The sequence below is a fragment of the Myzus persicae genome, unplaced genomic scaffold (genome assembly GCF_001856785.1).
Source record: "Myzus persicae strain clone G006 unplaced genomic scaffold, MPER_G0061.0, whole genome shotgun sequence".
Lineage (NCBI taxonomy): Eukaryota > Metazoa > Arthropoda > Insecta > Hemiptera > Aphididae > Myzus > Myzus persicae.
Window position 1 is genome coordinate 532 of NW_019103067.1, and position 103,860 is coordinate 104,391.

Below are 103,860 nucleotides of genomic sequence, written 5' to 3' on the forward strand. Positions count from 1 at the left end.
AATACTAGAAAGCATATTGAATCTCAAATTTCTTTGGGGGATTTTCCTAAAGACTCAAATACAAAAGAAAAAATTAGTGTCAAATATGGACAGTCACAATTCGAAGGAGAACTTAGACAATCAGCTGAATCACAAAATATTGAAAGTCGTGTTGTAAAACAATCATCTAATTCTACGTTCCAAAAAAGCTCAAAATCTGAAGAACATGTGGAGAGAAAAAAATGGGAGACTTCTCAAAAAAGAGATTATTTAAAAGGATCTGTAACAGATTTAAGCAGTACTAAAAACGCATCATTATCGAAGCAACAACTAAACCAGACCAACGATCAAAGATATTCAGATAATACAACTCGTCAACATTCATCCAATCATTATAACCATATGTCTTCACAAAATGTCAGCAGTTCAAATCAGTGGCATGGACAAACAAGTGAACAACACACTTACTCTTCACGACAGTCTCAAGAATCTAGAGGACAGTTGAATCACGATAGACTACAAAATGAAAACCATGTCGACAGAGTACAAAACACACAACATAGACACGGGCATCTGAATAGTAACGATAATCAAAATTATTCTGCACAGCAAAGAAATCTTCAAAACATTGGTCAGACTAGTCAAAAATATACCAATGAAACTAGTGGTCAAAACTATAGACAGAGCACTATTACTAGTAATTCAAAAAATAGTGAACAAATTCGACGGCCTGAAAGTTTTGTTATAAGTCTGTCTGACGAAAAATCAACAAATAATCGAAATGCGTCATCTATAGAGCAGCGTTCTGAACATTATTCAAATAACCAAACAAGTAAAGTTCTCAAAACCGAAGTAGGAAGACAATCATTTGCTAGCGGAAATACCAACGAGAGAAACTCGACTAGCCGTGATTATTCTTCGGATTTGCGTTCAAGCAAGTCAGCTATATCGAATGAACAGTTGAACAAAAGCCACCGGTATGAGACCAGTAGCCAAAATCGGAATGAATACAATCGGGACCACTCTAAATCACTTTCGTCACAACAAAAATCTGAGCAGTCTACAAATCGTTCGCATGGAAATGAAGTTAAAAGTTATTCCACTGCAACTTATAGGAAGTCTTTGCACAGCACTAGTTCCAACGTGTTGAACATCGACACGTCGACGATCGACAGGAAAACATACAGTGACCAATCTCATCACCGTAAGTCTGTAATAAGTTCGAACACCGATCTGAGCAATTCGGTGTTGCACCGCAAAGGAGATGTGACGCATATCGAAGCGCCCCATACCACTTCTTCAGCAGCAGCGGCCCAAAGGAGGAGCATCAATACGTTGGACTCGACATTCGTGGTATCACCTCCAGACAACCGGAACAGTATTAGCGCTATGCACCGTCAAGATAGGGTGTCGAGGTCATCCACGAACAGGTCACATATCAGTCTCGGCGATTCGTCAATAAGTGAGTCGAGCACTAGTCATTACAGAAACGAATATAAACCGAGGGTGAGCGGCCCATGCCCTGTACCGTTGATCGAAAGAAATCAAGCGCCCTTTAGACACACTCGGGATACGAAAACACACAAATTCTATAAGTCAACTACATCGGACGGAGATCGTAGATAAATCGTCTAGGTAAGCACCAAAATAATGTTTATGCACTTTAATAATAGTAAGTTACTTACCAACTTAGATACTCGATAATAAAACTTATCTTTTCGTATTTTGTTCTTCCTTCCATGCATAAAATATATTTACCCGTGTGGGAAAATTCATAGTTTTTCTATTTCTTAAAATTAACAAGTAATTGAAATATTTTTGTTGAAGAAAATATTCATGTAGGAAAAATGTGTTTATATAATTTTTAAGACAACCATAAAAAAAAAAAATGCTATCTTTATAGTAGCTAAAAATAATTTGTGTACTATCAATGTATTTTAATTTTATAATCATATTGCATGGGTATCGCATAATATGCTTGATTGTCCAAATATATTTTTTATTGATCTTTAATCATAATCTCGTACAACCAATATTTTGAATATTTTCATATAACGAGGATAATGATTGTTAAACATAAATCAATTATTTTATAAAAGTATCATATTAATGTGCAATTTGATTGTTAATAATAAATAAATTAAAAATAATCAATAATAAAACTACTATATATTTTGTTTTAGAAAAGAAATGAAACGGACTCAGGACTAAATACTCGGCGTTTATAATTAAGAATAGCTTGAACTATGGTTTACTAATATATATATTTAATTTTAAAATCAACCCACATAAAAAAATAAAAAAAACATTTTATTTTTATTATATTAAAGGATTGTATATCTTTAAATATTATAAATTATAAACTAATGATGAAATATTTTGTAAAAATCACTAGGTCATTTTTTGTCTAGAGTCATTAGATAAAATTGTGAGGAAAAAATAAATTATAACGGATACTATATTTTAGTAACAGGAGAAACATTAAATATTGTAGTATTTAACAATTATGAATGTACCTATCTAGTGAAAAGATAAACTTATCGTAGTTTACAACTAGAATGAAATGAAAAAAATTATAGATAAAAGTTGTGGATAAATTTACATTTTATAACTTTTTAAGTGTTAATAAAAGTATACACACTTTATCCTGATAAATGTTGAATTAATAAATGTAATACAATTCACATTAGGTATCGTTTGATGTTTCTTCAACATAATAATAATATCACATAAATGTGTCTGTCGATTTCCATTTTCTCACTATTTCTTCGAGACAAAAAATGTGTCCAGTGTTTTTAGCAATTACTTATTAATTTTTATAATTTATAACAACCATTATTATTAAATCTAACATGAAGTTATCTACAAAATACTTGTTGAATTAATTAAGTGCTTTAAATAACCATGTTTATTCAAGACTAATACTTAAATTTAATATATATTTGTATTCTGTGATTTTGTTAATTTATTTTATGTATTGAAAATTGTATTAAATGAACTGTGATATCTACTTATGAATTTTAAAAACTCAACAGATTTCAAAAATGTATTGTATTATTTTTATTACATACCTAACTAAAGTATGTATTAAGGTACTATTTTATTATTCTTTATATTATTTTATGTTATCTTTGTTGTATTAATAAAATTATTTTCAGTTAAAAAATAAATAAACCATACAAAATCTGAAACTAATAAATAAAACTTTTCTTCTATTGTTTTGATGAGGTATAAATAAATGATAATTATTTTTTAATTGTATTTATTATTCAAGTGTTTTGTAACGAAGATGTACAATAAAACATTTACAAATATATTTTTTTACATGCATATAAAAAAACAATTCGAAAAAAATGACGAAATACAAAGTCAAAAACATTATTCGGACAAAAAACGCGTTCTATTTATAATAATTAATAAATAAAAACAAAATCACCGACGCTTTACAATGGTACCACAAATTAATACAGTTTATATTAAATTTTAGACTTGTCTAAAATACAATACACACTCAATATTATTTATATAATGTAGTAAATACGTGTATGTATGTATTTATGTTATAATATAAAACATATATGGATGTGTGTGTTTATGTGTGTGTGTTATAAATATTTAAATAATCTTAATTAACATTCAACAGATTACATACTAATATCAGATGTACAGAGTGATGTAATCATTCGTAATTAGTACAATAAAGGGCTTTCGGCGTCATTCGACATTCAACACGGTAAAAAAATACTTATATTTTTAGCTATAAAAACAAGTTCAAATTTCAACTTGAAAAAACAGTTAAATCGTTGGTTGTAATCCAACTAACGACTAAGGGTTAATAAAATAAAAAAAAAATACATCAAAAGATTGTCTGTTACCGAAATATGCTTAGGTAAAGCACACTACGTCACTAAATCGAACTATTGTTTTCGTCATGAGTAAATATAACATTAATGTCCATAATTTATCTGAATCAGATTTTAAATCATTGACTTAAAACAAAAATATTTTTACCTGCTGACAAGCTTTTGTCTAAAAATTAAAATTTAAGTAAGTGATAAAAAAAAAAATATATTTATAACTCTTAAATACTAGAAATGCGATCTAAAATAATAACATTTAACAACAAATTTTTACAGAAATGAATGTAAACAAACAAAATAAAACATTACTATATAACTTTGTACAATATATTTAAAAAAACTATAATATAACCTAGCTTTAGTTAAAATGCGTTTTTAATGAATATAAAAAAATAAAACTATGTTTTCAACAATTTAACGAGTGTATGTTTTACTAATGCGTTGATATTTGATGTATATAGTAATTTTGAGAGAGGACTCAATTAAGACAAAGTGAATCTATTATCCGTTTCAATCGGCAGTTGTGAAAACTCATTGTCACCCGTAACAAGAATAACCATCATACAGTTTTTATTAGTAAATTGAACATTATTGATCATACATAAAAAATAAAATGTTAGACGAATTTCTTTCTTCGGTTTTAGGAGATTATTTTTTATCTGTTAGCAGTAGTAATGGAGAATTTAAAACATAAATGATAAATCGAATACTTAACATTTTTCAAAGAGAATTTCTAATCATAACAATATTAAATAGGTAGGTAATTATTAAAATTTATAATTATATAGATAGCTAAATCATATAGAATTTGTTTAATGTCTTTGTTCAAGTCTGATGGCGATCATACCTTTTTTTATACTTGTTCTATCGGGACTTGGGAAATTTGTAAAATATTGAACAGAATCAGTTAAAGTAGCTACCTATATGCACTTACAAATGATCAGATGATTAAAGAAAACTATAATCAATTATGAAAAATTTAACTTATGAGTAAACTAATTTTTTTGAAAACTTTATTAAAAATCGCTAGACTAAACAAGATTATATTTTTAAAATGTTTTAAAATAAATATTCATTTACCTACAAACTGTACAAGAAAGGGAAAAACGTTAAATTCACGTATAAGGATTATTTTAAGTAAACATTTGCATTATTTCAAGTTTCATCAATTTATTAACGGATTCACGTTTGTTCACAAAAACAAAAAATATGTATACCCATTCGTATGCTGAACTATGTTATTATTTTGATAAATTTTATCATTTTGTATAACATATTTTCGATTCAGTTAAAAACATTATTAATTTGGTTTTAATATTATAAAATCAAACAAAATTATAAATAAAAAGCCTCTAATAACTTGTATTATAGTAAATAATTATTTATTTATTTATTTCACGAAACAATTGATTACAAAAAAGAAAATATTATTGATCTTAAAAAAAGACGAATAATTGTCGATTGCATTAAATTATGCTTATTTATTTTTTTAAAAAAAATGAACGTATTTAAATCAAAGTTTTATACTTCAAGAAATAAATATGGCTCAGTATGTAATTCGTTCAACAGTTTTATGTACACGGTTAATTGGACATCAGTTCAAAGCAAACGATATTTTTTCCTTATCTACTGTTATGCGTAGTGTCTATTAATATGAACGTTATTATTATAGTAATACGATAACGACGAACGTGGTAGAAGTTCAAATTGTTCATTCTTAACAACAAATTGTATTTTGATAAATTTACATAAAAATAACACGGTATACAAATTATTTAAAATTGATCAAACGATGTTAAAAATTTGGCACAGTCTAATGTATGTATTTACAAAATCACTTTTAAAGATCGTTAAAAAACGTTAAAGCCAAAAAAGATATACGAATTTTTAAAATTTGGCATTTAAATAGAACGCCATAATTATTTGAAATTGTATTAAAATAATCAATTCATAATAAAATATTGATCAACAACTAAATTTTTTTCAGAGATCGTTATATCTAATAAGTTAAAACACACGGGAAGTTATAGGGCAATGGAACACAATTTGGGGAAGACACATAGCTTAATATTCTACTTTGAATTTTTTTGACATGGAAAACATTTTTTTTTTTTTTAATGAGTGGAAGACACAGTCTTGACATCTCAGAAAAAAATATTAATAATTTGCATAATTTTCACATTGTTTAAAATAGTCAAAATATTATTTGAACCGTTATTGAATGGTTTTTAATATTTGGAGATAGATGTCCAATGAAAATAAAACCGTATAGTATGTGTGGTAATATAATTATTATTTATTAATAACCGCTAATTATTGAGAACACATCTATATTGCGATTAATTTATAATGACTTAAAGCCGAATGATATCAAAATTCAGGTTAAAATTGTACAGTCAATAGGATTTTTATGTACAAGTAGGTAATATCAAAACAAATCAAATTATAAGTACTCAATATGAGCAGTCAGGTTGAGTTCACCGTAAAAGATATTCTAATGAACACCGTGTTATTACTCATATTATATTAATATATTATATTTCGTAGTTAAAATATTGATTTCATGTAGATCTTTCTTAACTGTGTCCTAGTAAATTATATTGCCTGATTGTCTATAAGCTTAAGATTGTGTTTAAGTTAATTACATTTTTTATAGTGACATCATTTTATTATGATTTAAAAAAATCAAAACATTTATTGAAAATTCTTTATATAATAATATAATATAAATATATGTGTATATATTGCTCTTTGCTCGAAACATTTATGACAATATAATATTATACTGTCAGTTAAATCATAATGCGTCGTTTTATGTAGTATTCACTAAACTTTAGAATTGTATAGTTATCGTCCACTGGCCTGCGTAATAGAATCGTTCTGTTCCATAAGAATGCAGGTGGATGCTCCTCATACCACGGGACATTTTGATAGAATACATTATTATAACACGTGTGAACTCGGAGGAAGTGTACTCGAATGATTATTAGACGTTTGGTAAATCGCCGTTGATAAAACATATTAATACAAATAATAATACAAATAACACGGTACATCGATGCGAATCGAAAGTTAACAGAAACGTGTCGGGCGCGATTACGTTAAATCAATCGCGCGTCACGAATATAATATTATGATAGCCATTCTCCACTGATGTGGCGGCGGCGAATAAAACATTATAGACAAATACAATGTAAATATATTATGTTATGCTACTTTTATTTGTTGAGCGAAACTTATCCGGTAACTTTAGTAATCCAAATACCGGAAGTAATTTTCCAGTAGTATTGGTTGTATGCGGGGATTTGGAAGCCATGTAAATAGTTTGTGGGTTTCGTGCTGGCTGCAAGTGTAGCTGCACGGGCTCAGAAGAGCAGGAACGACACGCGGGTGCGGCGGCCATCCCCTTTGCTCCTCCGCCCCATCCCAAACTGTCACATGGATCCATCCGAGCCTGATCCTCCACTCAGTTTGCCACCTTCACCTCCGGAACCAGCACCGCTACCGTCTTCGCCACGGTCGCCGAAGCCACCGCTTCTGGTCGACAATCCTTGGAAGTCCAAGTTGTACTAAACAAATTGGTTCAACATTAAAATATGAGCATGTGTGATGGGTATAAATATGAAGGATCTGGGTACAAGAGAACAACTGTATGTCGAACGGAATTATATGCGAGACATTTAATTACTGACTTGTTGATGATGGAAATAATCAATAAATGTAAAATAAAGTACAGTATTTGTAATAAAATCGATTTTTTATCGGTTCTCAGACAGTTTTTAATAATTTCCTTTCATATTTTTATCGTATACAATATTAGGAGAACAACACTTACTTTAGTAGCACATACAAAACAGGTTGTGACTACTTTTGATATAACGTTCATTAGCGTTTTAGTTTCGTTAATCACACTGTCGACTTTTGAAAATGTAGCAGATTTACCAACCGTTGGCATTTTTACAGTAAATTGCAACTGTTGTACGTATGTTGGAACTTGGTCTAACTGTTCCAAAAGTTCTTTTTTGTTTGCGCCCATAGGAACCTAATAACAAATGATTGAGTTTAAAATTATAAAATACGTTAGATAAATACGTACTTAAAATGTTATAATAAAAAGAATAAAATGTTAATTGGCGTAGATAAGTTAAAAAAAATATGTTTTAAAAACATTATACATTCACACATTAAACGTGTAGGTACATATAATTCAGAACAATTATAAGAAGATCAATAGTTAGAATATCCAATTAATTAGAAATAAGCATTTAAAATAATTAATATAATGTATCAGTTTGAATTTTAAATTCGTCAAAGTACAACATTTAGTTTAGACTACTTAATCAATTATTTGCCACAGAGGTACCTACCCATATAATGCTTACAAATGCAGAATTAGGTTAGACGATTAAAAGGACGTAACACGGGCATTAGTTGTCTCCGTCTTACAAGTGCATAACAGCTAATTCACTCTCAGAAAATCACGTTTAGCGTCATTAGGTTGAAAATGAGATTAAATCTACTTATTATGAATGTTGATGGTCAGAACATTATCTGTATATGTATTGTCTTTATGATAGTTCATTTTTTTTAGCAAGTTCTACGTACATATAATATAAGGTAATTTAAACATGCTATATCTCATTTAAAAACTGAATTATCGTGATAAAAACCCACATACATACACAGAATATGTTCTTGCTACCAAGTCTTATAAGTTATAATAGGTCGATATAGTCGATTTTTTTAAGCTAAATGTGGTCTGGTGAGCGTAAATTTGCGTTATTACTTATAAGATAGGGACAAAAAATGGCGGTGTTAAGTAATATGTACTTTTAAGTACTAGAAGGTATTTAGCAAAAACCCAACGGACGACTTTTAATTCATTGGGGCGCATACTGCGTTTAAAAATAATGGACATTAAGGTATGAACAATATTTATGAAAATATTTTTAAATATTGTATGGCCTTATGGCTGTCATATAGTTATTTTTGCACCATTGAAAGTCATTCCATACATTTTCACTTCTATAGATTCTGCTAAATAATTATGAATTACAAATCTTGGATTTTGACGGCACCAGAATAACATGTCCCGAACATTTTTAATTCCTATGGTACATTATATTTAATTGAGTACTCACATTTTTTAAAAAAAATATACGACAAATATAATTACATAATATGGTTACCAAAAAGTATTTGAAAAACGTTTACATTTTCATTGTTCGCTACTAAATGACAACTATTTTTAAAGGCGTAGTTTTGCTGTGAAGAGATACACATCATACGGTCCGTTCATCAACCGCAACATAACAGTGTTTATACCTGGTACGAAAACTGTCTGACCAATTTGTACAGCCTGTTAGCTTCCTCGGCCAGGTACTCCGCCTGCGTGAACAGATCTTGAGTGGTCCTCAGCGACGACCCACCGTCTCCCTTGGTGAACTCGTACATGCTTAACGCCATGCCGGACATGTTTTTCGCCCTGCGCACAATGTCGTTGTCTTCGTGTGCTTTGGTCGCGTTGCCCCGCTCGTCCACGCTGGCGCCTTCCTCGTTGGCCGCGTCGTCTTCTTCTCCAGCGCCCCACCTGTCCGCTTCCGCGTCTACTTCACTCGACGCCAATTTCATTTCCAGACCAGCCTTGGCGATTTGATCTTGTTCCTATACAGGAGGCAAGAGTGAGATAAAAACAAATATAGTAATATAAAAATAATATCTCCGCGACGACAACGACGGATTTAATTCGATGTCTTACCGATAGATCTAGTCTCACTGACTTCAGCGGTTTTGTTGTCGTACCGTGTTTCTGTAAAGAATTGAATTTTGTCATGAAAAACCAACATTCTTTGAAATAAACATTATAAACACGAAAACTTGTAAGTTTAATGTCAACTTACGCCTGGCCTGGGGAGTGACATGTATGTTTGTTTTTCCGGTATTTGCTTTTCCATAATTTCTTTACACACCGTAGACACGTCTTGAGTCAATGCTTGCCACATGTCCGCAAATACTAAAAACAAATTACATACAGGTATGTTAATATATTGTATGATTAAAAGCTTCAGAAAAAAAAGTATAAAATATTTTTATCACCCACCTTCTAAATTTTCTTTTATGATTTTTGAACAAGGATAGTGAGCTAGTGCTTGAGCAGCAGTAACGATTTGTGGTGCGTACACTCGTAAATTGACTTCGGCGTGTTTGGCAGAAACCTGAAGTGATTCTGCAGTTGCAATGTGCCTCAGTACTTTACAAATCTGTGATCAAGGCACGATATTTGTTGAGATTTCTAATTAGTTATTATGTTTTTCTATTTTTTTTACTTACCTCTCCGATTTGGTCTACGACTTCAACGAATTGATCGCCGTACTTGTTAAGACTGTCGACGTCTCCATCGGAAGACGTGGTCTGTATGCACGTTACGAGGTCATAACCAGTCCTAATTATTAAAGGTAAGTCATGGGATTGTTCTTTACACGTCGCTATCAGCTGCAGTCTGAGTTCTTTGGTGGCGTCGAGGCACTGGTTTACGGCGACTTCCAGCGATTTCGTGGGTGAGTATTCGTCACACTGTTCCTAAAAAATATTCCAAACAAACAGCGTTGTTTAAGATGGTAATATCTATACCCTAGGATCGCAGAATCGTGGTTATAATGTATCCAATATAATGACAGTTTTAAAATTAAATTAGAATTAGGACATCATAGATTTGAAATTTATACGGTTTCGATCCAATTATTTATATTATTCATGGTACAAACGTTCATCCAATTACTCATAAAAAACAAAGTCAACGAATTATTACAAGGGTTTCGTTGGAAAACGAAACTATAGTGTGTATGGAACATAATTCGTTTAAATGTTTTCGGAATTACACAAGACATTGAACATAGTATTATATTATAAGTATACAACTCGGAAGCGCAGAACCCAGATGATATGTATGTACCTACCAAGGTTTGAGATTATAAAACGTAATAATAAAGTTTCATTTTATTATAGCGGCCATATTTGTAAGTACACTCGAGGTATTTTAAAAATTAAGTGGGTCTCTAAATTAGTTTATAGTTGTAATACAGTTTATTTACTTTTTTTTATCCATAACTTGTTATCAAAACTAAGGTTAGTATTGGTAAACGTACAGTTATGATATGACATGACAGATATTTGATCAAACTTTACGAAAATAGTTTCAATAATTTGAAATATAGTCTAGGTAAACCTAAAAGTAATAATAATACAAAATATATTTTAGAGTGAGAACTATTACTCTGTTCCATTGTATTATATTATTATAAAACATAAAATGCGATTTAAAACCGACTTTGTGAAAACATTATTTATTACTAAAATTATCATGTACCGTTTATAATATAATCAATATCATACCTATGCATCATAACCAGTATGATGTTTTGTTCAATAAAAACAAAACTTCACACCATCATCTATCATATTTTTGACAGTATATTTAATGCAGAATTATACAATTTTGAAAACGTGTTTTTCTTTCATGTATAACAAACCAAAAAACAAGAAAGTTTTTCATACACTGAACTTTACTCTTCACCTTGACAACATGACGTTTTACCATTCCTGTACCTACAGTATGCATTATAACTTTAGCAGTTTATTTCAAACCTAACTATAGTTTAAAAACTTTTACTAATACAATAATTATAATTAACAGTTATTAAATTTGTAAAAAAAAAATATCCAAGTGTTTTCTATTGTCTAAGTTAAACTATGCGCCTATAAAATAAAGTTCATACTGCCATGCCTGTATAAAATAACCATGTTATTAGGTACTAAAATAGAATTAGCAACTTCATATTTATTATTAAGCTTAGATCGTTTTATGTTAATTTAAGTTTAAAAGAGATTTGCCACAAGAAATGACGTTCACACATTTATATTTCAGATAGGGTTTTTTTTTTTTTAAACAAAGACTCCTTTAATCAATAAACCTTGAGTTATTCTGGATTTCAACTGAAAAAAATAGATTGTGTGATTTCACTGGGATCACTAGGATTTTGTTACACATTTACATGTTTTATTAAATTTTCAACCAAGGTAGTCACCAACCGCATATAATCAAATTTAAAAAATGATTTTCAGCTGAACTCTGTGCCTTTGTCGAAACTGAAATTTCTTAATTCCTTCAACACTAAACATTTTCTAGTCGCATCATTGTGATCGACTTAAATAACAACAAGCACGAAAACTAACACTGCTACTGACTTCTTTCAATTTACTGACAATAACGAGTTATGTACCTATATGTGATTGGAAAGTCAGACATTGAAACAAAATGAATTTGAGAGGAGAACAAAATCATTCAATCAGTATAATAATACTACATTTACGTATATGACAGTGGTACCTAAAATGTATTTTAAGCCTTTACACCAATATCGACTCTGTGGGTGCGTGTGTGTATGTGTAAGTATTTTCAACTGAGACAAAATACAATATTATAAAAAAAGAGATGTAATATATTTTTTATGAACATACGTGCATTGTGTGGGTATGTGTGAATACAGCTATTATATTTATGTATAGTAGAGCATGCATATTATATTTACAGACAGTGTCTTATCCGGTTCAATCGTTACGGTGTTTTTTTTCATTATTATTTGACCGAGTTTTGCGCACTGACATACAGGCGCTACATAATAAATATAATAATATATCGATTTATTACTATCCCTAACATCGGACACAATATTGGTTGAGGAATTTATTTTTATTTTATTGTTGTTTTGTTTTGATTAATGAATCGAAATACTGTTTTAATCATTTAAAACGTTTAACGGCCAAAAATGATTTATTACTATTGTTATATTATTATTATCATCGTTGTGCATTTTCTCGTCATTGTTATTATCGTTTTACATTCTCTTGACTCAAACAAATGTCGATATCACGGCGGTGCGCCAATTGACGCACGCACACCTACTTTTATAATACATAATACATATATATTATATACGAATATATATTATATACATCATTATATTATACACTTGTTGCCCGTACCGCATTGAATAAACATTTTAGCTCGGCGCACTCAAACAACACTCGACCTTTCATTTTTTTTCCGCAGCCCCTCGTCGGCGTCTTAACCGCGGTAACCATATTCGCCGCTAGATCACAGAATAGGTTAAGCAACACACAGATAATTAAAAAAAGATACCGATTTAGCGAAATGTCTAATAACCATCACGAATAATGTTTAAGATAGATAATTTTGGATAAGTACAAAGTAATTCTAAGAAACAATAACTACAATACCAAAATATTTCAATATTTTTTAAACACTTTTTGTGTCTTTATAAGATATTATTATACAGTGTTGCACTGTGCATTTTTATAGCAGCTGGTCAAATAGTCCATAGTTGTTATTGATTTATGAGGTGGCCACAAATTAAACCCGACAAGATCATAGGACTAAAACGTAAACTGTCAAAACCAAACGGGACACGAACACTTTTTTATAGTTATTTTTTTGTGAGTAGTGGGTTTTTGAATTTTAATTGCTGTATTTAAGACGTGACTGAGTTCTTAGCAGCGTTTTAAATTTAATTATATCCCCATAGAAATACTTAAAATGTTATTCTTTATAAACGTCTATTTTTTTTTTTTTTTTTGCTACGAAACTATTACAATATTATAAATTTTTTTATTATCTTAAGCAAAACTAATGCTTTTTTTACCATTATTATTTCTTTAATTTTTATAGTCATAAACAATATATAATCTAACCAACTGTTTTATACTTTTAATGCGTGTTTAAGATTCATATTATTTTTTTAAATTTTGCTTACCGGTATTATTTGTGAGCATTTTTTTACTGTTAATTATACAAACTATGAAAATAGGGTTTTTTTATTCCATAACATTTTTAGAAAAAAACGTATAATTTTTTTTAAACACTTGAACGTTGGAAATACTAAAATAAACTATTTAGAATATCATTGTTTAGTATTCGTATAATATATTATAGAAATGTGTAGGTAGGTATCAAAATTAAAAATAATATTATAATAGTTATCAAATACATGTCTATCCATCTAAGAAAAAAAAAATTGTCCAAGTAAAATCCACGCTTGAAACATAAAAATTAAATTAATGAATACACTAGCCAAACACTTTCGATTTCTTATGAATAGATCGATGGATTTATCATAAAATAATACCAAAATAATACTCTACTCGGTAGTCGCCTATATTATTATGTTGTATACAGGTGATTATTTCATCGAAGTGGTGTACAAATAGTATTTCAATTATCAAGAAATTCAATATTCGGTAGAATATCGAATTACAATTAACGATGATCAATTAAAACGGTTTTAATTTAAATCCATACAGTGTTTAAGAGTTGGCAATGATAGAGTAGTTAAATTAGAATGCGTATAATGTGTATAGTTGTGTTCATTCATTATTGATGTGTGCCTAAGTGGATGGATGGTTGTTTGTGTATAGTAAGAGGGATGTCTAACCTACATGGGGATGATATACCGTACATTTAATTGACCGGTGTCAGAAGAACCTAACCAATCTTAAGACCCTCGTCTTATTATTCTTGGTATTCTGCTGTAATTAATTATTATATAAAACATCTTCGTTTATCAAAATAGAAAAATTCAAAATTAACGTAAATACCTGAGTAAATGCCTGGTTAAATATCACTTATAGGTAGGTATTTAATTAGGCACCTACAGTTTATAATAAATGCAAATTCCTGCTGAACTTTCAAAAGTTAAAAAAAAAACTTAATTCAAGTTTTAAACAAGACTTTTATGACTTATTTTAAAGGTTTTATATTATGATGTAATGAAGTAATAAAGTATTTTGCTGTTGTATGATGTATTTGGTTCACAACGTATATATTATCTGATCCAAAACTTTATGAACAACCAATGTATCCTTTTAAAAAGTCAGTAAACTTTATCCTTAAAATAACTTTTAAAAAGCTTTAGATTACATGAATAAATAACAGATATTATTTTATTATAAAAGAAGGAGTTGGTTTTAAGAGTCACTTTCCATTAGAGATTGTTTATTATGCTTAAAAGGATTTAAACGGCATTGTACAATCCTGAATTCAAACATAAGTTTAATTATAGTTAAATTAGCAAAAAATTAACCGATATCGTACCTAAATATATAAATTAATACTATTAAATCAAAATATCCTATGTTTCAACATTACGTATACCTACCTACTAGTTACTAGATATAAGGTAAAAACTATAAGTGTGTATCTACTAGTAACTTCTAGATTCAACACAATTTGACAGTTAAATGTCGATGGCTTGAACTTTCAGTTTTGAAGATTTTTTCATAAAAAAGGAAAATGTTTCATTTGTTTGTCAATGTTTCACTCGTTGGTTTTCAGTATTTAATATTTATATATTGGTAAGTTGACCTAATCATTGATGGTATATACTTCAAATTTAGAATAAATGTATACATTAAGCACTAGTATGTAGATATGTACGAAGTAGGTATATGTTTATACATGTGTAAATAACATTTGGAAGCAAACAATGTATGTTGTTCTTGTATAAATGTATAATACATTTTTCAAAAGTTTAAAATCAAAATCAATCCTATAACAATTTAAGTTTTAAGCTTTAATTGTTAAACTATAAACTGTAAGTTCCAAACATTTTATTTTAAACATTTTTTCATTCAAATAAAATTATTGATGTTAATTGTTAATAGAATATTATATTATATTGTTGAGTGTCATGTTCTATTGTTAAAATTTGTAATTTGTAAGTATCAAGAAGTACTTAAATTCATGAGTTAATTTATTTTGTATTGGTACTACTACAGAGCTTCTTCATCGTCGTTATAGTTTAAATAGTCTTTTTCTATATGTATTTAAGTTCAAATCACGTGAAAAGTTTTTTACATTTACATGAAGTGTACATATTTCGTGCTGACGTGACGCTCAAAGTGATTTGAAAAGTGTTCGTTAGCGTGTTTTACATTGTCTATCTGAGATACAATATTATGTTTAATTTTATATATTTTATGCACTGTGTACTACCTTAGTATTTTTTTAAAATAAAAATCAAACCTATTTAAATAAAACTTTTTAGTTACACTTAGACATGTAAAAAGCAACTCAACCCTGAAAATTATGTTCTGTACATTTTGTTATAATAGTAATAATAGTGTGAAACTAATAAAATAATTGTATTAAATGTCAATGGCGCGGCGAGTATAAAATTGCGCCTACCTACTTGCCATTAACTCATGAATGTATTATAATAAATGACATGAGCTATTTTAATATGGTAGAAACCGCGCACGGTTTAATAAAGTAATAATAATATTTCTAAAAATCGCGTGGACCGTTTACCTACGTTGTGTAATCATTGATATGAAAATATATTGATTGTACCGACTATTGGGTAACAGAAACTAAATAATAGGAATTATAATAAAATGGGTACCGAAATTTGAATTATTATTTTCAAACACAACTCACCAGCCTAGCTCCGGCTCTGATTAATTGATCGAGGTGAGTTTTCACGCGATCGCACAGCGTCAAAATATTTTCCCGGTGCTCGTGTCTGGTGTACGCGCTGTCGGTGAAGTCTTGCGTCCGTTCCATGATCACGTCCATGGTGCGCAATAGCGTTTCTTTCTCGCTCAGCACGAGTGTCAACCTATGGGGACACACATAGATACGTACGTTACGTCATTAGTAATACAAGTGTATATGCGCATAAAATATATGAATATAATATGATGTAAAAGCACGCAATTGTTAACAACCCACGGTGATGGTAATCGCGGAGGGTGAGGCGGCGATGATGGGTAGATCGTCCGGACAAATCGTTTTTTAATGAGCCCCGCAGCTATACAAAATAATAATATATACACGACACCTTGAAACGACGATATAGTGTTTGACAGTTTCCATTCTAGGCGGATTTACGCAAACAAAAAAAAAACAAAATGTTCAAATGCGTAGCTCAAGTAAATGGATCGCGAAAGACAAATGAGTCGGACATCGAATCGGAGTGTGAAAAGAAGCTATATAGTCGTAAATCCTGCAAACCGTCACTGTCAGTATGCAAAGTTCATGAAATAAAAATATGCGTCTCATGCATTTGAACTGACAAGAGTGAATATTATCAAGATGGCATTATTATGACAAGATGCATTTACCAACTCCACGTGGCAATTAAAATATAATATTTCATAAGAATATAGTAATGCTTATTGCTGTGGAGCGTTATACCAGTGAAATATTATACGAGATAACTACAGCAGGTATCCATAATAACTACCAACTATCGTCTATCTGTCTCATACATGAATTTGTTTTCCGCAAACGTGTAGTGTGTACCCTGTAAATGGTGTTCTACCAATTGATGTAAGCCTACCTACGTACGCGAGCTGCTATAATATATAAATATAAATAATGAATTCCTGGAATAGTTCTAAATACTTTCGAGGAGAGTAGCTGCTGTGTTTGGGGTAGTGTGGACTTAACTCTCGTGAGTAGAACGGCTTCCGTATCAAATTATCCTTGATGTCAAACGAAACTAGAGGAGATTATAGTAGCAACCTTGAAATTAGGATCAGGAACTCCAGTAGTAGTTTCAGTACAGTTACGTCAGCTATAAGGATTACTTCGTTTAACAAACGTCGCTGAATGATATGTCCTATGTACTGTATAATACATAATTAAGGGTCTGCTGTGAAAAAGCCGAAGAAAATCTTGCTGTCTCATCTAACTGATCTTTTAATTCAAATGATATATTATATGTCAACATGACGCTAAATTAAATATGTAGCATAGTAGACTATTTGTGTACGCAATGCAATCAAATATTGATAATACAAAGTGGGACCAAATTCTCAAAGGCAATAAAATGTTAATACTCGATGAGCTAAACTGAATAATATAGTATGTTGTATGCACTATATGATTTGAGAATCACAAGACAATTTTTCAAACTAGATATCATGAAAGCATTTTAGTTTTGAGTATATTTTATAACCAAAATATACTTTGTTTATCATGTAAATAATAAGTACACAGAAATTGAGAAATATAATGTAAAATTGTAAGTGTACCTATGTAATATACTAGTATGTATTCATATACAATACAAATAAATATTCTGAACTTTTACGGAAAGTATATATTTTTTTTAAGACTCGAATGTAAATTTTTAGTAAATTATTTACTTTATTATTTTTCGCAAAACTCATGCATCTATTTACAACTCAATTTACTTAAAATTGATTTGAATATCACCTAAAAATATGAATTGTAAAATTTTAAATACAAATGGAGATAAGTAAAAATAAAATAAATAAATAACATTTATATAAGACTATACCCTGTTTCAAAAGAGAACATACCAAGCGGCCACGGGCAAAACTGGTTTTCTTATGTAAATCTGGTATATTCTCTTTTGAAACAGTGTATACAATTAAATGATTTATGAAAAGGTAATAATTTATATAATTTTATAATTTTTTTGGATTTGAATTATAATTTTTTATTATTTATATCTTATGTGAAAATCAAAAAACAATTTTTTTTCACGGAAGTTGTTATCACTTATCAGTTTACCTAATAATGCTCTGTGAAATAATGTTTAGATATACATATTGTCATATTGACTTCCATAGTAGTCACATTGATGTCTAACTATACACAATTAAAAAAAAAGCCATTAGTCCAAAAAGAGGAGTTTTTTAATCACTCTAATTGAAAAATTCTTAAAAAATAACATACCTAATATGAAATACAATTAACAGACTATATATACAAAATAATAAACAATATGCATACACTATACATATAAATATATAATTTTGGTCGTCACTCAGTGGTTAAAAATATTCTTTGTTATAAGTATTTATAACTATATTATTTTCTTAATTCAACGTCTATGGTTTTTAAATAAAGTAAACCCCAAGAAATGTTGAATTCTTGGCATAACATTGACAATTTTAGTGTTTGATCACATTATAGATGTATAAATTTACGACACCTATTAAGGTGTATATAATACATTATGATATCTACAGCATAACAAATAAAATGTGTAGTGTCAAGAATCATTGACCCCCGTGAATATCGAGTATCTATAACTTGACAAATAATATTTGTATTTTTATTAACGTTTATTTAAGTATGTAGGTAACCTGTGTTCAACCAGATATGGTTATAATAATATACCAATTAAAATTCTCAATTGAACCTCAACTGTTTCACTGTCGTCCAAACCATACGCGAAATTTACTGCGGGGTTATTCAAAATTAATCATCCAATGCTTTGCACCTGGCTTCCTAGCTAGACACCTGATTTTACACCGCGAGAGTATGTGACTAGGTACTAATTAATTTGAGAATATGCTAAAGAAGCAGCAACGCGTACCATTAACATCAACCACAGAGGAGTTAACAAATTAGCAGGGTCAATTACAACGGATATGCATGGAATTAATTTGAGTTCCGGCTAAATGTTGATCATGTGACCAAGGGAATCTACATAAATATACATCATTAAATCAATTAGAAATATTATTCTTTTAATTAATGTATCATATTATTATATAACTCTAAACTTAAAGTATAAAATAAGTGTTTGAAATTGGATGAAATTTTTTTTAATAATCTTATATTTTTATTTCATTTATTCTTGACCATTTTTTAAAAAATTGTTATTACTTTTGTGTAAACCTAAACGTTGGTTGGACAGAATTATGAAAATGAAACGTCAACATTGTATAATTATTACTGAAAATTCATATATTCCGGACACCTTTAATAAATATGATTCAGTTTGTTTGAACTATAAAAGCTAGCGATAGAACAGATATGTTTACGGACTGTCTTCGTCGTACAATTATGACGTTTGTGTGCTCGAATTAATTTATAATATATAGATACAAAGTTATATGGATAGTGTATAGACACGGGTGCGCGTTAACACAGTTATAACTTAAAAGGGGATAATTTTTTTTTGTGCTGCAAAATCATAAATTTTTCTCTTAGTGCTATCAATATATTTAATTTTAGCCAAAATGTAAAAATTCAAACATAATAATAAGACCCGTACAATAATGTCGACCGAACAAGTTCTAGAGAGCAGCGGTATGCTTGAGCCTAATAATATTGTATGACTATACATAGAGACTACTGAATACCACGACCGTGGAGTGAGTGCACAACAAAAAATTTCAGGACGCGTCTGCATTGTGTTTACAGAAATATAGCGACTCGGAGACCCTCCGCCCACCAGCGTTACGATGACGCCCACTGTATTATTATTATTATTATTTTTATAATTAAATCACACTAAATATATACCTCGTCATGTCGACAAACGAGTCCAGGACGTTGAGCGCGTGGCCAAGTGTGTCGCCACCGTCTTGTTCCGATATGTACGGTGTCAGGGCCATGGACTCGCCACCACCCTCCTTCACACCGTCTTTGACCACGTAATGGATCAGGTCCATGGCCCTGCGCATCTGGCAAAACACCGTGTCCCGGTTTTGGCTGGCCTCCGAACTGTCCGGGTGCCTCAGACAAGCCTGTAACGCACACACACACACACACTCGTGTAATATATATTATATTATAAAATATCGTAATCGCTCGACATCCAAATTTTCCATAGGTATATACTTATATAGGATAATTTTAGGATTCATCCTTCGTATTGTACATAAATATAATAAGCTCTAATAATAGTATGTTAAATATTTATATACGATATAATGTATAATGATCCGGTGGGTCCTTCGAGATAAAGTAATGGGTTGATCAGTGGCTAAGTGAATCGTGGTGGAAAGGAACAGGGAAAAATGAATGGTAGTTTAAACGCTATAATCGTTTATGGACACATTACATTTTCATTATGTTTTTACTTACATCTCGAACGTTTGGCTTTTATCATAAAAACTGTAGACTGATGGAAACATTTAGAATGCTTAAAAAGTCAGTTATACCTCATTAAAAATGCAATCGATGTAAAAGTGCAAAAACAAAATACTCCAATAGAAAGTGACGGTTACCGCCTCACGTAGCCTCCGCCACAGTACGTAAAACATTTAGTATACAATTAGGGTTTTGTTCAACAACTGGGAAAGAAAATTATTCGACATACAACACAAGTCACATCTGATGTACCTAAATGACATAAAAACAATGCATAGTTCAAACTGTCATGTACATAACGCGATAAAGTATCAAATTGATAGTGTATATATCTATATACCTAATATCTATAGTCCTATAGATAATTACATACATGTACCTATATTATAGACGCAACTCTATATCGGTTATTCCATTTAAATACACTTACATAGGTATAGGTTCTTGATAGTCTTGAAAATTATAGTTCTATGTATTGGTGCCAAAATCCATGACTTCGTTTAGAGAAAATACAAGGGGGCCCGCCATGTTTCATTAAATTTAGTTTCTATTAACATCAATATTAACCATTAAGTATAAATAATAATGAATGTTTTTCAGAAAAGGCTTAGAGATCAAATTGACGATTGTAAAATAGGTATCAGCTTCTAATGAGTGTCCCGAAAACACAACTGTTCGGAGGCGGTCACTCGCATAGCCACAGGTCGAAAAGGGCTTTGTATTTATGGCGAAGAAATTGAGAATTTATGCTTCTTGTGTATATGAAACTGTTTACTTTATAAGATAAACTTTGATATTAAATCAAGGGCTCTGTTTTATTATTATTTTACTGCACCTACAATAAATAAATTTTTTACTACACCTAAAATTATTCGAAAATTATCTAATAGCAATCCTTCTAATGATTATCGGTTGATATCAGATCTAAAATAAATTATAAACGCAAAATGATCAAATATTTATATACTTATCAACCGACGAACATTAAAACAATTTCCAAATTAATTTCTCATTTTGTTATCATCCCCGCTGGTGTTAATATTCTCAGACCCGACCCTACTATACATATAATAGGTTTGTATGTTAAGGTGTATGTTATCATTATCTGCACACGCCTACACGATACCATTTCAGCACTTCAATTAATCGTTGTCGTATACGATTTGGCTCACTCACCTTGGACGAAGTCAACAGTAGCATGGTGGACCGCTCGAGTACTTGTCGGGCCGCGGCAATCTGAGACCGCCGCCGTTCGTCTTTCAGGTCGTTTTGCCGTTCGCCCGTCAAGTGAGCCAGCTCCACCATCTCGGTGCCAAAGTGACTGAACGCCTTGACGAACTCCGTGAAGTTGTTGACACCTTCCAACCGACCCAGACTCCGTGACACCTACGTAAACAGTAAAAAAAAAAATAAACATCCCGGTTGTAATATATTATCATTTTATTATATATAGGTACCCAGCAATCTACATAATGCATATTGATTTCTATTAGATTTTTGTCGTAATTGTTAAACAATTGCAGTGATTTGTTTGATTTTTAAAACAGTTATCGGTATACTTAACATATATAGCTATTATCTATATACTAATATACTATACAGCAGGGGTGACAAACCAGCTATATGGCACGATTGCCAAATGTTGAGCGTTGGCCAAAATTTCCAAGGCAAAAATATTTGTATTTAATTATTTAATTACAAAATTATCTATTATTTCTAAAAAATAAAGTCATCAATTATACGAGTTTAGAGCTCACTACTTCCCGACATAATATTTTGTAGCAATTTTAAAAAAAAGTGTCTTATTTCAAATAAACTCATTACCTATGTGAGTTTTTTTTCACAATGAATTATTTCAATTCAAAACATAGTAAAAATATATTATTGAAAGTAGCTATCTAATGCTGCTTACTTCATTAAACACGAAGACAAAAAAAATACACAATAGATATTAAAATAACTTTGGTGAACTTTTTTAAGGCCTCCATCACTCTCAGATAAAAATTGTTTATATAGGCAAATACAACATATTATTATTATGTATGAACACATAATACTGATGTACAATTTGTTCAAAACTTTGAATACTGAACTTTAGCACTTGGCCCGAAAAAAGTTTGTCACCCCTGCTATATAGGTTCATATTATGGTATGTCATAAATTCTCTACTTAAATAATATCTCTACAAACATATTCCGTAATCAACCTTTGTGCTATGGCATGATTAACTGATATTTCGATTAAACAATAAACAATTTGAGTGAACGTTAATATATTAGGTACTATTACATACTATATACAGATATGTATACATATATAGTATATATACTATATACAATTATCAAATAATTGTATACGTATTGTTAGAACAAAAAACATTTTGTTTTTAAAAAAATGTTTTCATATGAATTATTCTATAAAAATGAAATGCCCCTTGTCTACTATATTACTAAAGTAAATAATGAAAAAAAAAACACCAACAGTAATTTAATTATACATAGGATTTAAAAGACGGTGATTGTAGTATATATTTCACATTAAATCACAATTTATACAGTATTTTTTAAATTTATTATCACTGTTATTTGGTTTAAGTACGTTTCGTTATTTCATTTTTGTTTTTATTTGAATACATAATAATATACAATAATATACTTATATTTTTTTAAAAAAAATAATTGCTTCAACTAAATTTAACACAAAATATTTCTGACTGTATTTGCGTAAGCTCAAACAATAATTTCTGTAAAAATATTATGATAGTTATTAAATTAATGATATTAAATTCATGTTCATAAATTATGCAGTTTTTAAATTATAAATATTGCTGCCCGTTTATGTCTTTATGAGTACAGTGGAATTGAGTGGAAAGCACATTATAAAAATAATATAAAATTAATGTTTTAAAAGAATTTCTAAAGAATTGAAATTTTTATAAAACATCATTGACTCTGTAAAATTGATGTATTAACATTGGATATACTTATGGCTATTTTTAATTTACGTAGGGGACTAATTGTTCAAATAACATACTCGAGATAGTGGATATTATTTTAATTCAATATTAAAACATCAGAATCGGTAAAATTTATACGTCGAATTCAATAGCACGTACCTATAAATATTAACAGAATCGTAGGTATTGCTGAATCGCATAATATGCATATACATAATTATGAACCTACCTACTAAGTAATGAGTAATGACAAGTGATATTATACTTTTTTCCTTGTTTAACCTACAGCAGAGGAGGCTTTTTTTAAGAATACTACTCCACTGCTGCCATCGTTTAAGATATATTATGCTTAAGGTGTATTATCACATAGTTTCATACGAAATAGTCTATAGCTAAAATATATATTTTAAAATAAAAATGTATACCTCCTGTAGTATTACCCCGCCGATTATTATATTATACTGTCACATTAAACCATAATATGACTCCCTCTATTGACTATTATCCGGATTAACACGGGTTGAAGTTAAGTCCTTGCAAAGGGGAATGGATGTAATATTTGTACCTTTATTATGAATAGATACAAATAATAGTAGTTTTGATTATAATACAGTTAAAAGTTTGTACAGTTTATGGTTTCAAAAATTAAAGGTCGTAATGACAAAGTCAAATAAAATCGACTTAATATAGTTAATCAATTTATAACTGAAATACTTATCCAAATTTGATTAAACTAATAAAAAATAAACATGTTACAACATTTTAATACAAAATTAGCCAATTGATTTGAGTGAGAAATTCATAAAAAAAAATGCCTATATCTAAGATTTTAAGTAATACAAGATTCTTCATAATTTTGTCAATCTTTAACAAACAAATAAACATCAATCGGAAAGTCAAATTATTTTTTTGTGAGCGTTTTAAGTTCAAATTTTTATAAAATTGGACATTAGCAAAAATTTTCAAAAACGAATAACCGTAGATATTGTCAAATTTTTATAGTTAAGATTAAAAATTTAAAACAAGATTTCTTATAAGTAATTCATAGTTTGCTATAGTTAAAAAATATTATTTTTGGTTACTTTTAAAGTTTATTATTGTTTATTAATATCATTTAATTCATTCAAACATTATGTTTTATAGACACAATGTTATTTTTCTGATAGTCTTACGGAAATAATCAATTCAACAATGTATTACTATTTACTAATAGTACAATTAATAAATTTAATAGCAACATACTAAGTATAATAAGTATTCTAGATTAGTAGGTTGGCAGACCATCTTAGCTCAGAATCGTTTATCGTACACTATTATTCTATATTATTTAATTCAAATTAAAGACATCCATTTAAGGTGACCCACTCGATAACTAATGTACAGCACAGCGGCATCTACTTGCTGAGGTACACTTGACACCACTGTGTACAGTAGAGCAACTTCCTCAGTTTTTTTAATTTTTAATCTTCAAAACCTACTACCTAAAGATGGTTTCAACGATTGTTAGTGCAATAGTATTAATGTATTATTGTGACTTGACAATATAAAAAGGGTGTAAATATAGTACAATTTACAACTATCAAAAATCGTCTTTGTTTGTTCATTGTTGTCGTTTAATCAAAATGGGTTACACTTTTCTATTAATAATTTATTATTATTGTTGTATAATATATAGATTATAGAACAACAAATAATGCTTTGTTGACTAAAAATTATGAAAACTTTTTAATTAATCAATCAAGTTCCTTTACAATTCACTGCAATTTTAAAATAATATGTTATAATATTAAAAAATTAAAAAATGTAGACATTTTCATAAATTATCATGAGCACATGATTTTATTGGGGTGATGACTGCTAGGTGTAGCCTTTTGCATAGTTGCGTCTTTCCTAAGTAAGTTCTTTAATTAGTAATAGTATTATGTTTAATGACGTTAATAAGTGTTCAATGAACACATAGTAATATCATTTACCACATTATTAAAATTCATTGAATGCGAACTATTTTACTGTTAACATTTGAAGCATTTAAACTGGATAGGAGTGAAAAATTATTGAGTTAAAAGACAATATTGAGTCATATCCAACATTGAACAATTTTACATCTAATTAGTCGTCTAAGTGTGTCATCGTGAATTATGATCAAAAGAAGTAGGTTTCTTTATAATTTATTGAAAAGTATAACTCAACCATGGATTCTGCTAAAACACCAATCGTAATCGGTATATCAGTACATATAATCAGCTATTATTTCGTAAGTTTAAATAATATATATTTTGTCATGCGTACCTTGTCTTTGACTGAAATTAATTGCTTTACGACGACTACATCGGCTAATAATAACACTCTAGTGACTGAACTCAACAAGCACCGGGCAGCTCTTATCACAGATGCTCGATCATTGATTGAATCTTCAAACACGGCTTCGCATAGTTTTTCGATGGAAGCACCTGTGAAAAATACATCCAAGTTAATATGGTTTTTTTCAATCAGTTGATGTACATAGGTACAGTGACCTTTGGGTTAATACTGCCACGTGTAAACCGAGATAGAGGTATATAGTAGGGATTATAGTACATATCAAGTCACATATCCGATCCCACATTTATATGTATATTACGTAGGTATAGGTAGTATATTTAATATTTCTCCCTTTACTTTTATAATTTATTTGTTCTGTTCTATGTTCGAAACAATATGCATACATATACATATTGCTGATAGTAAGTTCAAACCAATAATATAATATTATAATTACTCTCGTTTTTATCAAATAAGTTTTTCAAAATGTAATTGACTGGAGATTGATGACTTGAAATTTGATGAGAAAAAATTGTCTTATATTAGTTATAGTAGGTACTATAATCCTATGTAGTATAAGTAGGTACATATTAAAATATAAGTATTTAATAATAATTAATACGGCCATCATACTATAAGAATCATAATAATATACTTAGGAAACTATTCGACGGGATTTTTACTGTAAAAATTATACTGCGTTCCTTTTTTTTAATACCTTAAGTAAACCAAAGATTAAAAAATTGAATTATAATGAGCTTATAAAACAGAATTAAAAATTAAAATAAAACTTAAGACCTTAGGGAGGATTAATAAATATTCTTTGCGCCCGAAAATTCATAAATGCACATACAAATGTATTTAGCCTATTCTGAAGATAATTGTATTACCTTTTACCCCGATATTTTTCAACCTCGCGAATTTATGATGATATTTTACATATTATTTTGTTAACTTAAAATTTAAAATGAATTTATTACTCAATATTAGGTAATTATACTAAATAGGTACTTGATGGGTAATAAACATACTAAATTTAACGGCAGTAGTAAGAAATACAATGGTGACTAAAATTGTATTGATAAAAGTTTTTATTTTAAAATAAAAATAGGGATGTTTGTTGTTAACTATAAGTAGTAAGCAAACAAGTTTCAAAAAGTAAATAACTTATAATTTATATTACATTTAGTTTGAACAATATGTGAAAAGTTATTTTCTACATGACCTTAAAATTTTCAAATAATCATCATAAGTAGTCAAACATAATAAAATGTATGTCAGCGAAATACAATAACGGCGTTAGACCTTTAGTCGCGACCTATACCTGTTTTTTTAAACACAAATTACTTTTAGTTCCGGACATCAATGATTTATGACTCGAGAATTACAATATGTATAGTTATATAGTTGTGTATCCATTCAATTTATACGTTATCATTATGTTAATAATTTAACATATCTACTTATTGTTACATATCTAACTTATTTCAATTTTCAAAAAGTTGTAAGATTGTTAAACATTAAAAATCTTCTATTTCTTTAATAATTTACAAAGTATTTGCTATAAAAATGTTACCTTCACGCCTAAATGTAATAAAACATTTTTAGTTTATATCACACATTTTATTTCAGTACCAACACTATATAAGAACCAAAATTACTTAGTGATTCATATCAATCATATCCAATATCCATATATTTCGTATTGAAATGGGACATTTTTACATATGGCATTAGCCTCCTTTACAACTAAGATAAGAAATAATCTCCTTTGAGTAAGCGGTCACCAAATTACTTATAGGATGAATCTTGCACATAGTGATTTTTACGTTATTACCATGACAAATAAGTGATAAGAAATTTTCCCGATAATTTAGAGGTGAAATTGTGATAGATTCTGTTTAAAAGTGGATAAAAGAAGGTGGGAATAATATTCTACGCTGGAAATAAAAGCTGATGAAAAGCTTATAAAAATGTATTCATTTTAACTATGATTATGTGGAAAAATAACTTTATACTTGTGATACAATCTTTATATAGGTATTTCATAAAAAAAAATCGTAACTTATCACTTTCTACCTCGTAATTTATATAGACTATAGGCATTTACACCTTTACCTAATATAATAAATTAGTTACCTATTAAAGTAATTATAATTTATAATTTGGTTAAATATCAACAGCAACATTTTTTTAATGTTTTATGGTTGATAGTGTTTTTCCTAATGTTACACAAACGTATTGATCTTACTTTAGGCAAGAAGCCAGAATGTTTTTTTTTTTTTACATCAATGCAATATTTCACGGACATATTTTATTACGCTATTGCAACTGTAAAATATTTCCTGACTTTTGTATTCGATGTCGTGTGTGAAATCAGAAACTCTAGAAAATAAATCTTTTACTCAATACTCAAATGTATATGAATACAGAATATTTCATTCAGCTATATCATAATATGTCAATACAAGTTTGCCCGCATACGTACGTTTAATAAAGAAACCCCATGTGGCAGTGGTGGAATACTAACCCTTAACATCCTGGCCTTGATTATAATATAGTTTTCGTTTATATATATTATATAGGTAGGTACGCTGTCGTTTACACGCAGAACATTCAAAGGAAAATAATAAATGTACATAATTATATTCGTATTTAAATGTGGACTTAATCGAAGTACTAAATTATATACACAAAATAATGAATCACAAAAACTTTGGCAGACTCATAATATAGGTACATTATTGTTTTATCATACAACATAATACTGTATACGAAATGAATGAACTAGTATCACGTATATTGTATAATATATCAAATAAATGCAAAACTTACAATGATATACCATATATATTTTATAAACCTAAGCATTGAAATAAAAACACATAAGTAAGTAAATACATACAAAATAGTAAATACAAAACTAAAATAAATATATTTTCAATTGATTCAATAACAATTTTTACAACAATGAATTATACAAAAACGAGGGATTATTCGTGATTTAAAAGTCAAAATCTTGAATACACTTCAAAATTTATTTTTGCTATATAATACATTTATGATAATAATTATATCTGTTAAGAGTATGCTAAAATGTTAAAACTCAAATTTTGAAAATGTTAACTTTGATTTTGAAACGTCATTTACAATCGACTAAGTTTCCTTTTGGAGTTATGAGTAAGTACCTGCCAGTAGTCAGTACTGACATTAAACTATCGAAAGCGGAAAGAAGTGTGTCAAGCACGAAAAAAAAACTTCTGCAAAACATTCGAGATGTATTTTTTTTAAACCAATAAAAATCGAAGTTTGCATAAAATCTTGAATAAAAGAGTAGCGCATTTTGAATAAGTTGCTCTCTTCAACAATTTGTCATTATGTACTACTATATTATAAATTATTACATCATTCTATAGTATAAAAGTATTTGCAATGCACTCGAAAAACGTTAATTCAAAATAATAATCGCTAAGGATAGGTACATTGAATAAGTATTTAAATAATTGTATTGTAAACCACAATCAAGATCTGAATACAACTTATTGCATATTATAATAGGTATGTAATATATATATATGTGTATGCAATTTGAACAGTCTGTACTTCTGTAGTTATCAACAATGTAATACCTATTTAAGACTTTAATAATGATTTTTTTTTCCGTGAGTTAATGTCACTGCACAATATGCAACTTAATTGTTTAAATCTATAAATCGTATAATAGAATAATGGTGAGAAAAATGTGCGTAATTGACTATAGTAAATCATAAGATAAAATAACTATAAAAATAATACTAAGTATAACCAATATCAATAAACTGAAATGATACAAAATAGCAGAAATAACATAACAAAATTACAGACATTGAAATAAGACACTTGAACTAAAATTAAATTACAAAAAATTAAATTACAGTGGACTAGATAGTAGAAGGTCAAAATCCTATTAAGTTTAGGTACAACGTGAAGAACCTATACAACAATGACAATATAATGTGGATATAATATGCACTGGACATTTTAGTATTATCAACTGCAGGCATAATTCGAAAAAATACTGAAAAGGTCCTATTGAATATCACGAGGACACGCAAGAACAATATTTTAGAGTTACGTTTTACTACCATTGAAATATTCCGGATAATGCCAAAATAAATGGGCTATTACTCTCGTAAACATTGTTTACGCGTGTTACTCAACACGTTCACGGAAAGCACAATGATAGTAGTTACACTTCCATTCTCCAATGTCGAACGAACACGTTCCGAGCGTCCTTATTGCTACATAGCTTTGAATGTAATTTGTTTTATTTCATCGGCACATCAATACCAAACAATATAATATATTATTTCGGTGACACGTAAATAATTTATACTTTTGCCCGGGAAACATTTTACCACGATGATAAAAGAATATTGTTTCAAATCGCTGTGGTACAGTGTTCCATCGTTTATTAATATTAAATTATTAAATTTATGAGTTTTTAAATGAAAAAGGAATCAAATATGGTGAAATACCAATAGGGACTGCAATATTGTAGTGTGTACCTAGTTACGAGTTGTATGATAGGCAATAAATAATAATAAATTATACCAAAAGTTAAACCGTCTTTTCCTATCACTTGTGCTGTTGCGAATTGCGTGCTTTTAAAAACTTAGGGTGTTTTTTTAAGGGAATTTTGTCATTGAAAAGGTATTTTGGTTATTTAAAGATCATTTTTTGATAGTTTATACAGGATTTAAATCCGGGCACTAATAATAATTTATCACGTGTTATTTGAGATAAAAATGGTATATAGTTGAAATTTGTGTATAATTTGGCTGTATTATTTTACATGACTTAACAAGAGATGACTCTTGTCTCCTGGTTAAATAGCAACCGAACACCAGAATAGGTGGAGACATATATTTTAATGAGGAATGAAAGTTGGTTTAATTGCACTGTTTTTTTTTCAACAGTGAAGATGCTTAAACATTGCATTACATTAAATTATGAATGCATTTTTTTTTTGTATTGAAATTAATCATTTTGTAATAATTATTTATATTTATCAGATCTGCCTACGGGATTTTATTAATTGTCATATAATATTTTTGTACAAATGAACTTCAATAAATATAAATATATTTTTTTTTATTTTAAAACCGTATTTTGATTTATCTAAGAACACGTAGGTTATTAAAACGTAATTATTATACATATTATTAGTGTTCACGGATAAGCACCTATACTACAACACAAAATACTAATTTCATATTAAGTGATTGCAATTATATCGAATTTGAAGGAAGAATATAGTTAGTTTTTTATTTTATCTTATTCTAATAACAAAATCATTATATTCGTATATTATGTTGCCATATAAAATATTATATTTCAATCTCCAATGTATATTTAACCTAGTGAGAGTGTTTATAATACGACTAAAAAAGCAGAAAATAATTTGAAACAAAATGTTTGTTTTCATGATTTAAACTTTTAATGTTTTTATTGAGAACTAAAAAGTAAATATTTCTTGTTGTTTTTCGAAACTAATTTATCAAGTAATACAGAGTGTTTTTTTAATGAACCATTATTTCAAAATATTTATTTGTTTTAAAACATTTTGGTTTTTTTTAAGGTTTTTGATACTTAGAATTGTATATTTTTGCTTGTACAGTTGTACTTTGAAACATTGTTGCTGTTTTTCATGCACTGTAAATTTATAAGAACTTTGGATTTTTAAGTTTGAACCACTTACAAAATAACAATATATAATTCTTCACAGTGCAGTTTGATGGATCAAACTCCTTACAAAATTAATAGTTTGATACCTAACTATCACGTTTGAAATTTTAAGGAGTGTAGTTTTACAGTAAAAATAAATATAAATAAGATAAAATGTTTGAAGTTTAGGTGGTTCTTACACCAAAAATAGCAGATAAAAATTTAAAATATGTTTCTATACGATGAGGAAATTTAAATAGAAAGGTATTATATAGGAGAATAATACAATTTGCAGTTGATTTCTATTCTGCAATAAAATAGTTTCGAAAATCTAGAAAATAAAAAGCATCTCTAATCAAAACCGAAGCTTTGGGTTCTGTATCCGTAGTTCCGGGTTCGCGTCGTAACGAAAACCATTAAAATTTATAAACAAGGTTGTAATACACTAAAACTTAATCTTTGTAGTTATTAAAAATAATGTGGTTTGCTTAAATACAAGTTTATTACCTATTACTTTGAAGTATTTGAATAACATTCTTACATTTGCTTAGTATAATTATCTAGCTTATTACAGAATTTCTTTTTGTTTCAAATAATTAAAAACCTAAAACCGGAATGTCATTGCGCATAATGTCGTGTACGGCGTAATAATTAGAACTCGACATTAATAAACACGCAAGTGATCTTTGTTTATTTCATACATTATTCAATATTGTGAAAAAAGTAAAAAAATTTTGCAAAAAAGGGTAATTAGAAACATATTTTGTAAACATCAACAATGATTCTGATACGTGAACATTTCGGAAAAATGATGTGCTAAATAACTTAGGCAGTAGAAAAAAAGTGGACCTCATTTGAAAAATTAAAGAGGTACAATACTCCACAGCAGCGTTCCTTAAACTTTTTTATCCTTGGAACCCTTTTTATGTGCACTTTTATTGTGGAACCGCAACTTTTTTTTGTTTAGCTTTCAACAATAAGTTATTACAGCTGGACAATTAAAACCACTACTTTTCTTTCAATATTTTTAATGCGTCATTTTATGTAAGAATTATTGCCAATAAAAGTTATAAAATTGTGTTAAGATTTTAAATTTCAACTTCAAATGCTCATAAAAATTTAATTTGGATTTACGCTCAACTTTTTTTTTAATCTCAACTAACAAGGAACCTTGTATTACATTTACAAGTTTTTTGATGGAGTGAACATGTTATGTCGACTTTAGTTTAAAACAAATGAATAATAATCAAAAATTTCATATGCCTATAAATAGTTCAACACAAATCAAAATATTTTAAAAAATGTATGGTGTATAGTAAAAATTCCCGTTTTTCCTTAATTTTTTGTTTGTTTTTCCTGTTGCTTTTGAAAACTATTGAGAATTTTAAATTTTGACACTTGAATACCCTAGATTCGCTTACCTGCCGGAAAAGTTGCTGTTGAAGAAATCTAAGCACTTTTACTGCAAGAAATCGTGACGACAGACCCAAAAAATAAAAAATAAATAAATATAATACACACCATTTTTAAAATCAATACATTCATCGCTCCGCTCAGAATCTAAAAGCACAAGTTTTGTGGAACTCCGAGGTTCTACGGAACACAGTTTAAGAAATTCTGTTCTACAGGGTACTTCTATAGTCTTACGAAAAATCTCAACGGTTTGAAATGTAGTCTCTAAAGTAAGTTTAAGAATTCTAAAAATTAGATTTTAACAACTGCGTAATTGAAGAAAAAATAGGATGAGAATGTTTGGTGAATCAAACTGTACCTATATGTCAGTATTATTGTGATTCTTTCAAGTCGCAAATCACAATTGAGTAACCAACACAAAATCAGTCTATGATCTAGTATCCTGTCTATATATTAATTGTATTTACATCCTTACGTTGGATAAACTTTTTCACTATGTAATCTTTGGGTGTGGAATAAACTATAATATATATGTATATATAGTATATAATATATTTAATACAAATAATAATTATTAATGATAAATTGTTGATAATTTTGATATTCAGGGGAAATAATTTCGGAATTAAATTACTGAAAATTTCATCATTTTTCCTAATATTTTCATATTTTTTTTTTTTACATTTTTGGGTACCTATACATGGTTATATAGTTACAACAATATAATATAACAATATGCACACGGAAACATTGTCCGAGCTGACGATCCGTGGGTTTATACCACTCTGTAGGCCTCTTCCGGATTAACTACAGCGTAGACCGCGCGTCGTCGGGTTTGGGAGATTTTCGCATCCGGAACAAGTAAAAAAAAAAATAATAACAACCACTGCCATAATAATACTAACGATAAATTAAACATTTAAATACGACAAGGCATTTTTAAGAGAATACAGTGAGTAGAGGCGAGGAGGGTAGGGAACCTACTATCGAGACTTGTCTCCGCATGGGTGGGTAGACAGAGCGGGGCTAGTGCTAAAGGACGTGGTGGGGCGAGGGTTATGGTTGTCGAACCAATGGTTCCGGAAATCGGACCCAAAAGCATTTTGCCACCGACATTGCAAATACAATATTATGTAGGTACGATAGTGTACGACGGAGAGTGGAGACCCGTCGACAACGTCGACAACGTCCTCTACTCCCCCACATACCCTCGAGCACACACACATTTCACATGTATAATATTATATATATTATGATATGACAAGTCGAGATAAAAAATTGTTCAACTGAATGTATATATAGGTGCGAGGAGGAGGTGCTCGTGGGTGTACTCCGGCGACCGGGTGGCGCGGGTCGGCCGGTCGGACGGGTCGTACGGGGTCCGCTTCAAAGGGTAGGTGGTCGATGTAGGACAGTGTCTGCGTGGGTGGCGCACGGGGGTGACGTGGAGCGTTCTGCTCTATATCTCGGCGTGACGCGCCTAAACGCACCCCCATTCGCACTAACCCTTCGCGCACCCCACCGTAGCGTGTTCGGGCCACTGTATTTATGCGTATGTACTCGTACTATACGCGTGTACTCACCTGCCGCCCTGGCCTCCTTGCACTCCAGGTACATGTCGGCCTTTATCTCGGGATTGTCGTCCGCAATGGTCTCGCCGACAGTCACGAACCGCTCGATGGCCAAGTTCACCCCCTGGCCGACCCTGGCTATCGCCCTGGCCGTCCTCTCGGTGCAGAACGGTCGTTCCCGGTGCGCCACCAACGTCGATATCTGTAACACAACGTACAACAAAATATTATATTAATAATACAGTTTCTTATCTTATTATACATAAATATATTTTTTATACATAAAATATATATACATTTTTTCGATATATATGTATAGGAGAGAGGGGGATGTCGGGGTAATATAGTTGAAGATAACAGAAAAAAAAATGAACATGGGTAAACTGACCATAAAACGTCCCCCGAGTACGGCCGTGGGACATCTTCGACGTGTGTAAGTAGTGTAATATACAGTTGATTATTACTGTTTAATATTATTATTATATATATACACACACACACACACATATATATACATACGTATACACACATATATATACATATATAGATATAGATATGCTAGCTAGTACCCATAGCTAGTGCTGTGTAGAATATTAAATAGCACTATGATAAATTATGTTACGGCGTTATTATTATTGTTATGTGGGTAGTAATATGGGTAATAATAATATCGTTATATAATAATATTATATTAAAGTTTCGTGTTGGGCCACGTGTGAAATCCGCAGGACGACTATTGACTGTACAATAACTACTACTTAGGGTATATGAGCAAAACAACCTAACGATGATGACGACATTTTGTATTCTTTTTTTCGATCCAAAAGCTCGGAGATATTCATTGTGCAAAAAAAAATATCACAACGTTTCTGGTTCCAATTATACGTCAACGTGGTATGTATATAGGGAGGTACTCGTCAATGTTATTGTTTTCTTTTTTTATTATTTCAATGGGATGAAAGCGTGTTTCGTTTATTCAACACTGTTCAGCCCTCCACGATCACTAGTCACTACTCGTATATATATTGTATATACGAATACATCATATACAATTCTTCCCATACTTACAACGAATATACAATTTTTTACTTTATCAATTATTATACAACTGTACCTCAGTCCCTGTATAAGACTATAATACGTATAAAATATAATGTGTCTTACTGTGCTGTACTCCTGTATAAACGGTTATAAGCGATTCTCCAATTTAGGGAATTTTGGTTGATTTTTAAATCGTATTAGAAACATAAATGCCTGGAGAGTATGTATCCATCGATAACACTTTTGCAATTATCGTCATTCTACTACGCAATGAAGTAGTATTGAACTATATGTTTACATTAAATATAGTAAACGAAATAATAACTTATAAGCACGTAATGAAATTTGAAAGTTTAATATGTACGATATAGTTACTAAAAAGTTGATTTTAACTTTGTTCCTCCGTAATGTATAGGTACTATTTCATGACGAGTTCTTTAATACTAAAATATAAACAACGCTTGAGTATACTAGTGACTAATTGGTAATTATTACTATTATTATTATCCTAGAAGTAATTAAGCCCTGAAATTTCATCAAAGTTATGCGTGTTACTATTGTACACTTACTCAATAACTTCTAAGAAAATAGTCGACAGTTCACACATTAATCCTATCATTGTATAATTTAAAAAATATCAGAATTAAATAAGCAATAATCGCAGCAAGTCATGGATTTATTAAATGTACAACTATTTTAAAATCTGATTAATTTTTCAATTAATCTGTTGAATCTTCAAAATGATTGATAAAATGGTTTAGTAAGTGTGAATATTTTTATTCAACGTTGTCGGAATATACATAAATGTATTAAATCTGATTTATCTACATTAAACAGATTCATGAATACAAAATGCGAAATTAGCATGCCATAAGAATTAATATTTATGAATTCCCGGAAAACAAAACACGCGATGAAATTATAATAACTATGAAAAAATAACGCGAAACCTAATTAACCTGAACAAATATACCAAACGTAGTTAATAAACAATTTCAAAAGTTTTTACAACTTATTTTAATTTAAGTAACATGACCACAGTTAATCCAAATCAATAACTTTAAGGAGGTAATACTAATAATAGTATTGTAACTATAGTATAGTTATTTGCAAATGAATAAAGGAAATGTATGTAAATAATACATTTCGATTATTAGAACTGACTTTTTCCTATTTTTAGTTTGTTTAGTCTCTCTAAATAAATGGTAAAATTATCATATGTAGATAAAATAAACGAATTTCATTACTTAAATTAATAATGTATATAATATTATATAGTACCTACTGCCTACCTATATATCCATAGTTACATTTCAAAGTAGTCTATAAAAATAAATTGGAGGAAAGTGTATTATATTATACCCGTTTAGGCGTGCATATACATATTATACTTAAACTCTAAAATACGTACAATCCTCTATTTCATGAAACAATAAAATACGAACAAAAAAAATATTATATTATTCGATGCTTTTAAAGCTCAGATACTTGTATGGGAGAATGTCGACCTTAATCGTTTTTTTATTATATTATGGTTTTTAAGTAATGTAAAAATAAAACCGGTGAAAATATACTCGTGGTTGGTTGTTATATGTGAAAAAAAGTAATCGACAGTAAAATTATTTGTGTATCTTTTGCTCGATGTACAATATTGTACAGCCATAATCATAAAGCTACAGTAGATGGTCATATCATTCTGTGTAATAAAATAACATTTAATGAATGTTCATTACAAAAAATATTAGACGTATTATTTTTCATTGATGTTTTATAACTCTCGTCACACAAACTAATGAACACTTAAAAACCTTTCCGCATTTAGGTGCTGACAAAATAACTGCACATTTTATTTTTATGCGAATAAAAGGTATTCCTAACCCTACAGTAAGTACAGACTACGTATATTCGGTGACGGAAACTTATTAATCAAATAACAATTTATTATTATTTTTCTGTAATAAAATATTCATATAACGTTTTAAAATTAACGACAGTTTAAATATAATAATAATGTGTGTTTGGAAAAGACAATTTTCTATTGCAAAAAAAAACCCCCGATTTATTGATTTGATATAAAACCCTCAATGAATATAATATTTACTGTCCATCAACTTTCATACTATGGGGTATTTCTTAGTGTTTCATAAAGTGGTATGAGAAAACGTGGTAGGTGTTGGCCAAATGGATTAACTGCACATAGTATGCAATTAAATGTAACCAAAAATTAGCGTTTAATTTCAGATCCAAGACAGTTTCGTCGACCGCAAACAATTTAATGGGTTTTTATGAACGTGTCTAATGGGATTACTATTCAAGTAATGAAGGAACGTATGAACTTGAAATTAAGACAAGGAAAAGGTAAATGTATAAGTATTATTATAGGAGGATCTATATGGGAACTCGCCAAATCTAAAGATGTGAACTGATCGTGCATCATGTTTTGTTGAATAACAGTTGGTGCGTGGCCTTTTTTCGTTTTGTTCAATTAATCAGAATACAACAAAGGGCTCCAAATATTAGCATGAATATACATGTACGCATAAGCATTTATTCAATGAAGCAACAACATTTTTAGAGTGATAAAAATAATAATATTGTATTAAAATATTTGTACAACATAAATGTTTGAGACACGCCGGCTTAGACAATTTTTTTCTTATGGGTATGCACCAATAATTCTAAACTGCGTCCTACTTACTAATAAATGCATAATTTTAATATTAAATGTTGGAATTTGAACCAACAGGTGTCCCACACTATTTTCAAATAAAAATCAATGTATTTTATAAATTATGCGATTCATCTATTATCCATTTTTCTGGGTGTTTTATTTTCATCTATATTTTATATAAAATATTCAAAATAAGTATAACTCCTAATATTTCATCATGGTACTCGTTAACCATTACGATTTCATAAAACAGTCCTCTAAAAACTGTATTATATTTTAAAATATATAGTTTATCTATATTATTTTTTAATTGTAACGGTTACCGAGTTCCAAATAAACTGAACGAATACCAATATGTTACTTATATTACTTGTAAAATAATGAATATTTATTTGATTAAAATTAAAATTTTGTGTAATAAAATGCTCATAGAAATTACAAATGTATTTTTTGTTTGTTTTTTTCGATTTGTTTTTATTAACACATTAAAAAATTATTCATTGGTAGAACTTAGTTCAAAAATATGAAATGTGTTATGAATAATAAAATTGAAGAAACAATCTTAAAAACGTACCTATTTATAAATTATGTTCACAGACAAATATACAATAGAAAAATTAAATAAAGTATTACAAACAATAATAACATATACTAGGTGCAGATAAAACATAAAAACTAGTTAAAAATGTAAGATTTTATACAGTTAATTATTTAAATAATAATACATATATTTATTTGTGTAAAAGTATACACTAATTTCTTTATTAAAAAGAAGGTTGTTTTTTATAGGCTAATTCTAAACATTGTATAGAGTATACATCCATATTCAAAAGTGATAATCGCATAAGCATTAACTCTCGAATTAAAATATTAAAATTTAATGTTTTAGGAAGTCGGTTATGGCAATTCAATTGTTAGCTAAAGCCGAAAGCCATACGAATAATAATAAACTATCTTACTACTATTGATTTTATAAGCTGTACGGGGTATTGGACACAGGTACGGCATTATTTAAATACTTGCTAATTTTGATAGTGCTGAATAATGACTACCTACTTCCTATCCCGATTAGAAATATAAATTATATACGATTTACGCTCAACCACTATGTTTAAAGTAAACAAAATTAAAGAACTATATCTACGCCTGCGTTTTTATTTCTCAAACACACGACTCATGTATCATTTATATTAAATAATATATATGATTACCTACATAATAATAATATGTCATCACGCGATCCAGCATTTGAAATTTGAAGCTAAATGCAATGAATTATTATTATTCTCTAATGCATATTATTATACCATTCAACTATCATGAAATTATTTTTAATTTATAAACGGCACATTATAGTAAGAATATGTATAATTATATTGTTTAATATAACACTAGGTAAATGGATTATAGGTTGGTACTAATAAAAACTGAATTCATTTATTTGTTAGTTGTTAATGACTAATATTATAAAAGAATAATAATGTTTTATTAAAATAAACTGATTTTCAGTATCTACTTAACATTTGCCATAAAAAAATATTGAGAAAAATCAATTGATCGAAAACTGAAATTCATTGCGAACATGTCAATTCGTTAAAAATCAAATAAATTATTCCTAAAAAAACCAAACAATCATATTCTATTCTTTTAATATCCATACATTTGTTTAGTTTAAAGTTGAAGCCAAACATACTTAACATAGTATGCAATATTACTCATTCAACTATATTTATACATAGCATATCGAAGTATGAAAACTGTTTTTTTTTTAAGTATAGGTACTATTGTAAGTTCTTTTTAACGATTTCATACATACGAATTAAAAAGTTTAAATCCATGAACTATTTAAAGTTCGATAAAATATGCACTTGCATTTTTTTTACTCATCACGTTACATAATATGAAACTAGGTGTTTAAGTGGGCGTGTGGAATTTCTCAAGTATCTTTACAGGAAAAATAATATCCCTTCGCATCACTAAATCCTGCTCGGTGTACATCCCATACTATAGTCAAACGAAAACGTCAATAAGGTAATTATATTTTTTAGGGTGCATCGCAATAACGAACTGAATAATAATATTATCTCTTATTTCATTATAAATGTATGTATTTTATCAGTACCTACCAAAAAGTACGTACATATACTGATATACTTACTTTTTTTTTTAGGTGAACATGATATTATAATCTGAAGCTGAACCACATTATCCCCCTTAAGGAATTTTCGTTAACGCACTGTGCAAATTATATTATAATATTATCAAAATCTCACGTATAAATGAAAATATTTTTGAACACCATATTATTATATTATGCACCATGCGATGTCATCCCCAAAAGTCTTAAGCAATATAATAACAATGCGTAGGTACACATTATATCGTATTAGGTAGGTATAGAGAATGTAAATTACTACACGTCTACAATAGGCCTCTTTTTCGAATAGGTACCCACTTCTTTGAACTATAACAATGCCGCCGGTGACCGAAAATAATAGTTCGTATTGTTTTATGCAGTATACCCACACGTGTTATTTCCGTCTTACAAACGTACGACTTAACAAATTTATGTCCAGAGGCTCCAATTTTGTTTAGTAACATCATTAAAGATACAGGTAATTGACCTATTATCGAACTCAAAGAACATTATTTGTTTTTTATTGTGAGGTTCTTAAGATATTTTTAATTTTAAGCACGGTATCAGTAGGTATATAAAATATTAGATACAGTTTAAAAATGCTCATAACTTGCTTAAAAATTAAAATATAGTAAAAAAATCCCCCGGCAAACGAAGATAATCTTCTTACTTTTAATTTTGATTATATATAGGTCATTTTACACTTTTATTTAAACTTTCTACAAACAATTGAAACTACTGAACATAAATATGCTATGTTGTACATTCGGAAATCGGAGACAAAAAATGCATGTGAAGCCCTCTTAGGGTTCAAAAAAAATATTAATATTCTATAAGTAATAAAATGTTTTTTTTCGTTAACATTGATGAATAATGCCACAGTACCACTGTTGTAATGCCCACAGTATACACAGTGCAAGAGTGATAAGTAACTAAGAGATCATTCGTGCAAATAGTGGGATGGGCTGGTGGCTTAACCCAACCCCCAAATCCCTCAAAAATAAAATACCCTGCTGAATCTCCCAAAATTAAGTATGCATATATTTTTTAAACAAAATATGTTGAAATTAAACCCAATAAATGTTATCGAGAGAAAACTTATTTAAAATTTTGTTTTTGCGGTAAGTTCACGGTATAGGTATAGATTAGGTGGTAAATAAATTCAGATGATAAGAATTGTTATTTCTTCTGTAAACTTTATAAAATTTAGTAAGATAATTAAATAGGTAACTAGACATATGTATAATATCATACATAATAAGACCCGGCCGTAATATTTTACCACATATATGCCTATGAATTACATGTGTGTTTGTCATCTACTCTGTTTAACAGATATAAAATAGTTAGAATGTGAATGTGTCACTTCTGCAATTAACAATTTGTATTTGTGTATCGACTACTATATTATAGTTGGAGATGTGAGGGCTACGCACCCAAATGTTTCTAATCAATATTATATGATACTTATATTATAAGTACGTCCCTCCAAAACTGTTTGCCGATTTGCGAGTATTTAAACGTTGCTGACAGCTATTAAAATGCAGTCCACCGCTGTGATTTTTGACAGTATAAAAAGTGCACAAATTTAATAAATAATAATTTCGGAATTTTCCGGAATAGATAGGTGCAAATTACTATAAGCGATGCTGTGACTTGTTTGTGCCCTCTGATAAACGTAAATTATTGACAAAATAATAGTGCATATGCCTACTTACCCAACGTAGAACTAATATTATTACCCGTGGATAATATTATAAGTGCATAAGAAGTCGTTTCTCGAAATTCAATTATTTATTATTGTGCCGTCAGTGGTGCCTTGATGCGCTTAATTTTATAACAGCGAAGTTTTAGTTCTTGTCCCCACCTACTAATATCATCCGATGACAAAACATCTTTGATTGTCGAAAACTTTTAGGAGCACGCGGAAAATTGTTTACTGGTGCATAATTGATTTATGACACAATTTTCTGTAGCTAATTCATAAAAGTCTTTGTATACGTTGTACGCACACCCTTAACAATGGCCAAAGTATTTTTGGAGTCTTTATTTTTCCATGTTAAACGTCCTGAACTATCAAACACTCTCGCACTTCTATACAGAACCACAGATTTTAGTAGAAGAGTGTGGACTTTTGTTTTGGTGGTCATATTATTTTAGTTGCTTTAGCCTTTTAGTCATATTCGTTCGACTTCTCTCTCTCTCTGATAATTCACTCGTGGTTTTGAATGACTAATAGGTACTAATTAATATTTTATTTCTTGTATTTTACAAATTAGTTGACTTTTATATTGTTATAAATATATTATTCATAAAATGTATTTGTCGTATTTCATAGTCACATGCAGATGATTAGTATTGCAAACATGCGTATTGTACACTTAAACCTACTATTATATACCTATATTATATATTGTGTACCCATTGTAAGTTATCCGCCATAGGCGTATCTCATTCTTTACTATGTATTTTATAGCTGCTTTCTTGATTTCTGTTTATTAAATTTTGTTTCCCGAGAGAGAACACAAAAAAAAAGAGAAGAAGAAGAAAAGCACTGACTTTGTCTTCATTTAAAGTCGTACATTATCGACCTACTGAATAAAATATACATCCGTTCCAATCGTTTATTCGTGTGATACCTAATCTATTTAAGCTATACGGAATGCCTATCTTCATTCGCCCTATTTCTTGTGTTTGACTGGAACATGTTTTACCCTGACAATTGTTCACACTATTGTCCTTTCACATTAAACTCGCAGCTTTTCCAAAACAAATTGACGAATTCGGAATTTCAAACTACTGTAGGAAATTAAAATATAATGTGCTAAAAACATACGGATACTCATTACCTACGATACCTACGTATCTATTATAAATTATAATGTGATTATATATATTTACTGAACCTCTCAACCTATTTTGCTGCTTTGAATTTGAACAGCCTTTACAAACAATATGTGTATTAGACATATTATGAAATTGCATCGAAACCGATGACAGATTTCACAATAATACCTTTAACTTTTATTCCTCGGCTCTTGTTGAAATGTTTTGTTTGAAATCTAATACATTAGTATCAAATACACAAAACAAAAAACCATCATGCTATTTATATACTTTCATTGCAATTCGTTTCGTGAATTAATCATATCCAGTTATACCAGCAGCGTACCCACTGTAATGTCGAAATAGAGTTGGGGGGTATACATGTATTTATATTTGATATACATGAATATATTTGAAGGAAAAGTTTTGAGTACGACACTACCAGTTACAGCGTGGGTCTCGTCAATAAATACCAAACATCTCATTAGCATCATCATAATAAATTGCTAAATCAGTGTATTCTAATGTATTCTGATTTAAAAGGGCGATCAGAGTTTTAATTAATTAAAACATTTCCGTATCATTTCAATCGTATTTAGATGATACGCTATTATATAGTATGTTTTTTCAAGCTGATCTGCATTTCACTAAGTTATACAAGTTTCTTTCAGCAGCAGATGAAAAGAAACGATAGTCATGCCCTTAAGATATAAATAAACTATTACATTTCTTTCCATGACAACTTTACAATTCTTTTACATTTCAAATAAAATGAAGTGAACAATTATAATTTTGCTTGTTAACATAAACGGCTGTTATTGAGTATAACCTATAGGCTTGATCTAATGTAAAATTTCATATATTATCTTTGAAAAGAAACCTGTTATAATATCTTTTAGGTATCTATATACTGTTGATACTTGATACCTAACCTATTCGATGAAATAGCTGTGCAAATTACATAATATTAAGTATGATAAAGTGTACGAACTTTCAAACAATTTACCAACATTCACTGGCTTTTTACTGTTCGTCAACAATCTCTGGTGACTGTCAGCATTCGCACACTGGCACCGACTATAAACATTAACTGCAAGTGTCAGTTACATAAATACATAATACATTATTGGTGTATGTGAGAGTATTGCAGTGTAAATGTAAATTTGTCTCGGGTTTAATAGTGCTATTAGTCAAATGAAAATATATATAAAAAAAAATTGTGAGCATTGATTTTGCCACCCATCGTGTTAAGGACGTTTAATTTTTTTAAGTAACACGCAATGGAAAAAAAACTGCCGTTCCCGAGGCAACCTTACTCCGAGTTGAATTTCAGTGCATACCCCAAAAGGTCTGACCGTCAAACTACGTTGGTGGAGAAATAGTACTTTTTTCCAGGCAAAATCCTGTCAGCATAAACATTATTTCCACCACACGTGTTGGAAGTACTTTAAAATGTGAAAGTATATTGATATTTTTTTTCTCCGTATCGCTCTATACGAACTCGGGGAGACCTATATATATTGAACACGAGTTCCACTTAACGAGAAAAAAAAATGTTTCAGACGTAAACTGTCTGAAGCGTATACATTATTGATGCACCGATGTCGAAATTGAGATAAATAAAAAAAATACCACATCGTCAGTAAAATGCATATGCATACATATTTCTTATACGGTTGTTTAAAATTCATCGTACCTACAACGTGGTTCTTTATATATATTTGAAAACCACCTACACGATGCGATCACGTTTTTTCGGTTTGCATAGGTATTAAACTTATTATAGGTACCTGGTACCTATGCATATTGTATATACGTGAACGAAACGATTTAAAGATTTATGCGGTATTAATAATTTCTTAAACGCTTTGAAAATAAGTTATAGTCATTGTTTTGCGTTATTCATTATGACTCGAATACTCGATGATGAAAGTGGACGTTCTAATATTTAGGCACATAGGCGCAATTTGGAGGAGATTCGGTTGTGATTAGCACCTCCAGTTTTAAAATAAATCAGTATAGTTATAATTGTTGCCATCCGTGGTTAATTAGTTCTTATAAAATTTTGTTAACAATATCATTGGTTATTATTAAATATATTTTGATTATTCAATCGCTGCTGGAGGGTGGGAAGTTGCTCATCGTGTAATACATAATCTTAAGACTAACCGAAAAAAGAGGGCCTCAGCACCGCTTTATAGTATTTTCATTAACATTGAGCCCCTCCGGCCATGCAATATGACCGATTTCGGGGACCAATAATCGTATATACCTATACCTAATGTCTAATAATAATATATAATATAATATTCTAGAACGTATTTTACGTCATTGCGAAAAGGCGTTTTACGTTTACTACATTGCATGCGAATACGATTTATGAAATGCACGAGACATTAAACACGCGTAAAAATTAACACGGCAGAAGTAAACAAAAGCACACACAGTAATATTGTTTTAGCGTATTTGCAGCACACACGCGGCGTGTATAGGCAGGTAGGTACACCGAACACCGAGTGTGTAATCAAGTAAATTCCGAGTTAAATGACCCGTCCCCTTAGGCGATATTACAATAAGTGAATTTCTTCTTTTCCTTTTTTTCGGCAGGTTTTGTTTACTTAATCAAAGGAAGAAAAATCGTTATTGTGCAAAAATGAAATGTTACGCGTATACGCAATTGATTATATACGCCTACATACATACAATATTATATAGATACATGCCTACCTGCCGACCTCTAATCATTAGAGTCTAATGTGTCTCTAAAATGGCGATCGGGGGTGGGTGTGAGGGTGTTCGCCTATGTACACAAAAGTTGGCCGTATTTCACGTGAACTTGAGCGGTTTCCGCGAAAAGCCAATTTAATCGTATACAACTTTGATGTAGATATAACTAAACTCAGTACGAAACGCAGACAGAGACTGTTGCAGTTAAAAATACCTTGCAGAAATATTTTATAATATGGAGCGGAACATTTTTCAGTGATGGACAACTTTATATGTCTATCAAGTGCTCTTTCACTGAAAAATGTTCGACTCCACATTATAAAATATTATTGTCGAGTTTATTCAACTCCAACTGCAGTCTCTGTCTGGCTAACCAAACCTATTTCCTTGGTGGTCTCGTTTAAATGTTTGGCGTTAAACCCGTTGGCCGTACGCTGCAGTGCAGAAGTCTTTCCGATCAAACGAACGTTTTAACACATTATGAGCGTAGGTCGAACGTCACACAGCTGGACATAAAATGACCGGAGGTCTACGCATACCACGTTCACCCCTATATAAATACAAACTGAAAACGATTAATCAAACCAAGTTGACTAACTTTGTCGTCAAATGTCCGACATCATTAAAAATCTTAGAAGAAAGATAAAGAAAAAAATAACTATTCGAAATTGATAAATAAGCTTAAAATGCACTGAATACTTACGATTTTCGTAACGTTTAAAATCATAAGCCAATAAAATATAATATGTAGTATTCATATTTTATGAAGTACTTTTACTCACAGGCGTTCAAAATAAACGTATAACGATAATATAAAATCACCTTAGTTGTATTTATTTAGTTTTGATGAAAATCCAGAAAATATATGACAATATTAGTCTTTGTGTTTTACTTAGCCAAAAGAATAACTGAAAAATATAAAATTGTTTACTAAATTTTCTACAAACACAGTTTAATGAGTGTATTCATCACAATTTTCCAAAAGCCACAAGTAGAAACGCATCTTAGGTTAGGAATTAATACCATCTTAAGAAGTATATTGATAATATTTAATTTATATCGAACTACACTTTTTTCGCCTTATTTTTTCATAGCAACATCGTGTTTGGTCAGTATTAAAAAGTCAGTAACCCTGTGGAAAACTTTTCTAGGTCGACTCACCACATTAGCCCAGATGGCCGAACACTGAACAGTATATAGGAACAAAAACTTTTCAAACAACGCTATTAGTTCTCCGACTGATAGTAAATGGAAATGTTGAAATTTTTGATGAATGATGTTTTCATTCCGACATTCATTGTGTGGCCCGTGCCCCGTACCCGCAGAAATGTATAAATGAAACGAACCCGCCTACAATCTTTCGTCATTTAAAGAAAAAAACTCGTACTAAGGTTCTGAGGGGCACAATTGAATATCCTTTTGCCGGTATAATCGATAAAAATTGATTCGCCATCCGATTGATAACGAATTTCCAATACATATTATTATATATTATAATATATTTAATATAATTATTGTTATGATTACATAAATATCTTATCTGTACCGTTCTACAAATATTTTTATAATAATAAGAGGGAACCTAACCGCAATCATTTAAAAATTCAAAAATCTCAGTAACCAAAAAAAAACCACTAGGACCACCTTAATATAATTTTTGCTCGAGGGAGAGGGATTGGTACCTACATCAGTTTCCCTAAGCTGATCCATAACAATTTTACCTAAAAACCAAAACATTTAAAAGTGCTGCAAAAGTATTGCTTTGTATCACAAAAAAATATTCAACTTTGTAGGACCTACGCTGTATTTATTTAAAAAAATCCAAGTTAATAAACTGTAAACAATAACTCAATTAGCATCACGGTTATTATAACAACATGCCAATTATTATTAACATGATTAGGTTAAATCTGGCTTTTTGATCATCAATTTTTTGCTAAAAACATTTAAAAAAAATTCAATAATTCTTTTTACATACATTTTTTTTATCAGATAATTGAGGACGTTTGGGGGGACAAAAGAGGAGTATTCAATATCAAATATAACATAAAAAAGGGTCAACACCAAAAATGTTAACGCCACTGAGAACAATAATATAAAATATAATACAGTGCACAATATTATGGTGTTCTGACATGAGTATATAATAATTATATATATTACAGACGAAATCTCGATAACTGGAACCTTGATATTTCGCTGTCACGAATATTAAAAATACTCATTCAAACGCCACACAAGTACTTATGCAATACTTTATCGGTTTTTAATATCTCGACATTTTTTACAACTAGGATTTGTTTTTTGCCCCCCTCCCCTCCAATATTGGTATCGGTACGAGAAGTAGCCGGAAAACACATCGGTGTGTACGTGCACGTCAATATTAGAGTTAAAGCCGTCGAGACGCGGCTCGGACGCGGTGCGGGCGAGCGGAGTATTTGGCTTGGCCATTGGCTCTGTCCGTCGCCGACTATCGACGCGCTATCCGGAGAGCTTTCTATACCCGGTCCCGCCCGAGCCGCAATCTCATCCGGATCGCAGTCTCCAGAACAGTGGCCACCCGCCCAAAACCATATCCCCCCCCCCCCCAAAAAAAAAACAAAAACCGCGGGTTAACCATAGTGTGGGACACCGGACATACTGTTCACCGGCTTCTGTGACTTGCGATATGACCGCGTGGTACATAATGCGAGACGGCTGCGACGGCGGCTTACCTGCTGTCTGCCGCAGTGGTCGCCGAGCAGAAGAGCCATGTCGCGGCGTGTCCGTCGGTCGGCGTGTGCTGGGTGTGTGCCGGGTGTTCGGCACTTTCGATTCCGCCCGCGCGCGTGGCGCACAGCAGGGCTCGCACTGCAGCAGGTCCGAGGAGACGTGGCCGCGGGCGTAGGTATACCCGTACAGGAAAGCAGGGGGAAGATCTTGACGACGACAGCGACGACACGTAAGACCCGTTGGATACGATACGAAACTTACGACGACGGTATTATAGTATAACAATAATAATAGTAGTAATAATAATAATAATAACAACGATGATGATGGTGATAATATAACAACGAGAACAATAACAATAATATATTTTAATATTATTGTAATATATTATAACAATAATGTATTGTACAAGTATGGTGTAACCGCGCACGATTTGTATGTATCATTTTTTTAAAAATTTTTTTGACAAAAATTACTCGTACGAAAAAACAGCAGTAGTTATTTAGTATTTTGTTTTTTTTTATTTTAAATAATTATTATATAATATACCTATTATATTTTATCAAATTAATAATATTTTATCTTTACCGTTGTGTGTAAGTGTGTATGTGTAAGTGTGTGTGTTTATGTGTGAGAGTGTGTGTGTGTGTGTGTGTGTAAGTTTCGAGGGGGGGCGACGGCAGCGGCGGCGGCGGCGGCTGCGGCAGCGACGGCAGCGTCGGCGGCGTCCGGCGGCGATCTGCTGGTGCTGGTGCTTGTGCTGGCTGCTGGTGCTTGTGCTGGCTGCTGCTCGTCCGGTGCGTTTGTGCGTGCGCGCGAGTATAATTGCGCGGGCGCGAGCGCGCGCTCGGCGTTGGCGCGTGCGGGCAACGCGCGCGAACGACGACGCCGGACCCGCCGCCGCCGCCAATCAATAAAAACCCACCACCGCCAACACCACCGACCTGCACCGTCTCCTCCAACACCGTCACCTCCACCGCTGCCGCTGCCGCCGCCACCGACAACGCCACCGTCGTCACCGTCGGTACATGCCACCGGCGGCGGTGGTGGCGGCGGTGGCGTATCTTTTCGCCATGACACGGTTAACCTCAAACCGAATAGGACCCGACGGGAAACGCTCCGCCGACGAAACGCATCGCTTTTCCCGACCACCGCCGTACAGCTCTGATTGGAATATCTCCTCCACGCGCTCTGTCTCTGTCACTTTGGTGTCGTCGTTTTCGGCGTGCGAACGGTGGTGATACGCGGCCAAACGGAAGCCGGTCAAGTGTACGCGAAAAAGGTCAGGCGGCTTAAATGCAAACATTTTTACCTCTCATCATCGTCGGCGTCGTCGTCACCGTCGTAACGACTAACGCTGCACGCGTAATGTGGGTCACACCTGGCATTCTATTTTGGTTTCAGAACCGGAGCTGTTCTTTTACGTATACCGCCGCGGCTACCGCTATATTCGAAACGGTATCGTGTACACTGCAGATTCTACACGTGGACCTCTGTAAGCCACCCCTCGCATATATATATATATACACACAATATACATGCGTGCATAACTACTGCGGCGGCGTGGTCGTCGCAGCGGAACGAAATATAATATAGGAACACGGTGGCGAGGTCGGTTACTACACCGGCCGGCCGTGGCGGGGACGGAGTGATATGATTCGAATGCCACGGTATCACACGATATCGTGGACGGATGGAAGATACATATTTTAATATACCATTACATGTTTTAAGCTGCACGTACCTGTTTGACGAGCGGCAACAGCGTGTGTTCGATGCTCTTGAGCGTAATTTCTGCACCACCATCGTAGTGGTACGACTGGCCGCGGCCACCACCGCTTCCACTGACGCTGCCACTGCTCGTGCTGCAACCGTCGCCACATGACGATGGAGACGCCGCTGGCGAGGTGGCAGGCCACTCTGGCTGTCGTTGACGCGCCGCTGACCCCGCCGCCGCTGACGGTGATGTACAGTGTGATGCCGCCGCGGCGACGGTGACGATTGGCGGTGAAAGCGGCGACGGCGGTGCGTTCGACGACGGCGTCGCAGCCGGCGATTTGGCCATTTGGCATTATTCCGCGGCACGCCGCGTGCTTGTGTGGGGTGTGCGAGTGTGCGTGTGCAAGCGTGTGAGAGGCGCGCGCGCGCGTGCGATGCGTTCCAGTGGCAATGCAGTTCGGTGCGGTGCGGTGAGTGCACGCGTACCTATATTATTTTAATAATAATAATATGTCGTACCGGCGAGTGGGCACGCTACTGATGCGATGCGTACGCAGCGCGCGCGTCCCCTCGTGTAAAACGCTCGCGGCGGCCTGTAACGCCAGAGCGACCGGCGTGTGCGTGCGACGTGTCGTCGTCTGCGGCGGCAGGGATTGAGTCTCGGAGGAAGGGGTGGCGAGAGCGGAGGAGGGGGACACGTCCGTCCCCCGATTTTATTATAACTTGCCGTCGACGAAAACGGACGCGCGCCCGAACGAGTGTGTGTGTGTGTGTGTGTGTGTGTGACGTGAGTGTGTGTGTGTGTGACGAAAGCCGGCGGCCGCGTGCGCGAGCGTGCATACAGGGCGCGTGGTCGGCTTTCGGCACCCCGCGCGACGGCGGTTGAGCGACTGACTCGACCGAGTGAGCGCACGTGGTATAAGCGCGGTACCCTATAAATACGATTTCAAGCGCGACCAAAGGCCGCCGGTTCAAAAGCAGTGTGTGTATAAATAATATTTACACGATTAATGTGATGATGGCAATGCCGAAACTAAAAAACACGACGAGCATGACCCTCTTCGTCTGTCCGCCCGCTCGCAAATCGTCGTAATAATATATTATTATTATTGTAAGGTCGCGTGCGCCGGTCAGCTGCTCGACTACGCCGAAAAGCGCGCGAGTTCACTGGGAGAAAAAGTGTTGACACTCCCCTGAACGCCCACGAGCCCCGCCGACACCTATATCCACCGGATAGACTTTTACCTCCACGGGCACCCTCCCCCCTACGGTATTGAGCTGTATACGTAATAATATAATCATATAGGCCATAAACAGTATACAGTGTCAATGACCGAAATAACAGCTAGGGCGGAGTGCACAACTTGTCCGTAAAGTAATAAGGTGTATAGATTATTGGTAAATCTCAACAAAAAACACGTGGTGATCAATCAATATTACATGGGTAAGATCGGATTACCCTTATTTTTATTGAATTCAATAAGGTCAGAAAAAGGGAATGCATGAATTGCACTCGTTCCGATCTTTACAAAAATTAACTGATATCAGTCGACAGTTGGAAGTATAATTTATATTTTTAATGCCTTAGGTAATGTAATTATCTATATAAAATTAAAAATATGTGTTTAACGTTTGTTTCTGAATTAGTTACCTACGTCGTCACATATCCATACCATCGTGTAATAATGTTGTAATACTAAATCGATGGACACACACATGCAATTGTCAATATAAAATGTACAAGGATTGACCGATTGGCCGCAATTTGAAAATTATGGTTTAGGTTAAAGTTGGCACTTAAACAGTGCATGTTTGACAATTCCCAAATATATTTATTTATATGTTATTAATTTATTATACATCAACCGATAACTCGGTGTCTCGGAATACCTTATAGATGTATGCGATATAGCAAAGTAATAAATTATTAAACACGTGGGCTCATGATCGATCTACGGCGAGCACCTTATTATTATTATAGGACTGAGGACTTCTGTATAAAGCATTTGAATATGTGTTCTCGCCAGTTTTAAACAATCGAAATTCTAGCTAGAAACAACCTAACTTGTTTCGTGTTAAAACAAACCCAGACCTGTATATTTATGATGTATATTTTGGTAATTGTTGCTTTTTGAGATTTACCTTTTTACTTTTTAGGTATATTTTTGATTTTTAAGACATTATTTCTTTTACTTGGTATCTTTTGCCCATTTTCTCTTTTAAATTATGTTGATCAAACCGACAAATGTCAGTGATTTAATTAACGTCGTTCTTATTTAAGATGATTTTTATAATATAAATAACAAGGTATGGAAAATATTTTCGTGCATATTTTAATTATACAAGTCCTTGTATATTTTATAATTTTTGGGGATATAATATTTCCCCTCCTCTACTGTTTTATATAATATCACGTCGATGACCATATCGTGATCGATAATAATACCGTCAACGGATGTCGAACAATATCGAAATTAAAACGGCAATCGTTCAGCTGGTGTAAGCGATCTATCTTTATTATACCTCCTCTTTCCTCCTATCGTTGTCGTACGGCCCTGGCTGTAGCGCAAATTAGATATATTAATATATACACCGTATGTATATTATATTATTAAGCCATTTAACACATGTGTGTGTACACAATTACAGTTCTGGAACAACGACGTGACTAGTGTAGTATAAATACAAAACAATTAAATTCAAAAAAACGCACGTCTATAATGTGCACATGTGGTTGTTAGCGATACGCGATGATCGCTTTTAATTTTCATCTTGAAAGGTATATTTTGTGAACTAGTGAAAAGAAAATTTATAATACGTATTTGTACTTATTTTAAGTTGAAAAATCTGTTTTGTATCGAACCATTGATATTGTAGTATTTATAAATTTCCATTAATCGTTATTCTGCCAACTTAACTCGATGATCTTTATTTGATATTGAAACGATCTTTATATTATTTACACCTACGACTATACGACTATACATTATTTCCATAAGTTATTATGGGACACATAGGTTTTTGCCTGTTGGCACAAATTATCTTTTACATTATCTTTTTTTACCAAATTTAAAAAAAGTTGATTTCTTTTCCGTAAAACAAAAATAAATTTCCTTAAAATTCAGTTAATAGCACTTGTATTACCTATAGCATAGTCGTTAAAAATATATCTTATATTTTTATATAGTTTTAAAAAATAATACTTTTAATGTTTATAAAAACTCTACCTTAGATCATAAATTATTAATAGTTAAAATGTATGATTAAATTCATTAAAAATACTTTGATTTAGTTTTATACTAATTATTTAAAAGTTTAAAACTCATAACATAATAAATATTGTATTGCAGTATATGTACTAATATTTGAATGAAAAAATTAATTATTAATTACTGTAAACAATTTTTAACATTATTTTAAATTCGTACAGCAAAATAGCAATACAATAAAACAATGATGTTATTGCCGATTTTATTTATAAGTTAAATTTATTTGGTGCAAAAATAAATCTACTTTCTCCAAGAGGGATAATATCTCAACTGACGAGTACTTATTCAACTTTTAATATACTTGAAATATTGTGCATTTTAAATTTAAATCAAACAATTTCAATAATAAATTTACTTTAAACTAAAAAAGTTAATTAATTTTTCATGCGTACATCACGTTATGTATTTGATAAATTCAAACGAAATATTATTCTTGGCGTATAGCGTTATCATAGTAATAAAAAAAAAACTTACGCTTATGTTCTAATATTAATTTTTTTATAAATAGGTTGTTAAATTGCAATAAATGCATATCTTATATACAATAACTCAAAATAAATTACTATTTATACAATGAGATATAGCTAAATTTATATTGCCTCTATATCTAAACGAAATTGGATTTCATACATATACAACTACATACCTACGAATCCCTCGGGCGGCGAGTAACATTTTACCGTAATACTCTAATAGATTATGTATAGTCGTATAGACAAACCTATATCTATGTATGATAATGATTGGTACGTTTGTTAGATACGTTTGTTTAGGTATATATGTATTGATTTTATTGATATATTATACAATTCTCAGACAATACACATTGTCTAAAGCTGCAAAGCTTTTTTAATACATTTTACAGCGAGCATTAAGTATTCAAACAATTCAGTGAGTTTTTAAGGGCTAAAATCTGTGCAGCGGTCTATAATAAATATAAATAAATACACCATAAACGCGTTAAGAAGATATTCCGAATTATCCACTTTAAATGTTTGTGTAATAGACTTCCTCTATAAATATCTTTATATCATAAAATTAAGTATTAATAGTATAGTATACCTATAATAGATCCTATTTGATGATTGTATTTTACCAGTCATCGATTCGCTGAGGCTGCTCTCACTCATTTCGATTACAAACAAGCCAATTCTACTACATTACCGCGGAAAAAGATCTCTCTTAGACATAATTTCGTTTCCGATCCAACAAAAAGAACGTCCTTATTACCATTTCGCATTATCAAACTCTGATGTTAAACACCCGGGGGGGGGGGGGCCTTCCCAGAATGAAACTCTATACCCATCACTGTTAAATTAATTTATATTATAAGTTTAGTCTATCATCGTTTACTTTTTTCCAACAATGCCAATATTTTCTCTTCAGTTTCCTTAATCAATAATTCTCAACTTCTTCCGGTTATAAATTTTTTTAAATTGGTGTGATATGGATGACTCACATCACAGGATATTGATAAATGTAAATACATAATATCCAAACACTAATCTTTTTAATTAAAGTTTCCTATTTGTTAACTAAAACAGTTATTATCTTATACTATTTCTATTTTCCATATAGGTACCCAACACAATATTTTATTTGTCAAAAAGCCGTTCATTCAATACAATAAAAATGATAAAAATGTTTCGAACTAAAACGAGTGCGTTTGGTCTTTATACCTTTCCATAATTATTATTAACGTCTAAAGCTGTGCTTCCGTTTCTCGTTATGAAACTCATTTTGAGAGTACTATAAATTATAATATTGCGTCTCAAGACAGTAATTAATCTATCAAAGAGCACACGCTGCAGACGCATATAAGTATACTTAAATATGTGTGTCACAACGAGAGAAACAAAAGCAAAATCTTCAGTATTTTACCACAATTCATCTGCAGCAGTGAAATGTTTCGGTGATAAAAACATCCCCATCAATGTTATGTGGAATGTTACGTCTACGTCATTTTATTGTACAAGTATTTGAATACGTGCGTGACATTTTCTTCATTATAGTCAAACTTATTAGCACAAAAATGATAAAATGTCAAACCAGAGGGGTGGATCACCAAGCATGCTCGTCTCTATTTTATATTTTAATAATAACGCGTTTATTCGAATTCTGATTTTTGGAGATTTTAAGTAAAGTTACATTAAAGACTATTAACCCATTGGTATCCAATTCAACTGTGGTGCATTTAAAAAAAAAAATTGGAATTCTCCGGCAGTGTTAATAAAAACATATACCTAATGGGTACCTAACTAGGTATATGAACATTTTTCAAATACTATTTTAAAAAGTTTCTAAACTTTTATTTTAAGTATAAGTACTGGCTATTATACCTATACATTAAGCGAATTTTAGGTTTTTGAACATTTGATAAGCTCGGAGAGTTTATTTAATCAAGCCCCAACAATGACTTTCAATATACTATATGAAAAATATTGTTTTTGAAGGTTTTACTTTCATAGCCAGGTTTGAAGTTAAGCACGCCACTAATGCCTAACGCTTGATGGGTAGTTTAAACCAATATGGGCATTGGGCAGATCTAAAATGAGCAATTCTAGGTAGGTATACTTTGGTTCAGTGTCGAAAAATACATGCACGGAAAAAAAATAGTTGATACAACTGTTTAAATGGTTAGGCCAACCATAATCTCAGGTTAATATAGTGACACAATACTCATGAGTTCTAACTCATTTTATTTTAACTCGTTTTTTGACTCATAAGTTCTCGCTGATATTTGATATTTACATAATATCATAGTTTTAAACACATTGGTGTACAGATAACTTTAAAGTTATCTAGATGAGATAACAAATGAACAAACAAAAATATTATCTAAAAAAAAGATAAGATAACTTCTTATTTAGGCTAGACGTATACGATGTGTTCACCGGATAATCCATTTACGTCATTTTACGTCGCCACTATATAAGAGTTCATCCCAAGATCGCTCCACACTTGAGTGACCGGATGGACGCCTGTTGTGTTCGCTGGACAATCTGTTTAACGTCTATTCATTATTGTAAAAATTTGTATTGTAAATATTAATTATTAAATGAATCGAGTAGTTATAATGTTGGGTATAATATACTATAGTCTATTATAAAAATAAAACAAAACTGAAAAAAAATGTATTTCTCATTATTGCATTTATTTTAATCTTAATTTTTTTTTTTTTTTTTAATTGATCCTGAGCCCGGCAACTGTGGCCATTAGCTATTAGTAGGTACTGTAGGTTTTTGTATTGATGGTTTGTATGTTTTTGGTACGGTAGGGGGGAACACGTGTGTGTTTGTTTTGGCAGAATTTCGAATGGGGCACCCGTAGGTTTCTGCCATGCCCCGGGGGTGGGGGATGGCAGCACTTGCTCTCTGGTCACCGCGACTTGTCCGGAGAAAAATGCCGCCCGGTGGCCGAGGATCGAACCGCGACCGGCTGAGTCGCAGCGGAAGAGTCAGACCACTCGGTCACCTCGTCCCCCATCTTAATTTTATTAATAATAATAATCAAGATAAATTTATAACTTTCCCCTGGATTAGAGATTTGAAAATATAATGTTCATTTCTTCAAAATCTGCAGTTTTTCTTACTTGTTATTTCTTATTCAACTATCAATAATGCCAACGCAAAATACACTTCTTATATGTTTATAGTTGACCTTCAATATTAATGTAATTATTTATAATATTTTCCCACCAATTGACAAAATAAAAAAACTTGAGGTATAATAATTTAACGTTTTAAAATTAGCTTGTAATATTAATCAAAATATATAGGTAATAAAATACATTTATTTATTTTTTGATATAATAAATACATAATAATAATATGCCAACCCCCTAAATGGGCTAAAAAATTTTACATCCCAGGCCACGTGGTAGACTTGCCTCCCACCTAAATACGTGTCTGTTTCTAAAAGTAGGATGTTGTTGTGATGACCTAAAAAATAAAAAAGTATATGAATAATTCCACAAAATAGAAAAATGCTGTAATAACTTAAAATCTGTACAAAATAATAATAATAAAGCGGGAGCTAAAACGATTTGTCAGCCTAAGATATTTTATATTGTACCTATTTCTATTGTTATTATAAATACTGTAGACGGTAAGTTGAAATAATATAATCTGCATATTAGTGATCACATTTATATACAATAATAAACTTTAGATGTTTCAAGTACCCTGCACGAATAATATTTTTAAATCACAACAAAAACCTAAAATCGTTATATTCTTCGTTTAAATATCAAATGTCGTCCAAATTTTAACTTAAATTAACTAGGTATAAAAAAAACTTTGGTTACCGAAAATAAACTACTTAAGTGGAATGTTGCTTTAAATTGTCTATCCTTAGCTATAAAATTTGAACATTTTATAAGCTCTTAACTATTAAATAATTCATTCATTTTCAATTTGATTCAATTTACCAGCTTTTTGACAAAACGAATACAATTTTATTGACATTTAAAGAAAAAAAAACTAAAAAGTGGGTAACGCTTTACTATACATTAGGGTTAGTGGTCTAGAGTCACTGTATTAAATTTTAATTGAATGATATAAAATCATTGTATACGTAAAACGACTCTAAGTGAAGACATCCTGTCAGCCTATAATATTACTAAGTATATTTAATGATAGTATTGAGATTAAAGTAATTTATTTTTGATTAGGCAATCACAAAAAATTACATTTAAAAATTCCGTGGGTGTATAAAATATAATAATGTACTCTAAAGTATCAGGTACCTAAAAAAATATTTTTAAATTACAACAAAACAACTAAAATTGTTATTCTTGGTTTTAATATGTAACGTCCAAATTTGAACTTAAAATATCTATACAACATATCATTGCTTATATATTTTTTAGATTTTTTGGTTATAGTATAAACTATTTATGAGAACTTTTGTTATAAATGTTCAATTCTTACCACTAAAAATTGAACGCTTTATGATACATTTATATTTATATTTATTTTTAAATATTTTCACTACACTACTATATGCAACGTTTTTATTTAAAAAGTTCTGTCCTAACCAATATACTGTGAACTATAAAAATGTATACCATCGGTATATTATGCGTGTTTCAGTGTTTGATGGTTAGTTCTAAATCCAAGTGGGTTTGTAATGTACCCAATTTGTATTTATTATGATTTCAAATCAGTTGCATGCAATTATAAAGCCATATCACTAGATGGAAATCAACAATATGGCACCACTCATTCCATTACAACATTTCATGTTCCTATGTGTTCCACCAACTATACTTGTCCACCACCATGTGACGTGTATCTTACAAAAAATAGGTGTTGCCCAAATAACTTTAGGTGACCTACCCCTCATTATACTGTTATACCGATCTATAAAATGTAATATTTTTCTTCTATCAATATTCAATATTCAATACCCACCCACCCATAATTAAAGTGTTGTTTGAGCAACACTTGGACCCTATGTTACACGCCACTGAATAAGCCTATTAAACGTACAATGCATACCTAATGCCAATTTGGACACCACTTTTCTATTTTAGTTATCTATTTTATCTTATTCAATTGTATTGTTGTTTTGTTGTAATGATTTTTCATAACCATCTTTATTTATTAATTATTTCCACTTTGTTGTATAACACTATTAACTTCTTCATGTATCCTCCCTCTTAATAATTTTATGTATTTTTACTTTTTCTTTTTTTATTCTCGTTCTCTTGTAAACCTAATGTATACTTGTCTCGTTAATATACAAAAGGGCTCAGCCCATGTATTCTATAATAAAATAAAATAAAATAAATAAAAGTGGCATTATTCCGGAATGGTGAAAATGTTCAAATAAAACGTATTTTTACCCTACCAATCAGGTACTTGGGAACTAACATTATTATTTAATTTTACTTTATCATTATGCACACGTGAGCTTTAGGTAACTACCTACCTAATTACCCACAGTGACATTTCTATTACATAACAATACACCCACGACACACCTAATACGTTGTGTGTACGCTTTTAATTTTATTTTTCAACACGATAGTAAAACATGAACAATAAAAGTCGTATTATAAGTATAACACTATGGCGTATTCGGTCCTCGAATTCTCCATTTTTTCTTTTTATTTGATTTTCCTTTTGTTTTTTTTTTTTTTAGGTAAGTCGACTCCTGAATAACGGTGGACAAATTTAATCTCGACTCAATAGAAAAAATAAAAAGAGTATTCGGTTAATAATTAATAGAGTCCCACAAAAATCGCTTCCCATTAGCGTTACCAGGGAGACGCACTATGTATATTATAATATAACCATATAAGCTAGAGGGTTGACCGTAAAGTTTCCCGACAATTTCATTTATTGCGTTATAAAGTCGCGTATCAAATAATAGTTAAGTATACTGCGAAATATAATACTATACAATTTATAATACACCTTTTAAGTTGAACCTATACATATAGTCATATAGGTACTTAAATGATAATAGTATTGCAGCTGAAACGAAATATTCTTGACGATAATTCTGGTGGATTTTTAATAATCTGAATAAACGCAACGATGAAAAACACGATAGAAAAATGTATCCACATAATATTATTAATTATTATAGGCGAGAATGGCTAAATATGAACATACCTTTTTGAAAATTCAATTTTTACGAACTAAACATTAGTTAGAAGACAAGGTTTTTTTATAATATTCTTGAAATATTTTTCTTCAAACAATTCTTATATCAAATTAGTTTAAAAAATTTTTTTTTTTTTTTTAAATTAACAAAATTCAATTTTACCTGACTGTGTCATTTTACGTAGGTATAGGGTTAGATAAAATGACACACACATTTTAATTTTAATAAAATTGCATAAAAGTTCTTATTTAACATATTTAACGATAGTATCGTTAGATTTATCACAATGACACATTATGAAGCGTAACAAATCTTATAACAATATCTTAAGTAATACAGTCTTTGTAGTTATAATATTTAATATTGACATACGTTGTCATGTTTCATCTTGAAATGCTAAAGAAATGCTAAAATGTTTATGATTGCTTGTTTGATTTTCTTTTGTCATTTGAAACCACGCAGTTGCTCCAAATAAAAATACACCTAAATGTATTATAAAATATTTTATTAATTAGGTAGGTAGCGTTTTATTTTTCGATCGCTTAATAGTATACACATCACGGACATGGTGCGATTTCTATAATGCGCGTGTCGGATTTGATGATATATTTACGTGCGTGTCGTGTTAGAAAATTTTGTAAATATTTAGATGCGGACAATGTGATTTATCGTTTGTCTCGCTGCTGTTAAAATAATCGTTCGTCCTAACCACACGACTTGCATGACTTAGTACGATATAGGTGCCTAGTACCTACCTACCTTTAGACTTAAGTGATATAAAATATAGGTACCTATGCCCAAATATTAAATTCCAATTTCCAACGACGACAGCGGCAAATATGGATAATGTGAAGAAATTATTCAAACAATATTACTTGCAAAAACAAACCTTCCGTCGGGCCGAGTGAATTGCCTAAAATTATTAGAATAATTGGTCGTTATTTTGCGAAAGCAAAATAATAAATGCAACTATAATTACACAATTTTTTTCGAAATATCTGGCTATAAACATTAAACACAAGCGTTACCTAACTTAAAACTATAAGAATTTTCCCTAAAATTGTACCTATGCAAGTAGGTACTTGAAATGTTAATTTTAATTTTTAAATTTTTAATTCTTAAAAAAAAAAAATTAATAGAGACATTTGGCAGTCGTTGCAAGTACTTGGTAGTTGGTAGAATTGATACTCTATATACCAAAGGTGGCCACTGGCCACAACGAGTCTCGTGAGCAGCATGCAGCTCTTAAATCAAATTAATAAATATATGATTCTGTTAGAATCGTTAGATAGTGTTTTTATTGTCTTCGGTTTCGTTATCATTACAGTCGTTATTATGGATTGGTATTTTGAATTACTTGATCCAATCAAACAATTTATGGAAGATAAGGAAAATTTTTCCCTGAGCATAATGAACCCCAGTGGTTGCGGTTCAGTATTTACAAACTCTGAACATATAATATTTACAAGGAATTTAAAAACCAAATTCTGATTAGGACCAGACTGTAATTATGTTTCATAACAAGTTAAAGCTTTTTAAGAAAGACCTTCACACTAAAACATTTGCTCACTTCAAATGTTTGAAGAAAATTAATGAAAGCCTACCCGACATTCCGATGGAAACTAAAGAATACTTGTGAAGATGTTCGGCCTTGCTGAAGAAATCAATCGCAGATTTCATGATTTGAGATCACTTGAACCTTCATTTTCATTCCTGGAAAATCCTTTTGCGGTTGATGTTGTGGGCGATGGATGTCATGATGTTTCATCAGCTCATCACCATTAACAAAGGATACAGCAGCTGTAGAGTTGGGGCTACTAAAACTACAAGAGGACTGAAGGGACTCAAACAAAGTGGCGTTTCTACCAAAGAATTTTAGAAAAATGTTCCAGAAGAAATATACCCTCTAACGAAAGAGTGTGAACGACAAATGAGACTTATTTCAATGTTTGGGTCTTCTTATGTGTGTGAATTATTGTACTCTACTCTTAAATTAATTGAATCTAAATATCGATCTGAACTAACAGATGAACATTTAAGTGAACTTGTGACTAGTTTATGTAGGTAGTGATATCAATTTTGCAAGTAAGATTATCTTTGAAGTCCATCAACTCGAGCACTTCACTTTTACTTTAATTAATTTTTACTTTATTTAAGACATATTTTAAATAATATAAGATGTAATTGTTAAGAACCTAATTTAGGAACTATTTAAATATCAATTTTAATACAAATAAATAAAGTTTGATAATTGTCTTTGTATTAAATAATTTTATTAAACAAGAAAAATATATTCTTTTGTCCGTATAACTTTTTCAATTGTATATACAACTGTAAAATTTATTTATTTTTTGCTCGCGTACTTTTAACCTAACCCTAAAAGGTGCAGCACAACATGCGCCGGACGAATTTCTTCGTCCGGCTCCAAATTGTGCGACGCCGTTTGGGATGAGTAGGCTCGCTGGCCAACAACTCCTGACGAGTGACGTCACTACATTTTTCACGCGTTTCGGGTTCTGGTTGGTCCATCGGTGAACAACGTAGAAGGATGTTCGGTGCTGAGGACCACCGACAGCCACCCATTAATCTTTTATCTATGCAGCCACCGAATTCGCTTGTCTTCAGGATGCCAGCCGATGTTACCCGCAGTTCCGGCTCAGACGTACACGTTGTCGTGTCAACTCTGTCCGGTGTATCCACAACGGGGGAACTAATCGCATGGTCGACCAGCGACATGTAATGACGGAACGTTTGTCCTGCATAGTTCGCTACGGGCATATTGTTTTCCGGTGGACTGGATGGTAGTAAGTTTGGTCCGATCTCTTTGGGCCGCTGAAGTGACTTGGACGATTGTTCGAACGGGACTGACAACGACTGATTAATCTCGACGTCTCCTACCGAGTGTCGACGACATGTTGTGGCCAAGTTTGGCGTCGACGAGTATCTTATTATGGCCGGCCCTGTTCTAACGCTGGTTGGAAACGTCGATGGTATGTGAAATTCAGCCGATCTAAGCTCATCGAACACTAACTTCATCTTATCACTCTCCGTCAACTGCAGCTTGATGGATTCAGACGAAGTAAACATATTCAAAAATACGTATTAAGCTAGTACAATGATATAGCAGACACGCGGGTCGATGCTTCAAGGTAGAGTAGCAAGTGGGTAATGATGACTCATATGTCAACAATCTTCGAGCGACAAAAATAATTTATACTAGTCAAACCTATCGCAACGATGTTTTGTTGATTTTGTATCGGCCAGAAAAATATTAGGAACTCTATTAAATATTTTACCTTTATGTTTTTTTTTTTTTAAACAGAAATGTGGCTCTTCTGTGATAATATCAATTTTATTACACTATGGAACCTGTAGGAGGAGTTAGCTGAAGAAAAGATGAGAAGGTGGCAGTGTATACGTTGGCACCTCTTTTATTTTCATGGATTATTAGCCAGATATTAAATTATTTAAATGACAAAAATAAATTATATTAAAACATATTGTATACATTTTATAATTAATGTTTATAATTAATTATAAATTATTTTCTATAGTTAGTAAGATAAACGGAGTCAATTTAGTAGATTGCAAAGTTCCGCAGATTGATATTGGGACAAGAAATAAACCACACTAGTCCCCCTCCCTACGAGTACGTTTTTGAGTGAGGAATACTTTTCACGTTATGTTAACTAGGTTATTATACTCATAAGCAGTCTAGTAGTCATATTATGTAGAATGATTTATGTTTTACTAATATTATATAAATATTTTCTTAATATTGTTATTTTTTTATATATTAAAATAGTTTACTAACCTGCCAACGTTAAATTTGTTAAAAGAGCATAGGTTCAATATTAGGTAACTTAATACATTAATATTAATTGATATAGTAAAATAATATCAATATTTATTTTATAATTAAAAAAAATATATGCATCAGCAGGTTTTAGTTCTATAATTGAGTGGGTGGGTTACGACTTACGGATAGCTTCAGTATTTGTCCCTGAGAATAAAATGTTCGTGACGCCACTGCTTGTGAGAATTGCGCTTACAAATTATCAGCCAGATTTCAAAAAACTTACAGAAAAAATGAACACTCGAAAAAACAATCCTTATAAGTAAAATGATAGTAATATTAATAATAATAATGTTTTGAGTTTTGTAAAAATATAAATATTCCTTCGTTTGATTTAAAATGAAAAATGCATCTTCATTTTATAAACATCGCTTTACATTGTGAATTGCCTCGAATTAAGTGTAGACGTTTCCGGTTCCAAAAATTTAAGGTTAGTGGCCACCCCTGCTATACTACACACTGACTGGCCAAAGAATTTTCCGATCTCCTCATTCCCCAGTGTCACCTTGCTATCGAAACAGGTTCCCCTACAGTAAGTTGTCATGTGGAATCGCGGAGATACTAAATTGATTTTAGTTGGCTGATGCGCGTTTTCTCGCTGGACAGAGTATACTAAAGTTACACGATTATTTTGCTGGAACCTCCAAAATTAAGATTCCTTGTAGTTCAATAGTTCATAATAAGAATACAGCACAAAATTGAAACTCGGCTCTCAAACAAACCGTGCTGGTTCGTAAGCTTTTGGTTTGAATCCAAAATTTGGAGGTATATGTGCCATTAATGCATATAGGTACTTTTTAGGAATTTATTTTTTCTAACATATTAGGTGAAATAATAATCATGCAGCGTCAATTTTCATTATATTATATTATAATTATATTATAATATATATTTTCATAATTTATAAACGTTAGTATCATATTATATAGGTACGTATCCGGCAAACTCAAGACTTTGGTACCGGTAGTGGAGTTACAGAACATGTTTCAAATATAGGTATGCTATAAAATATGATTTTATCATAGATTAGGGGCTTATCAATGTATAGGGAACTGTTTTTAATACATATTTCATATTATTTTTAATAAACTGACTAGCTATATTATAGCTTTTAATGGTAAAGGTATAAAAACTATTTTGGTGGAAAAGTTTGTAAAATATCCCATTTTGTGGAAAAGGGAAAGGTTAGTAGGTACTTAGTATTATGGTACTTAGGTAGTTAGGTGGGAACCAAGGTAAGCTTTTGTTGGAAACGTTTCACATCCGTCGCCCTCGACCGACGAATATATTTGACGCAATAGGACATTGTTATCTACTGTAATACAATATTATGTATAATAATTAATAAATGAAAATGTAGACGAAGACTAGCATTATGCTGAATAACTGCCTGTTGCTTTGCTACCTACTATAATCACCCTTTGGTCTACAATAGCTACCTACCCATAGGTACTCATAGGTAAATTGAATTTAGAAGATATCACTGGGCTAGTCAAAAATTTGTTTTTTTTTTTATAATAATAATTATTTTATATTTAAATAATAATTTGGCCACGTCGCATCCAATTTCACGCGCAATCGTACGCTTTTTAATAGGCAAAACCATGATTATTTGTTACTCCGGCACCGTGCGCAATCGTATGCCCAAAAAGGTAAAACGCGCGCAATCCTACTTCACCGATAGGCGATAGGTATCACCATTGCACATTTGCACCTGTACGGCTGTACCAATAGTGTTAGGAAATATCATGATAATGTGACATATGTATACAGTACAGTTTAGAACTACGTAGATACCTGTTACCCTACTTTTAACTTTTAATTAAGTACCTACTTTTCATATAAGTATATTTGTAAATTAACTAATGTTAATTCCTTGACTAGGTACCTATATAACTATTAGTTTTTTTACTCTGAGAATACAAAGTATACATGGATACTTCTATATTATATTACCAATATATTAATAATATTAAATAATATACTAACATACCTTCGTTAATTGACATTTTGCTCGAAAATGGTCCGTTTCAGATTACCTATATCTAAATGATGCCACCGCTGCTGGCGTTCAAATATTAGCAAAATTAACAATAAAATACAGACTAAAATACTATAAATACTACAATAGGTATAATTACGCGGTATTACAGTAAGTAGGTACACAGTAAAGAGTGAACTGAACATAGTTACCTACTCACATACACATTTAGGTACTAGTTTGTTATAGGTACATAAAAAATTTCAAGTGAAGGATGTGCACAATGATCGAATTAGTTCGGATTTATTTAATACTGGCATATTGGCAAAAATAGTTATTACAATATTAGATACAGGTGGTTTATTAATTATAGCTTTTATCCAAAATATGAGCAAAATATAATAATTATTATTTGTCCATTAACTTTTTGAATTCAAAAAACTTGATTCAATTAAAAAATCTATCTTTAATAGGGCATACGGACTTCATACACATTACACATCTCTTACACATGAGAACATAGTTAATTTGAGTTCACTAATCAGCAGTTCCAATTGTGTGTTGTTATATTTAATTTTAGAGTAAATTTATCTGTTACCAAACTTTGAGGTTAGAACATTTCAGATAATTTGTGATTTGTGTTCCTCTCGAAAGTTTTTTTACAATATTTAAATTTTTAACAGAGTTATGACAATTTTGAAGTTTTACAACTTGCTAATAATTAAAATAATGCATAAAAACAAGAGAACATAGATAATGTTCTTAACTTAAAGTTGATTATAGCTAAAGTTACTCAAATATTTAATCAAATTCGGAAGAACTGAACAGAGGTTTTGGTACCTATGTTAATCATTAGTATAATGGAGACAACACAATTTATTACAATATTCTCTTAACTAGTTTATAGGTTGGTAAAATTTGTTTTTGGCACAAATAGTATCTTTCAAATAAATGTAATAATGTTTGTAAAGCTAACTTTCATGCAAAATATTCAAAAACATACATAATTATGGGCTTTTGTAGTTGTGGGTATACAACATGTGCAATACAATTTACTAGTTGTTTGTTGCATAGAGACAACTTAATAGTTCAAGCATAGTAGTATAAATTGACTGCGTACATACAATTTGTTCTGAGACTCAATTTCATACTGAGTTTTACAATTTGTTTTACTGAAAGATTAGAAAAAAATTTAATTTCATAGTTGGTAAAATTAACATAATTCATCAACTGATTATAAAACATTTGAATAGTGATTTGTTGATACCTAATACAATTTACAAATTGTGTAAATCAGAAAGAATATCTAACACAAGTATATCAAAAGTTGTGTAATCAACTAGTTTAACATGAAATCAAAATATAAAAGTAAATATTGTCCCATGTACAGTAATATACGTTACAGGAGTTGCATAATATCTAATAATAAATTATACAAAACAATATTCTTATTAATAAATACAATTTTTTCAATATAAATATTAACTTAATTGGAAAGTTTACAACAAATTTTGTTGACGTTGGTTATGCTCTTCTTCTTCAGCCTCCAACAATTTCAGTTGCTGTTCTAGTTCATCTTGTTGCTGCTGCAATATTTTTTGTCTCTGTTCTTCTAATATTCTTTTCTCGTTATCTTCCATTTTCTGTTTTTGCTGTTCTTCGAATAGTTTTTTCTGTTGCTGTTGCTGTTCAATGGTTTGCACAGGTTTTTCAGCTTTTGTAACTGTCGTCTTCTGTGACTTTTGATTGGCATTCTGTTTCTGCGGTGTCTGGTTAACTATTTGCACAGGTAACTGCACCTGGTTTTGAGTGGATGCTTCTTGTTTAAATGTATTTATTAATTGATGATTTATAAGGAAAAGAAATCTCAATCCGGCAATCTAAAAATAGACAAATGTAAAGTACAAAAATTTGATATTATTATTATTATTATTATTATTATAGGACAGGATTTTCATTGGTACAAAAATGTAAATGTACAGTGTATATAATATATTAATGTCCTAAAAATATATCTTAATAATCTCCCTAATATTTTATAATGCTAAACTAAAAGTTTATTTTAGTATATTTAAAAATGTTTTACAAAAACAATTAAACTTATGAAATTATTGAATACTGAGTACAAAACATTATCTGTTAAAATTATTTTAAAAATATGGTAACTGTAAATAATTTGATAATTTTTTCTTTTGTTACTTAAAAGAGTTCTTTATATAAAAAATTAAGAAAATTGTAAAATAAAAATTGTATGAACATTATTGCTGTTCACTGGATTAGATTTTGTTTTTAGAGGTTATATAGTATAGTATTGAACATTTTAGTCCCTAAAAAAATGTTCATGAAAATATCAAATTGTTTACAAACCTCCAATACTGAATTATGATTTAGACGGCAGCGACTTCCAGCTGCCAAAGGTTTTCCATCCACATATAAGCACTTTTTACCTTCACAAGCAATTAGGAAGTCACCAGTATTACGCAAACGTATAGTTGCTTGTCGTCTAGATATTTTCCAAGCAGGTCCTTCAAGTTTTAGGTCAACGTCAACTTGTTGATACTTTGATGAACGTCCAATGGTTATCTGCAATGTATACAACTTTGGTCAACCCATGTCCAAACTAACATTTAAATATAAAGTTAACTAACCTCTCTAGATCTCATCAAATATCTGACCAATCGGCCACGTAATACAGCCAATGTTTGAGGTTCAAACTCCACAGGATTGATACCAGTCATTGGAAACACTAATACTTGTGCTCTAGGTAATTCGTCTTCCAAAACTTTGATTTCCTTTTTTATTTTTCTGTTAAAATAACAAAATATATTAAAAATTATACAAAGAATTACAAAGTATTATTTTTTTCATAGTTTCACACATTCACTACCACGCGTATATTTCTAATCTGATGCTACACTCCACGTAATATTTTTGTTCAGCATAGAAATAAATAATCTAGGAATTATGATGGTCGGTAATTGTCTACTTGAAAGTATTTAACTAGTAGCAGCGCTACATAAAAAATGGATCTCTTATTTTAATAAAACTTAGTTTATTACTTGTTAGTTAAAGCAAGATGTCTCTCAAGTATGGGATCGGGCCTTTCCATCAATAAATGTTGATCATTTAATAAGTCTTCACATTCAGCAAATGTAGGAATGTGCTCTGAAGTTAATGTGGTTACTTAAAAAAAAAAAAATAATAATTTTATAATTATTGTAAAATGTAAATAATAAATATTTTATATGATATTTAAAATTTACAATACATATCCTTATTATAATAACTTATACATAAGGCAATACATAAATTATACATATATATACCTTCTTGTTCATTATTTAGAATATGAATATTTCGATCTTCTAATGCACTCATCAATGGTATTGGTATAGGATTTTCTAAGGCACCTATAGTAAAACAATAAAATATGGTCCAATTAATATAAGTAAATGAAGATGGTAAAAATGTAATTCTATACAATACAAAACAGAAATGCCTTTTACATACAATCCACCTTTCATATAAATGCAATCAAAATTTCTACAGAAATAAAACTACTTTAAAGTGTCTAATATATTACTATTTAGTATTTACTAATTACCTTGCAACAATGGTATAACTTTTATTACCAAACGTTTAATTCATAAAAATTATTATATTAGACATTAAACTATTAACTATTATATCTGAGACTATTTTAGACATAAAATAGTTTTAAATGTAGTATCTATTACACCGTTTTTAAATAAAAAAAAAAAAATGTTTTCCAGCAATTTTAAAAATGATAAATAGGTGTTCATGTGTATTAGATACAGTAAATTAATAACAAAAAATTTGTTTAAATAATTACTTACTACACTGATCTGATAGTAAAGAATATCGTTTCATTTGTTGCCAATGACACATAAGAACTTTAGCCGTGCGTCTTCGATGGAATATGTTTGGATTTTCGGTGAGCAAGTCTTGAAAGGTTTCGATGGTGGGTTGGGAGTTCTTTAATGAATCATAATAAATCAATTAATCACCTAACAAAAAAAAAAAAATACTGAACATACTGATTGTATGGTAGCCAAGAGTTCTTCTTCGGCAACAGAAAATAGAGCTTTGGATTCTATATTGGCAACACTTTCGGGATGTAAATTGCGCATCGCTGATACAGCAAGTCTAGAAATTGTTGGATCATACAACAAGGCATACCACCTCTGTGCAATTTCTTTAAGTGTAAACCTACAACTAAATTTAACACCTCTATGGACTATTGGTAAATTATTGGTCTATAAATAAATACAAAATAGTAAACATTAGTTTGAAATAATTACTTACATCATTTATTTTTTTATTTATCTATTAAGTTAATATTACCTGCAAAACACTTTGTATTAACATTAAATCATCCGTGGGTTTCCAGCGTCCCAAATCTTTATTTAAATTCTTCTGCTTCCTTGATCTATTTCGATTTGACGATGATGGAACTGTTGAAGTAGATGGTGCACTAGCAAAATTATTTAATGTACTGGTACTTGTAGGAGTTCTGTTTGGAGGAACTTTCCGTGGTTGAGTAGTTGAAGTAGATGGTGTAGTATTTGCAATAATTACTGCTTCAGGAACACTATGAGCCGGGGACATGGCGCTATCCATTTCTATAAAAAAAATGTATAAATATAAGTATTTAAAGTTAATTAATATTCTTTTATATAATTTATAAATTTTACTTATAATATACAATACATAAACAACAACAGGTATTGATTTTTTCATGTAAATCATAATGATAAACATTACAGGAATTTATCTAAGAGTTGAACATATAATCTGGAGTAATATCTAGATTATATAGAAAATTATTAAGTGAGTATATATTAAGTATTAGTTAAATATCTAGGAATGTAAAGCAACAAACATTAAGATTACTGCCAATTAGACCAGTTACCATACCACTGAATTGTGTTGTCTTTTGGCATAAAACTGTATGAGAGTATAACACAAAACAGTACCATGTTACCTATAAGTTGAATACATCTCAACTTGAATGACACAATTAACCATAAGGAATCAGTGTATGATAAATTTAACAGTACAAAACAACTTATATTAACACATTATAAATGGCGTAAAACTGTAAATAAAGATTTACAAACCCGAACCCGTAGACGTCATGTTCAACGACTGAGTACGTGTACGTTGAGTTTTTGGCAAAGGTGACCCGAAACCTGCGCCCAAACTCGATTCGACCAATTCGTCATCAAATTTTCTCCGCTTTATCGAACGCGAGCTAAAATAAATTACAAATTATGTTAATTAAATAAAACATAGAACAAATTTGTACCACTGTGGACTTACCTCCGTCGCTTCGAACTGTCATCCATGGCGGCACTACTGTCGTTCATATTTAGATTCGAAGCCATTTTCCCAAGAGTGTAGTGTGTACAATACTTAAAGCCGAAGTCGCAACCAGTTGATCACTTGATCCACACACAACTAATTATTAAAATATTGAATCAATTAATTCCAGTCGGTTTGTCTCAAACGACAATAACAGTATAACACCATGAGAGTAAACAGAACACATTAACATTTGACATAATAATGATTATGGGTCCGTTAACAATCGCCGAGACAATATCGTGATACTGGCCGTTGATAACACTGCAGGGTGTCCAACAAACGCATATTTACAATAAATTGTACAAGCATACAATATATAATATACACTTAGCAGTAGAGCACATTTGACATAATATTGTGCATGATTTTTGAATCGTGATTTCAAATAATATTTTATTTAATGTTATAAATCCTGTCAGTGAATGCATTGGTTTTATAATGACGCGTTTTAGATTCTGAGCGGAGCGATGATTGATTTTTACAAAATATGTGTTTTTTTTGTGTACACACGATTGTGTACAAAACGCTTCGATTTTCAACTTCAGCATCTTTTCTGGCAGAAAAGTGAATCTAGTTACCACTTTTGTACTAAAATTTCGTAGTGTTTTTCTGAATTAATGATAAAAACCAACAAAAAAAAAAAAAATAGAATAAACGATAACTGCTTTTAGTTTTTAAGCAAAAACCATTTTTTACAAAATCGATTTTATTATTTTGTTGTAATTTAAAATTTAACTACCGAGATACTTACCTAAACTAATGTTTATATTAACATTTTCTACACATGGTTTATTTTTCAAAATACTTAGTTTGATTCTTTTTTAGTTATTTTTTAATTTGACACTTCCGATTTTTTTGGTTTCTTAACTTAACTTACATTTCGATAGCAAAATGTTCCCTTGGGCCTTGATTAAAAGCTTGAAAATTTAATAAAGGGTTCCTAATAAGTTGTTATTACAGCTATCCAAAAATATTAAAGATACATAGAGTGCATGACTTTATTTGAAGTTAAATTCTTTACAACATTTGTCAAAATCGTGAAAATTTGTAGATTATTATTTATTTAAAAATGTATATAATGTTCAAAATGTATAGTTAAGGATTGACAATTGAGTCCTACATTTCTCATTAGTTGTTTGTTTTGTAACCAAAATATTTTTTTTTTTTTTTTATTAACCTCTATATGTGGTTGTTTTTGCGAATATTTTATTATAGTTGGTGAGGTCTTATAATAATAGTCAATAATAAATAATAATAAATATAAATCAACTTATAATAATATATTGGTGAAAGATATAAAATTAACATGCCATATTATTACACTACAATAAAAATCCTACCTACCTATCATTAATGTTCATGGGCCTATTGGTTTATTAATTACAAATTATAAATTATAAACCTATATGCCACTGTTAATAGATTAAGCGTGCCCCTGTGCTTCGTTCCAGATGACAGATATTAAAATTAGAACTATTTAGTTCAAAAACTCCAAACTTATATTATTTTTTTTTTTGACAAATGTATTATCTGATTATTAACGTAATAGATTGAGCAGTTTTGTGTTGTTACATATTGTTAGTAGCCAGTAGGTACTTGCTAAGTATTCGTGTAACCTCAAAAATTAATTTTACAAAATCCTCAATTGTGCAATGGAAATGCAGAAGACGCATATACCAGGATGGCGAAGTGAGTTGATTAGAATATGTGAAGAAAATTGGGTTAAAAAATCAACCAATTGATTAAAATTAAATTTATTTTCATTCAAAAATAAAATATATATAAAAATAATGAATATTCTATTTTATCAATTATTGATATTTTGAAATACTTACCTATATAAGATATTAATATTGGTTTAAATAAGATTTTTTTATATATTTGGCGCTTAGGTATGTCATGTATAGGGTATAACAATTAATATGTACCTATGTAATATTCGATTGGCGCTTATGTTCTACACATTTTGGCGCAAATGATATGTCATTTTTGCATCTTCGGCGCTTACATCATATTATAGCCCTAAATTTTATATGAATTAACTCACTAGGTATTTACTTTTGATTTATTAAAGGTTTGTAGATTTATATGGAACATGAGTATATCTGTATAATACCTATAGGTAACTTAACAACTTATGATACTACAATTTACTCGCCTAGACCATACGAGTATATTATAATATGAATATACACATACATAATATAGTACCTACACACAACGAAATTGCATTTCATATATTTTGAGAGCCTTTGGTGTGCCAGCAAGATCGATATTTTATTTTTGGATCCTTATGCATAATGATATCATGCCATTTATAATAGGTATTATATAGGTACCTATGTAATTGTTCATTCCTGTATTTTCTGGTTCGTCGTATTACAACAGGTAAATAATTCATAACAAGCATCAGTAGTTTTAGAATCATTAAATATATTATTGCCATTGTTTCAATGTCTATAAATCACATAAAAACAATCCATAATAATATGATATTGGCAATCGTTATAATATATTGTACTATAATATTAAAATGTCTTTTTTGCGAGCTTTTAAAATTTCAAACTTAAAGTTTTTATGTACAAAACACATATTGTATACCTGGGTACTTAATAATAGCCTTTAAGTGAGAATTATTTTGTAAAACTGCACTAGTACAACCTTCAATTATTTCTGAAATACCTATACCTACTGTGGTTATTTCGTGAGTATTTTTGGATGTAATAAATAATAATATATAGGTTGTTGTCATCGCAATAGTATGTTATTAGTTTAAAACAAAATGCGTATAATAATTATTCGAATAAAACCACATATGTTTTGGAATATTCGCAAACTGCATTTTTATTATATTCTTTACAAAAAATAGTTTTAATTAAAATTTATTTTCATTTTTTATTTTTTAAGCTTTATACTTTTTTATCAACGTCACATACAATTTAAATACATATACGATGTGTTTTTTTTTAATCTTTCTGCATAAATGTACACCAATAGGTATATATGCAGTGGCCATGCCCGAGTGAGTTTATATAATATAATATTATTAGGTACTCTTCAGGAAGTTGTCGGTTCGTTTTTAAATCAATAAGCCAATAATACTGCGTGCAAAATTAAATTTAGGCTAAAAACCATATGGGAAAAAGCGAATATTCAAATTTAATAATAATGGGTTGAACATCGGGATGATAATAATAATACCGGGATCCACTATATTTATAATATGATATTATATGTTTCGAAGAGTGTATACTATTTTATTTTAGAACTGCTGTCGATAAATAAATACTTTTGATTTTGATGGCCAACATAATGGTGCAATAATATAGCGAACTAGCGCTACCACAAATATATAACATAGGTACATATTAATACATTGTACATGCGTGCCGATGCCACTGCAGGTACACAAGTAGGTCGCAAACCGGCATGCTAATATATATATATATACAGTAGGTATATTACAATACGCCTACACAATAAATTATAATAGTAAAATAATATACCTATACAGTATACACACGCAACTATTTACGACTGTGTATGGGTACCGAAAATCGGGTGTATCTATATATTGAGTTGAACACAATGCAGGCCTAGTATATATTATAACATTTACCTACTTAATATATCAAACGGAATAAAATCGCATTCGCAAGCAAAAAATTTCTATTTTGCTGAATAACACTATTTAATTGTCCATTGTACATTTTAAGCCGTACCTAGTCTATATTATAATATTATTTTATTTATTTATTATTTTTATTAATAATCAACATTCAACGGGCATGAGCCTTTTGACAAGAGAAAAAATATCACATCATAATTGGCACATAAGAAACTAACACAGGTGAAATAACACAGTGAAATAAAAATACAACTGATTAGAAAGACGAAAAAAAAAATAATAAAAACAAATAAATCAAAAATATGAAATGAATTATTCAGTATGATTGAAAAATAACAGTGATATAGCTTTAAGACTTGGCGAGATAAAACAAAAAAATCCAAGACTGTTGAGATTTTATTGGCGTTAAAATTGTATTATTGAAAAAAATCAACTCTTGACACAATTTATATTAAATTTTGGTGTATGGAACTAATCAGAATTTCGTGTATTCCTACTAGGGATTCTAAATCAAATTAAATTTGAAATAACTGGGTAATTTATATAGTTATTTAAAATATCATAAACAAACATAATATCAATCAAATCGAGCCTCATAATAAGAGAATCAATAATACCTATAGAGTCTTAAACTAAAAGGAAAGAGTCTCTTTCTTTTGAAGAGAGAGTCTCTTTCTTTATTCTTAGAGATAGTACAAAGAGTAACAATGCCATTTTTTTAAGAAATTTAAATTAGATATTATTAAGATCATTTGAGTAAGTAGAATAATTATTAGGCCATATTAAGGAGCCAAAATCAAGATTAGATCTAACTAAAGAAGAAAACACATTTTTTAAACAGAAAGGATTCCTAAAGACTTAAGTATTTCTGTTAATAAAACCCAACATCTTGTACGCTTTAAATATGATCAATTTGTGATTAATTTTGAAAGACAGATCAAATTCAAAACAAATACCTAAACCAGTAATAGAATAACATCATTCAAGAGGATAGTTATCAATTTGAAAATTGTTAAATATAGGACTTTTGCTGGGTGAAAAAGTAATAATTTTACATTTATCATAATTCAGGGGTAAGTAGATTTTTACTCCATATCACAAGCTTATTTAAATTAGATTACAACGAATTAAGGTCTCCCACGTTTTTAATTTGATCGTACATTTTAACATCATCAGCAAAAATCAAAATATTCACTGAACTATCTAAAATAAGAGGAAGATCAATAATAAAAATTAAGAAAAGAAGTGGACCTAAATGAGATCCTTGTGAAACTTCCAAGGTAACTGAATATTCATTAGACTTGTGAAATGATATTTTAAATAATTGAGTTATATTACAAAGATAAGAGAGTAACCAATTTAGAAAGTGTCCATCAAATCCAAAAGACTTTAATTTAAGAAATAATAATGAATGATTAACTTTATCAAAAGCTTTTTGAAAATCGGTGTATAATATTAAATCAACCTAATAACCACAATCTAGACTATTGATATGCAAATTTTGATAAACTCATAAAATTGTATACATAGAGTGTTTAGGTAAGAATCAATGCTGAGATAAACTTATACTATTGTAAATTGGAAATTTTTTTAGAAATGATAGCTTCGAAAACTTCCGGTATAATTGATAATTTAGATATTGGTCTGTATTTTATGACATTATTTTTGTTACCTGTTTAGTGAGTTAGAGATTATAATAGGTATACGAATTCCATTAAAATGTTTGTATGTTGATTTTTATCCCTACGGTAGATACGTTCATACACTATGTAAATTGTAAAATATTTTTTCTGCAGTACTCCAGTAATATTCATTATTTCCTTTATTCAATTATTTTCGTGTTACATAATAAGTTATTGACTAAAATAAGTCTACTACTGTAATTGTACCATCAAAATTTACCTAAATAATAATATTATGTATTATTGTGAGAATTATGATATAAATATTCTTTATAGTAGGCAACCCATTTATCATACTGTTTTTAATAAACCTAATTACCTAAAATTACATGTTTCATAAGGTATCAAGCCAGCTCATTCATATTTAGGTATAATATACATATTAGATTAATAATTATTGGTTGATCAACAATTTCAAAAGGTTATTTTTTTTTATAAATATAATTTATTATAAAGTAAATGATTCACGGAAAAAGATCAAAATTCAATATTTCGTTTCTGTATTGACTCTAGCCGATTGATTTTTCATTCAGACATCTCAGCTATACTATACCTAATTTATTAATATTATACAAAAATAGTATAACAATAATTATACTTCACTCGTGAAAATTACATTGTATAAACATTATATTCTACAAGATAGCATAAAATAGTTCTAATATTTAAGAGCTTAATAATCAAAATATAGCCAAAATTGACTCATTCGCTTTATTAACCATATTACTTGCATATTTTTAGCAAAATGCAAAGGCGTAAGTACGAGGTTAGGTTAGTCCAAAAGCAAATATTAAAATTCATTTTAAAACTGAGTGCTAATTTATTTATGCTAAATAAAAATAACATACATAAATATTAAACATATAAAGAACTAGAATAATATGACTAGGTAGTATTCAAGAAAAACGATTTAGAAACCTGGATCTTAACGCAAATATATACCGTAATAATATATAGTACTACTAAAATATATTTTTTTAACATTACACTGGATATTTTATCGTAATTTAATAATTGTTGTAAAGATTTTAAAGTAGTCTAACTGAATTGCTTAAGATATTTTCAACTACCTACAAAAACATTTGAATAACGACTTAATTTTACATTTAACAGTTGTACAATAAATATTAATATTAAATAATGAACGTACTGCAGTATACACATTTTTACCTTGCACTGTGGCACTTTCGTATTTTTGTCAACGTTTCTAGTCTCCGCACTGTTCGTGACAGATTTTAGACATTCAGACGACTGAGCGTTTAGTGTCGCCACCGAAACCGTTGTAAATCTAGATAACACTGTAATATAATCCTAATAATAGAGTCAGAAGATTGCTGTGCCTACGTGTTGTATAGCGTCAACCAATAGAATTGTGTTAGAAATTTAAAACATTAAACTGTAAATTAACTGTATACCTACCTTGAAAAAAAGACAAACTGCATGAAGTTACTATATAAATACAATACATGCAATTGAAATTAATTTTTTCACTTTTATAGAAAAAAAAAAAATAATAATCCCATTACACCTGGTCATACTCTAATGAAATCGCATCATCCCTCAATTAAATAAGATAACGTATTTCAATATTTGAGGCAAATACATTACGTCCTTTGTTTTTGATCTACAATATTGCTTATTGTTTGTAATATGGTAAAAACTATGATTCATTTATTGTACCATTAAGGTATATTCAAGAAAAACCATGAATATTATATGTACATATATATAAATTAAAATAATTATAACAATCAAGTATTATAATTTATAAGGCCATTCTCTGTAGATTGAACTCGGCATCGGGTATTTTGTACTGTAATACAAATACAATTAGTAAATGGGTAATGGGTATATAGGTAATACAATATTTATGTACATGTTGTTAGGTTTAGTAAATTATACAAATACTAAAGTGCCAATGTCATATACCATAAGAATACTAACAATAGTATGATTCTAATTGCAAAATATGTCGTTGCCGCAGAAACATAAAGTATATACATAAATTATAAATACAATAATATAATCACTAATCAGTAATCTCTATACTTTATTATTACTTATTTGTTTATATTTATTGAGTTATTATTACTGTTATAATATATTATATCATATATCGTATTATTATGTATAATCCAAAAGTTATTGAATTTCCGCGTGTTTTAAGTTTTAAATTAAGAGAGCGTCGTATTTCGCTGTGTTGTCTACGTCATACATATAGGTCCAACACATTAAATATCAAAATGTACGTCCAGCCTCCAGAAGTTCAAATGTTGTGTTGTTAGCTTAAATATTAGAGTGAATGGACCATTTTTAAACTTAAATGTAAAAATATTGCTTTTTTCTTTATTCTCTCTTTGGTTTTAAGTTTTTTTTTATTTTCAAGTGAGTTATTATGAGTATATGTTCTACATATTCAATATTTGAAAATGCTCATAATTCACTTAAAAATTAAAGTATCATAAAAAACCAACAAGAGAGTACAGATAATGTTCTTACATTTAAGTTTAATAATGGTCAATTCACACTTATATTTAAGCTAACAAGTAACAACATAAAATTAAAACTGCTGGACGAACATTTTGTTATATTATGCGTTAGTATAAGATAAATACAACATAATATTATGTGAGTACGACGTTCTCTTAATAGTTCAAAAATGTCTAAATCTGCCACTAATACTTGGATTGTAGAACATTGTTTACCATAATATAATGATTATTGTAATACTATATTGTACACAACACAATAATATGTTTCTATACAATTTTTTTTCACGAACACATTATTTTGGAATAAATACCTAATTTTTAGTGCACGAACTTCCGGGCCCTATGTATTCATAACGCTGAGTATATTATAATACAGAGGCAAGTGTCGATACAGAATCCAACGTTGATGGTTATTTATTATTATTGCATTATGTGATTTTGCGACAATAAAACATCGGCGATTGTATCTCTATAGACATTATCTCACCGGAAGCAGCCCTTTTGGAACACAACAAATATAATGACCCTCCAATAACAATAATAATGGAGTCGGTGTATGTTCAGATTATAGATATGAAACGAACAAAACGTTATAGAAAACAGAAGGCATATTGTTTTCTGATAGCAATAATATCACGGTCATAACATGTTTCCACTAAATAAATAAACCTTTCAATTTTCCACCAAATGAAATATTGGCCAATTTCAGTTTCCGCCAAAATAAAATTCTATGTACCACTAATCCGTAAATTAAAATTATTTTTAGATTCTGAGAAAATTTGAACTACGGTCGGTAAAAAAATTGGTATCTAAGATCTAACTAATGATTTTTTTTTTTAATACCTACAACATACAACTATATATTATATTACAGTAAAGCAAAAGACATATAATATTTTTCTGATAACAAAAACATCACCATCGTTAAACGTTTTGATCAAATTAATGTACTTTTGAACGGTCCTATTTTCTATCAAATGATATTAACCAATTTCCACTTTCGTAAAAAACAAATTTTTTTCTATAAATGAGAATAAAATGTTTTTTGTTGTGTAAAATTCTTGTTAATTTATTACAAGGTTCCTCATCATTCTTATAATATAGCGGTTTTGATTTAAAGATTTATACGTTCTTCATTCATCATGCACTAAGAATAATTGTTCAAACTTTGACTTCATTTTTAATAATTACAGGCATAAGGATTTAAGTGTTTCGGTTTGGAACAATAAACATCCTTAGTTCTACTATACTAGAGTTGTGAGTTCAAACGCCACATGGGCCCATGTACTCGATTTCCGTAGGTTTTTGCGACTAAATCATTATCGTTTTTTAAATCTTACAAATTATTATCATTGTTGGTTTCAACTGGTTGATGAATAATGTTCAACTATCCTTATACACGTAATATCATGACAACGATGATACCAATCAACATTCGTGTATTTGGATCTGTTTGTTCATTGAGTTGCTTGGTTTATTGATATGCCATAATATTATGATATCAAAACAATACCAGTTCCATAATTTAAAAAAAAATGATAGGTTACTTGTTATACATTGTGACATTTACCATTTAAATCTGTGTCCGTAAAAAATATGTTTGCTGCAGGATTGAGTACTATGTTTAGCATAATTTTTTTTTTTTTTTTTACATCTAAATGACACATAATATATTGTTTGTTATTTTTATCTGCATTCGTGTTTTAGTGTTTGTCAATACTTCTTTAAGTTTTGATTTGTGCATAGTAGATCGATGTATTGCACGTTAAAACGAGTACCAATTATAATACCGATTTACCCTTGTTCTTGAGGGAAAGGATACTATAAGCAGCTTATATCGCTCAATATCATATTATGATGGACATTTTATAAAAGTTAACTGTCTTACTTAGGTACTATACAATGTATATAAGCTAATAATTATTCACCCTCGATATATTTGTTGAAATATTATGATTATTGTGACTTTATTTAGAATAATAATATTAAATAATAATAGTCATAGAAAACGAAATAATCTTTAAGGTACTCGATGTCTATTGTGAATACGCTGTAATTCGTTCGCAGCAATATTATAATAAATTACGGTATTTATTATTATATAAGTGTCGTAAATCGCAATATACGGTCGTAATAACTAATGTATATAATATTGATTATCGTATCGATGGATTTGTAATTGTCAATACGACATTGCAACACAGCATATGATTATATGAACACCCAAATGGCAAATGCGAGTATAGTGTAAAAATGTCAATAAAAAATAAATCATTCATTGGTTAGATCGAAACGGGTTGATAGTCGAACGGAGGATATGACGTACTTACCTAAATAGATCTCTTAGCCAAGTCAACGCCACGCGATTTTCATCATCTGCGAGCACGTCATCGAGCTCGGAATAGTATTCGCATAGTCTATGTACCTATAAATATGTTATTGTATACAAGTTCGTTTATCACACGGCAAACACTGTACAATATAACCGCGATTTAATTTATTATAATATGCAATATTCTATAATATAATGCGCACCACCATCGTATCTACATAATAATATAACGGTAGGTACAATGTAAAGCGTATGCACATCATACATATAGGTATACATTTTGTATTATATTATGCACACGAACTCCACCAATAGTGCTGCCATAAATGTACCTATATACACGGTAATAATAATTGTAAAGGCACCTACTTAATGCACCGATTCACTACAGAAAGTTGTTGTTTGTGCATATATATATATTTATGGTGCACCGCAGACGTCTAAACGACTTTACAAGTATAAATAATAGGAAATGTGTAAAAATGCAATATATAATATACCTAACTATCATAACTATTATCATTTATATTGGTGGCTGCTATTATAAGTCTTATTATCTTCTCGTATATATTAAATATGGGTACATAATATGCAGCTAGTGGTTATATAATAATATATTATTGTACTGCAGTGGTTTTTTTTCGAGACGACAAACGATCCACCGATGCGATCGCGACCGATAAACATATAATATGATAACAATGTAACATTGATATATTACAATATATCCGCCTGCGTACAGGTGTGAGTGTGCGTGTCGTGACCCGTAGAAAACTCAAGTGCACACACGTCGGTTTTCTTTTTGCTTTTTTTAAAAAAACATCTTCCCGGCGGTGTTTCTATACTCCTTTATACCGATTATGAGAAGCGACAAAGTTGCGGACACGCGCGTAAGTACTATCTATACAACTATACACTATATACATAATAGTATTACATAATATTATTATAACTACCTAGATATGCACACAACCGATTTGATCGCCGGCAGTTGACAGTGGTACGTATTACGTCCATCCAAACAACGTCGTTATATCGATTGCCAATAATGTATACGAATGCACCGAAGTAAACCATAACGTTATAAAAATTATTGTCCGCATCGAATATCACATTTTATATTATGGTTACGTAACATCATACGCGACAAAAGTTTTATTGTATTTTTGCGCAAGCGATATAATACATAGATATAGTTAGACACGATAATTACATGGGTATACATTATAACTTTATTACTAATTACTGTTACGACCATAGAGTAATACTCTATGGTTACGACTAATTAATATTATTGGGCGATATTGTATTCGTTTTTAAAGCCGATGTTTTTGCTGGATATCGTGTATTACTAAATAAAACATAATATATCGGTACACCGCACACGGAGGTATTAATTTGTTTCTTGTTGCAGTACTGTAGCCATCACTCATGTCACGAAGTTGAAAAATAATAAAATCCACCTGCAGCAGATCAGGTCTAATTGCATTTGAGCTATGGCATTTTACTAAATGTAGGTATGGCATTTATTATACTTTATTATGATACCTCACACTTTATACCGAAGTCGTGTTGAACATGATATATAAATATAATATACATCCTTTTCAATAGATAAGTGTAATCAGGATCGGATTGGGTACCTCACCGCTGCAATTGACCGAAAAAAAGCCTTGGAAACAGGCCGTAACTCATACCTAATAATTATTTACTTACATTTGATGGTTTATTTGTTTCCACCAAAAATGGCCACAACTATCATGTATATACTTGATTATAATACTCAAGGCAATAAATATTATATTATATATGTCTATTAAAATAATAATAATAATAATTTTTATTTTTTATAGATTAATTAATTTTAATATTATACTTATGTCAGTATAGCACAAATTGAAATGGGCAAATAAACTAATAACGCCAATAACGGTTATTAGAATATAATAATATAAAAAAATAATTTTGATATGCATCTATATCTTATAAATTATACTTATAATTTATAAATTACTGTTTAATTTTTAGATAGTTTTCCACACATGAGATATTTTTTTAAGAATAATTAAAAATATTTAATATTCTTACATAACCAACATATAAAGTATTTAGTATTCAGTGTATTTTCCAAATAACTACTTAAAAATGTTAAATGTATTTTGAATACAACTACCTATATACGAGTTATTTAAATACTACGGATATAAGGAGGACCATCAATTAATGAGGAGTATGGTGGGAAATTCCCATAGTTTTCATTCCTCTAAAATGTATTGGGAGCTTAAGCCCCCGTAATATTTTTGGGTGATTTGAGCCTATGACCATGCAGTGTATAATATAATTGTTTTACTTTTGAATCATCTTCTCTTAAGGTAGGTAACTGATATTAAACGTGTAGCCGTGTAGGTACTATTGTAATATGCGTATAGCAAGTGCCTTCTAGAAAAAAAACACATGAACTCCCAGGTCATTACGGCATGCGAGTAAGCGATGTGGAAACGGGAAATACGGAATTGGTTCCTTGGACAAAATAAGGTGTACGAATTGATTCCCGATAATAATTATACGTCGTTATTATACCACTACTCGAATTGGTTCCGATATGCACGTATAGGTAATAACTAAAATTGTTAATACTGAGATCCTGTTGAACTGTGATTTTCCACCACAAATTATTTGACGGAAACTTAATTCGGAATTTTATTCCACCCGTCCGAATATTTAACTGAAAAAGATAACCAAGTAGTAAAAAATGTATATTGTAAATGCTGACCTATATGGCTATATCCCATTTTTTTTAAATTTCTTGTCTTAATTAATTTCGATCTATTTTATATTTGTTTAGACTATTATTATAAATCGGTTTTAATTGCATTACTTAAAGTTAAAAAATAACGAATTTAGCTCATTAGTCAATACTTATAACTTCGCTATATACGTTATACATAGAATATAGATACTAAATAGTTCAGCGGTACCCAAATTTTTTTTCCGCGGTGCCTTTTTTTGGAACCAATTTAGCCACAATGCCCTAATGTGAATAACATGAAAGACAGAACCGTATAGACCGTAGAAATGGGTGCCCTTAGAAAATGCTCTCGGTGCCAATAGGGCACCGCGGTGCACAGTTTGGGAACCGCTGGATGAGTTGGTTTCATGTATATAATAAACAATTATTTTTCAAACATGTATAAAAATTTATTTTGACATAGTTCTATTATTAAAATGAATTTTCATTGGAGCCAATTCGTATGTTACTAGTAAACCACCTGTAGCAACCAATTTGTGTATATATATATATTTATTAAATGTAATATACTAATATACACTACCTGGAACCATGGCCGTAACAGCGGAAGATTCAGAGCCCAGGGGTCCGGAACCCCCCCCCCCCCCCAAAAAAAAAAACAATTTTAGCTGTGAATATAATAATTGTTTATTGATTATTAAATAATTAAGAATAATTTTATATTTTCGTTAAGGCAGTAATTACAGGAATAAAGAGTTTTTATATTTTGAACTTAAAAATTATGGGTGTCCAGTATCTATATTAGAAAATGTTGGGCCTCAACCCCAAACATTTTTTAGTTAACCTTGCTGGGAACCAAATCGGTAATTGGGAATCCATTCTTCGTTGTGTAACCAACTATACAAAAAACCCTCTAACTTACATAACGGTCTATGTGATTAGGTACTTATCAAAAAAATATTACCTATAAATTACAATAATATCATATGTATCAGTATCTATTATTTACCTGTATAACGGCTATATGTACTGATAAACGGTATAATATGTGTATAGCTTAACCTGCACAATATACATATATAAATATTTAATAGAGATGATAATTATGTAAATATATATATATTATTAACGCACCTACATATTATACTATTTGTCATACTTATTTCATATATTATGTATACCGTAAACAAATTAAACTATATTATACTAAATGGTTTTCGTATTATGTGAAACTACTATACTGGAAATAAAATAATAAAATGGCGGTGTATAAAAATCGTTTATAATGGATATTAATATTTTAACAATATATATGAAACGCTTGTTATACGACGGTCCACTCGATATTATATATATTATATAGTAGGTACCTATAAAATACATAGTATATACGTGTAATATATAATGTATAACGTCCACCATTTTATAGTTCATTAATCTCCTTAATAACTGTTGAACAAACAACGAAAACTTCAAATCGTGAATATTGACAGAAATAATGAAAACGACTACACTGCGACCATATAATATATAATATATGATATAACATGGATACACGATCGAGATGTACACAACAAATGAATCGCGAATAATTTACTATAATCGATTTCACCTGTTTTCGACAGAACGAAACGAACTCGTTGAAATGTAATAGTATTATTAAGGCCTTATAATATATAAATATATTGTTATGATTACACACAATGTAAAGGAAGTATTAAGAAGTTACCATGATGGCATATATATATATAATATATATGATACATCGTTAATATTATGTTATAATTAGGGTTCGGGACTTCTTGCATTTGCATGTATTTTTGTAGTGGTCGTAGTCTATTCTAAGTGAGTTATAAATGTGTTTTATGAAATGACGAAATTAAATACTAAGTTTGAATTTGCATATTTTTGCATATTTCGTCATATTTTAAGAAAAGCACATATTTGTGAAATTTTTAACATATTTGGGCATATTTCACATTTTTATATTTTTATAAATGTAAAATTGTCGGAAAAAATCATGATTGGATGGTCGTAGTCTTTCGTATCTAAAACGTACGTCTGTTTACGATGATAGTCTCTTTATCGCTTAATAATCAACCTTTTTATCGACAATATCGACAATTGTATATTTGTGGTAAAACCTTATGAATCCTGGGTTGATACAGATGGAGATGAGTAACCCGTGTAAAAAACATTTTTATTATATTAATACCTACCTAATTTTTAAATTTTCATTTTTATAATAATAATTTACAATATACCTTATGCGTTTTTTAAAAACAAAATACAAAATTAGCTGCATATTTTAAAGCATATTTTGACGATTTTGACTGCATATTTCCATGCATATTTCGATAATCTTAAGTGCAAGAAGTCCCGAACCCTAGTTATAATGCTAAAAAATGTTTACATGATAGCTGACAATGTCATAAAAAATGCTGCATGCTAAATGCTAATACATTTATATAATAATACTTATTAAGAATTACAATAATGAGCATATTATGTCTGTAGATTTGCCTTTTAGATTATAGACAATATAATAAGCAATCGGATTGATGGTATGGTGATGAATGGAGGAAGGCAGGCGATTAGTTTAATCTTGGAATGATTATATTATTTATAAATATATAATTTTTTCAGGGCCTTTAAAATTTTGCGTGGCAAAATTTGTGCGTAACGACTATACTGACGCATATAAAAACTGTACTTAATCACCAGCAATATTTACATGAGATCAAATTTTAAAGATTCTGCCGAATTTATAGTCTTTATAGTATACAATAAATAATAATTAATATAATAATCACTAAACACTATAGACTACTTATATAGTTATATAACAGTCGAATAACAATTTAACATAATATGTTTATTTTAGAGTAATCTATGAAATATTAGTATAATCACAGTGGCATAATAAAATCTTCTCATTTTATATACTACACGTGTTATTTTCAAATAAAAAAATTAAAAAGAATTTAATGACAAAAACGACCGAAAAGTGACCTGCATCTGCTTTTAATTATTTTATGCAAAAACAGGATTCCGCCCCATGCTCGTTCAAAATTCCTTAATCGTGATTAAAATTCCTATAGTTATTTTCATTTACTTTAATTTTTATAAAGGCAACGGGTTAATATACTTGTAGGGTACATAAATATATTATACTCATATGGTCATGGTGGAGTACCATTAGTACCAATACCTATGAGCAACTTCGAAAGCAATATTGTTATTAGATTATAGTTTATGAACACAATTATAATATATTATTGGTGTAGTGTTGATAATATACTGTACCAAACTTCACCTGTATTATATTTTAATGGTTGGACTATTAAAGCGTTTGGTTGACGGAAATTGATAGATAAATATTTAAATTTATTATGTAAATGTTATAATTAATATTAAATATAATAATATTAAATATGTGCAAGAATTGTAGAACCGGCTTAATTTTGACGGGGAGTCGTTACATCTGTCAGGTTTGTTATATTGAAATTTAAAACGTTAATTTGAAATTATATATTTATATTTTAATTTTATATTCGTTCAGCGTAAAAAATTATTAATACGCAAACGAGTACGTTTTACCTGTCTACTTCAATTCGAAATGTACACAAAATGTAACAATGTCATTAACGTGAGTTGCATTATTAAATCATCTCAAGTTTACAACATAATTTATGATATTGCATATATATATATATATATATATTATATACGCCGAAGATAAGTACCTACGGACTACGAGTTACAGCTTATAAGTTTTTATATGATAGTAATAACTAAATTTGGATTTTTATTTACTAACAAAACAGGTGCAATAATAATTCCCTAAGTATTTTCTACAAGCCTATAATGACGGCTTACGCACAGCCCTAGGACGTTTTATTGGCAAACAATGAACAAATTGGTTTATTTCGAACAACTCATTCCGCATGTATACATTTATAATTTATAATATAGACATATAGTCTATAGGTAAGTATATAATTTAAAATTCGAAGCGTAGGCATCACTTTCTCAACCCTAATGTCACTCGGTTTTCAAACCAACCCTTATTTTATACCTATAGTACCTACATCGGTTTTATGCAATACCTACCTAGGATGCAAAATCCTATAAATATTCGTAATGTTATATGTACTTGTCGTATATTGAAAAACTAAATCGTTCTACACAAAAGAAAAGGTTTTATCAGTGAGGCGCACATATGGGCTGGAGGGAGGGTCTTTAATGTGTTCAAGCCCTCCCCCTCCCATCATCATTGGAAACAAAATTGCTATTCATAGTACATAGGCGATTCGTATTGTATAATAATAATTAATAATACCGTTTACTCGACAATCGTTTTATGCTGAGAACGGTCATTCTTTCGCCATTAGCGATTATCCAATATTACGCATAAATGCATAATATAATACAGCTAGTTTAAATAAAAGTTAAGTTAATTATAATATAAGACATTTACCATTTATAAAAATCTATGTCTTGAATGTATTTTCATTATAATTTGCATATTATTTTATAGTGTTTTCTTTTTTTAATATTAATAATTTAATATAATTTAATAGAGTCAAAATTGTTTTTTATTAGATTGTTTGTTTTGAGCTATCTTTAATTTTAATGACTCATTTTCTATTTGGTATTTTTGAAATTTATAATTGTAACTATATTTAAATTTTAAATTACACCATGTAAACAAGCCACAAGGGTACCACGCGAACTCTTGTCTGCTCCATAAACCATGACTTTTGAAAAAGGAGACATACCATTTTATGCATATTTTATTTAAATATTATTATTGTTATTAATTTGTAATATTATTAAATTACAATAAATCTTACTTAGTCAATTATAATACATACTATATTACATATCTGGCCTAGAATATTACAATGATTATAGTACAAATGTACAATCTTTGAAAATTATATTATGTGTTTACAAAACGAGCAAATATACGGTAGACCACTGTACTCGAGCGTGTATATTTATGACAATAATATGAGCTCAACACGCGACTGACTGACTACATGCGTATTATATTGTATGGTATTGATTGGCCGTTGGGTCGATAAGTTCCGCAGGTTTTTAAGTAGGTATATTATTTGGTCGAAATTTGGAAAAGTGAAAACAACACTAAATTCATTACAAAAACATGCAACGGGTACAGCCTATATAATATATAGTAATAATGAATAAGTATTATCATTGATTATTAATTATTATTATGTATGATCAATGGTAATATGATATTATATATTTATATGCAATATAATTTACAAAAGTACTTTATTCATAAACACCTTATAGGGGGTCCCTGTGTCTGGAGTACTGTAGATCCCTCTAGGCCTTCGAGCCGTATAAAATAATTTCTTAAGAATATTATGTTATGGCCAAGCATAATAAACTAATGACGATTTTATGATCGTTTCTCGCTGATAATAAAAATTATAACATATCTTTAAAGAACGTTTTGTAGCGTTCGCCCCATCACACAAATTATCTGTAACACTTCCTCCCCTTACACATTTCTGCAGGTTGCGCCCATAAACCTCATACTTAGTTGGTTGCACCACTGAGCAGCACGCCATCCGGTCAATGCCTTTTTTACGCGGACAAAGTTTAGTCATGTATGTATAATGAATATAATATAATGTGTGTGCACTGTATAAATTATATCGATTATATTATTAAACATATATATTATATATAGCATTAAATTGTATAATCAATGGTTGTATATAAGTATAAGTCGACGGCATACGTTTTAAATAATAATATTAATATACAATCGCGGCATTATTAATTGTAGCGTGCCGCATATTCTATCTTAAGAATATAAAGTATCCTTTATTAGTGTATTATACACGATAACAAGAACAAATTTACAGATGAATATGTAATGACCATTAGTGTTGGTCCAATTAGCTTATATTATTACAGTGTACTCGTACACTGTGCAGTATGTGTAGGTAGTAGGTACATACGAGAGAGACGTGAAAATTGAGACATTTCGAACGAGAAAGTAAAAAACGGAAACCGTGCTGTCGAATTGCGAAATTATAAGACGTATACGATACGACTAATGCTGTCGTCGACTGGAAGGTTAATAAAATCGAAGGGCAAGGAGAGGGTTGTAGCCTGGAAACGAAGGGACTAGCAGATTAGGGCAGTCAAAAAGTATACATTGGTGGTCGCAAATGATGATGATAACCTTGTCACGATATTCAATGTAATAGGTATACACAGAGCCATCACGAAGTAGATGTTTACAGTATTCGTATACCTACAGACAATACATAAATACCTATTAATATAAAACGGTAACGAGTTACGACATAGTTATTTATCTATATTGTAGATAATATAGGTTAGGTACCCACTAATATTTACGATTATTATAGGTACATACGATATTTCGATAATAGTTATGTCAATTACCATTATTAACTACGAAAAATTAAGAAAATCAATCTTATCGGAAAAGGGTCGTTTTGACCGGAAACGAGCCATCACCCGACTGTTTTTTTTTATGTAGGTATACCTATTTCCTATATTACCTATTTACTTACCAACCCACAGTTTATAATACTGCATATCAGGACCTGTTGATCGTACTATAATACGACGTAATTATGATATTTGCCTCGAACGACGGCATTGACCGCAATTTATTTAACCAAGTACTAATGCAGTTCACAAATATATACAATATATATATTATACATATCTGTATACCTACAACACTAGATTCACTTCATATGTTGGACAACAAAGGATATTGCGATATTATTTAGTTCAAATGTATCTGTATACGCATATATATGCGTTACGGGTATAATTTTAACATTTGGATAAAGTCGACATTAGCCATCCGTTTTGGCTAATGTGTAATTTTTCGTTTATAAACATGAAATATCAACATTATCCGGATAATTTTAACTTAAACCAGTCAATATTGGATAATGTTAAAAGTTATATATTAAATAGCGTTATTAGCATTCTATACAATAAAGCGTGCGTTGGACTGATAGAGTATAATATCTTAATTAACTTATAACCGAGTATAAAATGTAGGTCTATCCATAAGTTTCCTCCAGCCAACATTGGAGACAGTGTGAGCGTCTCTTTATCGGATGTCGACAGAGGACGAGCAGACCCGAGAAATATTATACTTGCAGTTGTGTCTAATGGTGATAGGTAATTTTATAAGCTTGGCAAATAAATATGGTACTCTGCCGCAGTTATACACCATAAATGAGTTTGGTGTTTGTCCGTGGTCTTCAATATAGTTTGGCGAGGTGGTACATACAGGAAAATCATTGAGGGAAATTGCGAGTTGAATGTCAGACGGTGGTGGCCAAGGATACAAAAGGTATTCATGTAAGGGGAAATGTAACACCAATCTATGTAAATGTAAAGCATCTAGCATTTTGTGCAGTTCAAAATGTCATGGAAACATGCCATGTTATAATAAAGGATAGCCCATTAACACTTTAATTCTATACTTAAAATAATATTTCAAGAAATAATTTAAAATATAAAATACAATTTAACCTTGTATTAGTATTTAGTATTTTAGTAGGTTAGATTATTAAAAATAAAAAATAATCTCATATTAACCATTTTCGCATTTTATGGTAATAACTAATTACTAATCGTGTGTTAAATATATTGAATATTGTTAATCATTTAAAATGATTTTATAAATTTTTATGGTTGTTGAGACATTATTCAAAAGTTCTTGGATGATATCATATTATCCGGTTAATGTTAACATTAACCAACATTTAATAATATCCATGGCTGGTAATGTTAACAGTTGGCTAATATTGTATTATCCAGCTAATGTCGACCTTATCCAAATGCTAACATTACCAGTAACATATATATTATATATTGTGTGTTTAATTTAATATAATATACTGTTACATCTGTACAACTGTTGAAGTAAAATTATGGTTTCTGAACACGAAATCTAGTCCGATAATATTATTGTGCACTTGGAATTAAATCTAAACTCTAAAGTAAAGTTAATGCCCGCTGTCGGTGAAGCTAAAGATCAATTTAAAAAAAAAACTAAAATGTATCACACGAAGCAGAAGGTGAAACATATTTAAAAATAAATTCACCTATACATAGGTATTTACAACATGTATTTAAATACCTAGTCGATTTATTAATTTTGTGTATTCTTGTAAATGAGCAAAAAATAGGTCTTCCTAGTCTTTGTAAAATTGAGGTGGTCCGCAACTTATAAAATATTATCGAAGTAGTCCGTGGTAGTAAAAAGGTTGGGAAACACTGGTCTAGTACAACAGTATAAGAGTATACAACAGCATAGGTAGATATCTACCTATACCTACTGCAGGATCTTTTTTATTTCGTCCTGTTACGATATGTTAACGTCAAATGGGTACGTTTCCTCTAGTTTTCCACTTCAAAGCGATGACCTATAATAATATTATAGAAGTCTAATAATAATAATAATATTATTATTATTTTCGATGGTTAAGTTAGGTAACTATATAGAAGCTATATGTATGCACAATATAGACTGTATGTGTACTGCCACTATAATACATATAGCTATAGTAGGAGGTATAGTGCAATATCAAACAGTATTTTCTAAGCTTTCGTCACGTGAGTTGTTGTATTCATTTTATTATTTTACTATACATAGATATTTATTTCATATTTATATTTGTATGTCTAACCATCTAAAATCGAATAAATTCTACACCACATGTCTAACCTAACCACAATAGATATCGGATTTTTAATGATTTGAAGATCATAACGAATTAGTAAATACTAAGTACAAAATTTGTTTTTTAAAAAACTTCTTTTGCACATAGATGATTGAACGTTGAGATAAAACTCAATTATATTTTCAAATAAATTATGTAAGATAAAACAAAAATGGTTTTAGTTGCACATGTTGTACCTACCTATAGTTCGAGGAGGTATAAGTACTACTAATTATATGCAAATTGTAAACATGCATTTGGAATGTTTTTTCGGATTTTTGAATATTGTGGTGCCAATATAATAGACCTATTTGGAATGGATTAGTAAATAAATTAAATCATTAATGGAACTCATTAAGGATTATGAGATATTAATATTGAAAAGAGCATATTGTTAAATCAACAACGTGTGGTGATAAAATAGGATTTTAAATGATTTTGGACAGCTCAAATAAACTGATCAGCACAGGTACAATATTTAAGAAAATAGTAAGGAAGGCCAGACAGGTTGACATAATATGTAACTAAAATAATATATACTATGATTTATGATATAACTATAATATTATACTGCAATAATAATATCAGGAAAATATTGATGTGAAATAATATAAATAAATTTACCTCATATAAAAAGTTCCTAAGAGTGGGAACAACTCAGTGCAATACGGCGTTTGGATAGTGCACAATTATCATATAAAAAGTCATCAGCAATATTTCCAATAACTCAGAGTTAAGTAAATTGTTTTAAATAAATTACTTTTAACAATAGTTTACAAACAAAAAATGAATACGAATTTATATTTTCATTAAACGACAGCCATAAATTACCATTAAACAACCCTTTGTGTAGTTATATACATCATACATAATATCATATGATATAAAATATACCTAGTTAGGTGCCCCTAACCTGCGGATTACTGGCGGCAGCAACGAAAATATTCGGTACAAATAATTTCGTTGCCAGTGTACCCACATAATATGTATATACTATATTATAGGTACCTATCCAGTATCATTGCATCCAATATTTGTAGGCATATGCGATATCATATTATGATTATTTTATAGGCCTATACACGTGGGTATGGATGGGGGATTCCGATTTCCGAGTGCCTCGAACGCCGCACCACCAGTCACCACCACCACCACCACCGGCATTGGTCACTGCTGATTTGCATATTTTACTCGCGGCATACTGGCAGGCGCATAATATTATATTGTTTTATTTATCGTAATTAAAAAACACCGGCGCCGAATCGAAATGCCATTGTGTTCGACAAACGTATACGAGTATGTACAGCAGGAAGGTACTACGTAATAAGGCATTTCACTATGCTTCAGGTATAAGGTACCACAATATATTAATACGACGAATCAAACAGAATACATAATATTACTGTGAATGTTCGAAACACACACCGCCACGTGTAGAGGTTACAATAAATTATAATAGTGTAATATTATTGTGGTAAATCCGACGTCCAACGAAATATTACATAAGACGTGTCATTGTTAACAATGTAAAATTGTTTAAATGTCAACAATGTTATGCATTGTTTAAATGCATAGTTATTATTATTATTATTTTTACTTTAGCCCTGGTGCAACTCGGTGTGAGCAAACCTATCGTTTCGTCACCGAAGTACCTACACTTGGTCAGGATTACACCTAGCCCAGGAACGGCCGACGTCCCGTATTTCAACTGTATAATTGCCCAGTTTCCCCGCGGAAAATGCAGGTTAACACTTAACACCAATAAAGTTAGGTAATCTCCCGCATTGACAGTGTAAGCTTCAAAACGAGATAAAGTTAAGCTCGTGTACATACAAACTTTTATTAAATGAAAGAAAGTTTGAAAAATTAACATTTCTTTAAAAGTGACATATTATTTTTTTTAAATATCAATCTTGTAATATGATGATTTATGAATTATGAAGCAATATTACTTATAAAAATCAATAAATAAACATGAAAAATAAAAATAATTTTAACACAAAAATCTTTGAAAAAATAGCGACTTCGTATTTTGGATACATCTCAATTGCTGTAAGAACAACTAATGAGGAATCTTATATTAAATTGCAAAGTAATTGACTACGGAAAAACATTAAAACGACATAACTATGATATTATACATAGTATCCTTACCTGCTGGAATAAATCAAAAACTTTAAATGCCAATAAAATAGCACAAAAAAAGTTATAAAATAATAACATGTCTAAAAAATATTTTTATAAATGCTAGTCGAAAATGCCATATCTTTAAGGGTTTTCATATTTTAATTATAAAAAAAAAGTTAGGTTAGGTTTGGTTATAGTTTAATATATAAAAATGAAGACTCAAATATTCAATGAATGTGATGTGAAAGACCTAGGTATTTGAAACACTTGTAGGCTGTGTAGGATGATGCGATTTTTTTAAAGTTAAATTAATGTTAATTGTGTGGCTATATTCGGCCGTCCAAGAGGCGAGACCATTTTTCTCTAAAAAAGTAGAAATGTACTTTTCATTTTCCTCCTGTGTATTAACACTGATATAGTTTATACACACTGTTTAATATATTATGTTATTATATGTATAGGTCGTCATAGATAGGTAATCAAGAAATTTAAGATTATTTCTAAACTATATTTTAATTTTAAGTTATTATAACTCTAAATTGTTATAAACAATTAAATTTTACTATACTAATCACAATAATTTTTAATTTTAATTTATTTAATATTTAATGTTTATACTGACACTTACATGAAAATATATAGCTCCTTATAAGTGTAGGCGGGGTTTGGCCGCAGTCACTAACGTATGCTGAGGTCAAGCATCGTCCAGCATAGCTGTCCCTCAGATGGGTGACCACCTTGGTTGTTGGCGACAAATACTTGCCTTACATAAAAAAAAAACATGTGTTCCAATCGTAAACTTCCAGATACCCAACAGCCCATGTTGCCGAGGGTGTAATAAGTATACAGATAATAATTTAAAACCAAAAATACCGTCGTGAAACCATTACATATATATAAAACAATTTCAAACCAAAGATACTATAATGTGGAACCATAGCGAGCCTTGTGATTTTTTTATACCTACATTAGTACGTCTGTATGACTGCGTATGTAATTTATATCACGCATATGGCATACCATATGTCCATGATAAATAGTTTATAAAATAATACTGCAGAATAAAATATTTTTTTAAGCTTACCAGCTATCACTTTATCAGTATATGATAAAACATTTAGACATTGTCCCGGCCCAAGGCCCCCGGGTTGTATTTTATCTTTCGGAGCACTTGCTGGTACATATTATTATAATATAGTTGATGTTCTACTGGAGTCTAAGCACGTGACAATGTGATAAAATATAGTGTCGTGGTGCCTACCACATTCGCCACAGATAACACGTTCTTCATTAGGGCCCGGAAGTACAGGATAAGAAATGTTACGCACAAATAGATAAGCAAAACATATTACATTTTATACATATTATTATATGCATGTTTGTCAGAGAAGATTTTACATAGAAACTGTTGTGTCTACCATAACCACTAGTTTTGAACATGTTTTTATCGTCCCGCCACGTGTACTCGCAATTCGTATACGACAATCGATCATGAATTTTTGTGTATCGCACTGAAACGTAAGTAATCAAACATTAAGCATACTGCATATTATTGATCACAACGATAAATAATTGTCATGATGGTGCACTGCGGTTGACAGTTCCATCTCTTGATGAGATTTTATTAGACGACGAATCAGAGTAAATTACATCTATCGACCACACATCACAATAATAAATTGTAAATACCTAAATGAAAAAATATGATGTCAATACCTACCTAATTAACGCCTCATATCATATTTTATTTTTATTCTATATACCTACCCACTAACTTATATTTATAATTTATTATAATTATATACCGAGGTATTATCAGACATGTTATAGGTATGTAAACCAGGAAAATAATTACAGGGATCGATATTCTTAGGGAAAATATTTGTCTGGAAGGTTATCTTAAAAGTTCGAGAAGAACAATATTTCTAAAGTATGTTATAAATTATAATTTAGGAATGTTACTTATGCTGGATTAGTATTTTCTCGGAATGATAATACATTTATGATATTTTCAAGAATTTTAAAAACCAAGATGACATGAATCAGTGAAACAAATTTTCGGAATACTCAGTCAGAAACAGTATTAATTAGGATAATCTTCAAGAGTCAGGACTGTAAAAATTGTGACCAATATTAAATAAGAATCATATATTACAGGATGGATATTGATCGCTATAATCGGAACAATATTATACAATATGACCATATTACAGTAAAATTCCTATTTATTATCAATCCTGTATAATAATAAACAATATCATTAATTTCTCGTTTTATATAGCCCTCTGGACCTTAGTATTTTACTTACATTCGTATATGCATACACTTACACGGTTACATACATGCATAAAATTGCAATAATTACATATTGATGTAAATTGTTAAAGGACCAAAAAACACTCAAAATTGACATGTATTTAAAAAATCACAAAAAATCTGACAAAAAAAATTACACCAATAATATTTTTCTGCGTTGAATAGTTTTAGAATTACCACGTCTTTAAAATAACGTGTGACGTCATAAGATCCTACTCGCGGCGGCGACGTACCTATATACACGTGTTACTATCGGGTACGTTCTCGCTGTTCTTAATAAATTGATTCCTATATTGTGGTTTTAAACATTCAATATTTCACATAATTTTCTAAATATGAAAGTATTATCTTTGTGATATGAATATATGATACTATGCTATGATATTATTTATTTATGACAAATAACATCTGGTTCATAAAAGTGACAAAACAATGTATTTTATTTTTTTTTTTATTATCTTCAATATCTGGCTTTGGTGTTTGTACAATAATTTTTGGTATTAAACTTTTTTCTGGTAGTTTCAATGGTCCCGAGGAACCTTCAATCGCCATCAAATGGACCTTGTTCATAATGTCTATTCCCCAATTTCCTTCCGTGTTTTCATACGTATTTTTTATTGTATACCGTCCTAGAGGTTTGGAATAAACAGATTTTAAGCGTTACATTACTTAACATCATATTATTTAATATCTGAACAAAAAAAACATCACAAAAGTCCCAATTGTACACGGTTACGAATGGCGGGGCGATAACATTTTAACGGTTCGATAACAGACCAGTGCCGATTTGCGTACACAGTGTTGTGTTTATACAGTCAGACGACATTTGACAGATGACATTTTATCAGGCCCGGATACGAGGACGATGCGTATAAAACATAAATTAATATTATGATTTATGACGAACAATATTTTTGAATCATGATCGAATAACAATGACATAATATAAGCCAAACGTCTAATATTGTGAACAACGGTGTCGCACTACTTTTAAAATCCGGCAGCCGTATGCAATTTTTTGTTTTTCTAACAACACCTCGAAATGCTGCGATGTGCACATTTTGTGGGTTGCCCAAGACCGTCGAAATAAAAAAAAACGTGTTCCCTCAAACATTTTTTCGCCTATTAAGAAATAGACTCACATATCTAATATATAGTTAAGCCACCGGATAGACAAAATCTGTTCTGCTTCGTCTATTATTTGGTTACAGTAATCCAAAAAATGTTTCTTACCTTGCTCGAAATTCAAAGAATGCTTTGCAAAACCTAAATATGATCATCATTAATATACCATCACTATTTGCACTAGTAACTCTTTGTATAGAAGCCTATACCATCTCTTATTATAGCAAGTCAATAACTATATTTATGATAATATTTGAATATTGAATGTTTTACTACGTAATCCTTTTATAACATATCATTATTTTGAACACAATCATTATTCGATAACTGCAGGAAGGGTAGTGGGTACTACTACCTCTACAATATATCATGCACAATAAGTATATGGATTTCGTTTAAATTGTGTCTTGATTATTTTTCAATTTAAGATTGTACCTATACACAGACACGCATACACTCACCTATATATACACTACGGACGTCGGTCTGCATAATATAATATTATAATAATATTATGTCGTGCTACGATCGTTTAACGCTGGCAAAACGACGGCTTGTCAAAAAATGCACGCACGTCGCACAACCTACCACCTCCAGGTGTACCTTTATTAATTTTTCACATCATTATCATTAATCTCATAAAAAATGGTTTATTCCTCCGGTTTGGACGACCCCCGCTATACACCGTTGTCCAACGAAAGAGTAGGTCCAAAACACCTTCTTTACGGTACACTGAGTCTCAGGTTTTAAAAGATTTATGGTAAACCGAATTCCCCAAAAACCACATTTTCCTTTTCACTTTTGTACAGGCTTGGGACTGTCTATGACTCTGTTTACAAGCGGGGTAAAAAATGTGCTTTTTGTTGTATCAACTGTTTTTTAATTATTATATTAAATCATGATGTTTCATGTTTATGAATAAAAATCATAACTAAGTAGCCATTGGCCCATATAGGTATAATTATTAATGATATTTATTCTATTACTATTTTTTAATATGTACACTGATGTGCAGGGTAAATATTTATATGAAATATTGTTTAACAAATTTAAATTATGAAATCTTTTTCTTTTGTTTTTTCTTATTTTTAATAACCTTTTTGCTACGTATTTTTATGTATCTATTTCATATTTGAATGTCCTTGACTATGTCAATAAAATGATAGACGTTTCTCAATCATTGATTGGTAGAATATAAACTTTTTCTATTTATGTATATAGTCGATGTTTATAAACTATTATTATTCGAAAAATTTAATTATATTGTTATTCAATTTACCTCGGACTCAATTTACTGGTAAATAATATTCACCCAATAATTTAGGACTCGGTTTACCAAACCTCATAGTATATCATATAGTACCTATTTTTTTGTAGAATGCTTGCAATATATTTTACTTATACTATAGTACCAGAGTACCTGCAAAACCTCCCTAAGAAGTAAGAATATATCTGAGAAGTGACGGCGACGGCGCAGTGTGTAATATTTATTATTTAGTATATTACGCGCTGCGTTTCGGTCGTCGCGTTCCACCATTACCTACTCATTATAATATATTAATTATCGTCGTGACATCGTCATTATTGTTACGTCAAATTCGTCAATCGAAGTGCTAGTCGATTTTAAAACGAACGATGTACGCATACAATATAACATAATAATAATATGGAGCCGTGTGTTAAAGGTACCTACAACATGCGTTATGGTCTCTTGTTAATTTATTCAAATGTAATTCCCCGACTCGGTGGTTGACCGAGACTATCCAAGGGTCACGGACGGTATTATTTTTTTTTCCATTCCGTAAATTATACGATAAAGGTGTCCGGCCTTATAGTTACCACCCGGTTGACTCTTCGTCGCGGCAGAGACAATGCCACGCGGCGTTATACAAACGCGTAGGTACATTATATTATTTTGTTGCAAAACACATTTTGATATGATATACATCAACCATCGTTGCACAATGCGACAGCGTACGTTCCACACGTCTCTTCCGAAAGTATAGGTACAATTTTTATTCGGCGAGGAAAATCCGGAAGAAAACAAGGAAAATTAGAAATAACACCGAAAAATGTATACACATACCCTGTATATTTCACAACACATTGCAAATCAAAACAATAGTGTATTCATATAAATACCAACAAAAAAAAAACATAATAATATAATATAGGTAGGTACCAAAACTAAATAACAGTGTAAGCTACTCGTCTGTGATTTAAAAAAACACCAAAATCGATATACAATTATATAATATTATAATATATAAAAACAACTCGAAGTTTAAAATTTAAAAACAAAAAAAACAGTATAATATTTTAGTGGGTTGTTTTTTGCGAGTTTTGTTTCTTTTCCCTTAAAGTACGATATTTATACATAATATATTATATAAAATCTATTCGTGTAAAATTCTAAGCAATATAATAATGCATTTAATATAAATATATTTTTTTAAAAAACAAAAATAAATACAATGACATTTTAGTATGAGGTGTTTGTATATTGTATAATATAAAATCCAAGCCCGTACCTACGAATAATTATAATAATACGATTACGACGATATAATATAGGTAATATGTATACGCATATAACTAAACCATGTTTTTCTGTACGCGTTTAAATTCGATATCTCAAGCTTTATATAATATATAATATACTATAATAATACTACTATAATAATACTATAATATACTATATAGTGAACAAAAAGGTGAAAATTAATCGGCGTTGAAATCATAATCGCATAATACAACATCGCTCGCAATAATTATATAGCTATTAATATTCTTTTAAACGTTTAAAATCGGAACTACCCACACATAACGACGACTTAATGACGTTCCGTGTTCTGAATTATAATTACAAGACGTACAGGAGTCGCGATTTTTTTTAATTACCCTACGCGATCAAAATACGTGTTCGCAGAACAGAATAGTAATACAGGTAACATAATAAATTATGACTTATAAAGTATAGCCATATTGATGTGTACACATAGAGGTGCACGTAAATTATTTACAAAAGCTCGGTTTTTTTATTGTTATTTTTTTTTTTTGTTCACAAGCGGAGAAGTTTATCGATTAGTAGACTTTGTATAGAACTAGAAGCGTACCAATAAAGAATTGCGGCGGTGCGGTCGTTTGCGCCAACCAAAAGTTCGATGAACAAGACTAGCTAGTCAGACAAGGAGTCATTTGTCTGTAAACTTACAAAACACGATTAATTTAAAAATGATAATGATGTCCTATACTCAAATTTCTGGTACTAAAAGTCTGTCCGGGGGCGTCGTCGTTGTAAGAAACGATCTTCGTGGTACGCATTCATCAAACAGTTGGTTTAGTTACATACTTAACATTAAAATATCCATATACCTAAAATGTTATATTATAATATACTATAATATTATGTATTTTATTTTACTTTCATATTTTTATACAATTTCTTATTTCTGAGATCTCGATGAGTTTATATAATATAATATAATTTTAATGTGATCAGTCTTAAAAACAATATAATAGTTGACCTGCTTCAATTAACACCTACGGTTGAGTTAGTTATTATTTTTTTCGCCGACTTTAATTCAAACTCTTAAACTAAGTAGGTACGTAACTTAACAATGAATTGTGATTGAGATAATTTGTTATCAATTCAAAATTTATACAATTATGGTTCCTTAAAATCTATAAGTGAATACAATATATTTGGTCCATTATTATTTAAAAGTAATTATATAATATAATTTATGTACCAATGTGTAGATACATATAAAAAATATAGTAATTCTGATAAAGGCGTGTTTATTAAAATACAAATATTTAGTGACAAATACACCAAATGTACAAATGTAGTAAATTGTTTACATAACAATTAATCAGAGATTTTATATATCACACGAATATGCAGTGCCGAATAATCAAAATTCATTAAAATAGAATAAATAAATATTTTACTATACTTTTGGATAGTTGTAAATTAAATTTAACAAAACAATCACACCAACACGTAAAATATCGAATCAAGCAAGTATAATTTTTAATATTTGTCCTCTTCAACACATTATGCAAACGAATTTTTAAAACGTACATGACTAGGTATTTAACTTAGTATTACAAAAATGATCAATTAAATATACATTTTAAAAAAATCATTGAATAGATATTTAATTGGATTGAAATATATTAATTGTGTTTACTAACATTTAACCCTTAGTGTCCTTTAGCTAAGTAAAATAAACCACCAAACCGTTAAGTTAAATATCAAATAGTACGTATCAACCATATAAATTATTATTAAAAATAAAACAAACATAATTCATTAACAATACTCAGAAAATAATGTTTAGAACTATATGTTCAAAAATACGTTGCAATAATTTAGAATATTAATCATTTACAAAAATTTAAAGCTCGAGATTAATTATTTTATAAATAAATTAGAACTATTACAATTACGTTTCGTCAAAAATACCTTTGGGATTTAGCTCATTAAATCACAGCCAGTTAAATAAAAACTGAAATCATTTGGGAATATTTTTGGTTATGTTTTGTGTTAATTAATATGATGCTTAAAATGGTAATTAACTTTTAATATTATATTGAAACTGAAGAAAGATTAAAAATCTATCAATTAATGATTTTTTTATTAAATATAAAATAATTAAAATATACTGACTAGGAACACAATATAATAATTAGCAGTAAACAGACTTGGGTAATATCGGTGATTGAGAAATATTTTAGGGTATAAATTACTGTTAAAGGCCGAACGAAAGTTATTAGTAGCCACGGACGAAACGAATTAAACAATTTGCAAATTTAATCGTTCTTAATTACCATTAAGTATTGCTTTAAAACAAACAATTAATTTTAATATACTTTTTTAAATAATTGTATATTTGTACTAATTAGTAATTATATGTTACAAGTTATACACAAGGATTATATGCATGTGCATAAAACAATATTTGACTTGATAGTTTT

At 30.3% G+C, this 103,860-nt stretch overlaps 3 protein-coding genes and 1 long non-coding RNA gene across 5 annotated transcripts in view; 2 read left to right on the top strand and 2 right to left on the bottom strand.

Moving 5' to 3' along the window:
- Positions 1–1,614, top strand: part of LOC111033712 (GATA zinc finger domain-containing protein 14-like) — a gene marked incomplete at its 5' end in the record, with an annotated part of 2,142 nt that extends 528 nt beyond the window's left edge. The window contains one exon of the mRNA XM_022314600.1: positions 1–1,614. This exon is cut by the window's left edge and continues 528 nt beyond it. Within this exon, the coding sequence (XP_022170292.1) occupies positions 1–1,605 (1,605 nt within the window).
- A 4,152-nt stretch (positions 1,615–5,766) lies between these two features.
- Positions 5,767–51,283, bottom strand: LOC111033709 (alpha-catulin). Of its 2 annotated transcripts, none has more exons than XM_022314592.1 (13): positions 50,578–51,283; positions 34,732–34,921; positions 26,018–26,178; positions 21,949–22,158; positions 20,203–20,426; positions 16,351–16,531; positions 10,170–10,418; positions 9,940–10,099; positions 9,740–9,852; positions 9,598–9,648; positions 9,165–9,503; positions 7,675–7,881; positions 5,767–7,408 (listed from the first exon to the last, which is right to left on the bottom strand). In XM_022314592.1, the coding sequence occupies exons 1-13, from the start codon at positions 50,896–50,898 to the stop codon at positions 7,274–7,276; spliced, it is 2,541 nt and encodes an 846-aa protein (XP_022170284.1). In that variant the 5' UTR covers positions 50,899–51,283; the 3' UTR covers positions 5,767–7,273. The 2 variants fall into 2 exon arrangements, with proteins under 2 accessions (XP_022170284.1, XP_022170286.1); XM_022314594.1 differs by lacking the exon at positions 50,578–51,283 and adding an exon at positions 48,836–49,428.
- Positions 51,284–67,104: 15,821 nt separating this feature from the next.
- On the bottom strand, positions 67,105–71,870 carry LOC111033713 (microspherule protein 1). Its single transcript, XM_022314601.1, has 10 exons — positions 71,617–71,870; positions 71,415–71,548; positions 70,639–70,916; positions 70,332–70,550; positions 70,131–70,269; positions 69,600–69,683; positions 69,333–69,456; positions 68,922–69,078; positions 68,641–68,856; positions 67,105–68,153 (listed from the first exon to the last, which is right to left on the bottom strand). The coding sequence occupies exons 1-10, from the start codon at positions 71,679–71,681 to the stop codon at positions 67,773–67,775; spliced, it is 1,797 nt and encodes a 598-aa protein (XP_022170293.1). The 5' UTR covers positions 71,682–71,870; the 3' UTR covers positions 67,105–67,772.
- Positions 71,871–82,497: 10,627 nt separating this feature from the next.
- LOC111033714 lies at positions 82,498–83,579 on the top strand. The gene is made up of 4 exons (XR_002604457.1): positions 82,498–82,685; positions 82,756–82,795; positions 83,210–83,308; positions 83,410–83,579. It is a non-coding gene; the product is annotated as an uncharacterized LOC111033714 (long non-coding RNA).
- Positions 83,580–103,860: the final 20,281 nt, after the last annotated feature.

What these genes read in the sequence shown, in the direction of transcription:
- LOC111033709 (XM_022314592.1), bottom strand. Translation starts at nt 50,898, where the DNA reads ATGGCCAAATCGCCGGCTGCGACGCCGTCGTCGAACGCACCGCCGTCG. An exon ending in CAAGGAGGCCAGGGCGGCAG is followed by an intron (nt 26,179 to 34,731) that starts GTGAGTACACGC and finishes TATTTTTCACAG; the next exon opens with GTGCTTCCATCGAAAAACTA. An exon ending in TAATTTCAGTCAAAGACAAG is followed by an intron (nt 22,159 to 26,017) that starts GTACGCATGACA and finishes CTGTTTACGTAG; the next exon opens with GTGTCACGGAGTCTGGGTCG.
- LOC111033713 (XM_022314601.1), bottom strand. Translation starts at nt 71,681, where the DNA reads ATGGCTTCGAATCTAAATATGAACGACAGTAGTGCCGCCATGGATGAC. An exon ending in TCTTGGCTACCATACAATCA is followed by an intron (nt 70,270 to 70,331) that starts GTATGTTCAGTA and finishes GATTCATTAAAG; the next exon opens with AACTCCCAACCCACCATCGA. An exon ending in ATTTGATGAGATCTAGAGAG is followed by an intron (nt 68,857 to 68,921) that starts GTTAGTTAACTT and finishes TATACATTGCAG; the next exon opens with ATAACCATTGGACGTTCATC.